Raw genomic sequence first — 109789 nt, forward strand, 5'->3', positions numbered from 1 at the left:
TAATCTCTAATTGAATAGAACAATTGTATTGTGAAATCTGAAATACACTGAAATGCAGTTAGCATGCAATATATCTTAATATATCACTCACTGTATCTCAGAGGTCAAAGGTTATGGAGAAGAAATGAAAACATACAGCCATATGTGAGCAGTTTTTGTATTGGGTCACAGTGACTCTCAGTATACAGCAGTGGTTCCCAACATGGGGTGGGACCCCTTGAAGGAGTCACAAGATATGTCTAAGGAGTCGGGAGAGAATTCATTTTAGGTTAAAAAAATGCACTTAATTAATTAAACCATTATAATGGCTAAGAGCTCACAATAGTTGCTCATTTGTCAACTAATGGTTTCAATTCACTTAAAGGGGCTGTACTCAATATTCTGTACAATAATGTAGCAGTAAACAACTATTTGCTATATAGCGATATGGTGGGGAAATGGCGTCCTGAGCAGAGAATGAAGTCACACTCCCTCTATGTGTGTTGTAATCATACACTGTAATGATAATGGACAGTCAGTGATGTCACCCATTGGATTGTAGACTGCTGTTTTGGCAGTTTGGCCGTCGCCATCTTGGTTTATTGAAACCGGAGGTGACGATTTTTAGACGAGAGGGTGGAGCTGGGGAGGATGACTCACGCAGCCAAGCCAGTGTTGTTTATGGTTACAATGGCACTGCACTAAGCCAAATGCTAAAGAGGGAAAGTTGTCAATTTTCAACTAGCTAAAGCGAGTCATCCAGCAGACTTGTCCCGTTGGGTAAACACAGACCTTCGGGTACTGGCGTCATTTATCTGCATGTACGGCAGTACAGAAAATCTGCAGACTTTCCCTAAATTTACCAGTTAGCGCTAGCACTAGTTAGCTAGCCTTGCTTTGCAAGGTGCAACTGAATGCTGAACAAGACATATAGGCGACCAAAATGCTTCTATTACCTTCGATGAAGTGAATGTTTGCAGTCTATGGTTGTAATCTAAACTTCTCTGTTGTTTGTCTTGATAGCTGGTCCATCTGTGAATGCATGTCAGTGCATGTGAGTGCCTTGTGCGTCAGTATCTGACACCGAGGGAAGTGACATAGCGAACTGACATCTGTAATGAATAACAAGGCATCCTTAGTAAATAGGCTATTGCTTCATCTTCATAAGGCAACAAAAGTTGGAAACCACTGCTATAGATAACACTCATCTATACTTTACATACTCTATTTTTGATATATTTGCTATCTTTTATTAATTTAAATAAATAAAAGTGTGGATATCCGTAGGCTACCTGAAAACATAATGAAAACCCTGATCATACCTAACTGAACTCATAATGTCCTGTTTGTTATTAAAGACTGTAGAATGATTGCGGTCCTGACATTGGTCAGGCACAGGATGGTCTTGCTATGTCAACAGAGATTTGGCCCAGAGTAATGTAATCCTTGAACTAAAAACACCAACTTTTTTATGCCTAAATCTAGTAAATGAAAGACTAATGCATGTTCATGCTATTACTACGTACTATTGCACTGGTAGGTTGTGATGCCACACTCTTTTGTACTGTCTTGTTGAATCCCTAAATAAACTTAAGAGGGCAGTGTTGGTCTGTCTCATGCATATAGCTCCCTCTCACTCTGATTTGATTGCACTGCATGTATAATTAGATTTGACAAATTATATTTGTTTTGTAAACAGACACTGTCTTATAAAACCACATCACTCGCTGTTCACACACTCAGCTTTAAGAAAGAGTAAATATCCCCTCCTAAAATAGCGTTTAGTACGTCTCTGCTAAGAGATTTCATCCTAGCAATGCTGCAGCCGTTAACAGATGAAAAAATAGCTCCCATATCACTTCAGTACTTCCACCCAGACACACCCAAACAAACACACACACACACACACACACACAACACACACACACACACACACACACACACACACACACACTTCTTTGTGACTGGGCCTGCAGTCTTGACAGTGATCTCCTTGCACATGTGTGAAGCAGCGTTTTTAGTTACTCCCCCTACCTCTGCACACACATTAGTTTGAAAGGTTATTTTGGGCTTCAGAAGTCACTGTAACCCTGTGCTTCCAGTGAAATAGCAGGCGGAGTCTAGATTATACCCTTCCATTCTGCCCCTGTGTACGGTTCCCCATGTCAACTGACAGGGGGTTTCCCTCTATACAACAGGTTCTCTACTGGGCTCTCTACACTGTTGCATTAGATTGGATTCTCATTTTGTAATAATGGACAACAGTCCTCTGCAGGTTTTGACTGTCCCCACAGCTCCTTACCCCGACCAGAGACCCGGCACCAGCGGCCTGAAGAAAAAGGTCTATGTATTCCAGTCTAGGAAGAACTACCTGCATAACTTTATCCAGAGTATCTTCTCCTCTATTGACCTACGTGACCGCCAGGGATCAACAGTGGTGGTGGGGGGAGACGGTCGCTTTTTCAACCGAACAGCTATTGAGGTCATTGTGCAGATGGCAGCTGCCAACGGGGTCAGTGTCACTGTGTGTGTGTATGTATGTATGTATGTGTGTGTGTGTGTGTGTGTGTGTGTGTGTGTGTGTGTGTGTGTGTGTGTGTGTGTGTGTGTGTGTGTGCGCGCGCTTGCGTGCGTATGTAGGTTTGTTTTTGTGCAAGTTGGGATGTGTGTTTTTGTGTGAGAACATATGTGTCACCTGTTATTGTTCCTTACATGTACACTATCGGTCAAAAGTTTGGGGTCACTTAGAAAGAGTGGGTGGCTACATTGCCCATTATCAGCAACCATTCATCCAATATTCCAAAGGCACATTCTGTTTACTAATCTGATATAATTTTAAAAGGCTAACTGAGAAAACATTGGAGAACTCTTTTGCAATTATGTAAACACATAATGTAATCTGAAAACTGCTGCCCCAAAAACAATGTAACTGATCTCAGCTGGTATTCTGTCTGTAATGGAGTGCAATGGAAATTTCTAAGTGACCCCAAACTTTTGACCGGTAGTGTACCAGCCTTATGTCTTATTAGTATTCCATTTGCAGCCTTTGACACATGGTGGTATTTAGAGGAAAATAATAATTAATCGAATTGTTTCCATATTGTAAAAAGTAAGTGCTATGTTGACTTTGCAGTAATGTCTTTTTCATAATAGCGATTAGTTACAATTGTAATTTGCAGCCGCTTTTGATGCTATTATCAATTTAAAACTTGAAATAAATGGCCAGTATTTGTAAGTCATAATCAATGCAAGACAGTGAGAGAAGACAGTATAATGCAGTACAACATTAGTACAATGTACAACTCTGAGAAATGAAAGGATATCCTTGCTGTAACTGGAGCTCCTGCAGCTTCTGCAGCTCACGGCTTCTCTGGTGTCTCTAAAAAGAACTTGTTTTGTTTTCTACTCTCTTGCCAGCACCAGTAATGAGCTCTCCATGGCCCCAGAGTTTAAATTACATAACCTTTGAGATTCTGATTCTTTCTTCGTAGGATGGTTAGATGGATTAAAAATACACTTGCAAATAATATAACTTGCTCTTGATGTACCATGATAACTGTCATCCATTAACTGGAAATCTAGTCCCAATTACTTTGAGAAGGAAGCATGCACACACCAAACCTGATATTCAGTGTTAATCCCTCCCTTCACCCACTCAGATAAATTAGGATACACACTCATGCCAGCCAACTCACACACACACACACACGCACTTGTGTGACATTTTCTCAGGTGGGTCGTATGATCATTGGACACCACGGGATAATGTCCACACCAGCCATCTCCTGTGTAATCAGGAAATACAAAGCCATTGGTGGCATTATCCTCACTGCCAGCCACAACCCTGGTGGACCTGATGGAGACTTCGGCATTAAGTTCAATACTGCAAATGGAGGTATGGTAACCTGAGAGGAGGAAGCATGCAGGGGCATTGGCCAAGTGAAAAATAGTGTTACGAGAGGCTGTATGAGGCCTCGTTCAAATATGTGGCACAGACACAGTACTGAGATAAAGTTTGAGACTTTTTCTGCATGGACAAAATAAATACCAATAAATATTCTAAACCATTGGTTCCCAACCTACTTATGTCTAAGAAAAGCTGAGCAGCATGCTAGCAGCTACCAGCTGACCTGATGACAGCAAGGGTCACAGGTTAAGAGGAGGTTTGGCCTACTAAGTAGCCTCCCTACAATTTTAAGCGAGATCAAAAATATATAGTTTTCATACAGACTTTTGTATACATTATATATTTTAGTGTATTATCATAATTTGTTTAACATGTGCAAATAATTTTTTTTACCTCAACCTCAAACCAGATAAAGACCTGCGCACCCTCTGTGATCTTTGCCACCCCCCTAAGGGGTGCCCGGACCCCAGGTTGGGAACCACTGTTCTAAACAACCTCAATATTATAACCGGTATCAGTGGCGGTAGCTGTGGTTCTATAATACACCAAATGTCAAATGTAATATTAGAGATTTTTTGCTGCATCCAGGCCCAGCCAAGGAGGCTGTCACAAACAAGATCTTTCAGCTCAGCAGGACCATTGAGGAGTTTGCCATCTGCCCCGGAATGCAAGTGGATCTGACAACCCTGGGCAAACAGACGTTTGATCTGGAGAACAAGTTCAAACCCTTCACAGGTGAAGTGCAGCTTTAGTCTGTCATTTATCACCTCAAATTAACAGAAGATTTTGATAAATTCAAAGATTAAAAAATACGTGTTTGTTTCTTGTTTGTGGGTGTATCCAGTGGAAATTGTAGACTCTGTGGAATCCTATGCTAACTTGTTGAGGAACATCTTTGACTTTGCTGCTCTGAAGGAGATTCTATCTGGTGAAAACCACATCAAGATAAGACTAGATGCCATGCATGGAGGTGAGAGGATATTTACCAAGAGCATGTAATCTTATCAATAGATTCTCTGTTACTCTGAAAGCAAATGACAGAAAGATTATCATGTCAAACACATTTAGCTCTAAAATATGTTTAAATATATTGGTTTGAATAATACAGTACAAAAGTACAAGTAAAAGTACTCATAATGCAGAAAAAACACTTTAAGTGTTATTATATTATTGGATTGTTATAGCTAATGTTATTATAAAAATCTATTATATATAATCTATTGTATATATAAATGTAGTGGGGTATAAAGTGTAACATTGACCTCTGAAATGTAATGTAATAAAAGTGTAAAGTAGCATAAAATGGGAAAGTACCTCAAAAGTGTACTTAAATGCAGTATTTGAGTTAATGTATTTAGTTTCTTTCCACCACTGGCCACAGGGCAGAGTATTTAGATACAGCAACTCACCACTGAGTCATGGGCTCTCTGTAAAAAAAAACAACTAAATGTTTGCTTAAGGTCAAATATTCTCACATGTCAAGTACACCAGCCATCAATCAGTACAGTACAGTACAGTTTGTCCTCTCAGTCACTACAACATATACACAACAATTGCATAATGTTTTAATGATTTGTATATCAAAATTAAGAAATTGTTTTTCTAGGCTTCGATATAACTTTAGAGAAGTGGCATGGGGTTATAAGAACTGTAGACTTTAGATTGATTCATAATGGTCAGGTTACTAAAGCTATTTAAAGCGTCCCTAAACACTGAAACTGAAACTAATTGGTGCCCACATCCCTCTCCCACACTCTAACAGAAAGACATGAGTCACCTGTTGTTACTTACAGGGTGTACATTTTGACAAGATACCATACCCCTATCCCTATAGCACCGACCTTTTTTCCATTTCATCACTCTCAAAACATAGATGCATTACTAATTAGCACGTTATACCTCATTTGTGGAGGTTTTGTTACCTTCGGACAAAGCTTGGCTAGCTGTTTCCTATCTTCATGCTAAGCTAAACTAACCGGCTGCTAGTAGTAGCTTCGTATATACCGTTCAAATAAGGGGTATCCTTCTTCTCATATAACTCTTGACAAGAGGGCGAATAAGTGTATTTCCCAATATGTTGAATTGTTGCTTTAACTGGAGCAACACAAACTGAGTTTTTTTTTCGTTGTTGCCTCTTTCTACTTCATACAACACTATATTTGACTTCAGTATTTCATCATTGTCTTTATACCAGTCTTCCCTCATCACTGTCTCTGTCACCTCTGTGTGCCTCCCAGTGGTAGGACCGTATGTGAGGAGAATCCTCTGTGAGGAGCTGGGCTGCCCTACCAATTCTGCCGTCAACTGTGTCCCATTGGAGGACTTTGGGGGCCAACACCCAGATCCTAACCTCACCTATGCTTCAGATCTGGTTGACAGTATGAAAGAAGGACAGTATGATTTTGGTGCAGCATTCGATGGTGATGGGGTGTGTGTCCTATTGCTTATCTATTTCTTTAGATCTTTTAAAATAAAATAAAACTTCTAACTTCTAACCTCTGTCTGTCTGTCTGTCGGCTTTCTAGGACCGTAACATGATCCTTGGTAAACACGGCTTCTTTGTCGCCCCACCTGACTCTTTGGCTGTGATTGCTGACAACATCTTCTGCATCCCATACTTCCAGCATACAGGGGTGAGAGGCTTCGCCCGCAGCATGCCCACAAGCGCAGCCTTAGACAGGTAAAAAATACAGCCTGGCTTTCACATCACTGCCAAAACCAGTGACACAGTGATTTCCCTAGTTGAAGGCGTGTCAAACGTACAGTAGTTTTAGTGCAAATAGATTTGAATAAGTCATAAAATCATTGCATTCAACAGTCAAATTGTGTTTTGTCAGTGGTTTACTGTTCTTTCTGAGAATACTATTTCATTCTCTTGTATTTCATGCAGAGTAGCCAAGGCAACAAAAATAGAGTTATATGAAACTCCCACTGGGTGGAAGTTCTTTGGGAACCTGATGGATGCAGGCAGACTGTCTTTGTGTGGAGAGGAAAGCTTTGGTACAGGTACTTAATCTCTCCAGCATGTTATTAGATCCATAGATGCTCCATTTTAATTGAAATAATCTGTGAATTCTTGTAATTTCATTTCCTCTTTCAGGTGGAGACCATATTCGTGAGAAGGATGGGCTTTGGGCCGTGCTGGCATGGCTGTCCATCCTGGCCACTAGAAGGCAGAGTGTGGAGGATATTCTAAAGGACCACTGGCTAAAATATGGAAGAAACTACTTCACCAGGTGAAATGTGACCCACCTCCGTTTTTTTTCTGTCTGTATTCAGAGGTGTGCTCCATCATCCATCAAAAGTTACCAAAAGCAACAGCAAAAGTTAAAAAAGAACAAGTGAGAATCAGTGCTTGAATAATTTCTAAGTAGGAATGAGGTACATTATTTATCTGAAATAGATAAAAGGTGGGCTGATGATTAAGATACATGTTAGGAAGCTACATATAGGACATGACTGACATCTAGTGGTACTTATATCCCATTACGTATTCTTTCTAGCCATGCACTACCAGGGGAATTACAGTAAAATGTCAAATCATGATGCCAAGGAATTACCATCCAACGCTTCCCTAAATGCTTAATCTACCTATGTTGACATCAGTACTCACTGTAACCACATCAGCTTCAGGCTCATATCTGTCTATTGAATAAAATAAAATAAAAAATACACAACCATTTAGTTGTCCATTGTAATTGCTGACTTACAGTGGTTACAAATAATCGTGAAAACCCTTCATTAGCAAATTTTGGACTGTTTACACCACCTAAATCATAAAATAATATCCTAACATAAAAATGTACAACAATAAAGTACTTATGTTATTAATAGCTGATTTTTTGTCCAGATATGACTATGAGAACGTAGACATAGATGCAGCCTGTGAGATGATGGAGGATTTGGAGATTCTGATCGCCGGAAAGTCCTTCGTGAAGCAGAGGTTTGCTGTGGGGGACAAGGTCTACCAAGTGGAAAAAGCAGACAACTTTGAGTACACAGACCCGGTAGACAGCACCATCTCCAGGAACCAGGTACACACTGAGCTGTATTCCTATAATGCTAAAGTTTTCATGTGTACAGATACTGGATGTAGCCAATGGTCACAATAGGCATCGGAGCTACTCAGTTGTGCTTGCTAATTCTAAAAGCTTCACAAAGTCTGTACTGGGCTGTTTTCACTGCAGGGTCTGCGGATAATCTTCTCTGATGGTTCTCGAATCATCTACAGACTCAGTGGGACAGGTAGTGATGGGGCGACAGTTCGAATCTACATAGACAGCTATGAGAAGGAGCAAATCTTTGAAGACACGCAGGTAAAATATATATTCCGAAGATTTCAGGACTAATTTTGCAAAACAGTCCACAATACTGAAAAACAGAAAGTCTTGTAATTTGCATGAAAATATATTTTTGCACTATATGACATGTTGATAGTGCTGTGTGGTTGAGAGCAACAGGACGGGCATAACCTCACATATAAGGCCCTAATGTTTTCATTATAATACTTAATCGGGACATACAATATCATGAAAAACTCACTTTTCAAGTGCTTGTGCACATAAGTATCAGGAATGCCTACCAACCCAATAACTGTGAAATAAGACAAGCAGTCATTTTTGGTGGGCTGCCTAGATCAGAAAACTATTCAGATTTGGCTCCCCTTCCCATGTCACATGCAGGCTCATTAAAATATACCACCTGCTATCTCCAAGGTGAATATACCGGTATATTCAGATAGACAGTATGGGAAAAAGAATGTGTTTTTTTTAACATTAAAGCATGTAAACATGTTCTAGTATGAACCTGAAAATGAGCATGGTATGTCTCCTTTAATGTATCAACCATACATATTAAGGAAAATATATCTGAATATCTGAATTTGAACATTTAAGAATAAAATATATCTAAATTGCAATAGTTTTAAATAGTATGCCTTCTTATAGTTAAATATTAATAAGGAAATGCACCAGTGGCATCTGGAAGCCAGATGTTTCAGACTCTATGACCATATCATCATTGTCTGGAACAGGTGATGCTGGCACCCCTGGCAACCATCGCGCTGAAGATTTCCCAGCTCCATCACAGGACGGGTCGAAGTGGCCCATCAGTCATCACATGATTCCTCCCATATGTTCCTCCATCATTGCTTAAGTAATCTCCTTTTTGTTTTTCTTTCCAGATTTTTGTACAAACTGAGCTTCAATTCCAATTGTAGCTGCACAACATGCAGTAGTTTGCATTTTAGGCTAAAATATATTCAGTGATTTTATGTGTTCCACATTAAACTGCTTTTTATTTTTTGGGTCATGTGTGGCATGTGCATCTTTCGCATAGCAGCAAACAGACTATGTGTTCTGGTCTTGTCAATGTTTTCAAACTATGTCAATTTCACTTTTGTTATCTGTAATTGTTCAAAATATAATTTAAACCAATTAGTCACTGACAAAAAGCAGCAGGGTTCAGCAGTCCAAGTGATCAAAGCTCTGAAATTCTGTCATAACACTGCGTATTGTCACATTGTTCTGGCTGTGCACACTCGGGATGTCTGCTTCATGGTTGAAGTTAGCTTCAGGTTGATTAGGAAAATAATAAGAAAGTTACCGTTTCAACATTTCCTCATGCACCCAGTACTCATTCCCGAAGTAAAAAACTGGGTGTTTCCTGCAATGAAGCCTCACATTATTTGGATCATCTGTACTCCTTCATTCAGGAAAATTAAAACTCATCAGCGAATAAAAATCTGAAATTGCAATTGAGTGCCTGGTGCTGAAGGATGAGCAACAACAAAATACCTGATCGCTCGAGTGTAGACACAAACTTTCCATATCAGGAGTAACTGTTCTGAAATTACAACAAAGCAACATCAGAATATTGTGATCTTAGATGTAAACATGATTCCCTTTAATCCCATGTGGAGTTGGTTAGATATTTGTACCACTACTAAACCTTCTTTTCTGCAGGAAACATGTATAAGAGACTTATCCAGCTCTGGCGGCTACATAATATCCATCTGGACAGCAGCAGAATCAGTCTGCTAACATCTGGCCCAGCTCTGTGATCACATATGCTCTTTGAAGTACTGTACCTTTCTCCTGGTTTCATCTGCATATTACACTGACGCTGAAGCCCAACAAGAGGGAGCCACACTGAGTTTAGCTCTGGTTCCTTTGAGTTCATCTTATTGTGGGTTCTAGTTGCACTAAATAATGTTGTCCACTCTCATCCCAGTGAAGTCTTTTAGCGGCGGGGGTGTGAGGCAGACGGACCAGGGTCGTGGGTTAGCCCAGCGCTGTTGACGTGGTCAAAACAATTTTACTAAAAATAAACCTTATAACGTTACCGTGCAGTTTAGCAACCAAGCATCAGCATAAGCAATGTAGCACATTGTAGTAATCTATTCATATCATATCATATCATTGTAGTGGATCTATACTGAAATATCACATCAATAAATTAGGTCTCTACTGTACTGTGTTGCAATGTGACATGTAATTAATGAAAGAATTATGCTGTATGGCAGAAAAAAAAATATATTGCTGTTACTGAGTATAATTCTATGACATTGTATAATTTACAATTACTCTCCAACATAACATGTAGTGTTTTGGGGTGTTTCCCATGTACTGACGGAAGTTAGAGCAACTAGAGGGGTCAAAGGTTATATGACGTCATTGATAGGCTCCATGTCATTGATTAAAATGACAGATTTCTCTGGGTTTGAACATTGTTGGAAACATATTGGGATAATGTAAGTACACAACAGAAAAATATAATACATACCATAGATATAGTCGTTTTTAGACATTTTAATGCAGAAATATTACATATTATATCTTTAAGTAAAAATAGGAATACAACAGTGTGAGAATACTCCATTACAAGTAAAATTCTTGTAAGTATTATCAGCAAAATGCACTTAAGAGTGTCAAAAGTAAAAGTAGTCATAATGAAGTAAATGACTCCTGTGAGTGTTGCTATGTATTTTATGATTATAATGTATTAGATTGTATTATTAGATGATTATAACTGATGCATATGTGTAAGCACTAAACAACATGTACATGTTGTTGCTGGTCGAGCAGGAGCCTATTAGAACTAGGGTAGTTTCATTTGTAACATATTTTATAAAATAATCTTATGTTTAGTATGTTAAACGTTAATCAACAAAGTAACTAATAACTACAAAGCGCAAGTAGTGGAGTAAAAAGTAGGCTATATTCCTAGGCACACAATAATACTAAAGTACTGACGAACAGTAGCTTACCTCACAAATGTACCTATAACAGGCAACATTACACCACAGATATCATGTGGGTGTTAATCAAGGCCCCAGAAACAGCGCTGCATGGTCTCGTGCTCCCATAATAATAAGGCGCGTGCTCCTCTTCACGAGGGATTGCAACAACCATGAGAGCGAACTTGATTTACAAGCAAGTTTGACTGATGTGCCCCATGGATGTATTATATTAAGATGTGCCCACAGCAAGCGGCTAACGATGGGAGCACCTGATTGTGTTCAGGTGTGCGTGTCCAGAGGAGGAGCACCGTAAAGAATGTGGGTGTGCATGGCTGCACGTTCAGTACACGGTTGGCAATGGTGCTTAAATGTCAGGCAGACTGCTAAGCTACTGTCGCTTTAAGACACCTGATGATGACAAAGAAGGAAAACCCCCATGGAGGAAGCAGGAAGTTCGTTTACCAAGAAGGAGAGCAAATCAACCTGAAATAAACAATACACAAAGCACAGAGCAAAAGTTATACACCTTCATCGCAATGGCTGGCATTAAAGGTATTGTATTTTATGCGTGTATTAGTCATTCGACAGCTTAGTGTTAACGTTCATTTAGTTACGCAGGCGTCAATGCTTCAAAAACTTTGTTAGCCTAATTTTCAACATTTTTGAAAACCTTTGCTGAATCATTTCGAAAGCTATCATCACAACACTGGCCAAAGGATATTACGATTTGTTACAAGCTTTATAACGTTAGTTCCGTTAAGTTATTAAACCGTTTTAAGTTCAAAGTAATCGCTATTTTTCACAGTAAATTGATCTTAAATGTTGACTTAGCATACAAACAAATGCCACAGCAAATGTTAACGTTGCAGCTCAGCCTATTTCTGTTTTCTTGTTTGTTATTGTAGCTACGGACGGACACAAGTATCGCTGTCAGTGTAATTAAATGTAATGTACGGTTTCTCTTCTTTCAGCACTGGTTGGGTTGTCCTTCAGTGGTGCCATTGGACTAACATTTCTTCTTCTGGGCTGTGTACTCCAAGATTACGGGTAGGTTCTCTGTTAACTAATAAGTAGCCTGTTTATGTTATTGCATGATGTATACTCGACTTAACATGCAATAGTGAGGCTTAAAGGGATATAGTATATATAGAATAGTATAAATGAATGCCAAAGAGGCTTAGAAATGCAGTCACCTGTTTGGGTCAAGCTCCAGAAATGCTCAATCCTAAAATTTCCATAATGCAACGCAGGCTGGGTTTAGATGGAAATGATCTGAAGAGAAAACGCAAAAGTGGCGTTGCGTTCTCACTTTTTATTCCGCGTTTAGACTAGCGTTTTTTTGGGGGGGGGAAATGTGCGTGCATATGGTGACGCAAAAAGCTGACAATTTTGTCTGGACAGATGAGGAGGTGGAGTTATTGCTCCAAACAATGCGCGCACACACACACACACACACACACACACAAACACTCGCACAGTGCGTTTTTACCCTTTAGACGGGAACGTGACAGTGGAGCATTTTTAAGATTTCCACTCTGGAGGGTGGGTTCACTTTTTTGCGTTTTTAAGCCCCAAAAACGCTGTCGCCGTCTAAACGAAAGGCACATCTGATAAAATAGTTTGTTGTTTTCACACCGTGAGCGTAGTCGTGTAAACAGGGCCTCAACTTGCCACTTGGTATAATCTCCTTCTCCATAGTCCCGAAGACATACAAGTTTTTATACGAGCAAAGTAATACTTATTACAACAGGTAAACTGAGCTTCATTTGTTAAATCTGTGGAATTCCCTTTAAAAGTGTGTCATCCTTTGTTTTGGGATATTATGTTTTTGTTAAATCTGCACTTGTTAATTTTTATCTGACAAGCTGCAAACCATGCCATTGTATATCATAAAACGTGGATTGTTCTTTTAACTGTTCCGTGTCTGTTTCTGTAGGGTATACTGGCCGCTGTTTGTCCTGATTTTCTACATATTAAGCCCCATCCCAACCTTCATATCCAGACGCCTCAGTGAAGACACTGACTCGTCCAGCAATGCATGCAGAGAGCTGGCCTACTTCTTAACAACTGGCATTGTGGTATCATCTTTTGGGCTTCCCATCGTGCTAGCCCGCACTAGCACAGTGAGTTCTCTCTATCCATTTTGAAACACAAGTTGATTTCCAAACGGTAAAAGCAGCCACCATCATTGGCTTTAATTAGTTTGTGCAGATATGTCTGTCTGCACCATTTCAAATGTTAGTATATTTCTTTTGCACTGTATCTTGAGAGCTATCCACTGTTGAGCATTGTGAAAACCAATAGAAGACTATGAATTTCCTTTAATCTGATTCAGTATGAATATTTTTCTTCTACAGATACAGTGGGGTGCTTGCGGTCTGGTGATGACAGGAAACGTTGTCATCTTTCTCACTATCCTTGGCTTCTTTGTCGTGTTTGGAGGTGGGGACGACTTCAGCTGGGAGCAGTGGTAGAGTGCCGTCAGACAGTGGATAGACAGAAGGTCAGATGGATGGATGGATGGGTGGGTAGGTGGAGAGTTGAATGGATAGACAGCAGACTGAGGCACACATGTGTCCTGCACTGAGGGGTGATGCTCATGTACAGTGTACGCTGCAAAATGTCAAAATGACTGGGTTTTCAAGTCGATTTTTATATTTAAGAGTATCTGGGTTGGAGACAACACTATGTGCCCTATTAATGTGCCTTATGTCTGGGACTAGAAAGACACTGATGCCTATCCAGCTAAACTCATGTATTTCTGCTTGCCTCGCTTTTATTTCAAACCCCAAATCACCCTGCTTATTGCTGCTGCCTGCAATTTCATTATGCTTCATATAATCAATATAAAGGAATCCTGAAGAGTAACACTATTGTAATGTACACTGCAATGCTCACTGCATTATCTGTCCTCATTGTTCAAGGGGGAAGTAGCTATACTGAATTATGGCTTGCTTATTATGAGCACTGTTTGCTGTTTAAAGTGTGACGGCGGGGCATCTTGTCTTAATCCATGCTATCTGACAGCTAGTTGAAGGATTCCTCATCAGGTAAAGATATATTTGTATGGAGATGATGTGTGTTTTTTGTTTTCATTTTGCTAAAAGACTTTAAAGCCTTTTTTTGTTGTTCTGGTGCAATTGTTTACAGTACATTCTCACCAAAGATCATTTTAGAGTGCAACATTGAAGCATATTTTTCACCGCTGAACTGTATTGATCTGTGCTATGCAGTAATATGATTGGAAGAAAGCACTGTTTAGTGAAAATCATACATCTATGTTCAGTTATTGTGTGAAAAGGCCAGATAAATCACCCATATCCATTTTATATTCCTGCAGACGAAAAAGGAAATCATACTACTGACAAGAGCATGATATTAATTTACGTATGCTATTTTGCCATGTTGAATGGCAAACTCATAAGTGCCTGTCATCCACAGTGTGTATTTTGATTAATAGAAAAATACTGTTTTTGTGTTTCATCATCAGGGGCCATTGGAATTTGTAATTGTAAATCAATATTACACCATGCTATATTTAATCATTGTCAGTAACTGACTATGAATGAGTATCTGACATTTGTATGATAAGCCTACTTCATAGAGAAAATTCTAGTTAGTGTCCTAATATAATTTTGGATTCCCTAATTTCTTAACTACTTTTGAAGGGAAATGTACTTTATGTCTCACAACTGACATGTTCAACAAGGAAAGCTTGTTCTTTTCTATTGTGACTCCCATACCCACACTAAAAAGCGTATAGGTTATTTTATAAGCTCCTGACTGCATTTTGTTTTCTAACATTGATTAAATATAAAACAAAAATAAAAAAATAAAACTCTCTGTATAGCGAAACAAACCTGTCTTGCTGTGTGTGTGTCTAAATCATTTAGATATTTTTGCAATACTCAAGCAGTGTGAAACACAGCTCTGTATTTTGCCTAACCGCTTATAATCTTCACTGAAAAACATCTGTCTGCCTTCTGTTTTACTGCTTCCAAACACAAACATTATTATGTTCATTATTATGACAACACTGCCAGTTCTGAGAAAGCTGCATAATGAAAGACTGATTAAAAAAGAAAAGGCATCATTATCTATTCAGGGTTAAATAGGATGTGATCAAAATCATTGAGTGGTTTCATTTTATTTTCTGTTCACGACAGGAATGCACCGAAGCTGCCTCTACAATTTGCGTGTTAAGCCGAGCGCATTTCCTCCAAAAACACTCCACTCTGCAAATTAATATATTATTTCTATGAAAAACATCTGTGCTTCCCGCCTCCAGCGATTGCCTTTCACAAGGGGAAGACGCAGCATGTATGGACTAAAAGGATATAACATGGATCCCACAGAGAGGTTAGCGGCTGTATCAGTGCTGCTGTGTGAGAAGTGCTTGTGAAGAAGATCCACAAAGGTGCGTATGTATAATACATAATGTATTATACACTGCATGAAAATGCTTGGTTCTTGCGCAGTGGATATGACACATGCCTTTGGTGTGAGAGACCTGGGATCGATTCCCACTGTGATACATCAACCAATGTGTCCCTGAGCAAGGCACTTAACCCTTAGTTTCTCCAGAGGCGTGTGACCTCTGACATATATAGCAATTGTAAGTTGCTTTGAATAAAAGCGTCAGTTAAATGATGTGTAATGTAATGTTTAAGAAATGAGTTGACATGTCAAAGATTAAAGGAAGAAAAGAAAGGGGTGATACTTTTGCTCACAGGGGGTTTCTAAGCCAAGGTTACACTCCTGGGCCAATAAGTTGAGGTCCGTCAGAACCATACTGCGTTTACACTCTATGCAAGTGAGAGACACTGAGAAGAAAAAAAAGATGATGGTATGGAGATGAAGAAAGAGCCCAGGGACACCCATTCATCTCTGTTCCAGGACAGCTGTTGCCTGGCAACAGTAAAAGCATCAAGATCATTCTCAAAGACTGAGTATGGCCTTGAATGCTCCACAGAGTGACACAGTACAACTATGGGAATGTAAAACACAGAAGCATTGGCATTACTAAATTAAAACTTCTGATCATTTTGCTATCTTAATTTTAATAAAAACAATTTTTTTTAGAACTTCCTTCTGGAGTAGCCTTTTTCTTCCTGAAGAGCTACATGAGCTGCCTACACCAACTTAAATTTAACTTTGCCTCAAGTACTCAAAAGCAGACAGACGACGTGGATACATTTCATTACAGCAGCGGGCTATTACGTAACTGCTAAAGGGGCAATCAACAAAAACACATCAAGGAGTCAATAAAAGACACATAGCCTGGGGACGGGCTATGTGAAGCAGACACATCCATACGGTGCTCTCTCATCTGGCCGGGAATCAAATGGAAGCAGGGCAGGCAGTAGTGGGAAGAAAGGGAGGGCGGGGCGCACTGACAGCCATTGGTAAACAGAAGGATTTGCGTCGTCTGTGTCACAGCCAATCGATGCGTTCTCGGGGTCGGGAAGGGGAACGAGCGCGAATGGGACAAATGGAACCTGATAAAAAGGGGCGCGTTCTTCAGAAGCGCGGCAGCGAAACAGGAGACCACGGGGTACCACAACCGCATCGGCGCGTGGAACAGCGGCTACACCCCCGGTAAGACTACAGACTGCATTTAACCGTCCTGTGAGAAAGACAATTTAAATGTTCCTCAATTCCTAGCGTAAAAAAAAGCATATTTATTCATCTTTCTATAGGTTTAATCGACCTTATCGTGCATTGGGTTAACCTAACCCTATTTGCACATTATCCATCTCAAGTTAATTAAACTAAATGATAGAGGAATTCTTTGATTCAGATTTTTGCAAAAAAAAAAAAATGTTTCACGATGCGCAGGTGGCAGGTTTCCGTCATTTGAGCTGTACAGAAGCTATTTTCGAAGAAACATGAGTCAAAAATGTGCACTGAAAGGTTTGATTCAGTCATATCACGTAGGCTTCTTGTTTGTATGTAGGCTGTGCTCCTCATCTCTCTCAGGACTTGGTAGCCCATTGTGGGCATCTCTCTTCCTTTTGTAAACCGACGTGTTCAGTTTTGTCAGTGTGTGTCTAGTTTGAAGCACATTTCTGAACGAATGATAGGCTGCAATGGATACAGCCTACACACGTTTCGGGACACTTTCCATGAAGTATGATGATGATGATGATGATCAAACAAGGTAAAGTGATTCCCACTTCGTGTTTTCTCTTACTACAGAGGAAAAGATGTTATAGAGAAGCAAATGAGTTTGGAATCTATTTGAGTTTGGGACAATTAAGGTGTTGATGGTGGAAGAAGAGTAAGAAGAAAATATTTGTGTAAATGGTGTAATGGAAAAAAACATTTACTGAAGGACTACAGATGGAAATTATCTTTTTTGCTGACTCTGGCACATCTACATTTTGAGTGTAAACAACAAATGTAATTGTCCCTTTTAAATAAACAGATAAATAAAAAAAATAATGAGAATGCCATTACACAGTCAAACACTGCAAATTTAGCAATGAAGTCGGAGTTAAATGAGGTCAACCAAGACATCCAGAAAATAAATGGCACTAGTTTGGCCCTAGATTTCACCCTAGAGGGAAAAATCCACATCATATTTCTGTTGGGACTTAATGTGTCTTACTTATATCAATGTAGAGACTCAATAGTGACCGTTTTATAGTCTGTGTAACAGGCGAGACTGGGGATAATTGTAACAGTTTTGTATTCATCATCTCCGTGTTAGTGATTGTTTGTGCTGAACCTTTCAAACTTAGATTAAAGCTACCACCGTTTGTTAGCTACACATACACAACTAAAAGGGCACTTGGAGAGCTCTGACCTCTGCCAAGGCATGCCCTATCTCACACAATGCAGTGGGAATTTTTCCAGTCGGGAACGACACCACATGAATGCTGCACAAAAACCCAATCCCGCAGTGTCAAGTGAAAAAAAAATGTGTGCATCCGCCCTGTGATTCAAAACAGCTTCAAAATTTAATGGTTTTCTTCCTTGGCCCGTGCTACACCCTCACACCAAGTTTCATGAAAACCGGGCCAGTAGATTTTCCGGGATCCTGCTGACAGACAAACAAACCAACCAGCCAACCAACCAACCAACAAACAAACAGACAAACCAAACTGAAAACATACCTTCCTTGGCAGAGGTAATCAGTCATTTAGCATTTACCACCATACATTACCTGAGGTGGCACACAGTGTTCCATTGTTGCAACACTGTTCCAGTGACACAAAAGTAGTCATTGCTTGCTTTTACATAGATAGAATGTACACAAAACATGATGGGAGTAGAACATATTATAAATTCTTAACATATTCTGTAAAACTGTGATATTGTTTTTTTCATTCATCATTGGCATATGTGTTCAACATTCAAACTTTATTTCTTTTAGTTTACCTTCTTAATATGTTTCATGTATGTATGAGCTTGTGTGAGTAATATTCCAACTGTACTGGGCCTGAAGGTCTTTACAGTCTTTACAGTTTTATTACGCTAACAGCATTTATTGAAATGTTTCCCCTTTTTTTAAAACAAGTTTTATTTCAATTCCAAAACATAAGAATAAAAAAAAACATAACAGTGATTCAACCCTAGAGTATGATTTCTCTTTTATAAATCATTTTTGTGCTGTGAAAAGGTTGGCATCACACAAGCTTCTATTATGCCACAGTGACAGTAGTGGCATTTCACTTTTCTTTAATTACCTTTTAGGAAAGAATTTCAGAGGTACACTTTCATTTACTGTAAGCTCAGTTCATAGCATTTCTGTATAGTGCCCTGGGCATGTGGTGGTTTAAACTCCACTGGCCACTGTCCTTTTATTCTCAGTCAGTGCTGAAACAACAGGGCACATACATCCAGCTTTGTGTCAAAAGGGCTCTGGCTACCAGACTGATGACTCACTTGACTGGCTGCTTGTTGGCTTTACTGGAGTTGTGGTTACCGTACTGCCTTTTCTGTTGCTGAACACTGATGTTCCGTTTCCAGCTGATGAATACATGCCGTGTCTGCGCTAGGCATTTAGGTTTGCAGACTGGGTGAGTGTTTGTGATAGTGGAAACTGTGATTAAAAACAAACAAACAGCTGATTGTGAATACAGGAAGCAGTGTGTGTGTGTGTGTGTGTGTGTGTGTGTGTGTGTGTGTGTGTGTGTGTGTGTGTGAACTGTGATTGGATTAACGGTCATGTATTTAGGCCGCTTTTTGACCGCAGAAAATTTTCTCTGGAACTAGGAACCTAGTAGCCTGGCTCCGCCCTCCTACGTACTTCTGCTTGAAAACTAAAAGTTTCCTTCAGTACTATTCGGCGGTCCAATCAGCGAACAGAGGGAGTGGCTGAGAACGATGACGTTGAGGACACGCGCTAGAAAGATGCGAGCGAAGCCATTCGGTCCGTTGTGGCAACGCTGCCAAAAATCCAGAAGTTAAAGACCGAGCAAGAACAATATTTGCTGAGTTGTGTTGGTGGCCATGATGTTGTGGCCCTCCTCTCCACGGGGTTCGGGAAAAGTTAGATTTTCCAGCTCGCAGTTAGTCAGTTAGTGGTGAAGGAGTTGGCTAAGGCTAACGCTAGCGATGCTAATGTCAAATATAAGCCGATAGTTGTTGTCGGTCTACCCTCTTGTTGCACATGCGCATGACATACGTCACGACCAAACGTTAGTTATTGGTTATGGCAGATCCAGAGTGGCTCTGGGCAGATCCAATAGTTTTAAACTTCAACAGAGTACCTGCCTTCAAGGAAGTTAACGCTCGTCAATGGAGAGTAGGGCTGGGCAATATATCGATATTATATCGATATCGTGATAGGAGACTAGCTATTGTCTTAGATTTTGGAAATCGTAATATCGTAAATGGCTTAAGTGTTGTCTTTTCCTGGTTTTAAAGGCTGCATTAAAGTAAAGTGATGTCATTTTCTGTGTTACCAGACTGTTCTAGCTCTTCTATTATTTTTACCTTTACCCACTTAGTCATTATATCCACATTACTGAAGATTATTTCTCTTAAATCTCATTGTGAAGATATTTTTTATAAGCACCAATTGTCAACCCTATAATATCGGCACAATATGGACATCGAGACAAGAATAGGGACAAGAATATTGTGATATCTGATTTTCTCCATATTGCCAAATGTACGAGAGTCTGGTAGGACCAGGCTAGGAACCTAGGAGAGGGAAGTACTTTCTGAAAGTACAGGAACCTTCGGGGTGGGGTTTGCAGGGATGACTGACACTGACTGGTCAAACACACACACAGCCCGGCTACTTCAACTCGCCTACAGCTTTATTCATAAAACAAGCAAGTACTCTTCTGTTGATTTATGACAATTTTAGGACGAGGGGAGAACATTTATCTTTGTTTAAAACATTACAAATAAAGTTAGGCTTTGCTGTCGGCTTCCCCACAAGGAGCTGTGAATGAGAGAAATAAAACTTTATTTTCTGATTGTTCCACAGCGGTTCAATCTAAAGGAAAATAAGTAACCATCAAACACTCAACAGATGATTAATTGTGGAGACAGACGCTTTTAGTTTCATTCTTCTCTGTATTTCATTCATACCTGTGCACCAATAAACAAGGAAGTAGGCTACTCTAGTATTGATTTATGGCCCTCTTGTCAGAGGCAAACATGTTGCACCTTAGGTTGTGCTATTGTCAGGGGTCCTTGTTGCTGATCAATCACACAGTTTCTGCTGGCCATAATGTCGGCACTGTTTTTGCTGTGATATGTGATCTGTTGAAATTTGTAATCCATACATTCTTTGTCTTTCAGGCTGACAATCTGCTGACGTGAATTTCCCGACCATCTTCTCACCACTTGCTCCCGGAGAAGAGCTTCAGCTGTGAGTACACTTTCATAGTGCTTGGGTGGGAATACTGTGGTCAGAGCCTTGTTGCTGACAAAGCAAGAAGAGATTAGTTTTCTATGTATCAGAGCTATTTGCTGAAAACATCACAGTAAGTCTGCAGTACAGTACATTGGTCAGTATTAAAGATAGGCCTAATCCTTTCTAGCACTTGACCACTTTCAGATTGCTTATACGATAAACGTGATTGCGAGCATGCCCTTGCAGCCCTAATATAGATATTGATATAGATATAGATACAAGTGGTTAACAGGAAGTGGTAGGTGTATGATGTGTTTGGGGTCTATCAGGGTTAAAGGTGCTGTAGGTAGGATTGTGAAGATGCAGGACATCGACAATTCTCAGTCCCTCCCCCCTTTCAGGTAAAGCCCAAAACGGTCTCCTAAGCCCCTCCCCCCAAAAGGGAGAATGAATGTGTGTGCTTGAGCAGTGATTAACATGCAGTTAGACACCCCCCCCCCCCTTGCCCTGATTGGTGCATCTGAACAGGGAGCTGTGGATTTTTGCAAATCGCACTACAGGCTGGAGGTGGTGCCAGAGGAGCCAGATTCTTTTTTTTTAATTACCTGCTTAATGTAGTTCTACTCGAACATAGGGTCAGTTTCAGCAAATATGACAGAAAGTTAGTTTTAGAAGTCTTACCTACTGCACTTTTAAAAGGCCCAACCAGTCACTCCACAGCAGCATATACCGTACGGTAGCCACCCTGTGTGTGAAGGAGGCGGTGAATCACATCAGTTTGCTCACAATAACCTCAGGGGCACAGTCCAAAACTGCACACTGATTCATTTCTGTCTCAACTGTCATCTGAAGGATTCATGTTGAGCCATGTAGACATTGAGGATGCCAATTGGTGACACTCACCAAAAGGCCCCCTCTGTGCCCCAAATCCTGAAGACTCTGCCAAGCCTTCAGTTACCTCCTTAGTCTCCAAGTCATTTGTTATAAATCACGCTGGCAATAGACAGTTTTGTCTTGTGTAAGTGCTGACACAGACCGTACTCATACAATACCTCAATGGGCGTTAAATTGGGTGACTTGAATAGTATGGGGCAATTATTATATGTGTGTGTGGGTGTTTGAATTTGACAGAATGGCACTCCCTCAATTATTAGGCTTTCTCAGCAGCTCCAATCAAACAGTGACTCATCCAGAGTCAAAGTTGCCATGTGTCCTGACCCACCAATTATTTCTCATTTCTTTCTTTTTCTAACAAACACATGGTGTGACAGCAGAACCAACCTAAAATGGTCTTGTGACATGTAGCCCAGTGGCAATAGGTTCACAGTCTGGCCTCTCTTTCTGTCTGTACAGTAGGGCAGTGGGTTGCCATCATGTGGCCTCAACACTGACGTCATCTTTCAGCTGGCACAAATTGGTGTGTTGTTTCTCTCCCTCCTCAACAAACTCCTCTCAGCCTTCACCCGTCTCTCTGCTGGAATCTGCTTTTCTGCACTGAATGCAAATACAAACAGCAGAGTTTCCATGGTGTTTCGCTTTTTTAATTAGTTTTTGACAAGAAATCCAAGTCGACATTTGTTTTGCATTTTTTTTTCAGTCATAGAGCTAATGTGGCTTTGGGGTGAGTGTTTAAAAACATGTTAAACTGTTGAATGATGTTTGATAGATGTCAACTCAGATTGCACGGTAGAAGAAATTATGTTTACGTTTACATCCTGAGAGTTAAATGAACATTGACGGTTTTGCTTTATGGTAACACTTTATTTTAACTGAGAAATTAAAATAGTAGCAGATTAATTTCCTGTTGATCAACTAATCAATCAGTAAAAAAAAAAAAAAGTTTTAGCTCTACTTGAATGGAAAGGAGCTTTGGTGAACTCATATTTCTCATGTTTGTAATCTTCTGTGCCGTAGATGTACTGTAATAATTCCAATAAGCTAGAATGTATATATTATTCTATGGTTATTATTGCAAGTCTGACATCTGCATATAGTGCATCAACTGCTTTGTGTGTAGTACATGCCCACACAAACAGTGTGGGAAGGTGGGATAAGATTAGAAAAGAACTTTTCTAAATATTGATTGGTTTCATATTCTGTGCTGTATGAACCAAATTAAGATGCTGTGTCTAAGAGGGTTGTCACCGCACATAGGACTTACACACTTTAAGCACAAAGTGTCTGAAAGTAAATACAAACTGACAAAAAACACCCAGTTAGAGTGTTTTTGTTGTAGCTAGGAGTCTGTGAATGTCCCTTGCTCGTATAGTATAGTAACAGCCCAGCAGCTCAGCTTTGATGTAATGTTTGTTTGTATATCATTAATTGTACATGTAGATATTCCAGAAATATGAAACATGCAGTGTCAATGTAAAGTCTGTTCATCCCTGGGTCACCACATACAGTATATGTTAGAGCTGGGCAATATATCGATATTATATCGATATCGTTATATGAGACTAGATATCGTCTTAGATTTTGGATATCGTAATATCGTAATATGGCATAAGTGTTGTCTTTTCCTGGTTTTAAAGGCTGCATTACAGTAAAGTGATGTCATTTTCTGAACTTACCAGACTGTTGTAACTGTTCTATTATTTGCCTTTACCCACTTAGCCATTATATTCACATTACTGATGATTATTTATCACAAACCTCATTGTGTAAATATTTTGTGAAAGCACCAATAGTCAACACTACAATTTCGTTGTGGTATCGATATCGAGGTATTTGGCCAAAAATATTGTGATATTTCATTTTCTCCATATCGCCCAGCCCTAGTATATGTCATTATATCAAATTCAGTTGGTAATCTGCATAGCTGCAATTAAATTGTAATATATTTCCAGCCGTAGTCACAAAATAGTCCAGGAGGAATGCAGTGTGGTTGCAGGTGTGATTTGCATTATGAGCTATAATAAATTAGCATGTAGCCTTCTGGCCATTCATCTACCATTTGCCTTCTGTTGTCTGCAGCTACTACATCTACCATAACTTTTTCATAGAGCATAGTACAAAACAAATGAAACAAAAGGCAGCACACGCCACAGTATCATGGTAAATGGGACTAATGACAGCAATACAACATGCCACCTGTGTTGTTATACTGTAAGTACCTTGTGACTGTGTAATCAAAAGAAGATTGTGAGTTTGAAGACTTTGTGTGTCAGGCAACTCAATCTGTGACCTGGGGGCCAAAAGAGAGCAGGCCTACCTTATTCTACTTTTTCTTCTATTTGCTTCGAGGAGTTGTCAACAGTAATTTTTTCAACCTTCAGCTTAATTTATAAAAGATTAGTAATGACAAACAATACGATTTTGAAATGCTTTCTAAAGGCAACATCAGCAAACTAAACCCAAGGCTTTTTTTTTTTTAAGATGATTTGACTTTGGAGAAGAGACAATGTATCAAAATAGATTTGTGGACACTGAACAGTGACAGTTTTTAAATTGGTATAGATGAGTGATGTCCCATCAGTAGTGCTATCAGTGGACATCAGTGTTAAAATTGCAGTTTTCAAGGTGTGAATAAAGCGGGTGTGGTGTTGTTTTGATTGAATGAATGTGGGCAGGCCCAAAAGACAAAGAGGACCTGCCACAGTTGTGTCAGAAGCTTTCGTGTCTTGTGACCAGTGCTGCTTACTTCTCCATTTAGTGCTCGCAATTTGACAAGTGAGTATTTGGAGAATTAATGGAATACAGGCTTGTTTTCCACTGAATTGATCAAAGTTGGGTAAGTAAAGTAAATTTGCTTCATAAGTTCATAGTATTGTACAGTATGTTCTTTGATTTTTGTTCTTAATGTTTCCTTCAGTCAACAGTAATTCTGACTTATCTGGATTTTAATGAGTTACTACTATAAAGTTAATTCATCATGGTTGTGGCACACAGATGGCTTTGAAAGCTCTCATTGTTGGACTACAGAGTAAGAGAATGTAATATTAACGGAGTTCCACGCATGATTTCTTGAGCCTCCTTTGTTTTGGCGCAACAAAAGCTACCTTTGTGTGGGTGTCCCAGTCATTTTAAATGTATGACAGCGACCGAGTCGCCTCCACATCTGTCTATTGTGCACAGACGCTGTGTGACGTAGATTGACTGGTCAGATGGGCAAGATTTCTCACTGGTGACATGCAGCCCTGCTAACTTCTAATGTACAATATGTGACAGAAGTGCAAACTATCCACTTGTCCATCCATTCTCTATAAAAACTTATTCTTGTTCAGGGCCAATGAGGGGCTGATGTCTTCCAGCATACACAGGACAAAAAAGATCTGAACAGGTCACTTGTCTGTCACATCCACAAGCCCATTTACACTCAAATTCTCACCTGCAGCTCATTGGGAGTAGTCACTTAATGTACACGTCTTTGAACTTTGGTAGGAAATCATAGCACTAGTAGGAAACACCCTACACACAAAACTACTTAACACACTAACTACTTAGCTATTTTGAAGGGATGGTTCAGATTTATTTAAGTGGGTTGTATGAGCTAATTATACATAGTCAGTGTATTACTGACTTACTACAGTAGATGGCGGTTGGCACGCCCCAGCTTTGAGAAGCAGGCAGGAGTCTTGAAGCTAAGCAATGTACTGCTGTGGACGGGGCAGCAGCAAAACATATTTTTTCCACCTACAAAAATTAATATCGGTTTAAGTGTACACTATATTTTCACTACTTTAAGTTGCCGTCACACAGCCCTGATTAATTACTTACCCACTGCTAGTACCAGCTCTACTCTACTTGGCTCAACTCGACCCGTCCTCCATTTTCCATTGCAGATTTAGTACCGCCTCATACTTGAGGTGAGCCTGGCTGGTTGTCATAGCGACCTGACGCGACATACACACAGAACATCGAAGGTGTGTTGTTTTTGACTCTTGGCATGTGGCTGTTGCCACAGCCAGAAGACAATTTTTGTTTCAAAAGAAGCTGGAGACGGCAAAAAAAACCACTGTCTGTCTTTAGCAATGATGACATAGTGATTAATGACGATTCTCTCTGACCAATCACTAGTCTGCAGGTTTTCACGTCACCTTTTGGTATCGCCTCAGCTCGCTTGGAACCTCGATGGAGGTGATACTAAAAGAAAATACCTGTTAGCAGGTACCAGGGATGATTTTTTTATGAAAAACCAACAAAGGCGAGTAGAGTCGAGTCGAGCAGATAATGTAAATTAATGGAAAAAAGCCAAAAGTTTACACGGTAACTGGCGCCCTTCTATGCTCTTGTCAAAGCCACCAGACTCCATTGACAAAAACAGTAATTTGACCTTGCAGAACACAGTTGCGGCAAGGTAAAGCTGCAGAGCCTTTTCTCTCCTGTGTGCCCAGAGACAACATACTTAACTCATACTTTAAGCAGTCATGTTTAATGGAAGAAATAATAGCTTTAAAGAAAAGTACATCCATGGCCTTTGCTTTGTCCTTGAGTTGATGGTGTACTCCCAGCACAATGTTCCCTTGTGTTCTCTTTAAAATCCAAGTCAAATCCTTACAATCTGGATCTCGAGTGCTGCCTCATGGCTTTGCACTCTGTTGGCCGCTTCACATCAACAATCAATTATTTGTAGAGGTACAAGCAGCCACCTTAGGGATGACATATTGCTTGGGTTACAGGGATAAGAGTTTACTTGAAGTTTGTTTCTCTAGGTGAAGCAGTGCATTTTCTAGTCCAGTGTATTTTGTCAATGATCTTTTTTGATTTAAGTGGTCTCGTCGGTTTTAGGGTTTAATGCTCTTCAGAGTCTCAGGCTCATTATGACAGTGGATATATTCACAGAGCCCTGACCTTTTCACTGAAGTGCTGATGGCACTACTGGGAAGATAGTTTTTTCATGTATGCAGCTGCAGGTTTCTTGTAGATAATGTGTTTCAAAAGTGATCACTGATGTGTCCTTTCAAAGTGCTCAACTATCTGCTGTCAGTCTTCCCTAAAAAAATATATATTCCAGACGTTGTGTTTGAAATGTACTATGTTTACAGAGAAGATTATCTAAAATGAGGCAAACCATTGACAGTTGTAGTAGTATCAGTAAGCCTATAAGTATCAGTACTACGTATAGCCAGGCAGTGTGCTACAAATGTAGAGATTCACAAAATAGTGGTACTGAAATTATTCGGTTATTAATTGATTTGTCAATTGAAAGAAAATAATAATCCGTTAATCGTTTAATTCATTAAAGGCTGACCACTCCCCTAACTGCTCATTACGAAATATAACATAGCTACACAGTGGTATGGTGTACATTGTGAAAGTGCTCTTTAGTGTATCAGATGGCCTAAGATACACTGACTTTTCTGCACCTTTCCCCTGATGATTTACGCTAATAGCCTTAAAGCTTGAAAACCAGTGTAGGATCACACCTATCATTTCTGGATTGACATGACATAATTTGACATAACCTTTTACTGTCTGCTTGTTTAGTTAAGTATCTCTCAGACCTGGGGTCCATTCATCTAGTGTTATTTTTAACAGCTTGACCTTTATGGAAGGACACAGGACAAATGTTTTTCTGGAGTCTGTACTGATAATAATACTGTATGTTAATGATCATAGTTTAAGCACATATTTGACTGAATAAGTGGTTTTATTCCATTTAATCTGAACATTTTTTGCCTCACTAGCAAGGTGGTTTTATTGATGGCAATGCTATTAATAATAAACTATTGAGTAATGCTAATTAGCAACATGCTAAACTACGATGGTGAAGATGGTAAACATACCTGCTAAACATGCCAGACATGTTAACATTGTAATTGTGAGCATGTTAGCTTGCTGATATTAGCATTTAGCTATGGTAAAAGCACCAAAAGTGCGGCCTCAGACTCTCTTGAATAAAAATGATTATTATGGGGGTTGTTAAGGTAATTTCCTGCAATTAAAGTACATGTTAGAAATATGAATAGTTTAGAGTATGGCAGTACTAGGGCACATACATTACTTTGGGAACTACTTGGACTGATACTCATATCAAAACTTTTTTAAACTTATTTTAAATGTCTTTTATTTGAATTAATTGTGGCTGCACAATTGTTGGAATTGTTAGTTATTCCTAGATTTATTTTTTCATGTTCTTTCTTTATGACTGACGGTTAAAGTAGATAATACATGAAAGTTATATGGCAGTCATTCTCTGTATGTATTTGATTATGTGTTACAAAGGATTTAACCTGAGCCAGGCCATACAACAATGATAGCAATCATATCACATCCATACAGGGTTAGTAGTATACAGCTGTTAAAAAGACACAGAACCTCTGCTCTGCCTAGGTTGCAAAATGTAAATAAATATATTTATTCAGGCCTTTTTATTGGGCATCATCCTCGCATTAATGGTGTATTGTCAAAAAAGACTTGACTTGAAGTCTAAATAAACGCTTCAGGTCACGTTTACGCCCGTAAGACGGGACTGCAACGCTAGCCTGACAGAGCATGTGCAGAAAGCTGTAAATATTAAAACAAAAGCATATTTGTTGCGGGAAACATGCAAGTGAAAAACACATCTGAAACATTTGTGGTCAAGACACTGGTTAGTTCAAGTTCTTGAAAAAACAATACTAGCATTACAATTCATATGTGTATTACATAAAAACGTTGGTTGGACTTCCCTGGCAGGTGTCACTGGTATTGTTTGTCTTTAAAGCCCCCATTAGTACGCTAACTCCTTCATATCACAATGATGCTGGACTGGAACTTAGGATCTTATCTAACATGCTGTCACGACTGACTTACACTTATGATACCACTAACATATTCTGCATTTTGAAAGTCAGCCTTTTCACTCAGTGCTCCCAGCTCATTGAATGACCTATACACCTTGCCTTGAGGATCAGTACTCTCACCTATGGACAGTTCAGGGCCATGATCACGGGCCACTGTGTGGCAGTGTGTAATTGGTTTAACTGATTTTATTGTTTTCATCTGTTTCTATCCTTGTTTTATCCCTGTGCACAATTGTCTAACTGATTTCTTTGTTTCTGTTTATATTACTGTAAACTCAGCATCGTAAATGTGGGCCTGCCCTCGATGATCTATCTGAGATATAAATAAAGGTTGAATGAATAATACATAATTAAGTCTTTAAATAGATTAATGATTCTACGTTAAATGTTTCTATAGATAGTTTTTTTTTCTTCTGTTTATGGTCACAATAACCACCACGGCCTTACCATCTACTTAAAACCTCTGTACCATGAAGTATGCAGAATCTGAACGTGAAACCTACAATGGACTTATCTATGCAAACTCATACATTATTGAGAACTTTTCTCTCATGCTGAGATTTGAACCAGCAGCTGAATCTTACAGATGCTCAAAACACTAATCCCTTTGGTATCTGCTGTCATTTTACCTCTCATAAAACTTTTTTTCAAATAAAAAAACCAAGGACAACAGGAAGCCACAATGAAGAAGTTGTTTGTAAAGCTACAAACAAGATTGGGTTGTTTGTGCAGCTGAGAAATTCTCTTTTCATGCAACTTGACTTGGCAGCTTCTGGAAAGCACCAACAACAGCCTCCCTCACCAGCAGTCCGACACTGACTTTAACACAAGAGCACAGTGCCTGTTAAATAAGTGGTGATGTGAGGTGGAACATGGGGGTGGAAGGTGATCAATAGTGACATGGAAAATATCGATTCATTTTTGTCACAAAGATTAGTCACTCATGTCTGCCTTTTGGTGGTGTTCTACCAGCTGGTGTCTTTCTATTATTGATGAGTGTACAGTCACTGCATTCCAAACAGGCTGAAAGATGGGACTGGACTAACAGACCTTCAGGCACACACACCATGCACCCTATCACATAACAACCTTTTTTCACAGAACCATTATCACAGAGTGTATTTTATGCATTAATACATACCAGGGTTAAAGTTACCGGTACATTGTTTTTGTAAGTTTTTTTTAGCACATTTACTACAAATTGCATATATTTAAAGCTTTAGTGCGTAACTTTTTGATATTAATGAACGTCCGTTAGATTTAAGCCATTGCCAAATGAGTTGCTACAAAGCTAATTAAGACTATCAGCTCCACACAATTCTCTCTGTATTTCTCAGTATGTCTATGTTCAGAAGATTGTCGTTCGGCGTCTTTCCCGTGCAGAAACTTGAGTGAAGATAATTATATCTTCTGACGAGTCCTTTAAGTTTTTTTTAATCTGGCTACAAGCAACTGCGTGGAGGAGGGGTAGGGGCGGTGCGATCACGGAAGGCTTGTTTCATGTGGATGCGCCGACAGTTTTGTTGTCATTACTTAGAATTCCTCATGGAGGAGACAGAAACTACGCACTATAGCTTTAACATTACACGTAGCCACAAAGCTGAACCTCAATTAGTTTTGTACCAACCAAACTGTGTGTGAATCACAGAGTATTAAATACTGAAAGCTGACATAAAATGTCTAGTCCTAATTTGTAAGATTTATTATCCTACTAATTTATTTCTTTAGGCAACATTTTTGTACAGCTGCTTTTTTATTTAACATTTAAGAAGTTTGGCTTATTTTTTAAATGGAAAAAAAGGTTTTGTAGACACAAGACAGAGTTTACAGCCATACTAAGTCTCTGTTGGAGTGGTGCTTTAAATTAAATACTGATGCCAGCATGCTAACATGCTCACTTTTTTATTGCTACAGCCCAATCATACAGTTCTGTTTTATACCTTTTACTGTGTTTTTTCTGCCTTCACTGTATATTTCCATTTACTACAGTATGAATGTCTTATTGTACAAACTTGTAACTGCTGAGATAGGTAATCCATTACAGTTCATATAATGTCTGCTTTTTAGTCAAAGTTGTGTATTGCAGTCCGTAACGCAACACAGTGTATAGAGACTTGTCAACGTTCTGGACACAGAATTGCATTACCAAGTCAAAGCAACTCTGACACTAATTTCAGACTTGATGTCCACTGTGAGGGAGGCAGGCAGTATAACTTTTGGAACTGGCTACTTTATCATTGCTCTCCCCTTCTGTCTGCCTCCCATGTGCAGGCGTACTGGTGAGGCTGCCCAGAGCAGGAGAAGCAGAAAAGAGCTGCGTTTTTGGAGAGAGGATCAGAGACGCGGAGAGAGAGAGAGTGAGTCTGGCTAAACATCCCAGCAGGATGAAGAAAAGCAGGAGTGCACAGGGGCTTACACCAGGCGATGTAAGTATTGCTCATCCCAACCATCCATTTGTGCAACTGTGAATCCATCCATGCATTCAGTACACATCCACTCGTGATTTCATTTTATCTGAAATTCCGCATCTTGCCTCTAAAGTTTACAGCCTAATTCTGCAGTTTGCACAGTTGCTATAAATTGTGTAATGTTTCTTCCCAAACAAAGATACACTGAGCTCTAGTGAGAATACACTAAGGCAGCAAGGTGCAGTATGTTTGTGCGGTGGTCGGTGACTCATAAACAGATGACTGTACTGTACACAACAGACCGCTATCCAGCAGGACATGCTGCAGAGAGCGAGATTGGTGTGTGTGTGTGTGTGTGTGTGTGTGTGTGTGTGTGTGTGTGTGTGTGTGTTAGTGTGTGTGTGTGTGTGTGTGTGTGTGTGTGTGTGTGTGTGTGTGTGTGTGTGTGTGTGTTTTGGAACAGAGACTTGGGGGTGAAGGCCAGTGTGTTGTGTGTGTCTGTGCGTGAGAGAGAGAGAGAGTTAGGAAGATGATAGAGACAGAGAGTTGAGGAGTGATGCAGCATTGACACGGAGGCAGAGGGGGAGGAGGAGGAGGAGGAAAGGTGTTAAAAGACAGCTCACACCAGGAGACATTTAGGGCATGGACTGAGTGGAAACATGAGGAGGAAGGACAGAAATCCGACAGAGAGGCCCATCTGTTTATCCTCCACGCCACTGGTGTTTATGACTGGGCAGGCAGGCCAGATCATTTACGTTGACATTGTCCAACAGGAGCTCCGAGGCCAAGCTGCATCCTGGATGATGAAAGTTTTCCTGCTGTGACTGGCCTCCATCACCCTCCAACCCCCCCTAGAATTCCGGACTGGCTAGTTACTGAATATTTATCATAATAAAAATATAGGAAAACGCATCTAATGGTGTTAATTTGTTCACTGCTAATAGAGAAAATACACCACTTAATCCAGTATAATGTCTATTAATGTCAGGAATTATCAATGGTAATATTTACTTTCATACTAGCAGTAATTTAGGTAATGGCAGACACATTTTTCAAAAGGCCAGCACCTAAATGCTTATTCAATCTACTGGGTATGTATGTGCAGGCTTCTTCAAGAGTGTATGGCTGCAGCCTGGAGACCTCTGTCTCATGCTACGATGACTTTACAATTTTCTTTTTTTTTATTAATGCTTTATTTGCAAATTCATAATAAGCATAACATCAAAACGTATGCCAGGTGAAAAAGATTTAGCTCAACAATGAAGCCACCCACATGTAATACTAAAAATAATACACATTTACAATTATACAATATGAGAACACAGAAGGCAGGCTACAATAAAAAATGTTGTCATGCCTCCCATTAGAAGGGGATCTGTACGGTGGCCTACACGGGCAAACGCCCTGCAACTTCACAAAACACATGGAAATTAAGAAAACAACTTCATTCATTTGAAATTAAGAAAAACAAATACACACAACACATTCATTTGACAACAAATACATGCGCTGCAAATACATTCACAACCAAATACAAAACAGCGCTGCAAATACACAAACACAACACAACACAACCAAATAAAAACACAAGCACAAACCCGCAAACAAATGCAACAAAAAAAACTGCAAGATTACACAATGGAAGTTCTCCAGACCTCAAGGAGCAGCTAGGTGGAACAACCCAAATACACAAACGTTTGTTTGTTTAATTTCTCGTTTGGTGGGTGTGTCTCGCTCAGGTCACAGGTGATACTCAATCAGCAGAGACGCTGTAAACTCGTGGTCAAAACTTTAAAAAGCGTTAACGTTGACCTTTGTTTATGCCTCCTCACTGAAGTGTCAATAATTTGTGATTGTACAACAAAATAAGTGATCAATCTGCATTCCTATTGTGGAGCAATTCGCTCTTGAAATACAAAAAACAGACAGGATTTATAGTCCCTCCCTGTTTAGTAAACCAGCCAGTTTCATTAGCATGATTGCCATAAGCCTACTGTTTAGTTCAAAAACATCCAAAACACCAAAGGAAGAAGAGCGGACCAGACGCAAGCTTTTATTTTGAAAAGTCGAAGCTCGGGCACGGCACCAGCCAGGCAACAAGAAAAATTAGGGTTATAATAAAATATTGGTTAACATCCTTCTTTCTGAAATCATAAAAACAAAGTAAAAATTGAAGGGACCATTTAAAACTGCATCAGTTGTCAAATGAATGAAGTTGTTTTCTTAATTTGCATGTGTTTTGTGAAGTTGCAGGCTGCAGCCATACCCGACTCGGCTTCTTTATAGTTTTTAATATTTCTGTATTTCAGTGTACTGAAATATATAGTAATACTACTTTCAATAGCTGTAATGCTCCTCAATAGCTCCTGTAGAGTATTTCCCAAACCTAAAGATATATGAGAGGCACTGTAATAGCACCAGGGAAAAACAGTACCAATTTATATGTCAGTGTTTTTTGTTGTTGTTGTTTATTTGGTTTATTGACAAACAGGATTGGGACTAATGTGTCTCAGTAACTCTGTTACTTTTGGCAGTAACTAGTACTCTAAAGCATTCTTTTTTTAAATTAAGTAACTAAATTACCGTTACTGAAAAAGACTTGTTCGTTATTATCCCTGCCATCCGCCATGTGTAAGCGTGGAGGGAATCATGCATTCTTGTGTGTATCTGTCCTGTGGCGCTCTCGTGCGTGTGTGTGTGTGTGTGTGTGAGAGAGAGAGAGACAGAGTGAGGGGAAGAGAGGGTGGACTATTGCACAAAATGTTTCTGTAAGTTATGAATAACTTACTCGGAATGCTGCTGTTTCACTTTTTGACCCGCCCGCCTGAACTCCTGGCCAACCCGCGGGTTGTGGGTCGATGCCATCAGCCTAATATTTTTTGTGCACATTTTTGTAAGCTCAAGGACCTCTCATGGTTGCAGTAATTCACACACACACACACAAAAACAATTGCTCTGTTTTATACCGTCATCAAGTGCAAAATGTACAGAGGCATTCAGCATTAATTCCTGTTGGCAACATCGCCCTGTCATATTGACCAAAAAGTTGCCGAGTGTATCGCCAGTGGTGAGTTAACTGACAAAGGCATTTCAGCAGCTGGCATTATTAAATGTTTTAAATGACCACCGCAACCACAAGAGATCCTTGAGCATACAGTCATAAATGTGCACAAAAAATATTAGGCTGATGCGTACAGTAGTATTCAAGATTAGCTGTGGACAGTGAGAGACAAAGGTACACACACACACGACCAAACGCATGATGAGATGATAATAATAACAACAATACTGAAATGAAAGCTAAAGCCACATTGCCAATGGCAGCATAGTTACTGAAAACAATTAAGGACTGGACATATTTCTATCATTGCCCTTGGTGTTTACACAGTTCATTAACATGCATTCAGTGTGTGACATTAAGATGTTACACACAAGCAGACAATCAAAAACTTATCAAAAATCATATAAAATGACAATGCTAATGTAACATAGTTCAAGATGCAAATATCATTGAATTAGTAGTTAAATTATATGTATGTATTTCATCGTGGTTATACAGTAGAAGCTCATTTTCAAGTCATTTTTCTTCATTTCACAGAAAAGTGAAATGTGATTCTGTATAAATATCTGCCATTCTACACCTCAACACCCTCGAGTGTCAATCTGCCGCCTTCCATTCTGATTCCATACTTCCTTAATAATTAAAGTAGTCTCTCTTTTTGTCTCTTTGGCTCCTAGATAAAAAAAAAATCAGGCACTTCATCAGGTCATGCTGTTAGAACTTCACTCCTAAAGCTGTCTCATTTATACCACCTTGTTCAAAAAGGCTTTTTGGAAGCATCCCAGAGAACAGTGGAGTTGTTTGGACTCTGCAGCCAAGAAAGGCCTTTCATCTTCATCGAGAAAACACCCACTCCACCTCTGTTTGACACTGGCGATACACTCCCTCTGTTTCAGACTCATTGTTTTACCTTTCATCTCAGTTCCTGTCCTTTTATTACCATGTTCAGGCACATATGATATATCCAGCTTTCTAAATTTACTGTTGTTTTGAATTCTGAAATTCTCAACATCCTTATCCTACTCCCGGCTTATATACACTCAAAGTGAATTAGCAGTATTTCCACTTCCAAGTGCCATTTCGACCACAGATGTGGGATCAATAAAGAACTGAAATGACATGCCCAAATGTGAGAGGTGCGATCAATACACAATTGATACATGATTTGGCAGTAAACCAGCAATGGCACTGTGACATATTGACAAGATTTAGATGTCTGATTATAACGTTTGTTTGACAAGAGTGATTGTGTAAGTGGAAATGGCTCCAGATCAGAGTCGTCGGAACAGAGTAATGTTTTGCCAGATTTAATTTTCACCCTTTTTTCCCAGGACAGGAAGAATCTATCTTAAAAAGACAGGCACAATATATCAGACAAATTGCATTTCCTAGAAGGAGCAGGGGAGCCAGCAGAGCTTTATTAATGGACAATCAGAAAGAAAGGCAGACACACGCCTGTCTGTGGTTTCTAACTGTCTCAAGCGTCCGATCTGTCTTCCCCTCTTATTCAAAAACTTTCCCTATTCACCAGTTTGCTGTCTATTTCATGTTTTCGTTTTTGCTTCCCAAATGGAGTGTCCTTGCCATTACTGTCCGTCACTTTCACTGGAAAGAGAAGGTGGGATGACTTCCTCTTTCCATCTGTTGTTTTTATTTCTTAGGTCACTGTTGGCTCTCATCATGTGACATCACTCTATCTACCTTACTTCTCTCATTAATTAGAATTTTAGCATTTTTCCTTTTGACCTTCATCTCTCACAGGACTCAGTCATTTCCAAATCTCAGAGAGGATCACTCTGTCCTCTTTGAAGAGCCAATTTGGACTTGGAACATACTTTTCTTGATGCAATAAAGAGGACATTTTGGGAGCAGAATCAGTGCTGTCAACCCCTTGGGAGATGTAATTTACGGTCACAGTGTTTTGGATGCATCACCTCAACAAGACAGATGTTCATGTGCTTTCACAGTGGTCCTTTTGACTTGTTACCAAGCTTAGGTATATGCTACTATTCCTTATTTTTTATTTTTAGCAGCTGTTTGATTACTAGAGCTGAAGCAATTGGTTGTTTAATTAATGAATAAAAAAAAAAACAGAATCAAAACAATCAGCTTTTCAAATGTAAGGCTTTGCTGGTTTTTTTCAGTCTTCTATGATAGTAAATTGAATACCTTTAGGTTTTGGACTGCTGATCTGACAAAACAAGACATTTGAAGACATCACCTTGGGCTTAAGGAAATAGTAATTTGAAAAGCTACTCCGAAAAGCAATCTATAATGAAAATAATTATTAACCTTGGTACCTACTAGAGCTAGACCAATTAATCGGCCAGGACCAATATATCAAATTGCAGATATATAAGTACGGGTGTATTATAAGTAACAGTAATAAGGAATTGCTGTACAGAGCATCATTACATAGTTTGTCCAGTAGAGAGCACTGATACGTTAATTTTTCAATGTTTAAAAAAAATAACTATCGGCCGATATATTTTTTATTTTTTTTTTGAACTTATAAGTAAGCATATTAGCAATGGTCTCAAAAATCCAGTCTCGGTCGGGCTATAGTATCTACGTACAACAAGTAACTGCATTTAGGTTAATACTGTCAATCAAGAGAATAACTAGTTTGACCTTTTTCTTTCACACTCGTCTTCATCATCTCCTGCGCCACATACAAAAATGGACCAATGTTTTCTTGTTTGCCAAAGTCATGTTCAAGGAATTCCTCGACTCTATCATTCCACCACACCCTCCCCTCCCCCGGCATCATCGTGCCGCCTCATCTCCCTTGTTTATTTAAAACCTGTCGCCAAGATTCATTTACACTTTCGCGCAGTGAACATAAAGTGGAGGGTGATGTATGCAGAATGAGTTCTGGCAGCCTGCCTCTGTTTCCTCAGTGCCCTGGCTTGTTTACAACCCGTCATTACAGTGAAAGCACCCAGGGCTCCTTACCGGAACCTTCACACTCAACCAGACACATAAAACACACAATCTATATTCAGGACTGCTTCATCAAAATGTCAATTGGCAGCTCAAGTGTCAAGGGTCTGGTGTCAAGGCTTTGATCAAACGGTTAATTTGTCTCTGTGTTGTTAAAAGCATAAAACATAAATGCATCCAATATACACTGGGCACTTCAGGGATATGTGCAGGATAGTTTAGTTTGTTAAAACATTTGTACTTTGAGTTGCTGCAGAAAATTTTGGTTTATGTGTGCTGAATTAGTCTCGTAAATCTCTCCTGTTTTACCCCCAAATCCTTTATATTATAAATTACTTCATTCTTGATTTTCCTTTCATTAATTTCCTTTTCATTGCTTTACTTTTTGGCTTTTGCTCTATAGGGTATATATTAAATCGTTATATGAGAATACTTGTTTATGTTTAATCTTGTTGTTTTTGTGCCACTATCATTAGCACAAAAACATTTCACCCATATTTTCTTCATGTTTATTCACCACAAAGCCTACCCAGAGGGAATATTATGAGCCAATTTCATGGAAATCTAACCCATGAAATTGTCATTTTTGTCTTTTATTTTTTTTTCGTACTCAGGAGAATAAGGATCCTCCTGTTGGCCAATTTTCCACAGGCAGCACACTCGGGGTAGAGGTGTGCAAAGTCCACAGGCGGTTTTCTGGCAACCTGCAGCTGCCTCCGTTGTCATGGCGACAGGCGGAAAAGGAGAGGGACAGGGGCAGGCCGCTAACACCTGAAGAAGATCCAGTGACCCGGACCAGACCCACAAGTCTGCCCATCTCCTCTCTGCCCCGCATCGACATCACAGAGGCTGACCCTGACAGGTAAGGATCATCACTGGGATACCATGTTTATGACGCAGTTTTTATATAGAAGAAATGCCACCATGTTATACAGTATATTACTCATATTATGTGTTGTGTGTGGAGAATTATAATAACCACATTCTCCGCTTTTTCTTCTTAGTTTTTAGTTTGTATTTTGTTGTGTGTTGGTAACAGTGGGAGGCTGGTGTTTTCTCCCATCTGCTTTCGACATTAGATTAGCAAATAAAGTAAAGTTGGCCGTGGCATTTATATATATATATATATATATATATATATACAGTATATTATTTTTTTTATTTTGGTTCGCCACAAGGTTTTCAACACCTTGTTTTCTTCTTACTTTTAGTTGTTTCTTACAGTGATAACTGTAATCCTGTGCTCTGGAGAGAAACACAAATTCTAAGGCATCAGATAGTACAAAATAATTTGGCAGTAATTAAATTAAATACACCGTTATTGTTGTGTCTACCTCAGAGGCAGAATACACTGGGCTGCTGTTATATGTATAGAAAAAGAGTTTTTATTATGGCTACTACTTAATTATTGAATGGCAATTTGCCACATACTCCCTTTTCTTTGAACCTCCTGTGACTCACCCCACTAAATTACAGATGATTATGGGCTCTCTTCAGAGATGTATTGTAAGTTGCTTTTATCTCTATAACCGTCATACTCTGCTCTACTGATTCTGAAAAGCATGGGTTGCATTTATCTGGATTAAAGGTCAGGAGCTGGAAAAGTTTTGCTCTGTTATTGCACATCACTGTGGACTCTCCATGACTTTTAGTGTTATTTTCCAGCTGTTGTTGATTAGCCAATCAGCCTGTTGATGATGTTGTTTTGGATTTGCATTTGCATTATAAATATTGCAGGGGGGGGGTGGGGAGATATCTACAAATCCAAATATTTATAAACTCAAGTGTCACATTCTTCTGAGTATTTGAGTGAATATAGTGCAGTATCGTGAATCATTTGATCTCAGGATTATCTTTTCTTCAATATGTTTTTTTGGCACCTTATTACAAAACAACAACTCCTTATTCTTTATCACATTCAAACCAGTGAGAAAGGTTTCTTGAAGGCCGTACTGTAGCTTTTAAACACCAGGAAAGTGCCGGCACTCTTCTTGCCTCAGACTTGGTTGTAAAGCAGCTGCACTAATGGAAGCCAGGGGAGAGAACAGGGAGCTCAGGTCGGACCAGGCAGACTGCAGCGCTGTTGCTGTTAATCCTGGCCAGAAACCGTCGCCACACAGCTCACCGAGATGCTTTCGCAAGCAGGTGGTAAACAAGCATCTCCGTCGATACAGGCGCTTCACTGTAGCAAATACCTGGTAAGAATTTGCTTGGTGTGTGATGTGTGAATGGTAGCGACGGCGATGTGTCAACTCTGTTTATTTATTGTGTTCTTAAAGAGCTGCAGCAGATGCATGGTTATTTATTTATTACAGTAACTCACACAGACCCTTATTTAGCAGTAGTTTATTTCAAGTTGCCAAAAAAATGGCCCTGCTCCAGGGTGAGTTAGAGTTCAGGAGAATATATGTCGTAGGCCTACAGAGTAGTAGTAGCAGTTGTAGTAGAATTACAGTAGTTTGGCAGTTTTGACAAATAAAGACTAAATCTCATCCAGAATCTTGTGCTGCTACAGTTCTACTCTTCTTTATGTGTTGAAATGTGTGAAAGATGATGACATTTTTTCATCTTATCACACGGCTTGGTTGAAAACTTGATTCTGATTGGCCAATCACAGCATTCTGTGGTCTGCTGTTTCTGTATAACAGACCATTGCCATGGATGGAGTTTTGATCATAGACTCTGGCGGGCAATTTTTTATATGAATATTTTTATATATTGTTTTTAAATAATTATTTCTGCTCATACAGAGGTCATACCACATACAGCATTACTTAGCTCCGTGTTTAGCCCACAATGGGGCGACCTGGCTTCCACTGGAGAGCCGTGCTCATCAGTGGTAAAGTTGACCGACCCGACCGGAACGCTGGCGTCATCAGTGGGTTACCTCAGTATGAGTAGCCGTGTAATAAGCCATGTAATAAGCCGTGTAATAAGCGGGATAATGTAGAGCAAGCCAATCATTATTGCAAATTGAACCCCTTCAGGCTGATTAAAGACCCCGTCCTGCATCAGCCTAACAAGGTTCTAATTTGCAATAATGATCTGCTCGCTCTACATTATCCCTTATATTAAATGTGTGTATTGTTGAAACATTAAAACGTACAAGCTGAGCATAGTGCCAAGTGTTTTTCATCTGCTATGTGCTGTGCTGAAGAGAGATGTCTTCTTTGACCTTTGCATGAATAAATGTGCATCATTAGTGCTCATAATTACTTTGTTTGTTCTCTGGATACAGTGTGTGCAGTTTGGGGTTTTTGAAAATATATATTTAGTGGTCTAAGTTAAGAAAGCCAGCCTGTTTCTTTTTTTCTGTTTCCAGTCAGATGCTAATGCGAGGCTCTGGTTCTTCTCAGTCTTCCAAATGTCACACTGTCAGGGGAGGGTTGCTTTCAGCCTATTGAGTCTCTACTGCTAAATAAACTCTACTTATTTGGACGTACAATATATAAACACTGACATTGTGTTGAATTAACACTTATGTTTTCTTATACTTGGATACACTGTCTTCTGACAGAACTAGTCCATTATTTTTATAGGTTACATTTGGTAATTTTGTAAGGATAGCATTCTGACAAAGAAGTCAAATCCTGTCTGTCCTAATTTAAGATATTGTCACTGAAATCTCAAACGCTTAGAGTCAGGCTGTTAAACAGGACAATAAGTGCTTCACATGTTTTTGCCGATCATGTTGGACTGTAATATCTCTCAGCAACATCTTGGGAACCTTGTCCCACACACCTCTACTCTACTAACAGTCTCTCTTCTGACCATCTCAGCCCTCCTCTCCTCTCCCTGTGTTCCTGATAATGCTGTTTTAATTCCTAATAGAGGAAAATAAACCTTGGTGAATTGGCTTCATAGTACATAAAGAGACTTGCAAATGTGAAAAGGTCAGTGTGTTGCCTGAAATGGTCTGTTATTGTGGTGATTCGGATTTTAAGTAGATGTGATGTGACCTGAAAACCATAACCAAGGTAGAAAGGGGCTCTCCGTTGTTCTGTGCAAACAGATATTTTTCCCCCCTGGTAAATATCTACATTACACCATTTGGGCATAAGTGACAGTTTCTAACTTGACAAATAAAAATCTGGATTTTCCACTTTAATACCTCCCTTTTTTTATATAAACTCTCTAGCATATGTTTTTATAGGACATCATAGGTAGACAAGGGAAGGGTGGGTGGGAAGATGACCGCACTGACTAATCTGCAGTGGTATAATATAGAGGGGAAAAGGACAGGCGGTCAGATAAACAGAGCAACTGCGAGAGTTCCAGCCCAGATCTGCCTGTTAGCGTCTGCCAAACCTACGTTATTCCAGCACGTGGCCTGTTACTGCACAGAAAAGGGGTCTGTCTGTCGGTGTGTGTGTGTGTGTGTGTGTGTGTGTGTGTGTGTGTGTGTGTGTTTGAGTGAGCAGCCACAGTATCTGGTTTTTTTGTTGCCTAATGAGAAGGGAGTAGGTGGAAGGGAGAGAAGAATGCTGCGGAGGTCCCCTAGGTGCAGGGTTGGGCACTTTGACTTCAGCGAGGAAGTGGTCAGTAGTGTACACCTCTCGGCTCCCAGGTGATTCTTTAGTCTTTCAAAATATTTCTGTCTTTTTCTCTTTTGAAAATATGTTATTGAGCAACACTGTTAATCTAGACTGTCTACTTGAGTATTTGGAGCCTTTTATGTCTTTCTTTGCTCTTTACATGTGTCTACTGTAGATGTTGTAGAATGAATGCATTATTGGTAGATTGATTGAAATTCAGACTTTACAGTACATTGCCAAAACAAATTGTTTCCAAAAAAAGCAAAAAAATCTGAGTTTTATTTTGATTTATTGTATCAGACTAATGCTGTGATCTTTACCGTTTCTATGATCAGGATCTACAGAAATGTTGCGTTGTTGACATACTGTGGATTCCTGCTTGTGTCAGATTAAGAGACTAGATTGCTGCCGGTAAAGCATGCTGTTAATGTTGTGTGAAGTTGGGATTTGGATGACGCCAAGTGCAACACAGACGTTTATTGCTCTCCCCGTGCGTAATCAGAGTTTGCAGATTTTACATTAATCTGAGCTTTACTGGCAGAGGTGTGGGACTGAGAGCATCTCAGTGGGATATGTGCCTGGTTAATCCCACATGTCGCAGGAATGACAGGCGGGTGGGGGAGGGGAGTGTGGGGGGTGGAGGGGGGTCAATGTAGGGAAAATGATGAAGTGACCTGGACAGACAGTCCATTACAAGATAGATTTTATAGGGGCTGGTTGAGTACTGAGTGTGTTTGTGAAAGCTATAAAATGTTAACTTTTCTACTGCAACTGGACGAAGAAATGAAATGTTACAGTAATGTGTCTTATATCCAAGCTAAACTCAGGACTTAGCAAGAGTGATTTATGATTTGTGGCATCTGTTGGTCCTGCGAGGCATTGATACTTTGACCTTTTAGTCTAAACTCCGGTCCATCTGACCTGATCATCTGGTTACACAATAGCTTGTCCTTTACTCCTGCACCCACTCAATGGGGACAAACCGATTTATATCCGTCTGTGCTGGTGGTTTCGCTGTGGCATCAGCAAACATGCTGGGTAGGTAGACTGTAGATGTTTGCATTTTTTGACACAAATCAAATGGCAGTCGGCTGCTTGTTGATTTGCTTTTGCTCTGAGCATTTCTTCTTTTCTTGATGAATTCATTGTTTGGACTTCCACTTTTTTGTTCTGTTTTCTATTTCTTTTTCTATTGGACCGTATTGGATGTAAATTTTCAAGGTCAGGGACAAGCATTAAACATAAACTATTTGATTATAGGTTGCATTAGACTTTCCATGTTTTTCTTTTCATTCTAGATTTGTCAAGGACTATGTGCAAAAACATTCATCTCAAACAATGAGAGGAGATACTTGTTCCAGATTAAACTACTGTACTTACCATTTGCACTCCCTGACGAGGTAGATAAAGACACTACAATTTACAATAATTCCACTGGATATGGTTGAGTGTATCTGTCACTATAAAACAAAACAAGGCTAAATAAAAAAAAACACACATAATGCTCGACATAACACGATAAGGAGCTAATCTCTCTCTTTGCTTGTTTGCTGCTCTTGAGTGGGGATGAATGGGAGGAGGTGTCATGGACAGTTTTCCAGTTAGACAGTTTACAATAAAACAACCCCTTCTCTCACTGACCAGCAAAACATACTAATTTAATGAGCACAGTAGTTTGGTTTTTAGGCCATGGATGGATAGGTGAGTAATCATTTTAGAGTTTATGCAACCATCTCTTTCCTGGATGGGATTTGTGAAGATATTGCGCAAGCCAGTACTTACTGGCGGCTTATTGAAAGTACTATGACGGTGATTTGATAGTCAGTGTAAATTATTAGATTGATCAGATATAGACTCCATAAAGGTAATGATTAAAAAAAAAAAAACACTCTAGGGGAAAAAACAAGAACCATTCACTGATTTCATTGAATAATATACAGTACATGCTCTCTAAAGACAAAAGGAATATGTTTTTTTCAGCTCCTCTCAAATGTAACTGATTACTGTTTATCTCTTAGCTTTGAAGGGGGAAATGGTCCATCATTGTGCTGCAGTCCTTCAGACCTGCTGGCATCTCCGGGTTCTGGTCTGGTCCTACATCCCAACCTGGCGAGCCATGGCCAGCGCCGGGAGTCCTTCCTGTACCGCTCTGACAGCGACTACGAACTATCGCCAAAGTCCTTGTCTCGAAACTCTTCCATTGTTGGAGAACTGTGAGTTGAAATGATTATTGACAGAGACTGTTGTCAACTGTGTATGTGTATTCAATAGTTTTCAAATCCCATCCCATTTCAGGCATGGAGAGGACATGATTGTGACTCCATTTGCTCAGGTAAGAACTCATTATAAATAGATCTTTGGCAAACACCCAAGGGCTTTTAAGATGTTAAGCATCTCATGGATCCAGAAAGTAACTCATTTACTCAGGCATGAGTCAACTCTTAGCCCCCTTGTGGCATTTAGTAGGCATGGCAAGGGTTCTGCTTGTTCTGATGATGTGATGATTGAAACTTGGAAGATAGTAGATACTTCATGCTGCGGCACAGAAGGTGCACTCATTCGGATTGCAGCCTAATGAATGCAGAAGCTATAGTTTCCTACCTTACCTATATATTAAAACATATGTAAGAAAAAATCCAGGTTCCTGAACGTGCTGAATTCAACCTAATGCAGTATCAGTAATTCCTAAATGTTAATGATTTCATAGTGCTGATTTTGGGTGGGATTGGGACTGACAGGCACCATTCAACATTGAGAGGCAGCTGCAAAGACTGTACCAAATCCACTGTTTTTTAACAATTCTAAATTACTCAACAATTAGTAATCTCAGCCTATATCTTCAGATATTTCTTTATATTTTCATGCTGATATTTCTCATACTTCAACCCAACCTTGGCCACGTGTGGCTTCTTCTTCTCATCATCCTATTTTTCTTGTTTTGCTTTTCAAGGTACTTGCAAGCCTTCGGACTGTCAGGAACAATTTCACCACCTTGACAAATGTACAATGTGCATCCAATAGGTAAGTCATCTCATAATTGTATTATAGTATCTGCTTGTGTTTTAGTGGGTGTGATTACAAGATGTAGAATGTCTTTATATGCAATGTAGGTTTGTGTACTGGGTGTTTTTTTTTTATTATTTGTAAGTTGATAGAAATCCTTGGCAAAAAACCACAACATTTTTTTTTTTGCATGTGGATTTTAGCTTTCAGGAACACGTTTAGAGGCTACAATTCATGATGCCAACACACTCCACTTGGGGGCGCTAATGCATCAAAAACGTTTCTAGTGCCATTGTCTCATGAAGGGAGCACTCACATTAAACAAAGTATAGATTCAGACATCCAGAAAGAGATGTGCTTTTAATGTGAAAGCTGGTTTGCAGCAGCAGCAGCAGCAGCAGCAGCATACAGTGACATTTTAATCAATTTTTGGTGGAAAAGGGGCAAACCTCATCTCATTTGAGTGCATAAAAGCTCTCGCTGATCACTGAACCAGGTCAGTGGCTGCTGCAGTTGCATCAGGGTTGGTCAGTGGCTGCTGCAGTTGCATCAGGGTTGCCAGAGGTGGACACAGAGTCAATACAACCTTCAGAGAGAGGGGTCACTGTGAGACAAAACTAAATTAAACGTGACAATGTCACATGGTAGAAAATCTGACCTGAAATGAGGGAGCATCTGTTTTGTTTTTCTGTTGTGGCAACAATAACTCCTGCGTAAATCAAATCACACTGTGAAATAATAAATAGGCAACTATTTATTACAAATCTGATTTTAAAAGTTACTGACTTGTTTTTCACTGGTTGCAGGAGGTCTCCTGCTGCGAATCAGCCTTCTCTCACCAAAGTCTGTCTGTCAGGTAAGTCCCATCAGCCTGCAATGAGCAATGCAATTTTTGTTGTGGTAGTTTCGAAGAAGAGTTTCGAAGAAGTCAAAAGTTAAGTCTGGCTGTTACAGGATTTGAAAGATACAAAATAATAAAAAATAAAATTTGACTTGCATGTAACTAGAATGTGCACAGTTGTAAACAACTTTTATAACTTGAATGAATAGCAAGTGGCATACAGTACAGCAAGTTACTACAGTCTCATTCCTGTGCAGGCAATAAAATAGACTGTGCTAACACAGCACACATTCCCATTTCATATTCAGTCTTCAACATGCAGATGCTTTATAAGTGTGCATGGGCTTTAGGTGGAGCTATCATTGCTCTTGTTTATATAGCACATTTAAAAACAACAGGAGTTGACCCAAAGGGCTTTCCAATCGGGGCAGATGGGATAGGATCTGTTTCAATACAGGTACACATGATTAAAGAAATAAAAGGTGCATTATAGGTAATAATACATAATGTTATATAATAAGACAATAATAGAGAGAAGGCGAGACTCAAATTGGAAACCTAAAACAACAACAACTAACATGATAAAATCAAAGTGTAAAAAAAACAACAATGAACATTTCCATGTCAACACAGAATTACACTGCCAGCAGAAACGTTTCTATCGTTTACACATGCAAATAAAAACTGTAATCTTTTGAGTTATTTATACAGGAAACTATGACTTGATAACAATGCAAAAATTCCAATGCACTGACGTTGTTGTTATTGGACAGAAGAAAAGAAAGAAGGTGAGAAGCATGTAAAGAGATTTAATGGTTGAGATTGAGATAAGGTAGAAGTGAAGGAAGAAAAGTACGGGTGAAAGAAAGGGAGTTGGGGATATTGGTTCCTGCTGCACTGGTTCTTCAAGCCTGATTGACGTCAGCATGGCCTGCACACGGGTGCTCTCCACTTCCTATCGGCACAGATGGGCAGCTGGGAGCGTCCCGCAGCAGGAAAAAATACAAGACAACTACGAGTCTCTTATTGTCCTTCCTTCTCCACACTTCTTACAAACCTTGACCTACTCAGAGTAATCTCTGACGAGTTAAACCATCCCGTTTGTTGATGCGTGAGGAAGTTGGAATGAGAAAAACAAGTATGATTAACTCTTGTTTTAATGAGTTTGAAACCTCAGTATGAGACACACAGTACACCTGTGTTTCTAATACAGCATCCAACCTGCTCTAGTCCCACTATAGAATATCACCGTCATCTGCTTTTCCTGAGCATACAAAGAACATACAGTATGCCACAACAGTAAATAATAGTAATTGTTCAGGAGAAGACTACAACAATTAACAATATCACAAGGAAAGATGCCCTCATATCCTCCCTTGTGCTGCTTTCTGTGTCGTTTTCGTCATCTCTTTGACCGGAAAAGGAGAACAGATTTTTCCTGTTTTGCGTCTGTGTTTAGTGAGGCAATATCCATAGTTGTAAAAAAAGGATAGAGTACACGCGTCTTTCTGGGCATGAGCTTAGCAAAGTTGGCTGATTAGGAGCTCTATGAAACTTTAAGTACCTCAAATGTGTCCTCAGATGGACACAGTGAAATAGAGGGAAACACAGAAATTAAGAGAAGTGTGAATTCCTGTAGGAAGATGGTGAGGTCAGACACAGACATAGAGTGGGCTCTAGGGAGATTGTTGCAGTGAGATGGGAAAGAAAGAAAACACAGCAAAGGTCAGAAAGAGACGACAGTTTCTGAGGCATTTAATCAGATGCGATATAAGAGAAGCAGAAAAAAGGTCAGATTGGATGAAATGAACAAAAAGAGCCAGAATGTGGCCTCAGTCACTGGGTTAAAAGCATAAAAGTGTGGGGGTAAATTAAAAAATCAGCTGCAAATGCGTCACTGCAGGCTGTCTACGCGGTTAACCATCTTACTCCAGAATGTGAGGGGATTGTAGTTTTCCTCATGTGAGTTTGCAGTTTACGCTTCACAAAGCATCTTGGCTCCATCACATGCAGTCCCATGAGCCCGGCAGCCAACAAAGGGCTCCCTCTTCCCTGACTGATTCAGATTAAAGGCTTTGCTCTATATATTATGCCTTGATCATGACGTCTTTCACCGCCAATGACTGGTGATTAATCTGTGATGGTTATTAGTAGTGTTGGATGAATATTGTCACATAATGTAGGGTTAGTCATTTTAACAATAAGGGGATGTGAAACCGCTTCATGTTCTTGGAGCTAATGTTCCCTTTGACTGGCCTTGAGATATTAATGTTTACACAATGTCTTTAAGAAATCAATGTTTAAGGCTCCGCTGTTCAAAGTTGGGCCAGGTGGCCGAAGTATGACGCTTTAGTTAACCTTAGATTTGGCTCACCATATGAAGAAAATAAAAGTTCAAGTAGGCGTTCCACAATGCTTGATTGCATTTCTGATTGAAGCCTAATATTGGACCTACATACTTCTAATTGATATCCCTCTCACAACACTAATGATAGGAAAACAAACTAATGGAGTTTTGTGTAAATTTAACTATGAATGCCACACAGTTTCACCATATACAGTTGACCTTTTTCATATACTGTACCTCTTTTACTGAACTCGTCATAGGAAGACATTTATTCAAAGGAATAGTTCAACCTTTGGGAAAATTCACTTTTCACTTTCTTCTTAAAACTTAAATGGAAAGATCAGTACCACTCTCATATCTGTCAGTTATCTATAAGGTTACAGCAAGCAGCCAGTTAGCCTAGCTTAGCTTAGCATAAAGACTGGAAACAAGGGAAACAAATAGCTTGGCTCACTTAGCAACAAGGTTACTAATTAGTTTAATCAGTACAAAAAACCGAAGTGTAACAACAAAACAACAAATTGTTGCATTTACACTTTGTCAAAAATCCAGAAGTGAGATTCTTTAAAGGTGCAGGTAGTTTTAACAGACATTTGTGGAAGTGGTATCAATCTTCTAATTTAACATCAAGAAAGCGAATAAGTGTACTGTAAGTAACTGTGAACTATTCCTTTAAATAATTTCTAGATCTATTGTAGGAGTTATTGTTGGAACTTGTAATGTAGATACCCGTCAAGCTCATAGGATGTACTGTATATGTTCTTTGGTGAATTATTTTCTATACAATAATTCCTAAAGCCTTAGAAACTAAACAGACACATGACTATGTGCGTAAACTGCCTAGGGCGTGGGGCAATAAGCATTACTCATTTATCTTTTGTCTCTTTTTGTCAACATGTCCTGAAAGAGAAGTAATGAAAAAGGCTAATCTGGAACGGGTTATTTTGACAGAATAAAGAGGAAGAATAGCACATGTTAAACACCAGTAATTTGCGCTTAATACAAAATAGGGAGTAATAACTTCAGGGCAGGATTGTTCATGTATAGTTGTGCATGTTCAAGTCGGTGTGTGAATGCATACACATGCACCATGAAATATACTGTAGAAGCCTTATGTAAGGACAAAGCAAAGCAGAAAACTGTGTCCAAAATTTAGAAATTACATGTTTCAGTATGCTATTTGGTAACACTGTGGGATCATTCTGATCAAAGTGATCAAACCTCATAGTGTGATGATTTCTTGATTTCTTATTTAAGCCTATATTGTTTGTGCAATGAGACAGGTTTTTACATATCATTACTGATGATGAAGTGTACTCGGTCACATTTAAAATAATGATTAAACAGATGGGTGGGTGGACACACAGACAGACAGCTGACCACAAACTGACAGCAAGAACACATTTGACCAGTCATTTGTCAGTCCGCTCCACTCCTGTCTGCAGTGGTTACTCTGCTCCGCAGCTGCAATCCATGTCAGGTTTTCCAGGCTCGCAGCCAGAGGACAGGATCCGAAGGGCTGGAAGCATGCAGCCTGGTTAAGTATTTGAATTATGTCATTGACGTCAGCACAGTCATAAACCTCGCTGCGGCCCATCCCTCAAGCTGGCCCATGCCAACACAGCTCCATGGTGCATTGTGAAGGAGCTGTCAAACAGGCCTCTGATGAGCTGTGTGTTTGTTGGTATAATTGTTGAAGCCTTTTGTTTTGACAGGTGTGGAGATTATGCCACAATTGTAAACTATAAAGAGACATAATCACAAGTGAATGCTGTTAGTGTGAGAAGACAAATGGTGATGGTGTGGTTTCGGGGCTGGACATACTGTAAATGTCCACCAGACTATAGGTTCTCCAAAGATTACTTCCTTCAAACATCACATCCCTCTCCTACAGTTATATTACTGTAAACAGTATCAAATGTGTCATACAGTTGTCACTTATTTTAGTGAGGTATCTAAAAATACACTTTGCATACAACCTTTTTATTTTTATTGTGCTGACAGGTACAAAAGTAATCAGAATATACAGACACAAATGCACACATACATGATATAATAAAAATAAATATCTCAATCTAATACATAAAACATACATTTGATTATACATAACAGTATTTGGAAGAACATGTTGAAATGAGGAAGCATTCAATTTGAATTTGAGGCATGATGCAAATTACATGACCCAAGAGCAAAGTTACAAAGTTATTCACAAACAGTGAAATTTGCTGGAGGAAAGTCACTGAGCAAATTTAGATATTTACACTTTTAGTGTATTTTCCCATCAGGTGTGTACTGAGTTGAGTGTTCACTTGTATGCATTTGATAACTATTTTGTTTTGCTAGCTGATTGGACAAATATTTGATCAAATTAAGGCACTTCCCCATGTTTTCTTTCTCTTTCTTTTTGTCTGTTTCCTTATGTCGTTGACGTACATTGGGCATGACACAAAGGTGATTCAGTATATGCACATATCGGTGTCAAAGTTTCTGTTCTCCTTCACAATGTGGCAAGGTTAAGATGAGGAATGTGTTTGCGTACTGGCAGATAGCTCGGAGCTATTTACAATTTAAATGATGGTGATGACTCAAGGGTTTTTCTTTTATTGACCCTCTGTTTCTTACCAGCCCCATTACTTTCTGTGAAATGAGTATGAATACACAAGACTTAAGCCATATTAGTCACTGTGTTAAAGTCAACCTCACCATGAAAACAAATACTTCATGAAAACCTCAGCTTTACTTTAAACCTGTAAAGCTTCTTACTCAGTTACTTTCCACCAGTGGCAACAGCAAGTTCCTATGTGCATTTATTCAATTACTGAAGAACTTTTTGAGTGTTTTAGTTTTCTGTTACTTTGTAGTTCTAATCTACTTCTTTTTAGAGGAAAATATAGTTCTGTTTTTTCCCGTGTACATGTATTTGACAGCCATGGTTACTAGCTGCTTGCATTGTTATAGATATTATTATAGATTGAACTACCCAGCAGCATATAAAGTAGGGGGAATTATCTCCTCCAGCTGCAACATTAAAATGCTCCTTACGCGTTATTGCATTAATTAAAAAAAATTATATAAAATATATATGCCACTACTAACTACCTTCTGGACAGTTTAATTTTGGACAGAAATTAAAAATATGTTTTTTCCTGATAATACTTTTAAATGTTTGAATGCAGGACTTTTAATTGTAATGAATTACTTTTTGATTACTACTTTTACTTTAGTAAAGGATCTGAATACTTCTTCCACCTCTGGCTATTACTTATCAGTAGGTGGTATAATAGATGAGGCAGTCCAGTTCTGCACACCAAGCTTCAACCAGACAGCAAGGGAAACCAGTTTTGGGGGGTAGGATTGAGAGCACAGAGAGGGGCAGTGTGAGGTGGATTTGAGCGGAAGGTGTCTCGGGCGGGAATGGAGGTGGGGGGATGTTTGAGTACAGCCCTGGTCGTTGGTGCAGTTGATGGCTCTCACAGAGGCCGGTTTGTGGCCCTATAGGGGAGAGAGTTGGAGGGAAAAGGGAGAGAGAGGGGAGGCAGACGGGGTCTGTCTGCACACTGAGGTCTGTTGTCCTCTCGGCAGCTTCCAGCATATGGCCAAAGCATTAGGTCTCACCGAAGAAAAAAATAATACTTCCACTGAAAAAAACAGGCGGAAAAGTACCTTGCAGTCTGTCTGGGAGCAGGTTTTCAGACTGGAACTGCGTCACGCCACCTTTGAGTGGTGACATCGTCGACAAATCGTCTGTCAACCCATTTTAGCACTGTATTTATGATCAACCAGAGGTGATGATGCAGTCAGCAGTCCCATCTAATCCTATGCATATGTGTGTGCATAACTTAGTTTTAATTACAACTTCAACTCAAACTTAATTATAACATGTGTCATGTTAGAGAAGCATCCAGCTGTAATCGTTTTTAGGAAACAACAACAGATGAATATGTGGAGTTCTGCTTCAGTGATCGTGCCGTGAAGCCAGACAGCAAAACTAGTAAAACTTTTGTTCTGCAGTCAACATCAGAGGGTTTTTACTGCCATCAGATTCTGGACTGGGTGTATGAATTAGCCGCCAGCTTCAAAATGACCTGAATCCCGGTCATACAGGCGGTGTGGATGAGCCAAGCCTTTGATGATTCTCGACTTCCCTGTTAAAATGTCTAATGTCTCTATATGCCCTCATTGGAGGGAACGGGGGCAGGATGTGGTCGCACCTTCTTGGCAACGTCTCCTGCCCATATGGCTCAAGACGGCCGCACGTTGGTGTATACCCAGTTTCAACAGCTCACCGCCTTGTGCATGAGCTGCTTTGATGCTGTACATTCTGCTCTGTGTCACTGACTTTTACATGGCTTGGATGCCAGTTGTTCCTGTGAATAGTTTGAACCGCGAAGTTTGGCGTCCAGCGGTATATTGTAGCCAAGGGTTCTTTGAATTCTCCAACCTGGAGCTCAAGTAAAGGAAAATTGGTCCAACCTGAGGAATGAGGCTAGTGCAAGCAGCTGTGCTCCTGTAATCTGAGGAGCCAATGGCATGATTTCTAAAAAAACACAGTCAAACTTCAAGCGGTTGAAACGCAACTCTCCTTTGTGATTCAGAAGAGTTGCTGTCATCATGTTGTTTTGATATCTTTCGATAGTGGGAGGTTTCCTCAACTGCACATAAATTGTCTGAGATTTCAGTGAAGTTCTTTGTTAAACACCGGTAATTCAGAGTCTGTACGCCATCACTGTGCTTTGAAGTGCTTTGATCCACTATATTGACGTAAATTGGGGAGCAGCACGCTGGCTGTCCTGTTGTGCTAAGCATATGGGGTAAATTTCTTCCATGTGTGAAGCCCTATGAAGTAGAGATCAGTCTTTTCCATAGAAAAAGGAAGGTGGGGAGATCCAGATGCGCTCAGCGTTCACTCCCTCTGGGAATGTGTTGAATCAACATTCTCCTTGATATATCAGAGAATGATTCCTCTTAATGTGTTTCCTCATATGTTATCAACTCAGTGCATTTCTCATAAACTCCTTTTTTCCTTCTGAAGCTTGTGCGCCTACCACATGTGAGTCATAGCCGCTAACGACTATTTCATCGAATGACAGCTATAATTGTCCTCAGCAGTCACTCCGCCATTCAGTAAATCCGCTCCATGTTTTGTGTGAGTTCAGGGCCAAAAAGGAAGTGCTTTGGTTTCTTTGGCACACAGCAAGACCCCGACCTGGCCTCCCCCCAATTCAGGGAGTCAAAGTTTACCTCTCGTGTTGCTTGTGCAAACACAGGGTTTGGTGTTTGATACAATTTTTTTTCTGTCTCGGAGAGGTACAGAGGAAAGAGCCAGTTGTGAAGCATGGTGGTGTGGGGTGTGCTGCTGCAGTTCAACAGAGTACACCCTTGAAGTGGTCTGCATGTTTCAGAAAGGAAGTCATAATTTGAGCGGTTCTCTTTGCATCAGTGACAAAGTGCATCCAATAAGTTGATGTAGGTATTTCTCTCTTACTGCCATTTGTCCCCTTCTCCTTCTCTCCGTAGCTTTATAGAGATGCATTTGTTTGAGTCAAAAACATAATGGAGTATAAAAAAGCAAAGCCAGATTGGTCTTTTTTCACCAAAAACCCCTCTTCAGGCAATGGGTTTGTGTACTGTACCTGTATGTACACATATTTTGTATGTGTTTAAATGAGGGGGGACGGGGAGGTCACAGACAGCAGGAGGCAGCAGACTGCCAAGTTTGCACGCCACTCATTCAGCAGAGTGATACTGAGAGGGGGGGGGATAAGCGAATGACAGAGCGCCTAACAGGGGCGGGGGGGAACCAGAAAGGAGTGGGAGGGGGTTTGAAGAGCACCAGAGTGAGGGAAAGAGGGTACGGAGAAAAAGAGACTACAGAGAGAGAGTCTGCAAACAGTAACTCTAGCCCTCAGTTTGTCTGTGAGTACGACTACCCTGAACTTTCTGAGGTGGTGGAGCGTAACAAGATGAAGGAGCTGTGTGGACACACCTCCCCCTCTTCCTCTGCGTCTACCGGATGTCCTGCAGGCCAGTCCTCCATAAGATCAAGCCACACTGGGACCCTTGGACCTCCACGCATGGTGTCAGGGGGCTCCACTATGGACATGGATCCTCTTGGGCCTGATTACGTGTCCATGTGTCTCTTGGCAGATGAGTCCTACCAGAAGCTGGCTATGGAGACCATGGAGGAGCTGGACTGGTGTCTGGACCAGTTGGAGACCATTCAGACCTACCGCTCTGTCAGTGACATGGCCTCCACCAAGGTAGGACAATTTAGCCCACATATTATTATATGTGTGCAAACAATTGGTTGTTGCTAGGAAATTTTTGCATCCACATATGCAATGATGTGACTTTAAAAAAGTCTGTCAATGATGGATGGGGTTTTCATTTGAGCTGCTCGTTATGCAAGATACATTTCTCTTCAAAACTAAACATTACACTGTCATATTTTAGACAGTTACCTGAAGGGAATCATGTATCATGTTTAGAGGGATTTCAGGTACTGTAAATAGCGCCTCTCCGAAGTTACAAGGTATCAGATGATTTTATCAACTCAACCTTTTTAATCTCCACATTGCAAGTTGTAAAATTGTCATATAAACACTAATATGCTCTTAAAGGCCGATATTTATGATCACGTCTCACAGTGCAGCTTAAACGCTTATAAATATATCCACTGAGACAGTGATCACCAGACCTCCCAGGCACACAGCACACTGCCACTATACAGTGTCATGTCTCCCAAACCAAAATTAACAAGATTTAGTGCAAAGATGATCATTTCACAGGTTAAGTCTTAGATCTAACAGCTGATCAATATTACAGAATTATTATTATCACAATATGTATTTTGTAATGCCCTGTCAGAAGACATTAAATCAAGACTGAACTTGTTATGATGATGACCTGACTGACTTTTACACAGCTGTACAATTGGTCTTTGTTGCAGTGTGGTTGTCAATTCATAGTGTATGAAAAATGTAAATTGCTTTTTGCCACATTTACGCACTTGCAAAGTACTTGTGTATGAGCTGGCATCATTTTATGGATCTCATGTAAAAGTGTTTTGCATACTTGACTTATGACTTCCTGTTGTCTTTTAATAGCATAATTGCCTGTGTGCCATGGAAGGTGCTGTTCTGCTTTAGTTTAATTACGGTATTTAAACTACCTATTGTACAACCAGGCTGTGCTTCAAATGTGCACGCAGTATGATTTAAACTGCACACAGATGCATTTGTCATTGACTTTAGTGTGTTGTGGATGTTGGCTCTGTTGTAATGTTGGGCTCAGTGGGACACTGGAATACTTCAACTTCATCATACAATGTCACACCTAACTGACAGACATCCGTTATTTCAGACTATAGTTTGAGATTAACAGAGAAAAGTAGGACTTGTTAGAGGAAGGTATAGTACTTGAGCATGCATACATACGTACTTGAACTTAGCCGATATTGAGTTTATCTGAAAAAAGAAAAATAATAAAATAAGTGGAGCAGTGCTTTGAGCTGAATGCTAACGAGCAAGCTATGCTCACAATGACACTGTTAACATGCTAATGCTCATGTTTAGCAGTTTGAGCTAAAGCGTGATTTATACTTCTACGTAAAATCTACGCCATGGCTTCGTACCTAGGCACTGACCTACGTCGTAGCCTAACGTGCACCTCTCAAAAAATGTAACACGCCGCCGCGATTCACGTCATGTCTTGGCATTTCCCCCTACTCATTTCCAGAGGTGTCAAGTAACAAAGTATTTGTATTTCGTTACCTTACTTAAGTAAAAATTTTGGGTATCTATACTTTACTGGAGTAATTATTTTACAGCAGACTTTTTACTTCTACTCCTTACATTTTCACGCAATTATCTGTACTTTCTACTCCTTAAAATACCCTCGTTACTCCTATTTCAGTTCGCTTGTTTTTCATTCCGGCTTGTCATCGTTTAAAAAAAACACACACCAAAAAATATGCCCTATCCAGATAAATCGCGGCATCCGGATAGAGTGAATTTGATTGTGGTTGGATGAGAAGTATAAACATATACCATTCCGACACCATATTGGTTTATACGCGATCCATTGCACCTGCACATGACACAAATCACGTCACACTCCAGCAAGGAAATAGCAGACATATGTAGCCTAGTACGAAGATGTCTGTGGCAGAGACTCAAGAGAACTGGAGCGAAATGTCCCAACCAAGCACCGGCAATTTTCAGTTTTGTTAACTTACATGCATTGCCCTCACAGATTCCTGCAGCTGAGCTTTGATGTACATTTACATTCCAATAAAGGCTATTGATAACAGGCCTCTGAAGTTTGACTTTTTGCACCATTACAATACTTATAAGCAACAAGTCATCATATCTTCCGCTCCATGAAACACATGTTAATGCTCATTAGTACGCATATATGGTTCTTTAATGTATTTGCATTGTACTAAAATGCGTTCATTTTCAATGGGCATAAATGCACTGAAACAGGTGCATCCCAAATTTTAAACATTTTAATATAACATTATAGTCATTATGGCCTTTAGAAAAATGTTTTTTTGTGGTGGGGTGGGGGTAGTGCACTATAGGCCCCTGTGGCACAGCCTAAGCTTTTGTCCTTAATGGCATTTTTCCCCCATTACTTTTACTTTTATACTTTAAGTATTTTTGAAACCAGTAGTTTTACACTTTTACTTGAGTAAAAAACTTGAGTTGATAATTCTACAGAAGTATTTTTAAACCCTAGTATCTATACTTCTACCAGAGTAATGAATATGAATACTTTTGACACCTCTGGTTCTCCTTCTCCAACATGAAATCAAGGAGAGGGTTAACTTTTCCTGCTATAGATTTCCAACTGTAGTCAGAAAGCACAGGGGAGACACTTTGTTTCTCTCACTGTGACTCTGGAGTCTGAAGCTAATCACCGTCACTGTCTCATTTCTCTCTCGCTCTACCACACACTCCCCACACACACACACATGCTGGCTCGACGCACACACCAACGCACAAGTATAAACTTCAGGCCACTTACGTAGGCTACGGCGAAAGCTCTGCGCGGAGCCTCCGCAGAACCATAAATCACACTTAAGACTAATTAGCAAATAAGTACAGCTGAGCCTGAAGGAAAAGTTTGGAATTAGTTTTGCAGATATTTAATTATTTACCAAGGTTTTGGACAAATTCAAAATCTTACATGATGATGCTATATGGAAAGCTATGGGATAACCAAAGTCATTACATTCATCCTAATGGAGACATGAATGTATGTACCACATTTCGTGGCAACCCATCCAATACTCGTGAAGTGTTTTCACACAAAAAACCCAGAAATGTTATGATATAATCTTATGATGATGCTGGAGGAAAAGTCAAGGACAAGTCATTGGAACGCCCTCTGGGCACCATGAATGTCTTTGCCAAACACTAGACAAATAAATGTTGCCACCCGTGGAGAACCCTGCTAGCGTGGCTAAAAAGATAAAGCATCCATTTTCATCAATTGGACTGACAGATTAGATAAATCCAACATGTTATTTTAAACCTTAAAAAAAAAAAAAAAAACAGCAGCTTTCTGGTTTGGTTTAAGTGAATCTAAATAAACACACTCTGGTGTTTCAAGACAACACAAAGCAGCTATTTAGAACTAATTACTTCCCTTTGCTTTGATGAACCTTTTTTTGTGCATATTTCATTTGTGTAGAGCTCAACCAAATTACTACAGTGCCCAGTATTGCTCAACCCCCGCGCAGACAGTGGAGACTGTATGGCTGCGTCCAATTATAAACACCCAGGGTGGTGTTGTCCATTTCCGTCTGTATTCTACACTGTGGTCTGAGGGAGGATTGGGATGGGGAGGGGTGTTGTCAGACCGTAACGGGTGACTGTGACCGTGACACCAGTTTCCTGTCTCTTTATATCCTGTGCCCCCCGCAGCCCCCTCTCTTCTGTTGCTCCCTGGTTACCAGACGACAATGGCTGCACCATGCAGCCAGGTTGAGTCTTTACAGACAACCACGTCACTGGGATTGTCAAGACAATGAGCACAAGGCCCTGCAGGCGCACAGCCGCTCGGGCAGGCAGGGCGGACACATTGTCCGCCCTGAGTCAGAGTCCTCCCAGTATGACCCAGCACCAACACCAAGCACTGTTGACCAATGGTGTTTTTTCAAAAGAACGGAGGTCACCAGTTTATAATGTTAGAGTTACGATGTGTCAGTGTACTAGATTGTTGTGCAATTGTACAGGGATGTAAAGAAATCATTTTATTGGTCCACTTACGTTTGAATTTCAAAATTGGTGTCAAACACTGCATCTGCAGGCTTTTGCTCCTTCCCAGCATTTATATGACGTGATGTTTGACAAAGAGCCCGTTTCTTTTCAGAAGCAGAGGGGATGTAATTGATCCTACGATGAAACCCAGGGTGTCTCCACTTTCAGTGTCCAAGGGCACAGGTGTATCCGGGGCTACGGGGACCACACACCCTGCTGACCGCCAGCCTGGTCGCTGTGACCTCAGAGCGGGGAGCTGCTCCCATGCCCCTCACTATCATTAGCCTCGCCACACTTCCATGCTGATGCTTGTGATGGCCTTGGACAAACACTGCCATCTGAATCCAGTTAGAGGAGTTTAGCACTTTGCGGGTTAGCGTGCGAGCGAGCCCCCGAGCAGAGCACGAGCGAGTAGGAAACTTTAACTCACGTGTGGTCACTTCAACTTTGAAGCACCGCTTTCTTCAGAGGGGAAAAAATGACAAAATTATTGAAACAGATGTAGTGGTGGGTCTGTAGCTGCAGCAGGGGTAATGTACATTAAATTATAGTGTTGTGATTCCGTTTGACTGCAAGGGTTGTGAGCAGATCAGACAGGCTGCAGTAGTGATTATGGTGCCTAATTGTAATTAAAAACTTATGTAATCTGCTGTTATCATGGAAAATAAGCCAAGATGAGGAAGGTGAACTGTAACCTATTCTTATCTAGTTCTCATCAACATCTTTCTAGGAAATGTTTCTTTTCTTTTCTAATGTTACTTAACTGTGAAAACTTGTTAGATAATCCACTGTGTGTGGACACTGTAAACAGCCACACGGGACAGAGGCAGCATTGGATCACCCTGGGCTTTGTCAGATTGCACAGTTGAGGTATTGCAATATGAGGTCAAGCTGTTCCTGTGCAGTCCCATTTCGATCTCTGTTCTGTTTCAGTAAAGGCTAGAGTGTGCTATAAGAAGTGAGCCAACTTTTAAAGACCTGTCTCAAAGGAATACATACATATCATTTGTGATTTTCCACCTCATGGCTGTGTGATAAACTTGTTATCTGGGACTTTTCAGTAATTAGCTCAGGTATGTTAATTGTTTGGTGCCTGAGGTCATGTTAGGAAGCAGAAAGTCCACCAGTAAATGACCTCAGTGAATTTCTCCATCAAGTGAAGGGGAAGTAGGTGGGGACACATGCTCGGGCCTGTGTCAGGAGGGAGGAGCCATCTACCTCTTGTTAGACTGTGTGGGCCAGTCAGTCAAGTCAGCTTTATTGCTATATGTTTCCTGCCTGACTCCACTTCAGAAAAGAGAATAGAGAGAGAGGAAGCAGTGTCTGAGACACATTGAAGTTATTGCTTGTGAAACTTTACAAGATTTCTTTTGGGTTGTGTTTGGTTTTTGTAAAGTGACAATGGGACTATGTTGTTCTGAAAAGGAAAAGCAAGACTTTGGGATGCATATGAGTTGGAAAAAGGTGAGTTAGTTTCTGAGCAGCTTGCATTATGCTGTGGGACTGTGGTCTGCCATAATATTGTTTGATTTAAGGTGATTTCTTTAGAAAACAAGATTAAATATTGAATTTTTTTTTGCTTATTACATTGAGATGTTCCTGTCTTGTTATGGCTCATTTGTTTTAGGATTCAGGCCACTAAGAAAAAACAGTAGTGTGGTGCCATATTTGGTTTAAAAAAAAACATTTTGACACTTAATTTAAATGAGCTCAAACATATCATTTACATTGCTATTTTGCGAGACAATGACTCCAGGCATCTATTTTGAATATTCAAACTTTATGAGGCATCAGCTCATCATCTGCTGAGAACTAACCACATGCTTTTTTTTTTTTTAGTTTATGAAACTTCTCTAAGTTGCCTAAGAACAGGACTTGTTCTGAGTGCGAGTACTCTTTGCTAACGCCATACATTGAGTAATCTATTGTCCTGAACACACTCATAGTCATGTCACAATGCTGTGAGACTATGCTGTGCGTCTGAGCTGAACTTTATGACCCCGGTTGACTAAAATCGGGGTCTGTGCTTGATTCATTTCCTAAAGGTCACACAAATCCACACTGCTCTGCTTTTTTTTTTTTAAAGAATAAATTACGAGTTCTCTTTGAATAGAATAAAACCTTCTGATTCCAAGCTCAAATTTTTGTCCTTACGAGCTCTCTTTGATTTTTATGGACTGCCTCTGGCAGTCTGGGTTTTGAGCGCAGCCAATGCTTTGAAAGTGGTATTCAAGTTTCATAGTCAATTAGATGTTAGCTGTCTGCTTGACTGTTATTAGACAGCTGTTGAGACCAGAAGAGAAAAAGACCACATTGTAAGAAATAAAAAAAAAAAAAAAAAACTGGCAAGAAGCATAATCATGGCTGGGTCTTTTGAAGACATTATAAAATCAGGAAATTACAATCACATTTTCAGGAAAAATAATTGATTGCTCCATTATCCCATTGTTTATATTATAAAGATTAGGATGTGCTTTTGCATTAGTGCTTCTCTTTCTTGACAAGAAAAGCTGTTTTGCATCAGAATCTTCCTTCCTTAAAACCAGTCTAGCCTAGTTGTGTCAATCCAGTGCATCTCTGCTACAGCTTGTGTGTGTGTGTGCTGGTGTGTGTGTGTGTGTGTGTGTGTGTATGTGTGTGAGTGATGCAATCTTTTTCGAGTAGGGACCACCGTTAGAACGATGGAGGGGGCCACGTGACTCTGTTGCTATGGCGTTCAGGTTGTCGTGCAATTGGTGGTACACTGGTGGGCGGCAGACTGAAAACTCTCATCTGTTTGTCTCCCATCATCTCCGTTTTTGAGTCTTTTAATACAGAAAACTGCAGCAGTGAGACAGGAAACACATTGTTTTTGGACAATATTGTAGACAATTGCTAAAATTGAGAACAAGAACAGGCCTTTAAAATGTACTGCAATGATTAGGGACTGGAGTGTGTACAGCAGCTTATGGTTCTACTCCTGCAATGAAAAGACTCAACCCCAATCTGGTAAATTAATGCCCGACGTCTCCTCTCCCATGTGATAAACGCTCTGATGCTAAAAAGCCTCACATTGCGCAGTATGCGTTGGATCTGTTCTGCATTACTGAGCAGGGGGAGCCAATCGAGGAGAGAGGGAAACCGAGGTGGAGGAAAGAGACAGTGGGAGGGGGTTTGCAGAGAGCGCAGGAGTGAGGGACAAAGAGAGAGAGAGAGAGAGAGAGAGAGACAGGGAAAGATGTGGGGGGATTTCTCCAAACTCCTTCTGCAATGCTGTGCATGGCTCAGTGTTTAGCAAGGGTGGGAGGCACAGAGAGAGAGAGAGAGAGAGAGAGACACTCCATTAGCCTGTCTGCCACAGGGGACTCTACAGCTAGAGCGCACCACCCTCCTCATCCTCCTCTGTGCCTTTCTCCGTCCCTCCTTTCCCTTTCTCTTAAAGCCTGCCTCCCTGCCTTGCTCAATCTGATCTTGGGAAGGCTGGATTTCCCCCTTGCATGTCACTGAATAACATTTGGATGGTAGCAGGAGGAGAAAGGTTTAGAGAGACGGACAGAGGCGGCAAGAACCAAAGAAAAGGAAAGGAAATATTGATTGCATCCCTGGGTATTTCATCACTCTTGCCAGCGGCTTGCGATCCTGGAAAACAGCGGCCGACGCTATGAGGAGGCGCATTTGGCCGGGGGTGTAGTGGTCCGCCACAGCCCCTCTTTGGAGAGTTCAGCTGGGGCGTTTTTTACCATAGTCGACCGGTGGAAGGCGGGGATTTAGTGGCGCTTTGAGCTTCAGGTTGTAGAGCTAAGCTCAGCCTTGGGGATCCACTCAGAGAGGAGCATACAGGGCTTCTGCTGGGGAGCGCCAGGGGCTCAGCACAGCTCAGCACCATGCCTGAGGCCAACTACCTGTTCTCTGTGTCCTGGGGATACATCAAGGTGTGTCCCAGAGAAGATGGCATAGATGGGACTGTGTGTGTGTGTGTGTGTGTGTGTGTGTGTGTGTGTGTGTGTGTGTGTGTGTGTGTGTGTGTGTGTGTGTGTGTGTGTGTGTGTGTGTGTGTGTGTGTGTGTGTGTGTGTGTGTGTGTGTGTGTGTGTGTGTGTGTGTGTACATGCACATACTATATATTCATGTCTTTTCACTGTAGCTAGTGAAACGTCTCAGATTTCCCACTTTGATTTTGTTGTGTTTCAGTTGCACACTTGCATGTGTTTGATTAAGATTCTGTCATCCTGCTCAGTGGTGGCGTGCACTGAGAAAAACGGGCACATTTAGTTTCTCTGGAAAAACTCAGCATAAACATTATGGCATTGTATTTTGTTCATTATGCACTGTATTTTGTTTATTGAAATGCTCGACAGTCAAGTGTCTTAGTGGCTAACTCAAACCAGGAGCAAGAAAACAAACACGGACCTTATATGGCGCATAAATAAACAGAGGCCATGTTCTCATGGGACATATTCCAGTGGAAAATAACAGAAAATGCTTTATTCCTCTGCTTGGAAACAGCAGCAAAATTAATAAACCAATGTGTATTTTCTTGTATAGTTCATTTAACCTCATGTGTTATTATTTTTTTTATCTCTATGCCTCCAGTTCAAGAGGATGCTGAACCGGGAGTTAAGCCACCTGTCTGAGATGAGTCGCTCAGGCAACCAAGTGTCAGAGTACATCTCCAACACCTTCCTAGGTGAGCACTGCAGCACATATCCACACACAAATATGAATTGCACAAGTGCAATGTAAGACTTCAATGAGCCAACAGCCTTTACGTGGCAAAGGTTGTGAGGTTACCAAAAGCATTTGCAAAGTAGTGGAGAAACCCGTAGTTCGTCTGCTTCACTGCTCTTAAACTAGTCTGATCTGGTCTGGATTGGAGATGCAGAGAGTCCCCTTTCTCTGACTGCAGAGAGATGTGAGTGTGTGTGTGTGTGTGTGTGTGTGTGTGGGGGGGGGGGGTTATATTTGGGGAATACTGCCCTCTGGAGTGATCAGGGGCTGTGAGCGGGGAAGAGGGAGAATGTTTGTGTGCATGCGGTGCCATCAGGTTCAGATAGACACTGCATTATTCATCAGGATGACAGCAGTGTTTCCTTGTCTCTTAAAAGCCCGGCAGCTTTTCGTGACTCACAGCCAGCCAGTCTGCCCCTCAGGTTTTCCACCTTCCCATCCAACTCACCATCAGCATGCACCCAGACAAGCCAGCTTATCAGGGCTGTGTGCAGACTAAAACACTGCTCTTGCTAGTAAACATGCCTCCATCTTCTCGCTCTCCGAGAAGCAAAGCCTACATGGGAAGACAGGCTGGATGCATGCATGGTGAAAAGACGGTACTTCTCCTAACAATGGAAGTGGTGCAGTGAAAGAGATTTCTGAAATGATAGAGCTGAGAGAAGAGACAAACAGCGCAGAGAGAAACTCAAGCTTATCTTTTGAAGCTTAGTGGTTTTGTTGCCGTCTGTATTGCAGCTAACACCTGTCAGGTGTAGTGAGATCATTTTCTTTCTGTGCTTTGTGGAGGGTGCCACTGAGATATGTTTCTCTCACTGCGGTGTATGTGGTGCACAAATTCAGGCTGAGGGAGTCTTGCAATCCCCCACATACAGTACAAACAGCCGCATAGAGCATTTGAGAATCACATTCAGCCCGCAGACGGACTGAATCACATACACCAAACAAACCCGCATACTAACCAAAACACAACATGACAACATTTTGGCCTACTATGAGCCAGCTTTCCACGAATCTGTGGATTGTTATTGCAACAGGGCTCAGTTTCTCAGAATGCACAGGCCACTGGAGCATTATCAGATATCACAACATCTCATCAACACTTCTTGACCCTTCTTGAAATTCTTATTTTTGTTTTGTTTTTCACTGTCAAGAGAAATTCATTTCTAGCAAAGTAAATTGTATCCGAAGGATTGCTTGCTAATTAAACAACTGTCAGTGCAGCTTTAATGTATTGTCACGTAGGTGTTAGAGGTCAACTATTTCTCAGTGTTAACTTTGTTTACTCGGTACAAGCCATGATGCTTATACTAGATACCCTAGCATAGTCTGCTTCTGTCTCTGGTGTAAATTAAACAATTTCTTTTTGTGTCTTCTCTTTTCTCCAGACAAGCAGAATGAGTTGGAGCTTCCATGTCCAGTTCCTAAGTCGAGGGAAAGGAAGATGAGACAGGGCCAGCAGCAGCAGCAACAGCAACAGCAGCAGCAGCAGCAGGGTGGGATGATGACGCAGATCAGTGGGGTGAGGAAGGTCAGCCACACGCCCAGCATCTCTGGAAGCACCAGCAATCGTTTTGGGGTCATGACGGACCAGGAGGAACTGCTGTCGAAGGTAAGCGATGGATAGATTATACAGCAACGAAATATATAACATGTAAGTTGTGTGACTGGTTGAGACACTTACAGTCGTCTTCTCTAACAGGACCTGGAGGACATCAACAAATGGGGCCTGAATATCTTCAAAGTGGCCGAGCACTCCCACAACCGCCCGCTGACATGCATCATGTACACCATCTTTCAGGTCAGTGCTTTGCCTCTTCGTCCTCCTCATCTTCCACCTCATCATCAAGTCAGAAGGAGCTCATAAAAAAAAAAGTGTGAAAGCGTTCATCACACACACACACACACACACACACACACACACACACACACACATGGCTATAGAAGTCATGAGGTACAGCCCACCTCACTGTGTACAGTATGTGTACAGTCTGTTACGTTCAGCTGTCAGTATCTACAGGGCCATGCGCTAGAGGGACATTAGCACTTGAAATTGATTTCTAGCTGGCAGGAGAGCCAACTGTTTTAATTTTCAGCCCCTTTAGTACTATATGATTTATAACTTGACGAATATGGTTTAAGAATCGATTTTAAGGTCAGATCACTAGCCTGCTGGCGAATGCGTCGACTGTAGGAGATGCTTAAAAATACAACCAACGTCTTGTTTTTTTTCTGATTTTCTCCCTCTGTGTCGCATGCAGGAGCGAGACCTGATGAGGACGTTCAAGATTCCAACGGACACCTTTGTGACGTTCATGCTGACCTTGGAGGGCCACTATCACTCCGACGTGGCCTACCACAACAGCCTGCACGCCGCTGACGTAGCCCAGTCCACGCATATCCTCCTGTCCACTCCCGCACTTGATGTAAGTCACTTACTCGGATAGTGATGTAATGTCACTATGTTAAGTTCCGGGTAATTACCGGGTTGACACCATTAAAGTGTGGCACTATCGCCCACACCTTTTTCTCAAGCTACTTATTATGCTTTAATGAAGTGACTGGCATTAACGTCACCAATACTGGCATGCTAGTGAATCTGCATGCCGGAGAGGACGACAGATAGAAGGATCCGCCTCAAACAATTGTTTAATACCTTACCTTGTTTGGCCAGTTTACTGACGGGGAAGTTAATCTCCTTGTATTCTTCTTCCTTTCTTCAAACACAGGCTGTCTTCACAGATCTGGAGATCTTGGCAGCCATTTTCGCTGCAGCCATTCACGACGTGGACCACCCAGGAGTGTCCAACCAGTTCCTCATCAACACCAGTAAGTGCTCTTTACTGGCACTTGTGGTCCGTCAAAAAAGTCATACCGATTTGTTTAGTTTACATTTATAAAATAGGCAGATATTATTTGCATGGTTTAATGGGATCAGTCCCCAAAGGCAACAATGTCGGGTTTTAAGGGACATTTCATGGCAGCCATAGTTACCTGACCTGAGTTTAAAAAGCTAGAGCTCCATTTAATTTCTCTCTTCCTGTCATTTCTCCCTCCCTCCTCTGCCTTTAGATTCTGAGCTGGCTCTGATGTACAACGATGAGTCAGTGCTGGAGAACCACCACCTAGCCGTGGGCTTCAAGCTGCTGCAGGAGGACAACTGCGACATCTTCCAAAACCTCACCAAGAAACAGAGGCAGACGCTCCGGAGGATGGTTATCGACATGGTGAGGAAACCACATTATATCTGTCTGATGCCAGTTACAGCTTTCAGTGTGTGTGTGTGTGTGTGTGTGTGTGTGTGTGTGTGTGTGTGTGAGTGAATGTCTTGATTGCTTTATTGCTTCCCTCTTAAATTATTTCTTACATCATCCTCTGTGTCTTTCTCTCATCCAGGTATTGGCAACTGACATGTCTAAACATATGAGCCTGCTGGCTAATCTGAAGACGATGGTGGAAACCAAGAAAGTGACCAGCTCTGGAGTCCTGCTGTTGGACAACTACACGGACAGGATGCAGGTAAAGCTCTTACACACACACATGATGCAGACTAGATTAGTACACACGAAAGAGATGCAAAATGTTGATTGTATTTTATTTTTTCTCTCTGCAGGTTTTGCGTAACATGGTTCACTGTGCGGACCTGAGCAACCCGACCAAGCCTCTGGATTTGTACCGACAGTGGACAGACAGGATCATGGATGAGTTCTTCCACCAGGGAGACAGAGAGAGGGAGAGGGGGATGGAGATCAGTCCGATGTGCGACAAACACACAGCTTCAGTGGAGAGAACACAGGTAGAGAGCACGTACATCTAGCTCCAAATATAGAAAGTTAATATTGTAGTTATTTCTTTTTATTTTGACTGACATCATGCCTTGTTGTCTTTTCTAGGTTGGCTTCATCGATTACATTGTCCACCCTCTGTGGGAGACGTGGGCCGACCTGGTCCACCCCGACGCCCAGGACATCCTGGACACACTTGAGGACAACAGGAACTGGTACCAGAGCATGATCCCCGAGAGTCCCTCCCCTCCCTTCTACACCAGTGACGGGGAAGGCGGCTCACATGGGGAGGAGGAGGAGGGCGGACCTGTGGGGAGTAAATTTCAGTTTGAGCTGACGCTGGATGACCAGGATGGACAGTGTGGAGACGAGGAGAGCGCGATGATGGAGACGGCTGATGGTGTGATACTCCAAGACCACGCCTCTGATCAGGACGGGGTAGAAATGGCGACACGTGACGTCTCCCCAGCAGAAACATAGCTGAACTGATGGGGTTCTTAGAGTGCAGCAAGTTTTGCTGTTTTGTCTGAATTCATTTAATTGCAGTAGAGCAATCCTGCAATCTGGCTCTTTGGAGCTGCCTGGCAGAGAGGGCCAGACTGCATGTGGGGCACCCCTGCAAACAAGGTTTGGAAACCCTGTGGCAGTTTGTTTTTCAGCCCCCTAGAAGGGAGCTGGAAGAGGTCTGCTCTTTAAAGAAGGGACTACCGTCAGACTGCAGAGGCAGGGTAGAATCTCACAGACAAAGAAGGTGAAGTGGATGAATTGTATCCATGTACTGGGACTAGTAAAAATTCTAAACTTGCACTTCAGGAGGTTTTTTATGTTTATGTTTAATTCTTTGTATTGTGTTGGGATTAGGTGCCACCTGGTAAAAGTGTCCAACCAAAAACTACTGGTCAGCTTCAAGCTACAAGTAATTTGTACCCAAGTAGTTTTTTTTCTAACACAAAGAAAGTTGTGTGCCTTTTTTTAAACAACCGTGTCTTTTTGTAAGTGTTTTTATAATTTATTGAATTGAATTGAAAACATTCATGTAGCTGTAAAATGTGTCAGATTTTCTACAGAAAGGATACATTTGTCTCACACAGTCTTCCTAACGTTCTGGCAATATTATGAGCTTGTTCTCACAAAAGCGTTCAGTGGATGTATTTCGAAAATCAGACAACTTCCCAGCACAATTTGCACTTTGTGGCATAGGACAAAGAGAGCGTGGAAAGCATCCGTAATTTACATTATTGTAAACATGTGAACCCAACGTAATTTGATTTAGTCAACAGTTTTTTTTTCTCTCCAATAATTAATTTCACAAGCAATTAAATAAGTCATGGATCAAATCCCTTGAAAGTGGAAAAAATGTTTTGTATTTTTGAGTCCAAAAACAAAAAAACTCCAAAGATCCTGTAAAGAAAGCACTTTGATGATTCCACTGCCACCTCTGAAGAGTGTGATCCCATGTAACTAATAATAATACTTGTCAAATTGAACCTTGACATCGCCGTGTAGCACCTGCATGAAGATATCAGGCAAATGAAAGCCAATAATGAAGTGAAATTTCTCCAAAAAAATGTGTAAAAGACAAAGGAAAGAAATCTCCTCACCTTGTATTGTGCTGAGCTATCCCCATATGGAAAATCTGTTTCCACCTTGTAATTCCCCAGTTTCATCAGCTTTTGAACTTTGAATGACTGTAAGACTGTGTGCACATTTAAAAAACACCCGTTAGTAATAGAATAATTGTATCTTGTAGTTTTTATTCCAGCACTTTCAATATGTTGACAGTTGTTTAGCTAATTGCTGATCTGTCCAACACTACCTTAAAGGTACCACAATGTAAGGTGTAACCTTCAGTATAAAGGGGGAGGAGGGGGGTCAATATCGCGTCATAACACGATATCTCCCGTGTGTGTGTGTGTGTGTGTGTGTGTGTGTGTGTGTGTGTGTGTGAGTGCGTGCGTGCGTGCGTGCGTGTAAGTTGTCACAGAGTTGCACAATCTTGTTGCACCCAGCTGTGTCGTGCCAATCCTTCAGCTGTTTGTAACAGTGTATTTATTATCGTTCTCCTTGTATATGATACTGTTGATATTGATTGTTAATATTCCTTGTATATTTGATATTATTTATATGCACTACCACAGTTTGACTGAACTTGTCTGGTGGTTCTGTTTTATTGTATTTAGCAAGCTGTTTTGCTATTAAGATCGTAACATGAAGTTTCGCAGATCACTTTTGACAATTTGAAGTGTTTGCTTTTGAAATTTCAGAACCATTTCTAAACCAACATCTCACGTGAGGTGCAGAAGAAGTCTGGCTTTTGTTTTTTGTCTTTTGTTCCTGGCGGATTATGAAGGCTGGATATTTACTGCAGTATATTGTGTACAGTGACGGGTCATTGTACAGCTACAGGAGTATTTGCTGAAATATATAAACATTTGTTTCAACTATATTTTTTCAGTGTCTTCCTCACAATTTATGGTAAAATGGTGTATGTTGTGCTCAACAGATGTTTTCTATCGGATTATTAAAATGGGCATGTATTACAGAACTTTCTGGTCTGTGTGTTATTGGGTCACATTCGCAAACAAATCCTAAGAATGTCATTTACATAAATACTTATTTGTTATAATTATACATGTATATTTATTTATCCTCGTCTCAGAACTTTACATCAACATGGAGAAGGGATGACATGTTGGAATTCTTTACCTGTTTATCAAGACTAAACGACAGCCATCCCTCGGCTGTATTAAGGACAACACAAATTAGATCCATTGTCAGAGCAATTACGTGAAACCTGATGTGGTTTTGTTGATTTCATGGTTCCAGTTTTGCAACTCTGTTCATGGTTCCAGTTGTGCAACTCTGAGGGGAAAACCAGAAATGACAGGAGAAGGCAAACAACGTGATTGAGTCACTCGCCTGCACTGACACCAGTGACACGTCTTCCCTCTGATTTGAGTTCAGTAACTGCTGGACACTGAGCCAGCAATGTAAACAGGAAGGGGAGAGATAGCCACGCTATGTGCCGGGCCCTCAGGGCATTCACTCTCCCATGGCCGAGAGCACCTTGACCCGAGCAGATTAGCATCTGGAATACGTGATTAGCAGGAGGGCATGCTGGGTAAAATTGGAACGAAGCCAGAGATGACTTTTAAAGATTAAAGAGGAGGAAGACATTTAATCATGTAATCTCATTCTGATCTCTTCACTGCTCGTTCTGTGGTACTTTATTGCATTCACCATGTCACCGAGGTTTAAGTGGTACTCATTACGTAGCTATGAAAACTACCAGGTACTCCTTTGTTCCTGACACAATGCGAAAAAAGTGTACTGCCCTAAAATGTACTACATGTGCTCCATGTGTGATTTATAATTAATAAATCAGAGACATTTTGGAGATGTTAGATTTAGTTTACTTTGGAGTTTGCGGATGTCTGGATGACGACCAGAAACCTGCATCATCCTCCTTTTTCTTTAGATTCAGCAAAAATGAGGCAACTGTTGATGGTAAACACGGGCGCAAGTGTTTTCCATGGTGGTGGTCCATACTGCCATGGCAATGGGCAGTGAGGTTTGTCTCTAACACAAGTCTTGTTGGTGACTGACGTCAGTTGGCTGAGGGCAGACTGGCCCGGCCCTGGCAGCAGTGTCTGTGAACCGCCTGGGTTCAGCCTGGGCCGGAGGCTCCTTCTGCCAGTGGATCCAGCTGACAGCCAGTCAACCTCCTTTCTCCACTCCACCAGCCAGGCTCTGAATGGGCCCACGGCAAGAGAGGAAGAGAACCACTTCCAGCAAAACAAACCTGCTCTCTCCATATTCACTTTATAAAAACAAATGTCTTTCCTGGAGTTTCTCCTGGCCAATTGCTGTTTGTTTTTAGTTGAGTTGACAGTAAGGACTGAAGTCAATTGAGCAGTCATTTGGAGAAATACAGGCTAATTCCAGGATTGTGTGTTTGTGTGTGTGTGTGTGTGTGTGTGTGTGTGTGTGTGTGTGTGTGTGTGTGTTTGTGGCCAAGATCAGCTCAGAGTGGCTGAGACAGATGGGTAAGGAAGTGCGCTGAAACAGTTCTGCCCCGTTCTAAAGAAAATGATGAATCTGGAAATGATCAGATTATCCAGTCAGCATCCTCTGAGGCCTTTCAGAGTGTGTGTGTGTGTGTGTGTGTGTGTGTGTGTGTGTGTGTGTGTGTGTGTGTCTTGTGTTTCATGGACTCTAAACTGCAGGATTAGGACAATAACAGGATGCGTCCTTCCCAGAAAATGTCACAAATCATCTAGTTATCAAACATGGCGGCAGTCATCATAGATATGCCATTGTTTGCTTCCCAGTGTGGATCTGCCTTTGCATGCAACTGCCTCAAATATCTGCAAATACATGGAATGTGTATGGCAGCAGTTCTATGATCCTCAGAATGAGCAAATGCATGTGAAATGTCAAAACACACCCAAAATGTAAGACATGGTTTTCTGACCTTTCTATGAGGAAAAATAGGACCAGGCATGCAGTGTTTACTACCAACATATAAGATAATATTTATCAAATTTGCCTTTTCAGGGAAAAAAAACAAAAACTGAATAATACTGTGTTAGGGATACAAATATTATGGTAATTCTGTGTGATGAATGCATTTTTTCCTAAAATACATTCATGATGTGATTTAAAAAAATAAGTGGATTCTCGGACATTAGCCTGCGTGTAAAGCACTTGTCCGTGTCAAATCACATTTATCATGATGCATTTAAGGACATGGCACCAGCCTGACATGTGTACTGATTCCTCTGGGCTCTTTTACCCAGCGTGCAGCAAGCCTGGGAATTGTTCAGACATGGAAGGGAACATCCCTGTGGGGACGCAGCGGCACACAAGAGCATGCTGTCATCCTTGTTTGTCCAAACATTAATAAATAAATAAAACACCCTTGGGATCATACATGCATACTGAAACATGACACACTGAAGCACACGCATGCTCGCACGCACACACACACACAAACAAACACACCCACACACACTATAAATTGTGTGACATAAAAGATGAACAGATGTGACACGTGAGGATGGAGGGAGCCTGTTACACCTGAGGGGAAAAGAAGAAAGATGGAATGGTGAATATTGATTATGCATGTACAGACACACATCCATCCAAACACCAGGTGAACATGCTCCTTTCATATGCAGTGCGGATGTCAACTTCCCCACCCGGGGCGATTATAGGATCAGACCTTTAGGGGGGCTCAGCCCCTGATGAGAATGTGACACGGATACAGTGCCTTGCAAAAGTGTTAACTGGGTTCTAATCTGAGCCATGAAATTACCAACTTCTTCTCTTTCTCTGGGGATTACCAACGTTAAACTTCACAACCGCACTCCTGCATGTTTATCGGTGTGTCCCTGCTCTCCCTCTGATAGATTAGATAGAGCAAGACTCAGCCAAAGGCAGGAGTCTGGCACCATAACCTCCGATTGGCCAAAACTACGTTTCATTTGACCCTTTCCTTGACTGGGTTACAGGTGCATAGCATCGGCGACAGCGACACAGGACATTAAACCTGTTTCAAGCCCTTTGAACCTGTAATTGTTTGTCCTCTGTCACTAACGGAGAAGTTCGCAAACTCTAACTTCAAGCCCTTTTTTTTTATTATTATTATAATTTTTAGGGGGGCTGAGATGAAAATTAGGGGGGCTTGAGCCCCCACCAAAAAGGGTCTAAAATCGCCAATGTTCCCCACCAGTATTGCAACTGCACAGAATGAAGGCTTTCCCTCTGTGAAATATGGTTTCACGGTGCTCAGATCAAGATAAAAGTCTACTGTAAACCAAATCACGTTTAACCTGCATGTCCGTCTCTTGATTTTGCCCACATCCATAATCGATCTCATTTGACACGCGGACAGAGAGAGAAAGGGGAGAGAATGCAACTCTGTAGCTCTCTGGTGTGTCAAAGTGAGCTAGTGCGTGGGAAGAGATGTTCGACAACATGCACTGCAGTGAAACAGTCTGTTGTGGAGAGAAAGAAACTGAGAGAGAGAAAAATAGAGAGAGAGGAGGCCTTCCCCAAATGAAAATATATATAAAAAATATACCACATCTATTGGGGTGAGATAAACAAAACATTCTCGGTGCAGCACAACTCCTGAGATGCAATCAAAGGTTGTCTACGCCCACGGCTTAGATCTGAATCTAACAGGGGAAGCTTCATTGTTGCATATTGTCCCTTTATTTCTCAAACACACATCAAATTATGGTTAACAACGTGTGTCACTGCTGATGAATTAAAGATAAGAGTGTTGTTTGACGGTAATACCCTGTTGTTGCTGTATTTTCCAGACTTCAGTTTATTATTCTCAACCACAACCCTTTCCATAGTATAAATAGAGTATATGAACGATAAAGCTCTACAGGTTTACCTGGAAAAAATGCTCTGTGTTCAACACCTACAGTACAAAGTAAAGTTCTCCCATGTTTTTTTTGTTTTTTTATCATACTGAAACTATTGTTTTTCTTGTCATCGTACGAGAGATGAGATTAGTCACATCGTTGTTTTGTTTTTGAGTAAGGATCTGAGAGCGTCACAGTCTGCAAGCACAGGCCCAGCTTCCTCTGTGCCCACTGATCTGCACTGTATTACAAGAGCGATAAGGCCTCAGCTTTTCGCCCTCCACCCTGACCAAGGCAGACAGCTGCTCTACACCTCCAAACGCTGCCCTCCACGTCGGCATCAGGCTTCTCTAACGTGGGCCTCTGTGTGGAACTGATGGAGGATGCAGATAAGAGAGGCTGTTGTGACTGGGCTGTCTAAAAGCAAAATGTGATTATGGTCAGATAGCTTTTTGCAAATAATTGTGGTGTTTGTGTCTCTGCATGTGTGGAATGTGTGCATGGTGAGTGGTGTAAACGTGCCTATAAAGTGGTAGACTCATACTGTATAATGTGTTACTTAAGTTAAAGAACCAGTACAACAATCTAAAAAACCCTACACAAGAAAAAGTACAAAATTGTCAATCTACTTAAAGTATCAACAGTCAACACACTCTGCACTTCTGCACACTGCAGAAGGATATTTTATAGTGTATTACGTTGTCAGACTGTTACTGATGCATTATTGCACAAGTTGAATTATCTGTAGTAGGCCTAGCTAGTTTTAACTACACTACTCCACATAGCCACATTATAAACCAGGGGGGGTGGGGGGGGGAGATGATTAAATGGGTATAAAAAATTTATTCTGCTTCACAAATTGGTATTCATGGGATGCAAACTGTTATTTAAATGAAGATAAGTGAGACATTAAGAAGGGAATAACTCTTTGGTTGAACTGCTGACAACTCATAAACATCTGAAACGGAGCAAGGGCCCCGATCAACACAGCGTTTTTTGTAAGGGTTCACAAGGCAACAAAGGCTAATACTTTCCACTGCTGATAACATACTGTATATATGCGCTTTGTCTGTTTTGAAAACAGAGACACCATTGAGCACAATGTAAACAGCGTAGACGTAGGCTGAGCGTCTCGCTGTAGGCCTATGTCGAAGGGCAGCGTGGTAGAGGGGCCTACGTGCAAGATCAGAGTGCCACCAGATATGCCATGCCTTGTCTCCACTCTACCATGTCAGCCTCATTAAACCCCAGACAGCAGCAGGCCAGTTTTCCTGTTCTTCTCTCTCTCTCCCTCTCTCCCTCTCTTTTTCAGTGTTTTAGTGGTTCAGAACAAATGAAAGAGTTCAAAGAGGAAACCTTTATCTGCCGGTTTTGTTTGCAAAATGTGCTCTCTGGTGCCGTTAGCAGGGGAAAATCAAGTGTCAGTTAGGGCAAGTGTAAGATCTTTATTTACTTTGAAGTCCCGCTCAGGCAGGGGCCCTCAGTCAAGCATGTGCTACCAGTGCTCTCACTCTCTCTCCTGAAATAAAGCTATTGATGACAGCACAGATGGTATGCAAATTAAGTGAGAGGTTGGTTTTAATTGGAAATTGTTATTGCACCAAATATGGAAATATTTGGTGTTTTATATGTTATATGGGTTATGCGTGAATAAGTATATATTGCTATTGTTTGAAATATATATTCTGACAAAATCAAAGGTTATGAAGTATAAAGAATAAAACACAATGTTAAATAATGTGGGACCAACCGAATCAAATACATAAATGGCCTAATTTAATTCATAGAAATTTCTTTTACAGGTTTTCGGTTACACTGCTCCCACCTAAAATATGCAATTGCCAATGTCTAATAAGAATACTTCTTCTTGAATGCACTGGGTAAATTATTTACCTAGTGCCCTTTATAAAAAGGGCGCGATATTTACCAGTGCAGTAGCGACACCTTGTGGCCACAGGGGTTAATCACAGTGTGACTTGGAATGCAGCGAGCATGTAGGGCCTATCGCCAGCGGGCGTCGCTGTTGAGCTGCGCACACTCATTGCACACACCGCACAGACAGCAGAAGTCAACCAAAGAATTTCTGCTACAGCTGATTCGGTCGCCATTTTTGTTGCGAACATAAACAACACCAGTGAGTCGCGTTGGCATTTGGATGTACCGCTGTATGGAAGAAAGCGACCATAGCCTCCCCCCGCTGCAGCGCTGACATTTTCCACCGGAGATGACAGCTGATTTGGTCACCTGAGCCAGTCGGGTAAGAACGCCTCGCGGTCGAGCAGCAGGGTCCTGAGCTGCTGATGTAACATTTGCTGTTTAAATGGGTTGTTGTGTGCGCACGATGCCATGACAACGACGCAGCTGTCATTAGCACACTATATGGATCCGATTTTACTTCGATATCTGTCTGCGTTTATGCGAGAAAATGCACACTTGGTTTTTGGAACCATATAACGTTAGTACCGCGTACCTGACGTGCGCTGACATGTACAGACATCGTGCTAAAGGCCACCTGGTATGTGTTCATGACACACAGCCAAAAGAGCTGCTTGTATCTTTGTATTTCTGTATTAAGACGAGCTGTTTTCCCACAGAGATGGGGCTCCAGGGTGGATTTCCTCAACGGGAGGGAGCGGAGGTTTAAAGGGGGGGCGGGGAGGGCAGCAGAGGGGCCTTGCTGCTCGTCAGCCCTGAGGAGATGGACCAAGAGTACGAGAGACGGCTGCTGAGGCAAATCAACCACCAGAACCTGCCGACAGAGGCCCGCCTGTCAAAGGTGAGATACAGAGACTGTGTGTGTGTGTGTGTGTGTGTGTGTGTGTGTGTGTGTGTGTGTGTGTGTGTGTGTGTGTGTGTGTGTGTGTGTGTGTGTGTGTGTGTGTGTGTGTGTGTGTGTGTGTGTGTGTGTGTGTGTGTGTGTGTGTGTACCTCTTGTCTAACTATATTTGTGGGGTCCAAAAACCGGGAGTTCAGTATGCTTGTGGGGTCCCGACAGCTTTGTGGGGCCAAAATGCTGGACCCCACAACTTTGAAGGGCTAAGACTTGGGTTTAGGATTAGGGTTAGCATTAGGTTATGGTTAGGGTAAGGGTTAAGGTTAGGCATTTAGTTGTGATGGTTAAGGTTAGGGTAAGGGACTAGGGAATGCATTATGACGGGTCCCCACAAAGATAGTGTGTGTGTGTGTGTGTGTGTGTGTGTGTGTGTGTGTGTGTGTGTGTGTAAATGCCCTGAATAATATTGTGCCCGGTAGTAAAAACCCTGCTGCAAATTCACTGTCCCTCTTTTTCCATCCTTTTCCATCCCAGTGTGTAAGTGTTACCTGCAGTCCTGTCAGTGTTAAGTCAGGGGACCGCTTCATTCCCACCCGAGCTGGAAGCAACTGGAGCATCAACTTCCACTACGCCAATGTGAGCAGTTCTTCATCTCCTCAGTTACATAATCACTTGACTTTTTACACTGCCCTACAAAAACACAGTTTGATAGTCAAAGGTGTATATATATATATATATATATATATATATATATATAAAAACTTGCAAACCCTTCCTTTTCTCTCTGCAGGAGAACTGCCGCTCCCCAAATCAGAACCATAAGGCAAAGGATGCAAGTTCAGACTCGAGCAAAGGTCAGACATGTGTACACCTCTGAATTCCCCCAGTTGTCGTTTTTCCTTTTCTTTTCCTGAGCTATAGTGTATCTCTAGACCATCTGTGTTTCCATCACCTTTTTCCACTGCCACCCCTCCAGATGCTGTGGCGTATGCTGCCCTGTTGAGGAATGAGTTACTGGGGGCAGGGATAGAGACTGTGCCAGACCCTCACACAGATGACCGGCGGCACGCAGTCCTCTCCCAAGACTCTCACAGCCTTTTTAGGGTATGAGTCATGAAAAAAAATATGGCTATCCAATTCCAGACTAATTTGTTTCCAAAAAGCTCCTTAAAGACACTAACACTGACGTTGTAATGATGAAGTTGTAAAGCAAGTAGTAATGATAATAACTCATTTGCTAGAGTGACTTAACTGCAAAATAATCCTTGACTATAATTCTGCTTTCTCCACAGTACACTGTACACACTAAGAGAGTGCCTTTCGATAGCGATAATGAAGTCTCACCCTACTCCCTTTCTCCACTTAGCAACAAGAGGTATGACATATCTCACATACTGCACACTGAACAGAAACACTGCTTAAACTATGCTTAGAATCAGAAAAGGATTTATTCCCAAGTAAGTAACACATACAAGGAATTTGCCTTGGTGGATGGTGCATACCTAAACATTAACATATTAAAAAGGTAAATCAAATATATATATATATATATATATATATATATATATATATATATGTATGTATGTATGTATGTATGTATGTATGTATGTATGTATGTATGTATGTATGTATGTATGTATGTACACCCCTATGTGAAATTCCCATAGAGGCAGGCAGATTTTATTTTTAAAGGTCAGTTATTTCATGGATCCAGGATACTATGCATTCTGATAAAGTTCCATTGGCCTTTGGAATTAAAATAGCCCCACATCATCACATGCCCTTCATCATACCTAGAGATTTTATCATGGGGTACTTTCCATAAGATCATCTCTCAATGCAATTCAAACCAGCTATTAGGCTAACCAACATAAAACCATGCCAATCTCTAGGTATGGTGAAGGGCATGTGATGATGTGGGGCTGTTTTAATTCCAAAGGCCAAGGGAACTTTATCAGAATGCATAGTATCCTGGATCCATGAAATAACTGGCCTTTAAAAATAAAAATCTGCCTGCCTCTATGGGAATTTAACATAGGGGTGTACTCCTTTAGTTGCCAGCGGTTTAGACATTAATGGCTGTGTTGAGTTTTTTTGAGGGGACTGCACATTTACACTGTTATACAAGCTGTAAACTTAATACTTTACATTGTAGCAAAGTTGAATTTCTTCAGTGTTGTCCCATTAAAAGATAGAAATATTTACAAAAATGTGAGGGGTGTACTCACTTTTGTGAGATACTGTGTGTGTGTGTATATATAGATATAGATATAGATATATGTGTGTGTGTGTGTGTGTGTGTACAATATAACTGTTTAACAATAAGAAAACATGTTGTATGGTTTAGTGCAGGATGTGCAAAAATGTTGAGGGATGTGCAAAAGTTCAGGATATGTAGTATGTGCAATGGACAGTCCAGGATGTTTGTTAATGTAACGTGTAGTGTCTGGGGTGGGTTTAAGATACTGTGTCAGTGGGGGTCCCGGGCCCTGTTAATATGCTGTTATAGATAACTTAACTTTCCCTATTTTGTCTCGATGTTTCTGTAGTCACAAGCTGCTCCGCTCTCCTCGTAAACCAGCCCGTAAGATCTCCAAGATCCCCTTCAAAGTGCTGGATGCGCCGGAGCTACAGGATGACTTCTACCTCAACCTGGTGGACTGGTCAGCAGGCAACTTGCTCAGTGTCGGTCTGGGTGCCTGCGTCTACCTGTGGAGTGCCTGCACCAGCCAGGTCAGAGGAGAACTAAAGGCAGTCATTTACACTTTTACAGTTTTATTGCAGAATTTCTTCTCAGTTGATGCCTAGAAGGGAAGGAAGAAAGTCTGTGACTGATCTGCCTAAGAGAAAAGTGGAAATGGTTAATTTATGTACTTTGCGTTCTAACAGGTGACAAGATTATGTGACCTTTCAGTGGATGGAGACTCTGTTACATCAGTTTGTTGGAATGAGAGGGTGAGCTGCCAGAACTGAACTGAACTGCTTATTTACGACAGTAGTATAAGAGGACATGAACTGTTTGTAAGGAGAAAAATAATCGGAAAATAACAGCGTGATTTGTTCCTGATCCTCCTTTCAGGGGAGTCTTGTTGCCGTGGGAACCCACAAGGGTTACGTTCAGATCTGGGACGCAGCAGGAGGGAGGAAGCTGACCAGCCTGGAGGGTCACTCGGCACGTGTAGGTCAGTCGTAGCTGGAGTAAGGTGGAATCACAGACTGTTGGTTAAAATCAGTTTGAGTCTGCTTTTAGGAAACTAAAAGGAAATAAAGGAAAATCTCCCAACATAGCTTTTGAAAAGAATTTTAACAGAATTTAATTTAATAGCCCAAAATTCCAACACATACTGTATATTGTACTACTGAATGTGTTATTATCATATAAAAAACGGCAGATAGATTTTTGATAGCCACAGTGAAATATGAGACCCTCCCTCCCCCACTTTGTGCTCAAGGCGCCCTGGCATGGAACGGAGAGCAGCTGTCGTCGGGGAGTCGGGACCGAGTGATCCTACAGCGGGACATCAGAACCCCCCCTTCGGCTGAAAGGAGGCTGCAAGGTCACAGACAAGAAGTGTGTGGTCTCAAATGGTCTCCTGACCACCAGCACCTCGCGTCCGGAGGCAACGACAATAAAGTGAGAGAGTTTAAAACTCAATTCATTTTTTTTTTTTTTTTTGTCAGTGATTTTTGCATTAAAAATAATCCGGAGACTAAAGCCCAAATAATCTGTGGCTGTTAAAGTGAACATGTTCTAGTTTGAAGAACCCATTCCTTGTTGTCTCCCGTCCAGTTGTTGGTGTGGAACAGCTCCAGCCTTCTCCCTGTGCAGCAGTACAGTGACCACCTGGCGGCAGTGAAGGCCATCGCCTGGTCCCCCCACCAGCACGGGCTGCTGGCGTCAGGGGGCGGCACCGCCGACCGCTGCCTGCGCTTCTGGAACACACTGACGGGTCAGGCGCTGCAGAGCACAGACACCGGCTCCCAGGTCTGCAACCTGGCATGGTCCAAACACGCCAACGAACTGGTGAGGGGACACACACACACACACACACACACACACACACACACACACACACACACACACACACACACACACTCTCAAATGTATATGCCACCCCGGAGATGTTATCTTTGTATGCAGAAATTGTCCAGCTTAAGGATAATGACAATATAATTACCAATTAAATGTAATTTAATATTTGGTAAAAATAAATAAATAGTATCCTTCTTTATCCATTAATGTAATAAATTAACAAAAAATGTAATCACATTGGATAAAAATAAGAACATCCTGCCCCCATGTAGAATGTAAATGTAGGTATTACTACAGTGTAAAGCTAGATAGTGTGAAATGTGCTATATTATCAGAAAACAAATAATATACTTTCAGTGTAGAGTAGGGCTGCCACCTCTTAGTCGATTAGTCGACTAATCGGTTGTTTTGGTCTTAGTCGACTAAGATTTCTTTAGTCGATTAGTCATTTTTTATGCTTATTCATGCTTAATTACTTATTTCCAAGAAACTTCTGAGCACATTTATGGTAAACACAAGATTTAAAGTGGTGCTTTTGCAGGATTAATTGTGGAGAAACTCAGTTTTACAGATGGTTAATTAACTACATTTATATTGTGCTTTTCTAGTCTTAACCACCTCTCAAAACGTACAGCTCTGTCAATTAAATCTATTAATCGATTAGTCGACAAAATCGTATAAGTGTTAGTCAACTAAGAATTTCTTTAGTCGAGGACAGCCCTAGTGTAGAGATTTTAGAACGGTATGTAGCCATTAATTAACATTTTGATTGCAAGTAGAGGGACATTTTGTTACATTTTGACCAGTTAATTTACACTTAGTTTCCAATATTTCAAGTGATTCAACTGTAGAGTGAGACTGTACTGTACTTAGTGTCAGTTTTGTATTGGATTGAATTATACTGACACTTATATAATACAGTACAGACTAGCACTACAGAACTCCAAACTAAGTAGATGTGTACATGTTTTGCATTTTTAGCTAATTGTTCTCTCTTTGTTTACAGGTGAGCACTCACGGCTACTCTCAGAACCAGATCCTGGTGTGGAAGTATCCGTCACTAACACAGGTGGCTAAGTTGACAGGACACTCCTACAGAGTGCTGTACCTGGTAAGACTGCAGGTTTAAATCAGTAGCCATGCAGGTTGAATGTAAGGGTCAGTGGAACTGGACTGCCAATAACAACATGTACAAATACAAGTTGAAGTCCGGCATTTAAAATCAGTACACAACTAGTATCGGAAAAATGTACTTCAAAGTTTCAAAAGTAAAAGCACTCATTATGCAGAGTGGACCCCCCTTTGTTATATTTAATTTACATTATTGATTTATTACTACTGATGCATTAAAGTACAGGCTGCATTTTAGCCGGAGGTTGAAAAGTCTCCCTTTAATCAGAGCCCTCACATAAGAATGTAGTAGAGCCTAAATAGTAATACTTATCACTTAAAAAAAGCAACTTAGAGGAGAGTGACAAGGCAAGGTGGGATTTCTGTTTTTGTTTGTTTTCCTTGAGACCGCAGAGGGTGGTGGGATGGGAGGGTTTTTTCTTCTTGTTCAATTGTATTTGTATGTTCTGTATGTTCTAAATATAAAAAAAACACAATAAAAAAATGTATCTTAAAAAATAAAAAAAGCAACCAGGGAAGAAACCGAACTAAGTGACTGTCTGCTGCCTATCGATCTCCTCCAATCCGTTTCATTACCGCACACACAACAAACAGCGCTATCCTTCTATGTTGATAAATAATTATTAAATGACTAAAGCTGGATTACTGTGCCTTATTACATGGGTAATTTTTGGGGTAATATATATGTAATACACAGTATTACAGACAGTATGAGAAAAAGTATGAAAGCATGTTCTAGTAAAAAGAAAAAATAATAGTATGAACCTGAAAATTAGCATAATGTGGGAACTCTCCCGATATACACATACCAAAATGTTCACCCTCTCACCGGTTGTTCTCTGTTTGTCGCCCCATTTGAGGCTGTGTCACCAGATGGAGAGGCCATCGTTACAGGAGCTGGGGACGAGACGCTACGTTTCTGGAACGTCTTCAGTAAAACACGCTGCACCAAGGTACCTGCCACATAGCCATTATATACACAGGTCTGATGTCTTTGTTACTGAATGACTTCTTGAAAGCACTTACTCTCAGCTCTCTGTAAACGCTGAGGGCTCTTTGTGTAGATGATTCAACAGTTTGAAAGTTGATTTGACCAAAATCATAAAAAACATGTCAATGCCTGGATAAGGTCTTGGTTTAAGTTGAATTTGACCAACCAAGAACTTGGATATCTTGGAAATCTTTGGAACGAAGGATATGGCGCGTTTTAATTTTTGTCGACACGTTTAATTTCCTTTTATTCCCAGGAATCAAAGTCCGTGCTGAATCTCTTCACAAGAATACGGTAGCGAGCAGCCCGGGTCAGGACTGGTTTCAGGAGGAGCTTACTGAGCTGTGGTTGAAATTCACAGAGTTACCAACGACACTCACAGACTAGCCCTTAGAGTCCTCTCATCTCAGTGCACCAATCGCCACTACAGCCCTCCTCAAATCCACGTTTTCTACAGAGGGCACGGCCCCAACTTCCAACAACTGCCATCTCTCACAGTGACGTCACTGATAAACACAAAAAAAACAAGCAGTCTATTGCCAGGACACGTTGTCTGCTTAAAAAAGTCAGTCTTGTTCTCTTTTTCTGTTGTGGAAGTGAGGAATTGTTTTTATTATATATTAGCAGAAGTATACATGTAGAGTTATAAGCTATATAATGTAACCACGTCACATTTTTTAAAAGGCTCTCCTTTGTAACAGAAGAAGTAGCCTGATTTGTGTGTGTGTGTGTGTGTGTGTGTGTGTGTGTGTGTGTGTGTGTGTGTGTGTGTGTGTGTGTGTGTGTGTGTGTGTGTGTGTGTGTGTGTGTGTGTGTGTGTGTGTGTGTGTGTGTGTGTGTGTGTGTGTGTGTGTGTGTGTGTGTGTGTTTGGGGATTTCTATATTTTGATAATGAATGAATATGATCTACAAAAGCAGTATACAAGAGAAGAGAAACAATAAATAGGTGAACACACACACAGTTTCTCATGCAGCTGCAAAGAATGAACTGTTTATTGGCGTCTTGTCAGTTTGTCAGAAGGAGTGGAGGTTTGGATCCATATCTGGAGATCAGTAAAAGGCCATGTGGCACTTTTTTTTTTTTATCCTGCTTGGGAAGTTGTAAAGGTATTTTATCAAGAACATTGCACAGAGGTCCAGTCATCCTAATAACCACAGTCCACTTAATCTGTGTTTTTGCTTTGGTTCAGTCCAAGTATTACAGTATGGTTTTTTTTGTTGTCTGATGCCACTTGAACAGTCCTATTTGGCGCCGTTTATCATTGAAACAAATTCAGATTCTGGGTTTTCTTTTGTTACTTTCTCTTGAACTTTCTTTTAAACTCCGAGCGCTACCAGCTCAGTAATCTGAGTATCCAGACCCCTGCAGGCCCCGACAGAGCAGAGAAAACTCCTTCACGATTTCTTTAACACGACGTTTGTTGGTTTGCTCCCTGGAAGAAAGGGAAAAAAAGATGTATGAATTTTTGTCGAAAAATGTCACTTTATTGCACTGTATTTTGGTGTCTTTTTGGCACAAATCTGTCATCCAAGTTTATGATTTGTGTTATTTTTTTTTCATGCAGTTCTGTTTTCACTCTACTATTGCACAGAAAATGTGGTTTGCAAAATTATTTAATGCAACTGAGAGACTTCTGCTCTCAATATCCCCCATCATGTTCCTACTGTAATGAAGAGAAATGTGTTTCTGTTGTGTTGACTCATTCATTGTGCGAGAATGTACAGCCAATTTAAAGTGGCCAATTTACCTAATTAACCAAACCTGCATGTCTTTGGACTGTGGGAAGAAGCCGGAGCTCACGGAGTAAACCCATGCTAAGGAGAACATGCAAACTCCACGCAGAAAGGCCCAAGCCGGCCGCTGGCTTCCAACCCAGAATCCCTTTTGCTGTGAGGCGACCCAATGAACTTATGACTCGATAAAGTTTGTCATTTTTCTCTCTTGAATGAGTTTTCTTACAGTATTTTCTTTTGAGACACCTGCATGGAATTTAGTTTTTTTTTTGATGAATGAAGAGTTTTGAGTACATAACACCTTTTGAAACAAAACCAGTTAAGGTGTACCAGGTAGATAATGATCACCTCAGAAGCTGCTGGCTGAAGGTGTGTTTCTGCTCTGTGGAGACCTGGGCAGAGGGGAACCCTGGGGTCTGAAGCGTTTCTTTCAGCCACTGGGACAGCAGAACTGGACAGTGTCTGTTTAGACTCAACAACACCTCCGAGAAGTGATCCGTCAGACTGCGAGGTGACTCGCCCCCAACCGCCTGACACAGAAATAAAAGCATACGCTTCCATTAGAAGACAGTTTGGTGGTTATGGTTTTAAATAAGAATAAACATCAGGGATAAAGTGCATCCACTGGTTAAATAATTAAGTTTACAAAAGAGTGATTGGGCGCTCTCAAAATCAATACGCATAATGACTTCGCACAGGGCACTACTGATAAATATTTCATATCTAGTTGTGTCTGATGACTGGTTCACCTGGAGTACAGTCTCTGTCAGAAGCTTTCCATCTCTGTGCAACACTTCACCAAGCAAGGGCATGTCTTTGCAACGAGGCAACAGCTCTGTCTGCAAGGGACCGGGCAAAAATCACAAGAATCTATGAGCCCATGAGTTGAAATTGAGATTAAAACTAGCTTACAATTAAAACTTGAACATTTCTGCCTCAACTTACAAAGAATAGAGTGGCTGCTTTAACTGTGGGTGTCTCTGGGAACTTCAGTGATAGAATCCCTGGAGAAAACAGAGGATAAAAAGATTTTTTTTCCACACAAAAAAAAACTTCTGAGGGGAAGGGTGTGTCTTGATTTTAAACACAGTAATTTGTAAAGAGAAAAAAAAAGAGCTAAGGCAAATTATAACAGGGGTCAAATTATCCTCTACAATTCATTTGAATCAGTTTTGATACCATTTTTTTTATTTGCTGTTCTTAACATGCAAAAGAAGATCCTATATTAAATATTGAGTCAAATTCGTGAGAATGACCTTTATACAGTACAAGTATGCAGTGATACTCACCGCTGTAAAACAGCCCTTTAACATCCAGCCGGTCAGACAGGAACATATCAGGCTTCCTTTTAAGAATCTAAATGAACACAAAGTGATTAGGTTTTCTGTGTGCTGCAAATGTACATAACAATGGATAAGAATATTCAACCCACCTGAGCATGAAGGTGCATAAATGATTCTGCAATATCAGGATGATCCCGTGGACCTGTAAAATAAATATAAGTTAAGACCAGAAAAACATGTCTAAAAAGTAAATAGGAATTAAGTGCAGGTGTTTATTACCTTGCTGAAATATAGTGAGTGTGGCAGAGGTCAACACCTCAATAAGGTTTTTGATGATAGAGATGTGGTGTTCTTCTCCGGCAAATATGTGAACCATCTTAAAAAAAAAAGAAAGAAAAACATGTTAAAGAGTCTGAATTGCAGTTTGGAGGGATAATGCTTTTATCCACATTTTCATCTGTGGGGGCGTACCTGCCGTGCCAGGTCCAGAGCTGAGGCTTGTGGGAAGGCACTATAGATCTGCCCCAGCATCTCACTCAGCTGAGCCACCATGGGCCCGAAATCATGTAGGAGGGTTCGAACTGATTTCTCAAATACCCCACACACTGCCTGGAGAGGGAAAGGGAGAGAGCTGTGAGTCAGTAAGCGCACACGTAGATAAATCATACAGGCACAGACACACAAGACACACACACACACACACACACACACACACACACACACACACACACACACACACACACACACTCAATCAGGCTTATTCTTCTGTTACAAAGGAGAACCTTTTAAAAAATGGGACGGTGTACACACATATTTATGTAAGCAGTAAAAAAAATACTCTTACCTCTACTACCTCTGAGTCATCAAGCCACTTGCTGAGGATGGTTTGGATCAATGTGAACACTTGCTGTAGCACAACAACAACCTAAAAATAAAATTTGAATATATTTATGAGATATAGCATTTAAAATAAGTATATTTGGTTCAATTTAGCAATTTTGCATGTTCAGAAATTTAGATGCAGAAGGCCCATTCTGAGGGTTGATGAATAAACCACTGTTTGACTGGTGTTTAAGGAAACAGTTACGGTAATTTGATAATATTCAGACATAGTAGCTGGTATGATATATATTTATATATATATATAAACATATATATTTCTATGGCTAAACTCACTGGATTCTGCGTGATCTGTGAGGGAGTGAGTCTTGGGCTAGATGCTCCCTCTGAGCTGTCTGCTTGTCTGTTGATGTCCAGAGTGGTAAAGAGACTGGACAGCATCCCCAGGATGTGGATAATAGACTGTTTGTTAGTAGGATCAGGCTGTAAAGGGAGACAACAAGGATGGGTTTGATATTTAGCCTTGTGATAACAGTCATAATTGAAGTGAAGACATTGTCAAAGGTTACAGCGGTTGTGAGAGCAGAGTGCAATTTATAAGCTGTTAGTGTAAAAGTTGTGTCAAATGCTGCAATCAAAAGTAGCCAGTAGTATCTGAGGCTCTGTCAACAGACATTTCAGACCTCCTTACTGACTGTCACCCTGGATAAGTGTCACTTAGCTCATTAAAATGTATTGTATCTGCACACTGATAACTGTGCACTACATTATGTTGAAGTGAACTGTTTGATTATATTTATAATTGAAGGAATATTTCAATGTACTTATTTTGATCATTACTGCTTACTAGTAGAGTGTTATTAATTATTAATATTTATTTTAAGTATATATCGAATCTACTTACAGTATACTACATTGTATGAGGCCCAACTTTATTGTGAACCTAAACTGATATGCAGGCTGGGACTACAACTACTGTGACATTACTTTCAAAAGATACTGCAACAAACATAAATTTCTTAAAGCAATCAATCAAATATGCCTATAAATAGTGTATGAAAATTAAATTGTACCTTTAAGCTAGAGCCTGACCGATAAAGGATTTTTAAGACCAATATCGATACAAATATTTGGTGATTAAAAATCCGATATGCCGATATATTGGCCGATATATATATATATATATATATATATATATATATATATATATATATATATATATATATATATATTTTTTTAAATCCAGAAACGCATAACAAAACATAAACAGATTTCCCTAAAATTAGTTATTTGTAGTTATTTATGAGACCTCACTAAAATAATATGGTAATGCAGTTTAAAAATAAACTTGTTTGTTTTATTGTCACAACAGAACAGAGGAAAATCAAAAGATATTTAAGTTCTGATAAATAAAATGTATAAAAAGACAAACTTAAGATATGAAACTTAAAGGGTTAAACCCCAGTGTTGCCAACAACGACGTTGTAGAGCGCCCTCTTGTGGACAAACTATACAACGTCAACACTCATAAAATGGTCGAAGGGTGTTTCGTCCTTTTTTATTTTATTTTTTAAATATAAATTTATCGGCCATTATAAATGCCGATACCGATTGTTTGGAAAATGCCTAATATAGGTCGGGCTCTACTTTAAGCTTTTGTAACCATACTTTAATGTAAACTGTTGGGCTTTTTTTTTTTTTTTAAATACCCTAACTTGCAGTAAAATAATATGTTTTTATTTAAATTTAGCAACAACACATAATAAAGTGCTTCTAATGAACTCATTACTTAAAGTATAATATAGTATAATTGCTTTATTCAATTTGTACTTGGGCACAACCACCTCCAGTACAATATATTTATTTATTGGTTTGTGTTTTAATTTGTGGATTTTCTTTGGATGTACCTCCTGCTGGGCCAGTGTATCCAGCTGCTGGACGTGAGGGGTTATAAGAGAGTGAAGTCTGCCCAGAACCTCCTCTACCGGCAGGGCGGACAGGAGGAAACCCAGAGCCTGCATCAACCACATGCACTGGCTGCTCTGCACACAGACACACAGAAACACACACAGCACACATTATACATGATGTCCTCAGAGAGACGCTTGGTGCACTTATGTTCACAGAATAGAGAAGAACTGGTGAATGTTGAAGGCTGTTTACTCACCTTATGGATTTCTTTTACCAGTACATCCTGCAGAGGAACACAAGTGTTAAAGGGAACATTTTCATACTTATTTTGGGTCTCTACTAGAACATGTTTACATGCTTTAAGGTTAAAAAAATACATTATTGTTATCATGCTATCTGTCTGAATGTACTGAATGTACTCTGTCTGAAGCGCTCCGTTTTAGCGCCTGTCTCTTTAAGCCCTCCCTACCGAAAAAGCCTGGTCTGTTCTGATAGGTCAGTGTGTCTGCACCGTTATTGCAACTGGGGAATGACTGTAACAGCACTGTAGGGTCATGTTCTTCTACCTTATATATATTATATACAGTAACATAGTACATCACAACCCTACGGAAGTCCTGACGGCTTGTTTAAAAGCCTCGTTTCTGAATAAGGGCTGTGTGCATTTCTCTGTGGATTGAGCATGTTATTCTTTCACAGTATTTATATAGTACCCAACCTGCTTTATAATCCAAAAAGATTTTTTTACAATATGGGACGTTTAATACAAAGACAGTAATCGCACCAATGTTTAAAAAAAAGGCTGTGTGTCAGACCTGTGACACGGTCAGGATGTCCTGAGCGTAGGGGCCGAGGTCATGTCTACACTCCCTGCAGATCCTCTTTAGAGTGGATACACTGGACACAGACAGTTCTGCCTTCACAAGGCCCTGAAGCACCATTGGTAATATGCCAACCAACATCACGGGGTGATCAGCCAGCCAATCAGCCAGGGATCCTGGCCAACAGGAGTAATGCAGTAAGGGGGTACATGTCATGGATAGTGAGTGTAAATGGGTTTGAGTGCAGACCAGAAGGCAACATTTACATCTATGGCCATAAATAATCCTGGTTGTATTTTGTAAAATTCTGCTTTATTGTAAAACATTAAACAAAACAAAGTCATGAGACTATATTAATAGGGACAAAATAGGAAACAGGTGTCTGTTATGTACCTATTGTGTACATGACGGTGTCAGCCAGCATAACGTTGCTGATGTTGATTCTGGGGATGAGGCCAATAAGACCAGGGATAACGTCAGAGTAGTTCACATCTATAGTCTCAGCTATGGACTGGAAGCCAAATAACAGGGCCTCTGTGTCCTGAAGAGGAGGAAAAAGTATGTTAGGTCAAGAGGGGAAGAGAAAACACAATCAGGAGGTGGTAGGAATACAGAGTTACACACAGTAAGAAAGAGAATCTAGAGAAAAAAAAAATCTGCTTTGTAAAATACTGTGCAGGTAAAACTTTATAAAGATAGTAGATGTACATGGAATGAAAATCAGTGATTAATGATGACATTACCTGCCATACTGCTGACTGTTGGGGGTCCATCAGCTGTTGGCCCAGCCTGTCATAGAGGTTGCTGAGCAGCTCTGCCCCCAGCATTTCATACACATACATCAGAGTGTCGGAAATGTCCACTCTGAAATGCAAAAGAGACGTGGAAACATATTTGGAGAATAGCTACCATCTTAAGCCCCACTGGCTGAAATGTCTCGACAACTATTGGCTGGATTGCCATGAAATGTGGTACAGACATGTATGTTTTGTCCATTCAAATCCAAAGACTTTCTTTCTTGTGAGGAACGAGGTCAAATCCAGTTTTAGAGCTCCTTAAACACCACCTTTAGTTTTGTGTCTTACCTGTAAATTCTGAACTGCTCCTTGTCATCAGAAGACCAGGATGCATACTCCTCCTGGGAGGGATAGTGGGATTTATGTAGTAGCACGTCCACCAGTTGGAAGTAAACCGGCCTGTAGACGTGCAGGTAAACTGCCTGCTTCTCCTCCTCAAATGACAAGATGTCATCCTGAACATGCAGGACAAAAATAGAAAGAAAGCATGGTGATTTAATGCATTAATGCAGTTACATGAGTAGCATATTTAACAGAAAAGAAGAAAAAAAAAAACATCTAATGTAAAAAAATATATATATTTATCTCATTCATTTGTGATTTTTACCTGCAGAGTGTACCAGAAGGTGAGTGTCAGGGAGCTGGTGGTCTCACTGACTGGGTAGTGCCCAGGGATGCCGGTACAAAAAAGAATCATGTTAACCAAAGCCAGATATTCTTGCCAGTGCTCCACCTGTTCCAACAAAACCCTGTCATACACAAACACATTGTTCCAAATTAAGAAATGAAAGCCATTCACTAAGGCCCGGTTATAGGATAGCGGTGTGTGTGTGTGTGTGTGTGTGTGTACCTGGAGTGTGTTTCCCCCATAGCAACAGCAATGCGACAGATACCGTGTGAGGTTTCCATGTCCCCATCCTGAGCTGCTGTCTTCAGCTGGTCATGGAGACCCAGCACCTGAGGCATCAAGTTTACCAGAGCCTCAATGTACCTGCACACACATGTTCTGGTTCACACACCTGGAAATAGACTGTGACCTGAATGAATGTATGATGCAGTGTGCTTATCACCTCTGGCTGTCCGGCTGTGAGATTGCATTGACTATCGTCTCCACAGCCGTGTCGAACAGCTCTGTGTTGGACAGTGCAGTGAAACAGTCCTGGACCAGTTCATGACTCTCCCCTAACGGCACATCCAGCCCCACCCAGCTGGACAGGCAGCGGAGCACCTTCTCTTTCACCTGGATCGAGGAGTCCTGGCTTTGGAGCAGCTGACGCAGCATGGGACACACCACGGCCCACTCCCCAGCCAGGGCCTCCCTCAGCAGGCAACGACGAGCGTGAGCCAGCCGGCTGCTCTGGAACTCCTCTGGAAGTACAGTGAGAAGCTCCAGCAGTGCGAGGCAGTGTGCGTGAGGGTCCTGGGTGGCCTCTGCACCAGAGCCGCCTTCAGAGTCAGGCTTCTGCGGTTGGAAGGCCCTCACCATGTCTGCCACCGGCTGGGACCAAGCCTGTGGAATCAAGTTAAGAGCCATAGAAGCCAGGGCTACACACAGCCTGGTTAGCACCAGTTTGGGCCCAGAGGAGAAGTGTAGGATGTGGGAGAGGAGCTGCATCTTTAGGCTCTCATGCCGGTCTGTGGGGAGGTCGCTCCAGTGACGGGAGATCTTGGTGTGGAGGGTGCTGGCGCCAAAAAACTGAACTTCAGGGAGCTGCAAAGCGACAGACTCACATTATGGAGATACTGTAACAGATGCTGTCGACATATACACAATATTTATGTTTTGCAGCTCTAATCAGCTCTGACATCCAACCAGTCTTTCTTAACTGCATTATGCCTCATGTTCTTGCATACTGCAATAGTTGCAAATGTTGACGGTGCAGTTGTAAAGATGTCTGAGCAGAAGCACAACAGACCTTGTCAGGGCCAAGCAGGGCCCAGCAGAACTGCCATGCCTGTGCAGAGGCCTGGGCTTTGGTCAGCCATTTCTGGGCCACATTCTTATGCTCCATGTCTGGGTCAAAGTACAGCTGGTAGAGAGCCTGGAGGAGGAGAGAAGAACCAATACAAAAGGGAACACTTGAACAAAATGTAATTTGGTCATAACTGGTAAGGATAGTACTGATGATGCGGCATATTTGGTAAAAATCACAATAACAATCAGTACCCCTTATATTTCCTGACTGAGGTGGTATAGTATAATGACAATAAATGCATCTTGTGTAACAGGTTGTTAATTGAATTGTTGAGTTGCACAGACAACAAGCATGAATAATAATGCATGCTGAATGTCTAATTGCTTGAATAGAGTAAAATAAACAGATGTTGTTATAGCAACTAATCCAAGGCACATGGTGTAAGTTATTATTAGGACAGCATATGCTTATAGCTGGTATCATGTTACAAAATGTCCAGTTTGTCCAATCTCCCTGTGTTGAACGACAATTAAACAACCCCCATTTTCTATTTGACCAACTTTGTTTTAGCCTATTACTTGAGTTATTCTATCAAATAAGATATCCATCTATGAGATGATGCTGCAGCTCCTCTTTTTGACAAACATATGTATTCAAATTAGCTTTCGTGTTCTGAATGGTGTTACAGAAGCTCCATCTGTGGACATAGCTCAATAAACAATCATCCAGTGAAGTGGCTGATTATTGACGAGTAACTTACCGCCTCCACATTCTCCATCGTTAACTCCAACTCCGCCGGGCTGACTCCCGGATTGGCTGGAGGCTCCATCTGGCACAACGTAAAGGTGTCTCCCCGTTGTCGTTGAAAATCCCTCAGAAATTAAAGCCTGATCGACAAAAAAAAATAAATAAAAAAAAGTTATTAAAACGAGACACTGTCCTCTAAAGTGTGTCAAAGCACGCTGACAGAGGACGCAGCGGGTCATTCAGCTGTCCATACAGTACACATGTGGGCAGTGCGCTCAGGCATGACGACACACTGACCTCTGTGGGGGCTGAAAAGTTGTTCTCACATTACCACCTGCCAACACTGACACCTATTCACCTATCACCGTTAATGTCTAGAAACTACCATTGCCGCCAAGCCTATACAGTAAACATGAATACAGTAACAGTTGCTACAGCTATAACAGGCGCTACAACAGGCGCAAACAGCGTCTCTGACGCACTGACATCTGATTGGAGCAGCGGAGCAACAGCGACTGCAAACTGTCGGAGGAATAGATGCAGAGGTGAGTGACACTGGCAGGAAAAAGAAAGAGCTGTAGGCTAGAGTAGCCTAAAACATACATTTTCAGTGAAATCGGTGACGCGTTTTGCTCTTTAGGATAAAGCACGTGCAGCCTTTTCTGCTCCCACCGCCGCCCGCATATGCAGCCTGCCGTGCAGCTCCACCCCTGCCTCTCTTCTGCCCGACTCCCTCAGGATATTTTTAGCGCTGATGATGTGCCCTGTCAAATCACGTAACGGAAACAACCTCAGAGCTAAAGAAGCAGAGCCGCTGTGGAGAGCCCGCTCTGCTCCGTTTTTATTGTGATCTGCAGGGGAAGGCCGCGAAGGAGATGACATCTGAAATAAATTTGGCGTTTTGCGTGTTGGTGGTGCTTACCGGCTCTTTGCAGACAAGAGGTAAGGTGGCATCCTTGGTGTGTGTGTGTGTGTGTGTGTGTGTGTGTGTGTGTGTGTGTGTGTGTGTGTGTGTGTGTGTGTCTTTGTGTTCTATGTGGACGGATTTCACATCCTGCTGACGCGAGTTGGAGCCGTCGATTCCTCACATGATGATCTCCACAGCCTACTGATCTTATAGAAAGTTCACGCAGAGCAGCAGGCTGCATTTTATCATTATGTCCAGTTATTTTTATTAACTTCTTAATAGTCCGCTTAGCACCTCAGCAGATCATTTTGATTTCCTTTGTTCAAGAAGGTGGGCGTTTCTTGGTAACTCTTTTTTTTTTTTACTATGATTTGTGTCCACCAGGCTCCTATTTATTTATTTATTTATTTATTTATTTGAAGTTTTAATATAGGCCTACTTAATTTCTGACTTCTCGTTGTATTTCATGTTTTAATTAACAAAATGTAATGCAGGACAGCACCGAAATATATAAGTCAAACACATGATTAAGAATTAAAATTGCTAACACTGCTAAGGAAGACTGACGTGTTAGCCAATTAAATGATTAGTCAAATACAGAAATCAACTATTTTGATAATAGATTAATTGGATGAATCATTTGCAAGCAAAAAAAAAATAAATCCCAAATCTCTGGTTCCAGCTTCTACAATATGAGAGTTTGCTGATTTCTCTGGACTTTTATGATAGCATACGCAATAGTAGGCAAATCATCATTTTGAGTACTTTTTTCAGGTTCCCTGGTTCCAACTCATCACATGTGAATCATTTCAGTTATTTTTGTCTTCTATTCTAGTATCTTTTGGTTTTGGACTGTTGGTCGGACTAAAAGACAAAAAAAAAATGTTATAGATGAATACATTTTCATCACTTTAGTATGATTTATCTTTTATTTCATAGGTCAGAGCAGTGCTTTGCTTCCTGTCCTCACCCTGACTGCCCTCCCGAGTCATGCTGGAAGCTCAGCATCTCCTGACTTGACAGAGGATCCTGGGAATGAGGTCTCGCAGCAGACACATAATCCCGCAGGCGGGGATGAAACCTCAACCCAAACCACCACCATTACCAAGACAGAAGGGATTGTCCTTTCAGAGACTGCGACAACAAATGCAGTCTATACAACACACTTGTTGACCGCAAGCTCTGCAGTGGCTACATCTGAACACACGAATGTACCTGTCGTCATGACTTCACTTTCAGGTAACCAGAAAACCTGCATTCACTGTGTTTGTGCTTCTTTCTATAGGCTTTTAATAATAATAATTTATACTAATAATTTATACTGTTTATTGATCCCTAATGGGCAAATTACAATGTACACTCTGTTTGTTAGAAATCACTACACACAGGCCTGAAATACACACAGACATGCTCAGGACCTATTTATGCACATATGGAGAGATGTCACAGTGAGTGAGTTTTAACTTGGAAACATAGAAATTCTGGTCATCGTTTAGTCCATAATTCTATAATTGTGCATCTATAATTTTCCAGTCCAGTCTGTCTACTTTGTCCAGATTCTTAAAATAAATCATCCCACACATTAAAAGCTGCTTGTTTGCAAACACAGAATCAGCTCCACTGCCAGCAGCGTTCCAGGAACATATTCCTCCTGACCCCCACATGACTGCATTGAGATTGAGAATGTGTGTCGCAACCTCATGTTAGAGCTTCCCTTTTATAGATCAGATAAATATAACCCTCTCCAATGATGCCGTGTTGCCTCTTTGAACAGCCCATAAACAACAAAGATTATGACATATCACCATCCAGATCACACCCTTGCCCCCTTTTTAGCTGTTGTCACCACTTCCCTGTAGAGTAATGTGTAAGTTGTCACTTGGCAAAAGCTGCTGTTGGGAGTTTCTCACTTCAAAAGCTAAACATTACATCGTCTATATCGACGACGTTCCACTTCCGGGATTGCTTCTTTGTGTTGTAATTTTAAACTCCGGTGGATTTATGAGGACTATGGTTAACTGCTCCTCAGATCTCTGCAGGGTAAATCCAGACAGCTAGCTAGACTATCGCTCCAATCTGAGTTTTCTTTTGCACGACTAAAACAATCTTTGATCGTACACGTTCGACCAAAACAAGTTCCTTCCAGAGGCTATTTTGCAGCAGCACCGTGGCTCTCTCCGGCGCTTAGCACCGCCCAAGATGATTTTGATTGGTTTAAAGAAATGCCAATAAACCAGAGCACGTTTTTCTCCAATCCCAGAATGCTGTGTGGACTAGCCAGACCCTCCTCCACAGCGCTGGGGAGGAAGGTCTGGCAATGCGAGATTATTACATCACTAATTACTTTCATGGCTTTGTGACTTAATGCAGAATATGCACAAGGATAATACTATTATGGTCTCTGACTCTCAGCTTATAAACAATTTTTTTACCATTATCTTTTGCCCACAGGAGAACTAATGACTGTCTGCCCTTTCACTATATCCTACATGTAAACAGTAGTCTGACTGTAATTATACAGCGTACAAAGTTCCTTGAACACGCCCCTTTCCCAGCCCCCTCCCCAGCTGTCAGCATGAACTGTCAAACGAAATGTAAACAGCCACATGTCCTTAAGGTGGAGTAAGAATATACTCATGTTGAAAGAGGGGAAATACAGTAAGCTTGGTGTGTTTATCTTATATTCAGCAGTTTCACAGAGAAAATAAAAGCATTGTCAAAATAATAAAGCAGTGACTGAAATAAATAAAATCGAAACTCCTGTACATTATAATGCAACAGAACAGTTCTATAACAAATGCTGGCTTTGTAAAAACCTTTAACTGTATTCACTATGACTGCAACTAACCTTTTTTTTAATTATTGATTAATCCACTCATTATTTTCTCAGTTATATGGTTCATCAATTGGTCTGTTCAATGTACCCATACTTGCGTTTTCAGATGTCTTGTTTTGTCAGTTTACTGTTAAAAAACAGGAAATATTCACATTCGACAAGCTAGAACCAGCAAACTATTACCAGTTTTGCTTGAAAAACATCTCAAACAATTTATCGTTTATCAAAATTGTTACCATAACATTTTCTGTGGATGAATTTTATCTCGTTTTGGATTTTCTAATGTTAAATCAATCAACACCACAATCCTTTAATGTATGTCTTAGTTCCCCTGTAACATAGGAGCCATTCATAAAGTGCCGCGCTTAGCAGTGGCAGGAAATACCACCCATAGGAGATTTTCTGACCTTAACGTTACGGAAGCAGGTTTTACACACGTCGCTGTGAACGTTGTGAAACTCCCATCATAATTACTACAGCCACTAGAGGACGGTGCCTAATAATAAACGTAAATATGTGTTGTATTGTTGCTTGTATAAACTAGTCTCGCTTTGCCGAACCTACCTCCACAGTGCTGCGGAGGAGGGTCTGGGAGCTGTCTCAATTTACCCTGCAGAGATCTGAGGAGCAGTTAACCATAGAGCCCTGATAAATTGAAGTTTAAAATTCCAACAGAAGTGGAACGTCGTGGATATAGACTGGCATTAACAGACTTAGGAAGGACAGACAGACTTAAAGCTGAGAGTTTGGCACATTGTCGCCCTCACCACATTTATGTGGATACCTGTTGTTTATCTGAATCAGCCATTTCAAAACTGGAAAGATGCAGTAGTGGGCAAGTGTGACATCCACCACCACCATTAGAATGCTGTTATTTGATGCATGAACATACAAACAGTGTGTAAAACAGGTAACATTGTGCTTAACAGGCTTTCTTGGCATTGTCATGTAAGATAGGGGGGACATGACAACATAAACATTACATATAGCAGCTTTAATGTCAGTGGGAGGGATCCATTATCATGAGCAAGTTGATGTAGAGTTACCTCTGGCTGCAGTGTGTATAGTTTGTTTCCTTTGAAGAATTCTCTGTACTGTTTTGAATTGATGCAGCATTGCCTTCACAGCCCCACTTTCAGCTGCCACAGATAGCCTTTCTTCTGCGCCGACTGTACAGAGCACCACACCTCCGCAGCACATCGCAACCACAGATGGCAGAGCCACTCTGACCACAGATCCCTTCACAACCTTTTCATCTCAGTCAGCCCACACAGTGCAGGATACAAGCTCCACAGCCCACGCCTCCACCATCCAGCCACAGTCTGAATCACTAACCACAGCCACCGCACAGCCGACAACCACAGGACGCCCTTTGACCTCAGCTCCACGCCGGGATCCTGCTGGGCCAACGCACCGGGAGGTCCCATCTGAGCTTAATGTTGGAGATGACGGTACGGTGATGAGTGTATTGTATTGTACTTCATTGTTTCATTCTAAAAACATGTTCAGTGTTTTATTATGATTATCCATTTTTGTGTCATTTAGAACTCAAGGGGCCCCGCTACCGCTTAAGCTCCCCTTTAGACCCCCTGCTGGCTGGTCTGCTGTCAGTGTTCATCGTCACCACTGCTATCGTCTTCGTCATCCTCTTCCTCAAGTTCCGCCAGCGAACAAATCACCCAGAGTTCCATCGGCTGCAGGATCTACCCATGGTAAGATACATATGTCAATTACAATGCAGTAAGGTTGTGACTAAAGGGGCTGTCCAGTGATTGTTTTTGTCCAGTTTACTCAGCCTGTGAAAACAGTTGTATAATCTCTGGTGTGGCTCTAATGGCAAGCTCCCACTATAGGACTTTAGACCTGATTATCGACTCGCCAATAGTTTTTAGAGCTCCCCGACAAAAGCCCCAGATCAGAGGCAAATCGGCATTGGCTTGGCGCTCGGGTGTCGGCAGTCAAGGGCGATGTGTACCGTTCAAAAACGCAAGACGAGAGGCTCGCCAGTCCCTCACAGACACATTTCAGATATCAACATGCTCATTATCTGGAGCTGTCAGGGACTCTGCCAGGGAGCTACTACCAGTAAGAGCGCAAGATACAGGCTGAGGGGAAATAAGGGGGAGGGGTCACCTGTAACTTGCCTGGAACTTGCTTGAAACTTTACTGTATGTGTTGCAGACAACACAGACCAAAGTTGCTGTTGCACCAAGAAAAAAACAGTCTAAAACAGTTAAGACCTGTGGAAACAGGTTATTTTGTGAACAGGTGTGCCCTTCTTTTCTTTTACTTCTTTGTTATATTGCTGCAAATCAGCCACCAACAACTTGAAGTGCATGTTTTTGGCATAGGCTACATCCAAAAAAATCATGTCATGCCTTGTGTCACTTTTCGCATGTTTTTGAGACAAAATGTTGTTTGGAACCTACACACTGGGTTTCCTTCTAGGGAAAGATCTCGTAGTGTGTGAGCCCCTGTCGCTGGTCAGTCAAGTAGTGTGAAAACAAGACAGCAATTTGTGTAGTGTAACTTTGGAAGTCTTGAAGAAGCAGTGTGTAGGATTTAGTGGCATCTAGCGGTAAGGTTGCAGATTGCAACCAACTAAATACCCTTTCCCTCAGCCCTCCCTTTCCAAACGTGTAGTAGAACCTACGGTGGCCTTTAGATAATGTAAAAACCTGAAAGGCCCTCTGGACAGCCAGTGTTGTCTGTCCTGGGCTACTGTAGAAACATGGCGGTGCAATATATAATAATCAATATTATGTTACATTTCCCCCCTAAATTTCACACACTTCTCCTTTCAGTTGAGGAAAATAACCCCTGATGATGTCATCAGGGATATCTCAGTTTAGGCTTTAGAGTTCAGATTTTTAACAGAAAGCATATGTTACGAACTGGGGGTGTAAAGTTTGAAACAAACGTTTAGCAGGGCCACGTTCAGCCCAGACAAAACGTAGCAACACGCTTTTTTAAACTGAAACAGGGGTGTGTTGAACACCTTGTCGAGTCTGCAAGCGCTATGCCTTTTTATCACGAGTTTACATACAAGTCTCTGCTGATTGGGTATCACCTGTGACACAGCCAAAAAAAAAACACACCCACCAAACGAGAGAAAACATATCTCAAAGCCGTTGCACACCGTTCCAAGGAAACATGTCGTTCAACACAGAAACCGTAGCAAATCGTTGCGCACCATTTTGAGATTAAATGTGCCCCAGGCAAGGAGGGTTGAAGGAACTACACTATCCAGGTGTTGTATGGTAAATGTAGGATCTAGTGGTTTTGGAGGTTGACCCATACTATAAATTAAAAGTCAGGATATTGCAGCCTCTGCGGCACCATTTTCTTTCCATCTCTATAACTCCTTATACAGAACCCCTTGTAATCCTGTAAAAGCATTTTCATATTTGCAAACTCTTTCTTAACAACTTGTCTAAATCTGGTTTTAATCATCTTCTCCAGGATGATTTGATGGAGGACACGCCACTCTCCAGATACACCTACTAACGGAAGCATCCTGTCACCCCCTCCCACTACTTAAAGAACAGAAGCCAAGCAGACACCAAAGGAAGACCAGTGTGGATCTGAAGAAAAGCCTTTGCCTGGATGCAGCTGCATCTCTGCAGACGAGTTTTGGGTCAGTGATCATAAATATGTATCTGCGGTTCCATGAGACGGATCCATAAAGTCTCTTAATTAGGAGGTTTCAGAACTACCTTTTTCCACATTCCCGGAGATTTTCAGTCCAGTGGAAACTCTTTGAGTAAATAGTGCCTCTGCACCATGGATTTATTATATTGAGCTGCACAAAAACACAACGATTCTTAGTTTCAGGTGATTATGCACTAATGAAAACATAATAATGAATATTATATTACATGTCCCTCCTAAATTCGACACACTTCTCCTTTAAGTCGAGGAAGATAACCCTGATGTCATCAGGGTTATCTCAGTTTAGGCTTTAGAGTTTTAACAGAAAGCAAATGTTACAAACTGGGGGTGTAAAGTTTGAAACAAACGTTTAGCAGGGCCACGTTCAGCCCGAACAAAACGTAGCACGTTTAAAAAAGAAAACTGAAACAGGGGTGCGTTGAACACCCTGTTGTGTGTGCAAGCGCTCTGCCTTTTTATTACGAGTTTACATTCAAGTGTATATTACGAGTTCTGCCCCATGGACATATTATATTGAGCTGCACCTCTGACTGACTCCCTATGTATGCACAGCACTTTAATGTGGCGTGAATGGCCGCATTGCCCCCTAGGGGACATCTGAGGTAATGTGGATCAAGGTTGCATGAAGTCCTCTGATGTAATGTGTAATGTAATTAACAACCTCAGGTTATCCAGTGAGAAATAAAGAGAGTGAGAGAGAAATGGGAGTGTTGCCATGCCTAAAATGATTAAGGAATATAAATTACGATCCCGCTGACCAAATATAAGTGAAGTGCACTTTCAAACTAAATTGCCAGGTTGCAATTGTTTGTCTTAAAACTGAGGTCTTGCAGAAAATCTACACAAAAATCAGAAGTGACTTTACAATTGAAAAGCCATATCTTACACACAAAATAGCATTCACTTATTCAAATTTACCAAGTCACCCCAAATTATATACAGAAAATATTAATTGTTGCAGCCTGTTAATGTGCAGTTACACATGTTATTGAACTTTTATCATTATGGTCTGATGCTGGTATATAAAACTAGAATAAGGTTATGCAGTTTTCAATGACAAATGTTAACTCCACCAAAGCACACAGAGAAGAGACCTCGCTACACTAAACACTTTAATATGAGCTGTATAAATGTGTTGTAAAATACATATTTATAAAGATTGTATTTGTTTCTGCACAAGGTAGTTGTTCAAATGCTTTACGTGGAGACTGAGAAGAGGCAAAACAGAGTTTCCAAGTTGAGATTGTTGTTACTTGTATTAGCTGGAGTATCCTGCAAATGTGCTGGAACTTAGCTGTTGTATCACAGTTTGTACCTAGTGTGCTTAACATTAAAAACAAATACACTATAAATGTATGTAAATGTAAATGTATGCCATTGAAATGTAGACTCTAAGAATGTATTGATATTAGGATTTCCTGTTTGATAATAAAACAGAAACCACAATACTGTTGCATACTGTACAAGAGCTTACAGCTATAGCATGTGGGTGAGTTCTAAAGCATTATGCTGTGTCATTGTAACCAGTGTGGCATTTTATTTAGCAGTTGGATTTGAGGCCAACACCTCTGCAGAGATATAAATCCACCCACCAAATCAATTAATGTGGACTTTGAACAATTACTCAGCTTAACAAAAAGAAAGCCCCTCCCTTAAACACACACCAATGTTAACAAAACCTCACATTTATTCAATACCCATTCAACTCTCAACAAAAAAAGCACAAGATAATTTATAACCAATGTATATTTAATATTGTCAGTATGACTAGTCGAAACCCTGTTTTTTACTATGAGAAACATCTAAAAAATATCTATATAAAAAGATAATTATAATCACTTTACTGGACAACAGCAATATTTTTGACTAGCCATGTTAAGTTATTCATTAATGTGCAAAATTTGATTTTTTCAGCTAAGCAAATACAAAGTCCATCAAACATTTTTTATAACACTACCTTCATTTTTCTATTGCAAAAAATATGAAAGATATTTCATGTCAAGTGGCCAGCTAATTTCAAATTTCCAAATCAGGGTGCAGTTGAAAATGCTATCAAGACAAACTGACAGATCTTGTGTGTTGTGGGTGTGCCGACCAGTATAAGTCATAAATGAGGAATTTCTCTTTCTGGAGAACAGTTACATTGGTCAGAGGTTACACATGTTGTAATGTATATGGGTTATGAAGAGTGGCTTTTATTATAAGGTGAATGACTGAGTGAGTCCATCCTGAAGACTTCGTCCCTACTAGTAACAGTTTCAACCAGAGAAGGGGTTCTGTGGTCCCTTCCAACCAAGCAGGGTGCAGCCGCAGCAGGCGGTGGACAGCATCAACCCGAGAAAAGCCACATTCCCAAACGCTCCCCACCTTCGTTTTTTAGGATCTAAATGAAATTAGTGGTATTAATAATAATAATAATATCACCTTCCCACCCTGCTTTATGTTATAAAAGCAGAAAAAAAAAAAAAACATTGACTGCCCAACATTTTCTTACCTCCTGTGGAGTACCCATGTGCATACACCTCTCTGCTTACAATCCATACAGCTCCAAGTCCACTGGCAAGACGCTGTGGTAACCAGACACACACACACAAGCAAATGTAACACACTCATTTATTATGACAGGATTCTATAAGAAGAGTATACATTCTTCCAGATTCCTTACATATCCTATCAGTTAAAAAATGATGTGTTTTAATTGCTAAAGATTGTATATGCATACTAGGGCTGCCACCTCTTAGTCGATTAGTCGACTAATCGGTCGTTTTGGTCTAAGTCGACTAAGATTTCTTTAGTCGATTAGTCATTTTTTATGCTTATTCATGCTTAATTACTTATTTCCAAGAAACTTCTGAGCACATTTATGGTAAACACAAGATTTAAAGTGGTGCTTCTGCAGGATTAATTGTGGAGAAACTCAGTTTTACAGATGGTTAATTAACTACATTTATATTGTGCTTTTCTAGTCTTAACCACCTCTCAAAGCGCACAGCTCTGTCAATTAAATCAACTAATCGATTAGTCGACAAAATCGTATAAGTGTTAGTCAACTAAGAATTTCTTAAGTCGAGGACAGCCCTAATGCATACAGTATGTGTTGGCGCTACAGCAGTATAATAAACTTACAGGAGCATGCGCACCACCAACTGCCAGGCTGAAAAGAAAGGCGGGGTAGAACTCCAGGCTGGTGAGAGGTGATCACAGCATGTTAACTTTCACCTCTTTTCCCATTGCTACCATGAATCATGAAAGTATGGTGCAATATCAGTCTAGTGGGTGCAAAAGTGGCACTGCTCATATTTCTGCTCATACGCACGTGTTTTGGTGTGCACGCTGGATGCAGTTGAAAATGTTTCCAGTTTCTGGGTCGTCACTGTACATCTGGGGATACTGCAAGGCAAGACAAGTTTATTTTTATAGGCAATTAAAAGTGCTTTACACGAGCCACAAAAAGACACTGCCCAAGCATGAAGCTAAACTTGTTGTGGTGCTGTTTGAATGGGTGGGTGCAGCTCTCAAACAATATAAATGGGAAAGCGTGGACTATATCCTGCTATTTTGCTCACCTGTACATTGTACTTCTTGCGGGCTTTGCCAACTTTAATGGCCAGATGTCCAATCATCACCATACTGGCAACGCCAGTCAACACCACATATCCATATTCTTTGGAAAGCACAACCATCCTGGCAAACTTGAAAGAGGAAACATAAGCCGGATGAGATTCCGAATTTCAAATAAAAAAGTGCATATATATTGTGTTAGTGTTTCAGCTTTTGAAAAATGTTGATAGTAATACCTCTTACATTTTTATTTTAGCCTAACTTTTTTCATTTTTGTTCTAGTTAAGAAAATAGATGAGTTATTTTCGGGCACAAAATGCCTCCTTGCCCTTTTTTATCAAACAAATGCTTTATAAATCTGTCAAAACAGGAGAAATCAGGCTGTAAAACCAAGCGTAGAGCAAGGACGCCTTACAAAGGAAAGGTCAAACGAGGAACCACACCAGCGACGCCATTAATGTTAGACCAACAAGTTTAAGAAAGCACAAGAAAATCACTAACAAAATATATGCGTTTACCTTAAAGATGTAGTGTACGAGGTTGACAGCTGTAACGCTCTGATGAAAACACAGTGACTGACTAACCGACCCCACTGAAGTTTCCTGCTCAAATGTATCCGTGTGCGTAGAGGCTTACGTAACACACACACACACACAGTGAGGGCGTGGTAGTCGCCTGTACTACTGTACTACAGAATGTCTGTATTTTGGGAAATTATTTGCTCGATACCTTTTATAGCTAATGTCCATCCATCCATCTTGGATGGATGGACATTATAATGCATTGACATATATAAAAATGCGTACGCGCGTTACCTTGGTAACCAACAACAATGTCGCTTATCGTCTGAAAAGACCTTTCATAATAATAAATAATAATACATTTTATTTAAAGGTGCCTTTCTCGGCACTCAAGGACACCGTGCAGGGATACATAAGTTATTTAAAAGCAGCAAAAAAATATAAATATAAATAAAAATAAAAAATGTGTAGTGATATAGCGATAGCTAGCTAGGATAGCTAGCTAGCTAGCGTTAATCACAACATATTACGGACTCAAGTGAGCTAACATTGTTGCTTTTATATAAAAGATCAAGTAAAGATGGAAATATGAAAGTTATTCGTTTGTCACATTCCAATTTAAATACATTTGTATCAATTGATGTTCACAATAAAATAGCCCTTCTGGGCTCACTGTTTACCGGGCGGTTGCCGGTTAACGTTAGCCTTCACTAGCAGCTGAGCTAGCACAGACTAACTACAGTATTTATTTTGCTTAAAGCTAACGAAAGGCACACAATAACACAAATAAACCCACAGATCGAGACAGCAGTAAAAGAGCAATTCCAGTTTTCTACGAGGTAAAATTGCTGTTGTTGTGTGTACAGATGAACGGCTTACCTCCTGGCACCAGTTATCAGTTAGTCTAACGTTTTTTTTTTCTCAGATGAGAAGGGATACTTAACTGTGCAAAAAATTCGAATCATAGCGGTTGTTATATCATGGCTATGAACCAATCAGATTGTTTGATTTTAGCTTTATAAGTAACTGTGTGAATGTGATCAGGGACAGAGCCATGTCTTTCTCTATCACTCTGATCAGGGCGTTCCTGCAAAACAGAGGCTGCCTCTCCTTCCCTGAATAAATAAAGGTTAAATAAAAAAAAAAAAATAGAAATATTTACTTTTTAAATCCACTAGAGCTTTAGTTGCTAGTTACTATATATATATATATATATATATATACAAAGATTTTACACACACAACATTATCAAAAGAACAAGATTAAACACCCAATATATAAAACTGTTTAAATTAGGTCCACCTTCTGCAGCTATGCAACTCTCACATAAATGCAATAATAATAATAATAATAATAAGAAGAAGAAGAAGAAGAAGAAGAAGAAGAAGAAGAAGAAGAAGAAGAAGAAGAAGAAGAAGAAGAAGAAGAAGAAGAAGAAGAAGAATACAATTATTTAATAGCCTATATAATTGTATACAACTTACAGGGGCATTTGTCTGCATTATGAGTACTTTTGCTGGTACTAAAAGTACATTTTAAGTATCAAAACAAGTAGTAGTAGTACAATACTACTATTTACTACTACTAAAATCTAAAATTGCTGCTGCAAATTTGAATGTATTATATGGATTTATCTCTATTCTTCGCTATTATTGCAAATAGTTTTACCTCATCAGGTTTTACACATTCATTCAGATGAATTTAGGGGGTGATAACTGTCAACTCACAGACTTCCAACACCTGTGACAAGGGGGTTACAACACTGCTTAATTTTTAGACCATCTTCATCTCTACATCAGAGGGGCACCGATGAAAGGGTGGGTATCGTTTGGAGTTTTAGGATTCCGATGCTGAACCGGTACTTTTTAAATGATTCCAATTCCTAAACCAATTCTTGAAAAACTGAAAAATGACATCAAAGAAAGGCTCTTTTTTTTCTTCTTTTTTATTGAAAATTATTTAAATTTAACAATATATTAATATTTAAAGTAGGCCTACTTAAATATGTAATAAGAAAGAGAGAGTGTGATATTTTTAGGTCCGCTTCGGAGTGACAGAGGGAAAATATTTCAGTCAACACATTAAGTGCAACCGAAATGAGGAACCAAAATTTGCGTTTTAATCCTTTCCAATTCCTACTGGTTGCGTAGGAACTGTTGTGGAAAATCTCTTTGGTGTTCGGTGATAAAGCTGGAAAATAAGTTTGTCTGACACGCTGGGGTTCTCTAAGTTATTTTCTTTATTCTTTTGCAAAAGTAGAGCTGAGCTTTGAGACTTTCTGTGGAAGGCTTCCTCTAGTTGCGGAAAACATACTCAGCCCTCGGCTTCATGTAGAGTGTGCATGAGGGAGACAGAGGGGGCCGCATAGGCTTGCATGACAGATACAGGAGAAGCTATGATCACTTTTTTAGAATAATAGAGTACTATACTAAATCCTTATAACTGACATATTATATTATATAGAAAACAGAGTAAATATTGTATAGTATAAAGTTAATATGTATAAAATGATGAGAATATAAAAAACATGGAGTAATGGATAAATTATGAAGGAAATATCATACATCAGTATGACATATAAAAACTTTCCACTACATAACATAACCACCAGACATTTTTTTACGATGGAAAAAATATACACATAATGTATCTTTTAAGACAAGTTGCAAGAAAGGTTGGCTTTGGAGAGGATGTGATAATATTTATGGGTGGTCACCTCTTCCTTTTTGGATTCTTCCATAACATGAGGTAAAGAAAGCCCAACAGAGGATTTTCTTTCTCAGGAAACTCAAACAAGCCAGTCTCCCCTCTCAGCTGCTGATCAACTTTTATCGTAGCACAATAGAACGCATCCTCTGTCAGTGTGCCACAGTGTGATATGCCAGCTGCACAGCAAAAAACAAAAAGGTGAAAACGGCACAGAGGTTTGTAGGAGCAGTGCTCCCGGACTTTCTCTGCCTGCCCAGAGAATTTGGCCCACCCATGAGAGAGAGCCAAAGTGGCAGTTGGTCAAGGCCACACCCCCACTCTCCACCTTGTCCCACCCCCCACCCCCTCCCTTCTCCTCCTCAATAGAATATCGGGAAAGAGACTTTAGATACAGTTTTAGGGGACCACTAAGGTCTATATAAAAGCATCCAAAGAGCACCATGTCATGGGACCTTTAACGAAACAAAAACCTACAAAACAAAAAAAAACTCTGCAAATGCTCATATTAGTACTATGTGCAGTGGCTTTTTGTGTCTTTTTTATCTTGTTTTTATTATTTATTTACTGCTGCTGCACTGATTGCCACCACCTACATTTTGTTGTGTTCATAAAATGACAATAAAGTATCTTGAATCTTGAATGTATCATTGCTTGAATATATTCTCAGAATAGATTATTCAATATGGTTAATTATTATCAGATATCGCAGATATAAAGCAATGGGTCTAAGAGTCCAATTGCCATGAAAACAGGGTCTGTATGCGACTGATTGAGATATTCAACAAGGCATCCATTTATCTGACAGTGTCAACTTTTACTGTCTTTTTATGACAGATATTTTGACTTGGCATAACCTGAAAAGCACAGGTGCAAGTAATAACATGGCTCCTTCCTTTTGCAGTGCAGTACGCCTCGCCAGTGAGCGAGTTCACAATACCAGGGCTCTAATCCTGTAAACCTTTAATGGAAGGCAGCCGGAAAATCTGCCCTCCATTAAGGTGACCGGGGATCTGACAGGCCAGAGTTTCCTGTATCACATATCAGGTCAAGTTAAGGTATGCAAGCCACTGTTAGTGGCGTGTCTTATTTAGCAGACCCAGGCTGTGACTCAGGTGGTAGAGCAGTCGTCTACCAATCAGGAGGTCAGTGGTTGCAGGGCAGTCCCTGGTCCTGCAGTTCCATGTCGAAGTGTCCTTGGGCAAGACACTGATCCTGATGCTGTGCCATCCATGTGTGAATGTGTGTGAAACTTTGTATGGCGGACTCTGTAATGTATTGTAGTGGGTATACTACTGTATATGTATGGGCCTATACTGTATATATAGGCCAGACTGGGCCCTTTTTTTCATTTTTTTTTGGGGGAGGAGGCATTCTATAGTGGGGGGTCTGGGTATCCTCCCCAAGGGAAGTTTTGAGCCTCAACAACTTCATTTCCTGCATTCTGACACACTTTTATGCACAAATTTGTGGTGGAAATACCTTTATTTAGCCTATGTGAAGAAGAAAAACACAGATGACAATTCAAAATATATCAAAATTACAATGCAAAGTATGTTGTTATGTGTCATTGGGCATTTTTAAGTGGGTATATGGAAATCCTGGAGCTTTCTTAGTGGGTATACTGCATATACCTACGTATCACGTACTGTAGACTACACCACTGCCTGTATGTAAAAGCGCTTTAAGGAGTCGTTAAGACTAGAAAAGTGCTATATAAATGCAATCCATTTACTACTGCATATTATATTATATTTTGCCATGTCACTCAAACAGCAATTTGGTGCTCTAGTGATGATGTCTTTTATTGTCTTTGTCTGACCTATAACATGCCAACACTTGTTGGAAGTACAGTAGATCAACCCACATGTTAATGGTTATAACAAAAACAAGTTTTATGAACACAGCTTGCCCATAGAGATACTGTAAATATGGAGGACAAGTTGGTGCAACTAGTAAAACACGACTGACTACGCTAAGGGATTACTAAAGACAAACAGTATGTCCAGTTTTTCCTTTACATTTTGCTAATGTAGCATGACAGTTGAAAAAAATGTTTAAGGTGGATCAAACGACTAGGCCATGGTTAGGCAAAGAGAGGAAGTTATGAGAGTGCAGATGAAGATATGCCAGAGTTTATGGTTTACTGAAGAGAAAACATGTAGCCTGTCTATTGAAGAGATTTGTTTTGTGTGATGACAGCATATGTTTAGGCAACAAGTTGATATGCCACACAAAACTGGTTGTACTGACTGCCTGTTAGAATCATCTTCTTCTACCAAGTCTGACATTATCATATGGTTTCAATCTCCTCAATGAAGCTATATGATTTTTAGTAAAATATTTAAGTCTAATTCTTCATGTTGTTACGACAGCACCATTTCATTGAGTGGAAATATTCTAGATGTCTTGTGCACCATTTTATACACATTTGCCAAAAATGTATATTTGGTATCTTTGACAACTTTGGGATCTCCTCCAGCATTTAAAATAAAAGCTTTTGGGGTTTGGACAATGTTTCTCTGAACAACATGAGTTATGAATGAACCACTGCTTATTTAGAGGATAAAGAATACATTGGTGCTTTATGTGCCATTAAAAATAATAAAGTTGATACATTTGGATAGTCTTTAAGCATGGGTCTTGTGTAATTACCAGTCAAGCTGCAAACCACGCTTTAACAAAAGAAAGAGTGTAAGATGATTGCTGCATGGCAGCTGCTCACTGTGTAAAACATTACCAAGTATTCGTCACTAGATGTCCTCATAAAGTCACTGAATATCCTTGACAGAAACACTTGTGCAGATTAGTTCAGTCCACAGGATGGAAAGTGTGAAAAGGCATTAGGCTATCATGCCTATAGGCCTCCTGCTCTATTTTTGACACCAGGGAATTCATACAGGGAAAATGTTCAACTTCATTTTGTGGATGTGTGCGAGAGAGAATAAGAGTGAGTGTGGTCATTGTGCAGCAGGTTGTTGACTGCCGACTTGGGGTAGATTCTTTCACGGACTGTCTGCGGCACATCTGTCCTCCTCCTCCTCCTCCTCCTCCTCCTCCTCCTCCTCCTCCTCCTCCATAATGCTGAGTCTGATTCAGCACTTCAACACCTACACATAGAACCAAGAATAGACTCAGCCAGGACTCATCCTGAGATTGGAGAGAGGAGAAAAACAACTGCTGCCTGAGCCCACCCTGTCCCATCTCATCTTGTCCCATCATCTGCTGGTTGGTTGGCTGCCTATGGCTGATATGTCAGAAATTACTGTAAAAGCGTCCTTTTACATATAGGTCTGAGTGGTTTAAAGGCTGATAGGGATCCCTTCTCTCAACACATTGTTATCACTAGCTCACTCTCTTGTTCACAAAGCCTAAAAAAACCAAGTGATCCGACCACAATATGGGTCCCAGGTAGAAGGTGCCTGCTTTTTGTTCCACCTCCACACACACACACACACACACACACACACACACACACACACACACACACACACACACACACACACACACACACACACACACACACACACACACACACACACACACACACACACACACACACCTGAGGCCAGCTAAAAACAAAATCCAACACATATGCCCACAAACAGATGTTTACATACACATACATGTTTTTTTATGGTGATCACTGTGCCTGCAGCTGG

General features: G+C 40.7%; 7 protein-coding genes across 14 annotated transcripts; 5 read left to right on the forward strand and 2 right to left on the reverse strand.

Moving 5' to 3' along the window:
• Positions 1-2105: 2105 nt before the first annotated feature.
• Positions 2106-9192, forward strand: LOC114565099 (phosphoglucomutase-1). 2 transcript variants are annotated; one of them, XM_028592943.1, is made up of 11 exons: positions 2106-2491; positions 3712-3874; positions 4475-4621; positions 4731-4856; positions 6124-6314; positions 6412-6566; positions 6777-6892; positions 6987-7122; positions 7737-7920; positions 8074-8202; positions 8919-9192. In XM_028592943.1, the coding sequence occupies exons 1-11, from the start codon at positions 2234-2236 to the stop codon at positions 9006-9008; spliced, it is 1695 nt and encodes a 564-aa protein (XP_028448744.1). In that variant the 5' UTR covers positions 2106-2233; the 3' UTR covers positions 9009-9192. The 2 variants fall into 2 exon arrangements, with proteins under 2 accessions (XP_028448744.1, XP_028448745.1); XM_028592944.1 differs by lacking the exon at positions 3712-3874 and having other exon boundaries at positions 2406-2491.
• Positions 9193-11488: 2296 nt separating this feature from the next.
• Positions 11489-14990, forward strand: LOC114565292 (leptin receptor gene-related protein). The gene is made up of 4 exons (XM_028593246.1): positions 11489-11678; positions 12098-12173; positions 13063-13249; positions 13484-14990. The coding sequence occupies exons 1-4, from the start codon at positions 11495-11497 to the stop codon at positions 13598-13600; spliced, it is 564 nt and encodes a 187-aa protein (XP_028449047.1). The 5' UTR covers positions 11489-11494; the 3' UTR covers positions 13601-14990.
• Positions 14991-16636: 1646 nt separating this feature from the next.
• LOC114564799 (cAMP-specific 3',5'-cyclic phosphodiesterase 4B) lies at positions 16637-69112 on the forward strand. 4 transcript variants are annotated; one of them, XM_028592369.1, is made up of 19 exons: positions 16655-16724; positions 17083-17286; positions 20889-20958; positions 30942-31096; positions 37697-37944; positions 43636-43830; positions 43913-43949; positions 44568-44638; positions 45427-45476; positions 53956-54068; positions 62648-62741; positions 64171-64394; positions 64485-64583; positions 65044-65208; positions 65512-65611; positions 65855-66009; positions 66179-66301; positions 66396-66578; positions 66676-69112. In XM_028592369.1, exons 4-19 carry the CDS (start codon positions 31055-31057, stop codon positions 67045-67047), a joined length of 2271 nt encoding a protein of 756 aa, XP_028448170.1. In that variant the 5' UTR covers positions 16655-16724; positions 17083-17286; positions 20889-20958; positions 30942-31054; the 3' UTR covers positions 67048-69112. The 4 variants fall into 4 exon arrangements, with proteins under 4 accessions (XP_028448169.1, XP_028448170.1, XP_028448171.1 ...); XM_028592368.1 differs by lacking the exon at positions 17083-17286 and having other exon boundaries at positions 16637-16724; XM_028592370.1 differs by lacking the exons at positions 16655-16724; positions 17083-17286; positions 20889-20958 and adding an exon at positions 24589-24676.
• A 5859-nt stretch (positions 69113-74971) lies between these two features.
• On the forward strand, positions 74972-82638 carry fzr1b (fizzy/cell division cycle 20 related 1b). Of its 2 annotated transcripts, none has more exons than XM_028592921.1 (14): positions 74972-75204; positions 75542-75723; positions 76255-76356; positions 76511-76574; positions 76697-76824; positions 77013-77095; positions 78270-78453; positions 78610-78675; positions 78800-78902; positions 79173-79354; positions 79511-79744; positions 80760-80864; positions 81745-81837; positions 82132-82638. In XM_028592921.1, the coding sequence occupies exons 2-14, from the start codon at positions 75646-75648 to the stop codon at positions 82171-82173; spliced, it is 1464 nt and encodes a 487-aa protein (XP_028448722.1). In that variant the 5' UTR covers positions 74972-75204; positions 75542-75645; the 3' UTR covers positions 82174-82638. The 2 variants fall into 2 exon arrangements, with proteins under 2 accessions (XP_028448722.1, XP_028448723.1); XM_028592922.1 differs by lacking the exon at positions 74972-75204 and adding an exon at positions 75215-75462.
• A 199-nt stretch (positions 82639-82837) lies between these two features.
• On the reverse strand, positions 82838-92653 carry LOC114564793 (importin-13). Of its 2 annotated transcripts, none has more exons than XM_028592355.1 (22): positions 92528-92653; positions 91938-92064; positions 91178-91303; positions 90332-90972; positions 90112-90252; positions 89869-90010; positions 89550-89716; positions 89208-89328; positions 88858-89005; positions 88459-88640; positions 87900-87926; positions 87640-87774; positions 86069-86215; positions 85737-85817; positions 85364-85501; positions 85172-85268; positions 85042-85094; positions 84899-84965; positions 84555-84613; positions 84359-84448; positions 83958-84139; positions 82838-83308 (listed from the first exon to the last, which is right to left on the reverse strand). In XM_028592355.1, the coding sequence occupies exons 2-22, from the start codon at positions 92004-92006 to the stop codon at positions 83215-83217; spliced, it is 2907 nt and encodes a 968-aa protein (XP_028448156.1). In that variant the 5' UTR covers positions 92007-92064; positions 92528-92653; the 3' UTR covers positions 82838-83214. The 2 variants fall into 2 exon arrangements, with proteins under 2 accessions (XP_028448156.1, XP_028448157.1); XM_028592356.1 differs by having other exon boundaries at positions 92222-92653.
• LOC114564794 (mucin-5AC) lies at positions 92460-100785 on the forward strand. Its single transcript, XM_028592357.1, has 5 exons — positions 92460-92866; positions 93771-94070; positions 96795-97118; positions 97213-97379; positions 99130-100785. The coding sequence occupies exons 1-5, from the start codon at positions 92800-92802 to the stop codon at positions 99172-99174; spliced, it is 903 nt and encodes a 300-aa protein (XP_028448158.1). The 5' UTR covers positions 92460-92799; the 3' UTR covers positions 99175-100785.
• A 68-nt stretch (positions 100786-100853) lies between these two features.
• mgst3a (microsomal glutathione S-transferase 3a) lies at positions 100854-104399 on the reverse strand. 2 transcript variants are annotated; one of them, XM_028592359.1, is made up of 6 exons: positions 104301-104399; positions 102906-103031; positions 102656-102729; positions 102466-102523; positions 101834-101906; positions 100854-101722 (listed from the first exon to the last, which is right to left on the reverse strand). In XM_028592359.1, the coding sequence occupies exons 2-6, from the start codon at positions 103020-103022 to the stop codon at positions 101598-101600; spliced, it is 447 nt and encodes a 148-aa protein (XP_028448160.1). In that variant the 5' UTR covers positions 103023-103031; positions 104301-104399; the 3' UTR covers positions 100854-101597. The 2 variants fall into 2 exon arrangements, with proteins under 2 accessions (XP_028448160.1, XP_028448159.1); XM_028592358.1 differs by lacking the exon at positions 104301-104399 and adding an exon at positions 103419-103542.
• Positions 104400-109789: the final 5390 nt, after the last annotated feature.

This window comes from Perca flavescens, chromosome 12, assembly GCF_004354835.1.
Source record: "Perca flavescens isolate YP-PL-M2 chromosome 12, PFLA_1.0, whole genome shotgun sequence".
Taxonomy (NCBI): domain Eukaryota; kingdom Metazoa; phylum Chordata; class Actinopteri; order Perciformes; family Percidae; genus Perca; species Perca flavescens.

Coding starts and splice junctions, on each gene's coding strand:
- LOC114565292 (XM_028593246.1), top strand. CDS start 11,495: ATGTCAGGCAGACTGCTAAGCTACTGTCGCTTTAAGACACCTGATGAT. Junction 11,679..12,097: donor CGCAATGGCTGGCATTAAAG/GTATTGTATTTT, acceptor CTCTTCTTTCAG/CACTGGTTGGGTTGTCCTTC. Junction 13,250..13,483: donor TGCTAGCCCGCACTAGCACA/GTGAGTTCTCTC, acceptor TTTCTTCTACAG/ATACAGTGGGGTGCTTGCGG.
- LOC114564794 (XM_028592357.1), top strand. CDS start 92,800: ATGACATCTGAAATAAATTTGGCGTTTTGCGTGTTGGTGGTGCTTACC. Junction 92,867..93,770: donor CGGCTCTTTGCAGACAAGAG/GTAAGGTGGCAT, acceptor TTTATTTCATAG/GTCAGAGCAGTGCTTTGCTT. Junction 94,071..96,794: donor CGTCATGACTTCACTTTCAG/GTAACCAGAAAA, acceptor TTGCCTTCACAG/CCCCACTTTCAGCTGCCACA.
- mgst3a (XM_028592359.1), bottom strand. CDS start 103,022: ATGGTTGTGCTTTCCAAAGAATATGGATATGTGGTGTTGACTGGCGTT. Junction 102,524..102,655: donor CAGCGTGCACACCAAAACAC/GTGCGTATGAGC, acceptor ACCTCTCACCAG/CCTGGAGTTCTACCCCGCCT. Junction 101,907..102,465: donor TTGGTGGTGCGCATGCTCCT/GTAAGTTTATTA, acceptor TGGTTACCACAG/CGTCTTGCCAGTGGACTTGG.
- fzr1b (XM_028592921.1), top strand. CDS start 75,646: ATGGACCAAGAGTACGAGAGACGGCTGCTGAGGCAAATCAACCACCAG. Junction 78,454..78,609: donor GGAGTGCCTGCACCAGCCAG/GTCAGAGGAGAA, acceptor GCGTTCTAACAG/GTGACAAGATTATGTGACCT. Junction 78,676..78,799: donor CAGTTTGTTGGAATGAGAGG/GTGAGCTGCCAG, acceptor TCCTCCTTTCAG/GGGAGTCTTGTTGCCGTGGG.
- LOC114564793 (XM_028592355.1), bottom strand. CDS start 92,006: ATGGAGCCTCCAGCCAATCCGGGAGTCAGCCCGGCGGAGTTGGAGTTA. Junction 89,329..89,549: donor GAGCAGTTCAGAATTTACAG/GTAAGACACAAA, acceptor TTTGCATTTCAG/AGTGGACATTTCCGACACTC. Junction 87,775..87,899: donor TGGTAAAAGAAATCCATAAG/GTGAGTAAACAG, acceptor GTCTGTGTGCAG/AGCAGCCAGTGCATGTGGTT.
- LOC114565099 (XM_028592943.1), top strand. CDS start 2,234: ATGGACAACAGTCCTCTGCAGGTTTTGACTGTCCCCACAGCTCCTTAC. Junction 6,893..6,986: donor AGAGGAAAGCTTTGGTACAG/GTACTTAATCTC, acceptor TTCCTCTTTCAG/GTGGAGACCATATTCGTGAG. Junction 7,921..8,073: donor GCACCATCTCCAGGAACCAG/GTACACACTGAG, acceptor TTTTCACTGCAG/GGTCTGCGGATAATCTTCTC.
- LOC114564799 (XM_028592368.1), top strand. CDS start 31,055: ATGAAGAAAAGCAGGAGTGCACAGGGGCTTACACCAGGCGAT. Junction 44,639..45,426: donor GTACAATGTGCATCCAATAG/GTAAGTCATCTC, acceptor CACTGGTTGCAG/GAGGTCTCCTGCTGCGAATC. Junction 54,069..62,647: donor GTGACATGGCCTCCACCAAG/GTAGGACAATTT, acceptor CTATGCCTCCAG/TTCAAGAGGATGCTGAACCG.